The sequence below is a fragment of the Pelodiscus sinensis genome, chromosome 26 (assembly GCF_049634645.1).
Source record: "Pelodiscus sinensis isolate JC-2024 chromosome 26, ASM4963464v1, whole genome shotgun sequence".
Classification (NCBI taxonomy): Eukaryota; Metazoa; Chordata; order Testudines; family Trionychidae; genus Pelodiscus; species Pelodiscus sinensis.
Window position 1 is genome coordinate 19,713,898 of NC_134736.1, and position 115,112 is coordinate 19,829,009.

At 45.1% G+C, this 115,112-nt stretch overlaps 1 protein-coding gene and 1 long non-coding RNA gene across 6 annotated transcripts; one reads left to right on the forward strand and one right to left on the reverse strand.

The window, feature by feature from the left end:
* Window positions 1-5,779: 5,779 nt before the first annotated feature.
* Window positions 5,780-109,097, forward strand: LOC102452223 (PR domain zinc finger protein 10-like). Of its 5 annotated transcripts, none has more exons than XM_075909729.1 (23): window positions 5,780-5,901; window positions 24,633-24,822; window positions 27,274-27,438; window positions 29,652-29,711; window positions 33,295-33,414; window positions 34,401-34,620; window positions 35,343-35,584; window positions 36,547-36,750; window positions 56,355-56,427; window positions 57,378-57,495; window positions 58,564-58,693; window positions 63,861-64,076; window positions 74,251-74,598; window positions 77,377-77,532; window positions 79,083-79,262; window positions 80,071-80,181; window positions 81,894-82,094; window positions 83,479-83,622; window positions 92,400-92,570; window positions 94,529-94,669; window positions 102,151-102,319; window positions 103,241-103,353; window positions 105,055-109,097. In XM_075909729.1, the coding sequence occupies exons 2-23, from the start codon at window positions 24,730-24,732 to the stop codon at window positions 105,289-105,291; spliced, it is 3,612 nt and encodes a 1,203-aa protein (XP_075765844.1). In that variant the 5' UTR covers window positions 5,780-5,901; window positions 24,633-24,729; the 3' UTR covers window positions 105,292-109,097. The 5 variants fall into 5 exon arrangements, with proteins under 5 accessions (XP_075765844.1, XP_075765843.1, XP_075765842.1 ...); XM_075909728.1 differs by having other exon boundaries at window positions 5,816-5,947; XM_075909727.1 differs by lacking the exon at window positions 5,780-5,901 and adding an exon at window positions 5,910-6,030.
* Window positions 23,645-50,223, reverse strand: LOC142820543 (uncharacterized). Its single transcript, XR_012897764.1, has 4 exons — window positions 50,100-50,223; window positions 49,570-49,648; window positions 44,509-44,545; window positions 23,645-24,433 (listed from the first exon to the last, which is right to left on the reverse strand). It is a non-coding gene; the product is annotated as an uncharacterized LOC142820543 (long non-coding RNA).
* Window positions 109,098-115,112: the final 6,015 nt, after the last annotated feature.

The window sequence follows — 115,112 nt, forward strand, 5'->3', positions numbered from 1 at the left end:
TTGCTCTGTCTCTCTCTCCTCCTCCTACTGCCTCCCGCCCTCTCTCTCAGCTCTCCTCCACTTTCTGCCTCTCTCTGTCTCTCTCTTTCTTTTCTCCCCCTCCTGCCTCTCACTCTCTCTCTTTCTCTTCTCCCCCTTGTGCCTCTCTCTCTCTCTTTCTCTCTGCGCTCTCCTCTGTCTCCGGTGGGGATGCACGCTTGTCCAGGCCCCGCCCCCGGCCGTGCATGTCACCGCCCCGCTCCCCTTCACCTCCCGCTGTGGTGCTTGGCTGACTTCTGCGCTGCTCAGCTGGGCCACCGCGTGGGAGCAAGCAGTGCAAATGGCCTCTCTCTCTTCTCCTCCTACTGCCTTGCCCTCTCTCTCTCTTAGCTCTCCTGTGCCTCCTGCCTCTCTCTCCAACTCTCTCTCTTTCTCTTCTCCCCCTCCTGCCTCTCACTCTGTGTTTCTCTTCTCCTTCTCCTGCTGCATCTCTCTCACTCTTTCTCATTGTCCTTCGCCTCCTCCGTTCTCCTCTTTGTCTCCTCCGCATCCTCTGTGTCTGCTCCGCTTTCCTCCTTTTGAATCTGGCACCCTTTCCTGGCGTCAGAGACGCACGCTTGTCCAGGCCCCGCACCCTGGCTGTTCACTCTGGGCGGTGCTGTTGCCTCCCGCCATGGCACTTGGCTGACTTCTGCGCCGCTCAGCCAGTGCCGCCACGTGGGAGCAAGCGATGTAAGCAGCCGTTTGGGCCCTGCGCTCCCCATGCAGCTCCCGCATGGCAGTCCGGCTGAGTGGCGCAGAAGTCAGTTGAGCGTCATGGCGGGAGGCAACAGCGCCGCCCAGAGGGAACAGCCAGTGTTTCAGCGTTACAGAGTCACAGACATTGGGCTACTTTCTTCTAGACTACATGCATCTGACGAAGTGGGTCTTTGCCCACGAAAGCTTATGTTCCTACACTTCAGTTAGTTCATAAGGTGCCACAGGACTCCTCGTCGTTTCTTCTAGTATGTTAATAATTCTGACAAAAACATGGTCAAGACAGAATGAAAATTTTCCAGTCTTCCAATTATTTAGATTATAGACAGACACCGAGGAGCAGCAGGGGAGTGACAATCTAATGATGGAATGGACAATCTAATTTATGATTCAGTTTGCAACCCTTATCATGCATATGAGTAGTGCCAGTGACGTCAATGAGGCTACTAATGTAGAGACTACTTACGTAACAATTCATACGGATTTACAAGATTAGATCAATGTTCTCCATACAGATTATATAATCTGTATCGCATGATACCTTACAGAATTAAACAGTACCACAAAAAGGAATCAAATACATAATAGCAAAGAAGGGAATTCAGAGGAGGACAGAGGTAACTTTAGTTTAGATTTGAAATGAGGTGGAGAGTTGATGAGGTGAAGGCATTTTTTTAAAAGGCTGTTCCAGATGGCTGGAGTTGCAGAAGAAACTATACTGACAAGGGCTTTGTTGCTTAAGCAGTATGCCAATAAGCAAGCAGGGTTCAGCCACACAAGTTTTGTGAAGTAGGCTGATACAAATCAATAGGCTACAAAGAAGTCAATTTCTAACTGGATTTTGAAATGAATAAGAAAGGAGCAGAATTGCTGGAAAGATATGAGTGTACATCTGAGAAGGCAGATGGTGCCATGCTCCAGGCATCTGAGAGACTTGCAGAGGCCACAGCAAAGGGAATTGCAATAGGTAAGACAGGAGAAGATGAAAGAATGGATCAGAAAATCAACTGAAGTACTATTAATGCAGCAGTATATCAAGGTGATAATGCATAAGTGACTATGGAGATTTGCAGACCTAAAAGATGTGGGGAAAAATTCAAAATCAAGAACTACAGCAGTGTTCCATACAATGAAGGCAAATGGGGAATAGTTTATTCTGGGTGCCTAGAAAAATACATTGGTTTGACAATGGAAGCCTTTCTTTTAGGAATCTGTGTGGTAACAAGAGGACAATAGATAAATGAGCTTCCCATCAAAACATCAGAAACAAAAAGGATTAAAAGAAGGGAAATGTAGGCTTTACATCTGATTTCAAACACAAGAGTTGATGACTCATGATTTTCTGTATTGGCAGTCCTTTATATCATATGATGTACTGCACGCTTAGGTCCAATAATTCTCATCTGCTAAAGAGGGAAGCATATACTCATAAATAAATCTTGGATTGTGGGCAGTACAGGAGGAAGGGAAAGAATGGAGCCAATGCCACATATTCTTATGTGCCAAGTTATAACTCAAGACATGTCTACATGAAACTATAATGCAGCAGTGTATTTGTATTTAAGTAAATGTAACAGCTTTCCTATTCTCCATAAAATTAAAAAGGCACTATCAGGTACCAAAGGCCTAAAATGAAGATTTGCTTAAAATATTTGTTTTCTTTACAATCTAATATGATTTAAGTTTTCATAAAGATAAAATAAAATGGAAAATGGACCTTTTTGCAAACATTCCCTTGCTGTGTTTCCCACTCAAACATTTCAGCATGTCAATGTGAAAGTATGAAACTGACTAGAATAATAAATACTACCAGTGCCTTTTTTGTGATGGTATACTGTCACTTCTTTTGGGAGCACTCGCTGCTTTCCCCTGGCACAGCCCCCAGCCGACGCAAGGAGCACTTGCTCTGTGCTGGACGGAAGCCTGCTCGGGACATGTGGCAACTAAAGGGGCCGTGACCACATTGTGGCCCCCGAGGTTTTTTTGCTCGACAGTTTTTCCTGGTGTGTTTTTTTTTTTTGCTCAACAATTTTGCCTTAGTACCAGCATCTTTTTTTTTTTGTACAAAAAAAGCACTGACTACTACTACTACTACTACTACTACTACTAAAATAAAAAAAATTGACTGTTTTGTCTAACCAAGCATACAATTTCAGTGAAGAAAAGCAAAACAGAGTCAAATCTCATTCCCTTTACTCATGCAAGTAATAGTATTGTCTTCAATTTTAAAAACTAATTTAGCTGAAATAATCTAAGGTGAAATTAGTGGAACAGGTAAGACAATGTGTATATATGATTTTTAAACTATTTAAATAATCTAGTAAACAGTCAACAATTGAGGAGACTATTTCAGTATACACCTATTGGCCCTTCCAGTATAGAAAAACTGAGTATCATGCATCTTAAAATAGAGGTTCTGGACTAAATCTTTACCTGAAAATCAGTTCTATTGAATCAACAGTGCTACATCAATTTATGTCCGATAGGGTATGTCTACACTATCCCGTTAGTTCGAACTAGCGGGGTAATGTAGGCATACCGCACTTGCAAATGAAGCCCGGGATTTGAATTTCCCGGGCTTCATTTGCATAAGCGGGGCTCCGCCATTTTTAAATCCCCGCTCGTTCGAACCCTGTGCCGCGCGGCTACACGGGGCACGAACTAGGTAGTTCGAACTAGGCTTCCTAGTTCAAACTACCGTTACTCCTCATTCCACGAGGAGTAACGGTAGTTCGAACTAGGAAACCTAGTTCGAACTACCTTGTTCGTGCCCCGTGTAGCCGCGCGGCACAGGGTTCGAACGAGCGGGGATTTAAAAATGGCGGAGCCCCGCTTATGCAAATGAAGCCCGGGAAATTCAAATCCCGGGCTTCATTTGCAAGTGCGGTATGCCTACATTACCCTCCTAGTTTGAACTAGGAGGGTAGTGTAGACATACCCATAGTGATCTAGTCCTCTCTATGCTCTTGCATTTCTGTGCCACTTTTTGTAAATATCAGAGGGGTAGCCGTGTTAGTCTGAATCTGCAAAAGCGACGAGGAGTCCTGTGGCACCTTATAGACTAACTGAAGTGTAGGAGCATAAGCTTTCGTGGGCAAAGACCCATGCATCTGACGAAGTGGGTCTTTGCCCACGAAAGCTTATGCTCCTACACTTCAGTTAGTCTATAAGGTGCCACAGGACTCCTCGTCGTTTTTGTAAATAGTGCTTTGCCTTTGTGTCTTGGATCAAAATTTCCCCACTCTCACTGCCCTGCTACATTCCACTGGCAGACAACTGCTCACAGGAGATTAGGGATGTAATCGACTAGTTAACTATGCAATAAGCAAATGCTTATCGGCTAGTCAACTAGTGATTTGGTTAGTCGCTTCCCTTCCCCTTGCTGCCTCTATCAGGTTCTCCCCAGCACCATCTGTGTGGGGAGAAGGGGCAGGGCTCTTGCTACATTTCAAAAGCAAAGCACTGCAGGGAGTGCAAGGCCGGTGAGGGGCTCAAACAGCCCTCCTGGGGCTCTTGTACATTTCAAAAACAGGGAGTGTGGGGCCAGCGGGCGATTTCTTGAGTCCCCTGCTGGCTGTGCTCCCTGCGGTGCTTCCACCTTTGAAATGTAGCAAGAGCAGGCAGAGCTCTTGCTACATTTCAAATCTGGAGACGCCCTTATCGACTAATCGAATAGTCAATGCAAATTACATTGACTATTTGATTAGCTGATTAAATTTAACAAGATGGCCGCCTTTCAGTGGTGCGTAGGTAGGTGTGTTTTGTAAAGCAATTTTTCTGTAAAAAGAACTTGCCAAATAAAATAATTTTCTGGGTGTGTAGTAAACAAACACTAAGATAATTAGAAAAAAAGTATTTTTCTGTGCCATACCAATACAAATCCTCTTCCCTTCCTTAAAAAGAATAGCGGTAACCCCCAAAGGCCTGGGTAGATAGGTCAAGTTTCTGAACTATGTCAATTACTACCCTTGATTTATTTTACATGACATTTAAAACTTGAATTTATTATGTAACACGTGAGCTGAAAGAAACAGTACATGAGAAAATGATGCAGGAGTATCCAAAATATAACAGGCATCGTAGACTAGTCAGGTAGTAGCGCCTCAGCTGAATTTGCATTTCCTTGTGTACTGAAGTTATAGCTAATAACCAAATTCTGTTTCTTTTATAATTTGCAAATATCCTTTCCCAAAGAACCTTGGGAGACTGTAGATAGTGTTCATATTTTTAAAAACCCACCTTTTTCAGGCAGGTTAGGCAAAATTCAGAGTAAAATGTACTTCAGATTAATAATTTTGTATTTATTTACATGTTTTTAGAAACACTGTAGGTTCAGGTGTGTGCTGAAGATGCTATACAAATAGATAAAGTGTAAATGGACCAGGATCAGTTTCCTTATTATACAACAGAAACAAAGTGACTGCCACAAAAGTGACAACAAAAAGACAATCCACATTCTTATTCAAAAAGTGAGTTTAGGTTACATTTTAAATAAAAATCAGAATCCTACAGTGAAGAAGGATCAATTATGTCATATAGCTCCGCCCGCCATAAAGAATCCCCACTGTAGCATTTACAACAGTGCTTTCTTATGTCTATAATAAAATACCAGTTCTTACATGTCTAGAGCCCCCTGCCTCTCACAGAGGCCGGACACCTGTTCTATATACCTGGGGCTGGCTGAGTCCTGGAGCATAAGGTGAGCAGTTGGGTGCCAGGGCTCATCTATTTGCTTCCCCCAGCCTTGGGTCATTCCCCCTTCCAGCAGGGGGGGCTGCTGCGCTTCCCTTCTCCCCGGCCTTCCAACAGGGGGCACTGCTGGATTCCCCATACCTCCGCCCCGCTGCAGGAGGGCGGAGCCCGGTACTGAGAAATACGCTGTGATTGGCGAGCAGGCCCCAGCGGAGCTTCGCTTGAATGAGAGCGCCATTGTGATTGGTGCGTGAGGCTTGCGGGGCTGTTTGTGTGTGGAGGCCTTGGCAGGGTTTCCCCCCTTTTTGCATATGGGGGGGGCTTTGCTTTACTCCCCCCCCCCCCCGGACCCAGTCGCTTTGTCCTTTTTTTTTTCGGGGGAGGGTGCGTTTGCCCGGTCCCCACAGGCAAGTGACTCCTGGCCAATCAACGTACAGCACTGGTGGCTGTTGCCAGGTAGACTATGGTAATGAGGTAAGGGCGGCCGCCCCCCCTCCTGCTCTGCAGCTACCATTGTGAGGTGAGGACAGGTGGGGGGGTTTGGGGCGACGGCGGGCCCTGCGGCGGCGGCCGGGACGCGGCACCCGCATGAGACCCCCTCAGGTAACGCGATGGGACGGTCCGGGAGGGGAGTCTGTCCCAGGGGCGCCGCAGAAACCTGCCAAGGGTTTGGGGCTTGTTGTTTTAGTCGCACCCAAGATGGCGCCGGAGCCGGAGACTCCTTAGCGCTGGGGCCGGGACAAACCGTTCGCTCCTGCGGGTGGGGGGGGGAGTAGGGCGCTGTCATTCCCTTCCCCCTCCCCGCAGGAAAGGTACAGTCCGCTTCTTCCCCCCTCCTCGATCGGGTTCCCCCACCCGCTTCGGACAGGGGGGTAAGGGGCTGCCCCCACCCGTTTTCCCCCCTCCCGGATGGTACAGTCCGGACCCCGTCACTACATTGACGGGGGGGGGGGTGTCGGAGCCATCTTACTCCCCCCATCACGTTGGGTATTTCGCCCCCCGTGTGCCCCTTCTTCCCCTGCCCCCATGGTTGGATCGTTCTCCCTCCCCCAGCTTCAGCCTTGTTCCTCTCCGAGCCCTTACGGCGCAATCTCGCCGCCGCCTCCCTCCACGGCCCAGAATGGTTGGGGCTGAGTGACCGTTGGGTGCCAGCCGTGGCGGGGGCTGTCCCGCCTCAGGCTTTCTGGGGGGACAGTCGTTGTGCGCGCGGCGGGAGGGCTCCCTCGCTTTGATTGGCCGGCGGCGTCTCCCCCTTCTGGCCCGGGAGCAGGGGGATCGCGCCCTGCCTCTGGCCGTGGCGGAGGTGCCGCTGGTCCCCGTCTCTGCCTGCAACCTGGAGACCATGGGCTTCTATTGGCGGGGCTGGCCAGTGATTGGCTGGGGGCTAAGAGCCGAGGCCTGCCAGGGGGGTTCTCCCTGCTCCAGCTTGGGGCGGGAAGAACCTGAGGCGTGGCAGGTACCTTGGAGGTACCAGGGCACCTCAAGGTCACGGTGCTCCCCCATATCCGAATGAGCCCAATTGCAGGGCAGCAGTGTTCACTTTGGGGTTCAGGGAGGCTGCAGGATTTCTCATAGGAGCAATCGCTATCCTAACATGTCAAGTATCAGAGGGGGAGCCGTGTTAGTCTGAATCTGCAAAAGCGACCAGGAGTCCTGTGGCACTTTGTAGACTAACTGAAGTGTAGGAGCATAAGCTTTCGTGGGCAAAGACATGCATCTGACGAAGTGGGTCTTTGCCCACGAAAGCTTATGCTCCTACACTTCAGTTAGTCTATAAGGTGCCACAGGACTCCTCGTCACTTATCCTAACATGTTCACTTTGGGGTTCAGGGAGGCTGCAGGATTTCTCCATAGGAGCAATTGCTATCCTAACAGGTTAACTTTGGGGTTCAGGGAAGCTGCAGGATTTCTCCAGTCCCAGCATGTTGGGTACTGTGCTTTCTTTTTGTTGGGGATGATCCTCCCTAGCTCATGGGCCATTAATATGGCCTTTAATCACGTGTTTTTTTGTGGGGGCGAGGGGAAGGTTGTGAAATGCCAGTATGTTTAGATATGCTGACAGTTTGTCATCTTTGTTATGTATAAAGCCAGCATTTCTCTTCCAAATCTTATGAGAAATTTAAAATGGCATGATGCTTCAATCTAGAGGTTTAGAATAAAAATAGAAACACTACGGGCTCATCCCAATATTATCTCCCAGTTGCACCAATTTTTTCTTCTTTCTTCTAGTAGGCTATGTCTACATTGGCCCCTTTTCCGGAAGGGGCATGTTAATTTCACAGGTCGTAATAGGGAAATCCGCGGGGGATTTAAATATCCCCCGCAGCATTTAAATAAAAATGTCCGCCGCTTTTTTCCGGCTTTTAGAAAAGCCGGAAAAGAGCGTCTACACTGGCCCCGATCCTCCGGAAAAAAAGCCCTTTTCCGGAGGATCTTATTCCTACTTTGAATATTAAGACCTGTGAAATTAACATGCCCCTTTCGGAAAAGGGGCCAATGTAGACGTAGCCTACTAGAAGAAAGAAGAAAAAATTGGTGCAACTGGGAGATAATATTGGGATGAGTATCATGAGTAAGAGGAGGAATATAACGAAATGATAAATGTAGAGTGGGACAAAACTGAGCAGTGTTGATATTTTTCTGTCACCTCCTTTTATGGAAATTTAAGAATGCTCTATGCCTGGATACTCTATGCATGTCAACTTGTGGCACATGTAATTTTGTCAAAAGTCCTTATTTTTCTTTTTTTCTTTTTCAGTTTCTGAGGTATCTGCATTTTTTTCATTAGGTAACTTCGTTTTGCTTCTACACATTTGGGATGTAAAAGAGTAGTTGAGTTGACTACTTGGCTGCGTCTAGACAGGCAAGTTTTTCCGCAAAGGAAAAACTTGCCAGTTGTCTACACTGGCCGGTGGAATTTGCGCAAAAACACTGACGATCTAATGTAAGATTGTCAGTGTTCTTGCACAAATACTATGATGCTCCCGCTCGGGAAAAAGCCATTGTAGACAGGTAAAAACTGTTTTGCGCAAAAAAGCCCCAATGGCGAAAATGGCGATCGGGGCTTTCTTGTGGAAAACTGCGTCTAGATTGGCACGGACACTTTTCCACAAAAAGTGGTTTTGCGCAAAAACATCCGTGTCAATCTAGATGCTCTTTTCTGCAAATGCTTTTAACGCAAAAACTTTTCCGTTAAAAGCATTTGCGGAAAATCATGCCAGTCTAGACGCAGCCCTTGTGTTTTCCCCCTCGCTGCCTCTGTATCAGAGGCAGCAAGAGGGGGGGAGAGGCAGGAGCCAATGCTGGGGGAGCTGGCTCCCCCCTGCACAATCTCTGCAATGGTGGAAAGGCAGAGGTGCAGCAGAGCTGTGGCTTTCTTTTTGAATGTAGTAAGAGCCAGGTGGCTCATAATACATTTAAAAGGAGAGCCGCAGCAGGGAACCTGGCAGGAGCTTGAACTGCTTCAGTACGAGCTTGCGCTGGGTTCCGCACTGCTCCTCTGCCCTTTAAATGTAGTAAGAGCCAAGTATCTCTTACTACATTTAAAAGGCAGAGCTGCAGCAGGGTTAGCTCCCAGGGGTGGCGCAAGCTTGGACTGCTTAGTCCTGACTCATTTCCCACGGCCTGGGAGTGAACCCCACTGTGGCTCAGCACTTTAAATGTAGGTAGTGAGCACCCCTCCATCAACTAATTGAGTAGCCGATGTAAATTCCATTGACTACTTGATTAACTGATGATCTGCAGTTCAACATCCCTACTATACATATCGCTTATACAACACTGCAAAGCTACATTACTGTTTCCCAAGCAATTTTATAGACAAGAGCCCTGACTCAAATTTCTTAGTATCTAAAGGAGTGGTGGTCAATCTGTGGCCCATGCCCATTGTGATTTTATGGGTGACTTGCTAGACGTTTTGTTTACCATTGCCCATGCTCAGAGTCGCTAGTGTTTTTCCTGCTGGTATTACTAAAGTGATAAACATGTAAATCAAGGCATGTGAGGTGAGAGGCATGGGGATTGCACACATTCTTGACTGTGAGAGCCATGCACTGTATCTGCATCCAGTCAAAACACTTCCAGGGTTCAGTTGGCACATCCCACAAATTTTAGGTATGCAAACACAGTAGGTAAATCTACCATAGGAAACTGTCTTGTTATGACAATCTTACAGACCACTGAGGTGAAGGAGGGCCACTCATGCAGTTACCCGTGGGTTGCCTATCAATGTCCTAAGACTATGTCTACACTTATGTAGGTAGAATTTAAGTTGCTCAGGGGTGTGAGTAAACTAGGAATGTGAACGACTAGTTGACTGTCCGATAAGCAAATGCAATGCTGTTTAGCAGACTTCCCTGCTAACTCCAGGCTCCATGCAGCGCTGCCGCTTTGAAACATTGCGGGGAGCACGGGGCCAGTGGAGGACTGCTTGAGTCCCCCACTGGCCCTGTGTTTCCTGCAGCGCTTTTGCCTTTTGCTGGGGCTGTTGCTAAACTTCAGAGGTGGAGACGCCTTTATTGTGCCCAAATTGCATCGACTATTCGATTAGCCAATTAATCGAAATGTTACATCCCTAGAGTAAACCACTCCCGTGAGCGACATAAGTTACACCTACATAAGCGGTAGTGCGGATAGCACTATGTCAGTGGGAGAGCTTCCAGTGCCACCATAGCTTCTGCCACTTGTGGAGGTGGTGTCATTATGCTGATGGAACAGCTCTTTCCTGTGGGAATAGAGCATCTACATCAGACACTGCTGCAGCACTATACATGAAGACATGCCCTAAGTCTGAGTAGTTTGATGTGTAGGACATCAGTTTTAATACCAGAAAGCAAAATGGTATCTTAGTGAAATCAGAGCAAGAAATCTTTGTGAAAAAAAAAATTTGAAGGAAAATGTACCAAATTTAGAGGTAGCATAAAGCTTAGCAAGTCAAGAATGGTAGAAAGACTGACTAAAGGATGCAGAGGATGAAATGAGGACACAAATTTAAGTAGGAGTTTGATGAAATCCAATAAAAAAGACTAGGACTATTTCTTAGAGAGGTTTTTAAAGGCAATCACATTTCTCAACATGGAAGATTCCTGTTACAATCTGTAGCCCATGGTCAGTTGGGTATTGATCTGCTTTTTGAAAAATATGCATTATCATCAGCAAGATCTTCCACTGTTTTCGGAGTAATTCAGAGTGTATGGTTCTTTGTTATATTCAGTGAAATTAAATCGATTTTTAACAGGTAATTCTAATAAACCGTGAGAAACTATTTAGGAACATAATGATATGATTTTAGGTGATCAGATAATATAAGAACCTAGATGGGTCCATTCCATACAATTTGAGTAAAGATTTGTATCTGTTCCTACCCTACCACACCCATGGACAGGCCTCTGTATCCAAACTGTCTTGGCCCATCCTACCCGCTCAGGACCTTCAATTGCCAGCCAGTCCCTCCTCCCACATCCTTCCCATTCCTGTCTCATCTACCAATAACATAGTTTGTTCACGAGCAGAGTTCGGAACGTCTCCTGGGCAGCTTGTACGGGGAAGGGATATGCTCTGTGGGCTTGTGGGCCTGATGTGTAACTGAAAACCAAACACTATCAGTAAAACGGCCCAACTCCAGCTGGCAAGCGAGCTCTTGCCATGAGGCTGGGATATGTTCCATGCGGATGGTGTAACAAAGAGACATGGAACCATGGAACCCCAGCTTTAAGCACCTGCATCCTACTGAGAACCAGATTTGGGTCATGTGGGAAGAGAGCCCTGTGGGGTAATCTGGGCTGCTAGTCCTTAAACTGGAGCTGCATGGCCCACAGCCTACCCCCCTTCTTTCATCCCTATCCCCACCTCCATTCCTACACCCACCCACCCATCCTTCCCTAACCCACACTACCTATCCCTACCCCCCAACTGACTATCCCTCCCCACCTTCTTCCTCCGTTCCTATACCCCCGTCCTTCCCTAACCCCTCTCCTCTGCACCTCCACACTGCCCATACCCCGCCTCCATTCCTATACCCCCCTCATCTCCATCACCCCTTATCGCCCACCCCCACATACACTCTATCCACTTTCCTCCCTCCCTGCACACACCCTGCTTCCTCCCATGAATTCATCGAGCTGCGCACTTTGGCTCATCCCAGCCTTTCCTAAAGGGCCTGTTTGGGTTTGTGTGACACTGTGTGAATGGCCTTTGGGGCAGCTTTGCTCTCTGGTGAGCCCAGAGTGGCTGCCCTGGAGAGTTGGGGAAGTGGCCAGAGTGCAGCATAACTAGGCCATCCCCAAAGGGGATGTGGTGTGACCAAAACCTGCCCTGCCTGCCCAGGAGAGCCCGCTTGAGCCAAGGGCTTGGCCTTGATGCTCCAGTTGGTGTACCTCTTCCCTGCAAGGCCAGGGTGTAGCACTGTGAGCAGGCCCCGGCTGGGAGCCAGAGGGGGGAAGCGGGGAGATAGGGCCTCACAGAAGAGGACAGTGCTTTGTGGACAGGGCGAGCCCAAAGGGCCCTGAGGCTTCGTGGGGGCAAACCTTCAAAGGGCCGCGCCTCCACAGCGTTCACCCAAGCTTGGGTGTCTCAGGGAGGGGAGGGAGAGCTGTCAGTGCATGGGTATTGCTATCTGCAGACCTCCAGACCCTCACCACAGGCCCCCCAACTCCTGCAATCTGCTTATGCTTGGGAAGGCTCTCCCTCATCTTGGGTGGGAGAGAATCAGGCTGCGGCACTGCTGCAAGACATGCTGGTGATGCCGTGCTGCAGCTGCTGCTGGGAACTGGGCCCCCTCGCTCCTTATCCCCATCCTGAATGTTGCAGTACAGGGTCCTGCCGGGGCAGCCAGTAGTCACCACTAGTGCCAAGCCCAACTGCTCTGCAGTGGGCTGCCAGGAGAGATGCATGCCTTGAGCACCAGGGAGGAGGGAGGCCACACAGCTCCTGTCCCCCCGCCGGAGCACCAGCAAGGCGGGAGGCTGTGCAGCTCCTCCCCCCCCCCCCCCCTTCTGGAGCCCTGGGAGGGGGAGGCCTCATGCCCTGGAAACCATGTAGCTCTGCCCCCCCAGGGAGGGGAGAGGCCACGCAGCTGCCAGGGGTGGGGAGTGGTGGTGGGACACAGTGACACATGACATCATTCTGTGGTCCCGCAGGAAAAGTTTTTTATATATAGAGAGAGAGAAATAAATTGCAACCATTACTCTGCTCGTGAGTAATGTCTTAGCGGTGTGTGTGATTTCCATCTATCTTCTTCCAGTGAATATAAATCTTGTGGCCATACTCTACCTGATTACGAACATCCAACCAGAATGCACTGAAGCCAGAGTTCCTTGAAATAATGTGTGTGTTTGACGAAATGAGAATTCAGAAAAAAGACAATGGTCACGACTCAGTAGTCAATGAGGCTAAACAATATTGCACTTTCCAGCTTTCTTGCTGCCATGAGAACATATTCTTTCAAAGGCTCTCAGAAAAATCACTGACTTACCTCCCATGTGTGCTGGGATATTTAAGTTAAGTGTAGGATACAGCTTTTTGCAGACATGTGATGCTACTTTTAAGTATAATAAGCCATTTTGATATTAAAAGCTGAATGACAATTCACAGCATAATTTAGTATTAAACCCACTTTGCATGATGATCTTGTATTCAGCTAATAGCCATTGCGGTTTTTGCAGCAAGGAACTTCAGTCGGCATGCAGACCTCTTCTGTAACCTGAAGTTGATCAAACCAGCCCTTTTATGCACCAGTATTGTAAAGGGATTCTTATTTGAGATATTGCCATGGCTTTATGACTTTCTGAGCGGAGAGGTGGACAATTCCATTTGCATAACCCCAGTCTTCTCCCGTGTTTATCCTATGAGAGCACGGGCAACAGCGAATGTTCACAAGCCCCTGGATGTAGGTTTCTCTGTGGGATCTCCTTAGCTGGGCTCATAGCAGGTACCAACATAAGTGCAAGGGTCTTTCTGCAGAATCTGTCCTTTGCATTTCTTACATTTGAAGAAAGGTGCCCTTTCTCCAACATAAATCCACTTAATACATCCGAGGGTACTGAGGGAGTTGGCAAATGTCATTGAGGAGCTTTTGGCCATTATCTTTGAAAAGTCATGGAGATCGGGAGAGATCCCAGGTGACTGGAAAAAGGCAAATGTAGTGCCCATCTTTAAGAAAGGGAAGAAGGATGATACAGGGAACTACAGGCCGGTCAGTCTTACCTCAGTCCCTGAAAAAATCATGGAGGGGATCCCGAAGGAATCCATTTTAAAGCACTTGGAAGAGGGGCAGGTGATCAAGAATAGTCAGCATGGATTCATGAAGGGCAAGTCGTGCCTAACCAAAATGATTAGCTTTTATGATGAAGTAACTGGCTCTGTGGATATGGGGAAGTCAGTGGATGTGATATACCTTGACTTTAGCAAGGCTTTTGATACGGTCTCCCACAATATTCTTGCCAGCAAGTTAAGGGAGTGTGGATTGGATAAATGGACTGTAAGATGGATAGAAAGCTCCCTGGAAGGTCGGACCCAGTAGTGATCAACAGCTCGATGTCAGGATGGCGATCGGTTTCTAGCGGAGTGCCCCAAGGTTCGGTTCTAGGACCGGTTTTGTTCAACATCTTTATTAATGACCTGGCTGAGGGGATGGATTGCACCCTCAGCAAGTCTGCAGATGACACTAAGCTAGGGGAAGAGGTAGATACGCTGGAGGGCAGGGATAGAGTCCAGACAAATGGAGGATTGGGCCCCAAGAAATCTGATGAGGTTCAACAAGGACAAGTGTAGAGTCCTGCACTTGGGACGGAAGAATCCCAAGCATTGTTACAGGCTGGGGACAAACTGGCTAAATAGCAGTTCTGTAGAAAAGGACCTGGGATTACAGTGGATGAGAAGCTGGACATGAGTCAACACTGTGACCTTGTAGCCAAGAAGTCTAATGACATATTAGGTTGCATTAAGAGGAGCATTGCCAGTCGATCCAGAGATGTCATTATTCCTCTTTACTCGGCTCTGGTGAGGCCACATCTGGAGTATTGTGTTCAGTTCTGGGCCCCCAATTACAGGAAGGATGTGGATGCATTGGAGAGGGTCCAGCAGAGGGCAATGAAAATGATTAGGGGGCTGGAGCATATGACCTACGAGGAGAGGCTGAGGGAGTTGGGTCTATTTAGTCTGCAGAAGAGAAGAGAAGAGTGAGGGGGGATTTGATAGCAGCCTTCAACTTCCTGAGGGAAGGTTCCAAAGAGGCTGAAGAATGGCTGTTCTCAGTAGTGACGGATGGCAGAACCAGGAACAATGGTCTCAAGTTGTGGTGGGAGAGGTCCAGGTTGGATATTAGGAAAAACTATTTCACTAGGGGTGTGTCTAGACTACATGCCTCCTTCGACAGAGGCATGTAGATTAGCCAGATCGGAAGAGGGAAATGAAGCCGCGATTAAAATAATCGCGGCTTCATTTAAATTTAAATGGCTGCCCCGATCTGCCGATCAGCTGTTTGTCGGCAGATCGGGGCAGTCTGGACGCGATGCGCCGACAAAGAAGCCTTTCTTCATCGGCACAGGTAAACCTGGTTTCACGAGGCTTACCTGTGCCGATGAAGAAAGGCTTCTTTGTCAGCGCGTCGCATCCAGACTGCCCCGATCTGCCGACAAACAGCTGATCGGCAGATCGGGGCAGCCATTTAAATTTAAATGAAGCCGCGATTATTTTAATCGCGGCTTCATTTCCCTCTTCCGATCTGGCTAATCTACATGCCTCCGTCGAAGGAGGCATGTAGTCTAGACACACCCTAGGAGGGTGGTGAAGCACTGGAATGGGTTACCTAGAGAAGTAGTGGAGTCTCCATCCCTCGAGGTGTTTAAGTCTTGGCTTGACAAAGCCCTGGCTGGGTTGATTTAATTGGGATTGGTCCTGCCTTGGGCAGGGGGCTGGACTTGATGGCCTTCTAAGGTCTCTTCCAGCTCTATGATTCTATGACTAGCTAGACTATAAAGAGAAAACACTCTTGTACAGTATTTTGTGTATGCTTATCGGTTAATGGTCCCAGTTAATCTCAATATCCTCTCTCCTGCGTGCTCTGCATTTAAAGCTTGAACTGGCAGGCTGGCTTAGTCCCAGCCCGCCAGTCCAAGTTTTCAATGAAGAGATTGCAGGGGAGCTGCCTACCACCATGAGCTGCTGCCTCTGATACAGCCGCTGTCCACAGAGGGCTTGGGCTGCTGCCACCCTGCACTGTAGCCTCTGGAAACTTCTGTTAGTTGTCCAAAGAAAAGCTAGTCTACTTCATCCTCCCTACTCTCTAATTTCCCTGAGCATTTTAAAGTCACTTTTACCATCCTGGTCAGGTGGTCGGTAATATATCTCTACTGCTATATTCTTATTAGAACACAGAATCCGTAAAGATTCTATGGTACGGTTTGGTTCATTTAAGATTTTTACCTCATTTGATTCTACACTTTCTTTCACATGTAATGCCACTCACCCACAGCATGACCTGTTCTGTCCTTCTCATAGATTTTGTACGCTAGTATTTGAACCAATACTGATGAGATTTTGGAAATGTCAAACAGGAGGCAAGTGCTCGAAGAGTAGAGGGACAGGGTCTGTGAGGCAGGTAGGATCAGTCCCCAGAGGATTTTAACAAAAGTAGGGCAATTTAAACTATCCTGAAATGAATGAGAAGCCAGTAGAGGAGTTTGCTGTTGTGATTGCACTTTTTATAGATTTGAGAAGGCAGGCAGCTGCATTCTACGTGTGCTAACATCTGGACGACTGGTCCCAGGGATGCCAGAGAGGATGGAATTAAAGAGCTAGGTGTCATAATGACAGGAGTCTGAAGAATGGATGAGATAAAATGATCTAAATAGCTCTTGTTAGAGAATGCTCACAGGAATCTGGATGCACGCTCAGAAGGCAATATTGTGTTGAATTTAACTAGGAACTACAAATAAATGGAGATGTGTGCGTTTCTCCTCACATCATACGTTATTTATGTTGCATTCTATGGTATCCTGTTTCTTTCACATTCCAAGATGATATGATTTACTTATATCCATTGTCATTGCAGCTCTCATTTCTTCACCTGATTCCATGCTGAGTGAGGCACACCTATTGTTTTGAGAAGGAAAATGCTTTCTTCATGGATGCTGTAAATGGTTTAGCACACTGCACATTGCTTTCAGCACTGCTTCACATGCTGCTTATGCTGTATATATGTCTCAGGGATGCTACAGAAATCGATTTACATTGGGTTCATATTGCATCTGCATGCACCGCTTCTGACAGAAGAATCTCCCATTGGCATATTTGCACTGATATTCCTTTATTCCTAAAGCAGGAGTGGTGAACCTAAGGACTGGGAACCAGATGTGGTCCCTAGCCTGCCTGAATCAAGCCCTCGAGGCTTGGCGCTCTCCCCATCCCAGCATTGGGGAGCCTGTGTTGGTGCTCCAGACCCCTCCCCCTGCTGTCCCTCCATAGGTCTGGAACACATAAAATCTACTAGCCTGTGCCGCCCCCCTCCCCCCCCCAGGCTCTGGTGAGTGAAGGGAATGTGAAGAATGTCTTTCTCCTCAGTTGGGGGCCGCATCAGAGGATTATTTTTCTCACTTGTGTGTAGCCCCCGTCTTGATTTTTCTGTGGATCAACGGCCCCTGACCCAAAAAAGATTCTTCATCCCGTCCTAAGGTGCTCAACTTCTACACATGGAGAGGAAAAACACAATATTTGGAAGGAGAAATGTATACCTGTAGAAAATGATCCATGGATACAATGCAGAGAGTATCCCCTCATTATGCCAGATTTTGAAGTATCCCAGACAAATGGAAGGCCCTGACATCTAAAAATGTAGACGCCCAAGAAAAGATCTTTTATGTATAATGTAATGGAGGCACCAGTTTCTCTATCAAATTTCTCTATCCCTTCCACAGTTTAGGGACACACACCCTTACCCAATTCCTAGGTCTCAGGGCATAACTTCCTGCAGGTTTGCAGGATCTTTTGCCATTGAAAGAGCCTTACACAGTAATATTCTTATTCTCTATTTATTGACAATTCCCAAGCAAGCAGAATGCACATGCTACACATACGGGCTGTGTCTACACTGGGCCACTTATTCCGGAAAATCAGCCGCTTTTCCGGAATAAGCTGCGAGCTGTCTACACTGGCCCTTGAATTTCCGGAAAAGCAACAATGCTCTACTGTACAAAATCAGCCGCTATTCCGGAAAAACTATTCTGCTCCCGCTCGGGCATAAGTCCTTATTCCGGAACACTGTTTCGGAAAAGGGCCAGTGTAGACAGCCCAGTAGTCTTTTCCGGAAAAAAGCTCCGATCGCGAAAATGGCGACCGGGGCTTTTTTCCGGAAAAGCACGTCTACATTGGCCACAGACGCTTTTCCGGAAAAAGGGCTTTTCCGGAAAAGCAGCCTGCCAATGTAGACGCTCCTTTTCCGGAAAAACTGAAAACGGAATAGTATTCCGTTTTAAGCAGTTCCGGAAATTCATGCCAGTGTAGACACAGCCACAGTGTCATGCTCACCAATTCTGATAAAGGTGGGCAGACTTTCCCTGTTGGCCAGGCAAGGTCAGTCTCTTTGGATCTTAGCTGCTGCACGTCATGGTCGTGTGAAGGAGTTCTGGCAGCTTTGGTCTTAGGCTGTATCTTGGAGGTGAGTTCTTCCAGGTCTTCCCTCCTTCTTGATCTTCCTTTCCTTTCCCTTTTCCGTCTTCCTTCTTCTTGGACCCCAGTTTATATAGTGTAAGCTATACCATAACCAGTTATTTTTGTATAATTTTACTAACCAATCATACCATACTGTAACAGAATTACCTAACCAATCATACCCCACCACCTTAGTTGATTTACACCTAGCAAAATTAATTATACAGCAGACAGAAACAGTTACAAACCAGACAGAGCTCACACAGACAAACAATAGGAAAGTAAGGACATAATCATAGAATGTGGATTCCACAACCTCTTCTATTGATAAACAGTTTCTTGCCAGATGAAATGCTGTTAACTAAGTTTTCTCTACCCATGTCGATACCTATTTCTTATCTGGTGACAAAGGGTGCTATTAGGACAAGGTCTCCTTCTTACAGCATAGTGTGACACTATTTTAATGCAATTTAGATAGAATGTGAGAATGTGACTCCAGGCTTTACAGCTAATGGCTGCTGCTCTTCAGTCTGGCTGCAGAAGAAGGCTTTAGTTTAGGCCTTCCAATATGGCTACAGAAAAACCATATTGTTACAGGATTAACAAAAACTCAACAAACTTTCCACATAATTAAAATTAATTGCAATCTTATGAATAGACTATATTTGAAGAAAATAAGTTGTAATTAAGCTCAATATTAATGAGACTTGTATCTTGTTTTTATGGTTACATAGGCTACAGCCTGGATAAACGGTTCATATAATCCTTAAATTGAGCCACTGAATCACTGTCAGCTCACCCAATTACCACCCTTCCTCAACAGCTAATCTGCATGGAACATTTCTGTTGGGTGTAAAGAGTCAGAAGGAGACTGGAGTCATGTCAAGGGATTTCATTGATTCATCTGTCACTGCTCTTTAAAAGTCCCATAGAGTACGTCTACACTTGCTCCCTAGTTCGAGCTAGGGATGCAAACATAGGCAACCGAAATTGCTAATGAAGCGGGGATTTAAATATCCCGCGCTTCATTAGCATGATCTCGCCGGCGCGTTACTCCACTCAACAGCTGATTCGAACCAGGAAGTGCGTGCTGGGACGCATTAGTTCGAACTAAGGGGTCACAAAATCTGATGATTCTCAGCCCTGACCATTGTTCAATGCAGATATAGTGGTTTTTTTCCTTACTAGTTGGATCTCTTTCTAAGGCTGCATTTTTTTTCTTACCTCTTCTGCTCTTTGCCCAGTTTTTAGGATTGAGTACTACACATAGTACTCAATGTATATGTACCATCACTCATCAGTGTAACATTTCTGTTTTCTTTTCCCCAGAGTTTAATAGCATGAATGTATATGAAGTCACATCTCATACCCTACTTTCTTCCATCACTTCTTGGGTTGAGCAACACGTGTGCACTGTATTTCTTAGCATAAGGGAGCCAGTGGATGATAGCACGACATACTGTCTAGTACAGAGGTGGGCAAAATCCTCTCAGTGGGCTGAATTTGGCCCATGAGGCAGTTCTAGGCCCCGCCTCCTAGCGCAGGAGTTGGCAACCTACGGCGCACATGCCTCTTATGGCACGCAAGACAATTTTCAGCAGCATGTAGGAATGAGCTCAGCCCCGTCCTTCCTCCCACGCATAGCCGCTGGTGAGTGCTCCCTCCTCCCTTCAGTGGGTTAGGCTGCGGTGGGAGGAGGCAGAGTACTATGGCAGGCTCTTCTGTGGCACTTCAGCCAGGACTGGAGGCTCTGCTGCTGCGGCCACATAGTCTGGGGCTGGCCCCAGAGGCTGGATGTGCTGCTGCTGTTGCCATGCAGTCTGGGGCTGCGTGGCTATGGCAGTGGTATATCTGCCCTCTGGGGCCAGTCTTGGACCACGTGAATCACAGCCTTGGAGCTGGCCCCAGACCACAGCAGCAGTGGGGCCTCTGAGGCAGCCCCAGACTGTGACAACAGCATCAGTGGAGCTCCAGGGCCGAGGCCAGACCATGTGGGCTCTGGCAGCGGGGCCTTCCTCCAGGGTGGCCAGGACAGCATGGCTGCGGCCGTTGCTGCAAGGGTGCACGAAGCCAGGTAAGGTTCCGCCTCATGCTCAGCCCCCCCCCCCAGCAACGCCCTCACTTCCCTCCCTCCCCAAGACCCGGCACCCCCAACTTCCTCCAACACACTCCCTTGTTACTGCACACTCTCTCTTGGCCAGACACCCAGTCCTCCTCCTTCGTCCACATTGCTCCTGCACCCTCTCTCCTGGACACACACTTCACCCTCCCTTGCTTCTGCTCCCTCCACCTGGCCAGACACCCTATTCCCAGCCTGTTTCTGCACTCCAACTCCCTCCCAGATCCTGCACCTCATCTCTATCCTACTTGCTGGCAGCCCTGTCTTATGCACTAAATCCCTCATTTTTGTCCCTATCCCAGACCATAAGGTGGTCCATAAAATCCACTAACTCCAGAACCTGAGAAAAGTAAATTTGGCCTATGGGAAGCCTTGAACCTCAGTCCCCACCTTTCTTTTCCCTCACTCTGTCAGGCTGGGGCACCAGAGGAGTGAGAGGTCTCAGTTGGGGCCACATCAGGGTTTTTGGAGGAGTTTTTTGCTTCTCACTTGTGTGGTCCCCAACTGATTTTTCTGTGAGTCAATGACCCATGACCCAAAAAAGGTTCCCCACCCCTGCCATAAATAAAGAAAACATTGAAATCTTTTGTGTTGGACATAATATTTTACTTAGTTTATCAAACTTCTTTTTAAACACACATAAGAAAGATAAAATGCTTAATCTGTTTCATAATTTAAATTAAACCATTCTCCCTAGCTGCAGCTGGTTCAGAAAATAAGGTCACCGTACCCAGCCCCCCTTACCTCCTTTCCTCCCTCCTTCCCCCGGCACACAGATCCGTGAATAAGTTAAATATCAGAATGACACTTCTGAAAGATTGCCAACTCCTGCAAAAAGGTAAGATCTGCACCTTAATTTATTAATGAAGTGGCTATAAATAGGACTATTGTTGACTTTAAAAGGTATCCCCGGCACTCGGACCCCTACATAGAGGTGAATAAGTCAGATCTTGGCACTCCACCTATGAAAGGTTGCTGACCCCTTTGTGTTGCCTGGGAGCCAGAGATACATGAGCCCTTTCAATTGCTTTTATTTAAAGGGCTCGCGCTTGCTGGGCGGTTGCGTTGCTTGGCAGCCACCCGGCAGGCACAAGCCTTTTAAAGAAAAGCAATTGAAAGGGCTCACAGCTCTTGGTTCTACTGGCCCGTTGCCTGGGAGCTGTGTGAGGTGTGAGGCCTTTCAGCTGCTTCTATTCAAAGGGCTTGTGCCTGCCCAGCAGCTCCCAGGCAACAGGTTAGCAGTGGGGCCAGGAGCTGCCAGCTGTGTTATGTGAATTCTAAGCCTCCGCCCCAGACAACTCTGGAAGGAGACTAGCCCACAGCACCCTCCCATCTGCTCTAGGTCTCTTCCATTGGCTAGAAGTCAGGGCAGGGACTTTAGGCCAAGCAAAGCTCTGGGCAGGGTAGTTCTCAACCCTGCCCCTTCCACCCAAGGCCCTGCCCCTTCCGCCCGAGGCTCGCGGCCACTTCCGAAATTTGTGAAGTGGCCCCCCTTCAAGAATGATTGCCACCCCTGGTCTAGAATCATAGTAATACACAAAAGCCTCTTTCCTCCATTTGTTGTTTTTCAGTAAGCAATAGTATTAATTTTTCCATCACTGCCCAGGGTGATATTAGAGTAAAGCTTTCCAGAATTATTATTTAATGCATTCTAGGGATGGCCTGTGTAAGATGCATGCACTCTAGTCCTGTCAGGCTTATTCATTGTTTGTGAGATTAACAGAAGGCAGAAAGTGCCTACTTTTTTCTTCTTTGATTTTTTTACCTTGTGAGTGACAAACCAAATGCCAGTATTTGGGAATAAATTATAATTATAATAATTTGCATTTAAAATATATATACATGATAGCATCAGTGAGAGACCTTCTGCTTTCTTATTGGTGCACAAGCAAGTGCTGGCATCAGATCAGCCTCACTAGACTGCCAGCGTAAAATAAAGTTAATTGGACTTGCTGAAAAATCAATTGGGCTCAGCCTCATGTTAATTCCTGAGACTATGATTTAATATGACATTGGAGACGAAGCTGGGTAGGTGCAGAATGACTGACTAAACCAATCAACAAAGCAGTAAATTACACTTCAGAGATTCCCAATGGCAGCTTGATAGGCTCCAATAAAATCGCAAGGGGTGAATAGCATGGAAGCAATTTGTCAAGATTTCCAGGCTTCCATCGATTAGAATTTAAGCTTCAGTGTTCTTTCTCTCTCTGTTTAAAAAATGTCTAGTTTAATAGTATCTGAAATACCATCAGGGATTGCAGATCTGTGCACATGCAGAGTTGCCTCTAAACTCAGAATCACTTTAGTGTTGTACTCAAAATTAAACAAATCTATTGAGAAACCAGTTCTTGCCTCTAAACATGACAATTATTTTTGTGAAAAGACTAAGGTTCAATTCCTAGCCCTGTCTCTTGATCCCTAAGCCATTAGAAGCTGAGAAAGCTGTAGAAAAATCACCTTGTTTCCAGAAAGAAGCAAACCCCTTCTGATCAGTTCAGGAGCAGCGGTCATGAGCTTCAAAGTAAATCCAGTCGAACCCTAAATTGACAGGTGGCCACTATATTGTGATTACCTTCAGGGAGGGGAAATGAAAGGTGTGACAGGTTGGGTCCCAGAGTTCCCCTTGAGGCGGTCACCTGATAGGCTGTTCATACTCCCTGTTCTCTGAGGCACCCCATCATGCGATCTTGCTGAGCCAGTAGCTCTGGACTCCCCCAGCAAGGCACAGAGTTCAGGTTACTGCTCACAGCAGCATAACACAGACATTGAGAACAGCTCAGCTCTGTAAAGGCTCAGTCACGGAGACTTTTCACAACTCCCTGGTGTACAGCCCCAGTGGGATCAAAAGCCCAGATAAATCTCTCTTACTCTGTATAAAAGTTTTACACAGAACAAGTTCATAAAGTGAAAGAGAGATATGCAAGCTGTTGTTCCCGCCACCACCCAGGTAACATTTATTTACATTGGGATTAATAATAAAGCAGAATGATTTTATTAAGTAGAAAATAGGATTTAAGTGGTTACAAATGATAATAGATCAAAGTAAGCTACTAAGCAAAACAAAACAAAACACTCCAGCTAAGCCTAATACATAAAGAGAAATAGTTGTATATCTTAATTTTTCACCCTTTTTCTACTTATTTCAGGTAAAGACCTTCTTGGGCTTATCTTTTTCTGTTCTGGGTCCAGCAGCTTCTCTCCATCCCCTGTACTTACAATTCTTCTATTTCCGTTAAAAGCATTTTAGGAAAAGAGCATCTAGATTGGCACGGACGCTTTTCTGCAAAAGCACTTTTTGTGGAAAAGCGTCCGTGCCAATCTAGATGCGCTTTTCTGCAAAAAAGCCCCGATCGCCATTTTCGCGATCGGGGCTTTTTTTGCGGAAAACAAATCTGGGCTGCCTACACTGGCCGTTTTGCGCAAAAGTTTTGCGCAAAAGGACTTTTGCCCGAATGGGAGCAGCGTAGTATTTCTGCAAAAACACTGACAATCTTACATGAGATCGTCAGTGCTTTTGTGGAAATTCAAGCGGCCAGTGTAGACAGCTGGCAAGTTTTTCCAGAAAAGCAGCTGATTTTCTGGAAAAACTGGCCAGTCTAGACACAGCCTTAGGGTGGGGAGTAGTCTGTGAAGCCTGCTAAAGACAGTCATTGTTTGCTTCCCATTTCTTAAATAGAATTTCCCCAGGATGGGAAATCTTTGCTTAATTCCTCCTACCCCCATGGAAAAGTGCAAAATTCAAGATGGATTCCAACGTCAGGTGTCATGGTCACATGTCTTTGTAGGACCAACCATAGCCCAGGTTCACTGGAAAAACAAGACTATTCACAGGTAATAGTCTTGAGTACCAGGCCATTAGGTTTCTAAAGTACCACTAATGATTTTTACTAGCACATCTAGATTAATAAACATGTTTATACTGCGTATTTCTAACTTCAAATACAGGAATGATACGTGCACACAAATATAATATACACATTGAGGAGATTATAAGAACTCCAATGATAGATTTCATGCCTCATTTTGCATAAAGCATATTTGAATTATGAATATTCCTATTAAAATACATTTGTATAAGAATATGGGGGGTACAGTGTCACAAAATGATTTTTTAAAAACTTCTCTTTCCACTATGCAATACTTGTCACATTCAGTGCTGCAGGATGTTCCTCCCTGGGTCTCTGTTTCTGCCAGGTCTCCTCAGGAGCTCTGCCAGTTGCAGTTGTTGGCTTATTTCCTCATCTGTTGTGATAGAAAATACAGAAGGAATTGGGAAAAAGAACAGAGTACAGTTATTCATAAAATTAAGACTTCTGCCATAACAGCACATCCCTGCATGTGACAGATAGCAGCACCTTTCCGCTGGCTTTCTGTTTCAGTTGAAATTGATTGCAATGTACTCTGTTATTTAATATCTTTGGTCTCTTTTCTCTTGTTATAGTCATGTTACTGAAGATCACCTTGTTTTGTGTGAGTAGAGACGTGGTGAGCAGATGAATCTGTTCAGCCAAGCACCGTTCCAGTAATTAGCTAGCACAATGGAGCATCACAGCAGGGATGAGATGAACTCGAAAGAGGAAAGTCCACAAGTGTGGTCTGAATCTGCTGAACAGGAACAGAATACTGCTCAGGTGACTAGCTGCTCCTAGAAATTTCTTTAATTATTTTGTAGAGCCAGGGACTGGGCTGGGCTTGCTTGCCCAACACTTTTGTACTTAATTACCTGAAGCCTGCCATCTTGTGCTTCAAAAGATAAGCTTGAGAAGAAATCATATCCTAGCCACTCACTGTGTTTTCAAAGTAAAGTTTTAGCAGTTGAACTGAGTGTGAACCAATGCTGTGAAGACTGAGTTTGCAGACAGTCTGAAACAATAGCTCTGAGAGATATTAACTATTACTTTTCATTTTGAGGGGCATGATCTTTGGAACCTTCCACTGATTTTATCATCAGACCTTTGGTTAAAGTTTAAAATGCAGAAGGAGTAATGCGAAAAGGAAATATGTAATTTCCAGTGACCGCTACAGCCCATTCCTTCTTTTATGAGTAAGAATTCATTGAATTAGTTTAACTGATGTCAGTATGATTAATCACATGAAGCCCATAATACTTTGCGTAGTAAATTCCTACCACCATTTTTTTCACTGAAAGTGTAACATATTCATATCATCACACATCTTCTTTTCTTTAATTTTTTTAGCACTGATGTGGATCAGTTCAAAGCATCACTGTCAAGAGTAATACATATGCAAAAATGTTTTTAAACCGTGGTTATTACTGACTCTTAGATTTATAAAAATCTCATTTATTCAACATTGCGCATTTTTTATTCTTTGCATTCCACTCAGTTTGGACAGCAAAACTAAGATTGATCAGTTTCACATTAATTTCAAAGCAGTTTCTTCTTTAGTTCTTAAATATTAGTACGAAACTGTTGCTCAGGGTCTCAGCAGTGTAAAGAATGATTAAAATATATACTAAAAACAAATTTTGGCTGAATTTGCACAGGATTGTGAGTAAGGCCTTGGAATCCTGGTTGTCTGAATAACTTGCTCCCTAGACTTTGCAAGAAATTGCATTTCTCTGTAGCTCAACATCTCCAGCTGTAAAATGGGAATAACAATACTTTCTCTGGCTTTTGCAAAGGAGGGTAGTGCAGATTCATTACTATTTTCACAGCGTCCTGGAAATGAAAGGCACTGAATGAGTGCTAAATATTATTCTCATAATTATTTATTTTTGTTTGTTTGTTTATTGTTTGTAAAATTAGTGCCTAAATTAAGATGGACAGGTATTTTCTTGGAAAAAATTCTGAAAAGGGCAAACAAAATACATTAATTTATAACAAGCTTTAATAAAATTATGTGAATTTTATTTCAGACTCTGAAAGTTTAGTACCTACAGTCTAGCTAAGATACTTTGGAAATGGATACCTAAAATAAGATTCCTAATTCCATATTTAGGTACTTAAATAAGTGGCCCAGTTTTCAAAAATGCTGAGAACTCAGCTCAAAGTTGCAAAGAAGAGACCAGTTGCCTGCTGGCAACAAGATGGAGTACACCGATGGAGTACACCAACTCATTTCAGAAAGGCGACCAAACAATTGGACAAGTGTGGATAACAATTTCAGTCACAATCTGCGATATATGAACTGCTGGCCTGAAGGTGGAATCTCTGTATCCCATTAGCAGTGTTAGGAGCTATCAAATAATTTTTGCAATTATATTTTTTTCCAATCAAATAACTTTCTGCATGTACATCTTACAGGGAAATAGTTCCACATATCACATTCCAACTTTATAGTATATAGTAGTATCATTTGCAGAAGCATCATAGAACATGAGAACTGAAAGGGACCTCGAGAAGTCATCGAGTCAAGTCTGCTACCCAAATGGCAGGACCAAGCACTGAGAGGTGTCTATCTATCCTGCTCTTAAATATCTCCAGTGATTGAGATTCTACAACCTCCCTAGGCAATTTAGATATTTGAAAACCGCTATCATGTCCCCTCTCAGTCTTCTCTTTTCTAATCTAAAGAAGCTCAGTTCTTTCAGTCTTCCCTCATGTCATGTTTTCTACACCTTTAATCGTTTTTGTTGCTTTATGCCATCAGTACATTAATGAATTATTTTAGTTATTCAAATAAGAACTCAGTATTTACTATCCAAATACAGAACTGAATGAATGAAATAATATAAATCCACAAACCATATTAAAATGAATTGAAAAAGTATATATAAATGAACAAGCCTTGTTCTGTGTCACATCAACTTCTTTTTGCTAAAAGCAGAAGGGTGAAGAATGTTAGGAAGGACTGTGTATGAACATTTATGTCTCTAATTAAAATGCAGAGGAAAAAAGAAAGCGTATGGTGCTTTTTATGTCCAGGTTTTGGCCTGGCTGGCATTAGATTAGACTGCTTCATCTAAATTATACAATGTTTTTTGTGTTACGTCCATAAATAATTAGCTATGTAGATTGGACTTAGGAGATCTTTACATGTTGAAGATGGCTATTATGAGTGTGTTTGTGGATACTTTCACATAGGATATTTATTGTATATCATCTTCATTTCTCCTCTAGGTGCACTTTGTCCCTGAAGGTGGAGCAGTGGCACAAATTGTGTACAGTGATGATCAGGACCGGCCCCCTCAGCAAGTCGTCTACACAGCAGATGGAACCTCTTACACTTCAGTGGACACCTCAGAGCACACATTGGTTTACATCCATCCTGTGGAGGCTACGCAGGCATGTGTCATTCCACATCCATCCCCTTTTTGCCCCCTAAGGGCTATACAGAATAATAATTTAATTCAGGGTTAAAACCAGCTACCTACAAAGTTATGTGGTTTGTATAATGGCCATCAGCTATGCACAACTACCTCTCTTGAACCACTGGTGAAGAGGGAATATGTACTGTTCATTCCAATCAACTACATATGTTGTAATCACGCCAAAGCTATTAATCACAAAGTACTGGCTATTTCTCTTCAGTAAGATTGGATTGTAATTAAAACAGAGGTATTTTTTAAAACACATGTAATCCCTGCAGAAATTGTGCCCACACAATATTCCATAAAATGCTAAAAGCTGTAGAAGGACGTGAATACACAGAAGAGGAAGAAGTGCTGCTTAATCCATGTTTTTCTTGGATACAGTCTCCTTATTTTACACAGTGCTGTTCTGGTAATTAATAATAACAAGAGAGTCTGTACTTGTATAGCACTTTTTGTCTGAGGATCTAACCCAGTAGTCCTTATTTTGGCAAAACTATTGATTTCAGAGACCTGATATCTGTCCTGCATTTTTATTAGATTAAATAAGTATCTAATAACTGCTGCTTCTGATATCACATAAAATATATGCTATATATGTATGTATATTTTCTTTTGTATATATATTTAAAGGGAAAGAGATCTTGTTAAGAACAATTAATCCCTTTCGGTATGTCTACACTACCACCCTAGTTCAAACTAGCGTGGTAATGTAGGCAACCGGAGTTGCAAATGAAGCCCGGGATTTGAATTTCCCGGGCTTCATTTGCATAAAGCCGGGCACCGCCATTTTTAAATGTCCGCTAGTGCGGACTCTGTGCCGCGCGGCTACACGCGGCATGGAGTCCGCACTAGCGGACATTTAAAAATGGCGGTGCCCGACTTTATGCAAATGAAGCCCGGGAAATTCAAATCCCGGGCTTCATTTGCAACTCCGGTTGCCTACATTACCCCCCTAGTTCGAATTAGGGTGGTAGTGTAGACATACCTTTTGTTGATATGGCAGCATTAATATTAACATTGTAAAAGAACTGTGTTTGGCATATGGGAGTTGCCTTTTGCCTAAATTTCTACCTACATAATACAACTCTGAGCTAGTATATGCAGACTTTCTCATACTATCATGCATGGACTGCCAGCAGTCTGCAGATCCCATGCAATTTGAGAACAAAGTGGTGAGAGACTGAGGTATTGTGAAAGGAGATGGCTCATGAGTGGTAATTGCCTAGAAAGTTACTAATCAAATATTTAAAAAACTAAATATGCTGTAGAGTGTATAACTAGAACATTAACTTACATTTGAGCACAGTGCATTGTAAAGTACTGATTGCATTTTACAGTATCATGTTTATTCAGCATGCATCTAGAACCCTTCAGACTGTAATATTCTCAAATCTCAGAAGCCAAGCAGAGTTGACCTTTGTCATCACTTTGTTTTCCTGAGGTTTTCTCTTCCCAGAGAAGTGGTGTGAGAAGTGATCATGCTGGTTTACTAGGTGGCACTCCTTAGTCCTGAAACAATACTGGAGGTGTCATGTCTACAAGAATTTAAAAACTAACTTCCTGACCACTTGTACCCATTAAAGATTCCATGCCAAGTTCAAATATAAGAGTTGTTGGCTACATTTTCTTTTAAGGGGAGTTCCCTCACACTTACAGAAGGATGGAATTAGTAGTTTGTCTTCCATCTCCAGCTTCTTTGCTCCTCACTCAATTCCATTTTGGGTAAACGTTTTCCCTATCTAACGCGTCCTGTAATTTCAATAGAATCCATTATGTCTAAATTTTTGCTGTAAATTGTATTGTAGTGTTGCTATCAACTGTTAAACAGCTGCTGTATTTCATCCTAGAGGTTGTTACCCTTTAGCAATGGGGAAAATGATTATTTCATATATTCCGTCAGTAAGGTCTGTAAAGACCTTTTTGGGTATCTGAATGAAAGGTGATATATAAATGTAAAATTATTATCCTTTTATGGAACTGCTGCTAATTTAAGTTTACTTCCTACATATATACCGTTACTTGGGATAAGTTGAATACAGGTGCTACCCACAGTAATATGCACTTCTGAACTTCAATAAAATAAATAATTCTACATAGATTGCTTTTTAGCAAGAGGGTAACTCTTCTTCTGTGATTTGGCAGTATATGGAGACCAGCTTGATAAGCCTTTTTTGCTTTGTTTAGACTTTGTTTACAGATCCGTCCCAAGTGGCTTATGTCCAGCAGGATGCCACAACGCAGCAGGTGAGAAGCATTTTTTTTCCTGAAGGATCCTGTATAACGCAGTGAAACAGCTGTCGGAGCGTAAAGGGGCTCTGTTGTGGATTGCATATGCTATTGTGGATCTTGGAGTTATGTCCAGAACAAATCATGTTCTCTTTTAATAATTCAATACAAGCCTTTTGGTGATCATGAGAAGGAAGCCTTACAATAACAAGCCAGGGCTGTCTTGACCAATGTATGTATAAATGAGTAGAAAGATTATTAGAGAATTCAGCTTTAAACTTTAAAGGGGTGGTTTTGCTACTACACTGGCTTTTTCCTCCTTAATATTATGAAAATTGTTTGACAGCGTCCTTTCAAATGGGAGAATAGAGCTGTGATGATTTTTGTTTTGGCTAATGGCTGCGTCTAGACTGGCAAGTTTTTCCGCAAAAGCAGCTGCTTTTGCGGAAAAACTTGCCAGCTGTCTACACTGGCCGTTTGAATTTCCGCAAGAACATTGACTTCCTACTGTCTGAAAATGCTTTTGCGCAAGAGGGCCAGTGTAGGCAATGCGGTATTGTTTTGCGCAAAAAAGCCCCAGATCGCGAAAATGGCGATAGGGGCTTTCTTGCACAAAACCACGTCTAGATTGGCACAGACGCTTTTCCGCAAAAAATGCTTTTGTGGAAAAGCGTCCGTGCCAATCTAGATGCTCTTTTCCGCAAAAGCAAAACTTTTCCATTAAAAGCATTTGCGGAAAATCATGCCAGTCTAGACATAGCCTTGGTTTTTAGGTAGCTAAGACATCTAGGTTTCCTCCTTCAGGGTTTGAGCCAAGGACCATTGAAGTCAATGGAGTTTTTCTGCTGATCTCAGTGGACTATGGATCAAATTCTTAATTTGCCAAACATTTCTCAGGTATTTCCTAGGAAAGTGATTGTAAAGGCTAAATACTCAAATTGTTTGGTCCATGTCTATTCCAGGCTTTCTGCTTGGTGTGCTCACCAGTTTGAAATTGACTAGAAGTAGCATGAAATTTAGTGCTGTGGTTGTAAAAGCTGGATGATGTAAGGTATTTTTTCTGAGACAGTGAGGAAGAATTATTTTTCATTTTATCTAATATGTACCTAGCAATTGGAAAGTTCAAGGAAATGATAATAAGATAAAGTAATTTCACTTCTAGTTTATTGGTTCAAAGTAATTTCTGATTTAAAAATCATTTGATAGATATTTAGTGGCCTATATGAAGTAAGATGATGGGTTTTAATCAGTTCCACATTACAAAAGCTACCATTACAATTTATTCGAGCCTGCAATCTTATGGGTAGTTGGGGAACAGATTTGAAGGAATGAACAGACATGGAGAGCAAGCTCCTTTCTCACTGCTATGAAGTGACCCTCCAAATCTGGATTGAGGCACATTGGTAGACAACAGTGTGAAGGAAGCTTACTGCACTGTTGTCTGTGCTCTGTCTGTTCTGTGGATAGAGGCATAGTTGCCATTCTGGCATTTTTTACCAGTCTGGATTCACATTGAAAAATAACAAACAAACCCCACCATATTATTGTCCGTATAATCTGTTTTTTCAGCAGGCTTTTAGCTGTAAATATATGATCAAACTTAAATCCAGAAACCTTATATACACAAAGCAAGTTATGTACTTAAAACACAGCAAATATACTGGCTCACATCCCAACTCGTGATAATGATAGGATATACTACATGGGACCTAAGCATTTTATTTTTATATCCCCTAACCTCCCACCAAGGTCCCACCCATACACCAACATCTTTTATGTCATAACTTTCCCAGGCTAGGACTTCCATTTGTTTGTGAACTGTTATCATATCATTAGGGCGGCTGCTGCTTCAGTGAGTATTCTACATACACATTTCCTGTGTGAAATCTGAACTAATCATCACAGTTAAAATAATAATGAAGGCTCCTTTGTCTTTCAAAGGAACTTGATTTGAAAGAGCCATTCCAAGACTTTTGTTAAAAGTAATGTTGGTCCCTTGCAGTGCATTTCATGGAGATGAATGTAACAATGTGTTTGAAGTGTGATATATATGGAGGCTCTAATATGATATCTGCACAGACACAAGCTTTGTTTAAATCCTCATTGCCGGCAGGTCTGGAGTCATGCCACTGAATAATGCTGCCTATCGCATTGCCATTTGGCACCAGGAAATGTCAATGCCAGACAGTTAATTTCAGCTGTCTTCTTGGCAGCAGCCTGATAATTTTCACACTGTTCTTTGCAGCCATAATTTTGAAGCCGTTTTATAAATTAGACCAGTTAAAACAACAACAAACTCCAAGGAACTAGGAACTTGAGTATCCATGTATATTTTGAGGGGGTATTATCTGTTCCCTGAGGGTTCGTCTACACAGCAGTGTTATAATCTACGTCAACGCTACAAGCCATTATTTCAACATAATATTGAAATCATGTTGAGCTGGAGTACTTCTTACTCCACCTCCTGTAACCCCTATTTTATGAGGCGTAAGGGAAGTTGGAGGAAGAGTGCTCTTTTGTCAGACTTCCTGCTGTGTAGACAGCGCCAAAAGCCGAAATAAGCTATTTCGACTTAAGCTACGCAATTGACATAACTCAAGTTGCGTAGCTTATTTCAGCTTTAGCCCTGCTGTGTAGAAGTGCCTTGAGAGAATAATTTGCAGGCTTTTAGGGAATTGCACTAATTTACAGCTCTCTGTTATACTGGCCAATAAATCCATTCTGTTGTGCCCATTCTAGCTCACAGTAAAGTCTAGGTTCTAATATTATTTCTTTTAGAGCAGAATTAGAATTAGAAAATGTATACTACCTTTCTATATGTATATATCTATAAGAGGGACTTTCTCCCTTTCTATTCTTGACTGCATATCTTTTGTTCTGGTTTTAGTTCTCTCAAGGTCTCTCTATAGATGGGTGAAGGTTTGTGTCTCAATTGAAAGACTGCTTATAAAATTATAGGCAATTCTAGCACTAGTGCAGTGTGAATGGTTAGGAAAAGTGAAAGTTCAGACAGCACTGTGATGAGCATTATGTAAAATAACTGCATAGATAAGTGGAAAGCAGAAAACAATGCTAACATTTGGAATCTTCTAAGTTTTGAGTGCTCCAACTCTCAGTTTAATCTCATTATTATTAGTTTCTTTAATGCCCGTTGGTTTGTTTAAGGAAAAGAAACAGAGAAGAAATTAAGGAGCTATTTCCTTTGTCACAAGGGAATAGAAAAGGGTGAGAAATATGTGTATATGGGGAGAACCAAAGGAAAAACAAGGTCCCCAGTACACTACTTTTAACAGAACCCAGCTAGCTAAAGGGCATTTGAACACACTTGCAGCTAGCATGGTTTTAATCTAAGACTGGAAAGGACCTTAAATTAAAGTTGAAAGCTGGAGATAGAATATTCCAAAGCTGCAAAATTCAGAACCCGTTTTCCTCAAATTCAGGAATATATAAGTCCAGGTGCTTGGTTCAGGCCCATCACCAAAAACACCTTTCAAAGTCTGCATTTTTTCATGTTGCAAAGAAGCTGTGCATGCAGGGCACTGCCCATATTTAAATGACTGATGAAATGATGCAGTGCTAAAATGAGTGCCTATGATTTTAGGTAACTGTGCTCTTGCCTGCTGCTGCTCAGAGCATGAACCCTACAAACCTCTCCGTGCTCGGCAACGTTGCTGAATCCCCTCGGCAAATGGCTCTGGAGCAGGGGCCACAAACAGACAGAGTAAGTTGCCAGGACCCTGTTTCTTTTAAATGTAAAGGTACTCTGATTTTACTGCCCCATGGAAAGTGATGATTAAATACGTCTGAGTGACGTGGAAAGTGATGCAAAAAACTTTTTTTTTTGGTGAAGGCTTCTAGAGCACTCCACAGTCTCATCATGCAATGTGGAGGGTTTTTTGAGGGAGCGGGGGTATTTGTTCAATGTATCATTGAAACATGGCCTATGGACTGTTCTCTCTGAAGCAATCACTTTAAAATATTTTCCCAAGGCTTTGAATATCAAATTTAGTAATCTCTATTATTCTGTTTGACCAGTGTCTGCTGATTTCTTTTTAGTAGTCTATTAAGACACTTTATATAATCTTTTTGTTATGAGATGCCTATTTTGAAGTTGGGATATTTTGTACAGTGTGTAGAATTTACCTTTGCTTTCTGTGTGAGAGAAGAGAAAGAAAATCTTCATTAAAATCAGAACTAAAACCAAATACCATTTAGCTATAAAGAATCAGCCTCCTTGTCTTATGTTGTTAGGCATTTAGTTCTTAATTATCTGCTGCCTCATTGAACTCTGCCTGTGTGTATGTGCGCGTGTGTATGTGTGAGAGAGTGAGACTGTGAATTCTGCCTCTGTGTAGGGGTTGTTTTCATTTGCTTTTGTGGTAGGAGGGCGATTGTTAGAGACCCAAGGTACTTTCTTCAAGCATGGATGGGGAATGGGTTTTGTTCAGTTGCTAAGATCCAAAATTCTCCTCTCATTTGGTGCATCCTCCTGCTTGTCACTATTTAATGGAGGCGGGTAGATATTTTCACAAAGCTCCTACCCAGCAAGGGTCTCAATATAGTGAAGAATTACAGGACACAGCTTCAGCAGTCATATACACATGATTTCACGATCCCTCATTCTCTAGTTACCAAAGGAAACAAAGAGCTTTGATCCCTTCTGGATAGAAGAGCCATCTAACTCAGTGCTGTGAATTCCTTCCTCAGGCATCATTACCAGTGCATAACCAGGTATTACCTCCTATGGATGCAGTGGATGGTTCTGATCCATTAGCATCTCTGCAGAACCCAATGGGTACAATGGAAACAAAAGAGGAAGATGATGATGATGACGATGAAGATGAAGATGAAGATGAAGACGCGGAAGATACTGATTTGGATGAATGGGACCCAGATCCACCTCGACCTTTTGACCCCCATGATTTATGTAAGTATAAGAGGAAGTATTTAATTTATTGCCCCTTTATGCTTCCCTGGTTGGTAGGTTTTTTTCTCTGCCATTTGGTAAGCGAAGTCAAAGACCATGCAGTGATTTAGAAATTGTAACCATGTTTGGATTGCACCTGCAGTAAATATTCTCACACCAGCCTATCTGACTTTCGCCTGGGGAGGGCAGGGTGGTGGGTTCAAGTCCTGCCCCTTCCTTCCCCTCCCCCCCCCGGAGGGATGGGACAGGACAGCCAACACCCAGGCTGGCCCCGGTGGAAGGCAGAATAAGGGACACCCTGAAGCTAAGGAGGTGGGGTGGCCTGGGGATAGGGCACTTGCCTGGAGAGGGCAGGGGGATGAGGTCAAGTCCCACTCCACTCTCCTCCTCTCCCTGGACAGCCACACTCTCCTCCAGCTGGAGTCCATGGACAGCTGCATTCTCCTCTAGCTGGAGCCTATGAGAAGCTCTCAAGGAGTGAGGGCACTGTTTGCTATAAGTAAATCTGGAGACTTCTCTTCTGTTTCATTTTAAGATGACACCCTACTTAAAGCATAAACAGACCACTGGCCTGACTGGTGTTGCACCTAAAGAAGTTTCTGACAAATAGTCAAGTCAGAGGTGCTTAAAGGAAGATTATATCTTGTGTGTAAGGGCCTTTCTTTATGCCCGTGCATGGGAACTCATGTCCATTATTTATGTCCTCTCTGTGTGTTTTGTAGGGTGTGAAGAGTGTAACAACGCACATCCCTCGGTGTGTCCGAAACATGGACCTTTGCATCCAATCCCAAACCGGCCAGTGCTGACCAGAGCAAGAGCCAGCCTCCCCTTAGTACTTTATATAGACAGATTTTTAGGGGGAGTGTTCTCCAAAAGACGCATTCCCAAGCGCACACAGTTTGGCCCCGTGGAGGGACCGTTGGTCAGACAAACTGAACTGAAAGACTGCTACATCCATTTAAAGGTAACACTGTGCGTGCGTGTGCATGCGTGTGTGTGTGTGTGTGACAGACAAAGAAAGAATGAGAGAGAAAGAGAACGAGAGAGAGACCTTACACTCCTTGTTTTTCATGCCCTAGAGTCTGTTGTTCTGACTTTATCACAGATATTCTCCTGACACCTTCATATCAGTGCAGTGCAACTCTTCCCAACCTCATACAGCAGAGAGCTACTTGTCATCCAGTTAGACTATTGTGCTCTGACATACGTGTCTCATGACCGTGGGTATGATGTTTCACTTTTAGTACAGGCTAATTTCAAGTACCAGCACAAACTTTGCAAATCCATCTCAGGACATTTTGCAGGCATTGCTTTGTGGCATGCTGTGACTTTAGTTGGCTACATTTCTTCTTTCCGCCCCCTCCTCCCCTGACTTCTAGAGGGAAGGGGGATCGTCTTCCTTTTTTAAGTCTGTTTGGATGGAAGAGGAATGGTTGAATGTCTCTGATCTTTTTGCTTACTGATTTGCGAGTAAGGAGTACTCCTTTATTCAGTGGAGGAGAGGCCACAAAGAGCCTTGAGACTCTGTAGAGGCACAGCCTGAAGATTACTGGTCCATCTAAACTAATACATTAGGTCTTCCCCATCTCTGGCTTCGGTGGCCTATTTACAGTGGTACGCCAGGTATAGAAATATGGTCAGTGCAATGAACATAATGCTTCCACTCACCATCTGTGAGTGGCTTCATTGGCTTTGCATGTCCCTGATGATCCTAGATTCCACCGGTGTCTACTTTTAGGCACCTTTTTAAGTTACATCTATTGCCAGAGTCCTGTGGGCAAAGTGAAAATCTCAGCTCTGACTGCATTACCTTCCTCACGGAGAAGCTGTGATTGCCAGAACAGATTTTAAAGGGCTCCAATTCCTTTGTATTATGTGACCACTGTGGAACATTGACCACTCTGTGTATTTTGATTTTTGACTCAGGTGTCTCTTGAGAAGGGCGACAGAAAAGACAGGGATCTACAAGAGGACCTGTGGTTTGAGCTGTCTAGTGAGGCACTTTGTAATTGGATGATGTTTGTACGTCCAGCCCAGAACCACCTGGAGCAGAACCTGGTGGCATACCAATATGGCCACCATATTTATTATACAACAATTAAGAATGTGGAGCCCAAACAGGAACTGAAGGTATGAGACGTTCACCCTTCATAACTCTCCTTTATATTGGGAAAGAAAGTGAATCGAATTGTATAAAAATATCCCAAATACTCAACTCATTTATGTTCCACCTAAGCTACAAATTGAAATCCTGTTATTGCCAGGTCCCTGGACCTGGTTAACTCAAGTGTATACAAGGCCTTAAACATTAGGGCTTATTGCTCTAAAATAGTCTGAGCAATTTCTTAACTTACTTAGCTAGCCAAAACATATGGGGACCTGATCCACAGCCCACTGCAGTCAGGAGAAAAACTGTCATTGATTTCAATAGGCTTTGGATCAGATCCTGAATGAGGAAACTTAAAATAAATGTGTACAAATGAACTTTCTCCCTCTCTCTCGCTCTCCCTCTTTAATAGTGTACTCCTAGCTAGGAATGTAAGCGACTAGTTAACTAGGCCCTTGACTAGTCACTTCTTCCCGCTCTTGCTGCCTCTGTCAGCAAGTGGGGGGAGGCAGCAAGTGGGGGGAGCAGGAACCAGTGTTGGGGGGGAGCTTCTTATCGCTCTCTTTCTCTTCCTCTTTGTCCCATCTGCCACATGTATGTCACTGGTTGTTGGTGTTCTAGTATTCTTTAAAGTAATGAGGTCTCTTGCTTCACCCAACTTTCCTGTGACTTTTGCAGCTTATACTCCACACATGCAATTTAATTTTTATATTTCTACTTGAAAACAATATGAAGTTACATTTTTCCTAGATTGAAAACATTTTATTTTCATGTAAGTTAGGGATGTTAAATATCGGTTAATTGAATAGTTGATTAACCTCATTAATTCTTATAGAATAGTTGAGTAACCTATAGGCTATATCAGAGGCAGTGGCACGGGATGCCAGGCAGGAGCTGGTCCGCAAGGGGAGTCAGTTTAAAAACCAGCTCTCCTTGCAGACCTGCTGTCTGTCGCCCTGTGCGGGGTGACGGCAGCCCCTGTCCAGTGCGGGGTCTGAGCTCCTGGACCCGGCACGAGCCAGAAACGAGCCAGCCTGCCAGCCTGCCTGGCTCCAAATACACTTTAAATGCAGAGTCACTGCTGACCAGCCTGCTAAAAAATTTATTGGGGGGGGGGGGGGGCAAAGGCATGTACTATATAGCAGTAACTGATAAGCTTTTGCTTATTAGTTAATTGGTTAATTAACTACACTATTACATCCCTAATGTAGATTAGCATGGGATGATTGGGAGAAGCTGCTTTAATTTCAAATATCCATCTTGAGAACTAGGGGGCAGGTAGAAAGCTGATTGCTGTTGTCAGGAATTTTCTTGCTGTTCTGTTTCTTCTCTCTCTCTCTCTCTCTCTCTCTCTCTCTCTCTCTCAGGCCTTCTCTACACACTTGTTTCAAGAGTTTAACAAAAATTTCTTTTAAACCCATGTAGTTAAACTAGAGCAAAATCTGGTATATACACTTTTATTTTGATGAAGGAGTGACACTTTTTCTGTTCCAAAAATGCTGAATTAATATAAGCCTGGTTTGAAGCAGTTTAAGAGTGTCCATATGGCCTTTTGTTCCTGTTTCACTAAACCAATGTGAAATCACACTTTGGGTATAATCAGCATATATTTGCATGTAGATAAGCCTTTAATCTTGTTTTGTGCTTTAGAAGTGTCATTTGGGAGTAAAAAACAGGCTGATAAATAAGAGTTAAAACAGCTTCATTGTATATTTTCTTTTCTCTAATTAGATATTCATGAAACAGTAAGTTGTGTGTGGGAATGGAGCCAGGAGGGTCATTAAAGCAGAAGCTCACATTGCTTGTCAGACTCATAGACCTTTGTTATTAATGAGCTGTTAGTTTCCGTTTTCCAGAAATGTTTGTCCTCTCAGTGCGGTGCCTGGGAAAGAACAAATACCTGCTAATGACTCCAGCATGAATATCATTTTAGGCTTCTGCATAGAAATAAGATTCGGCCCTCCCAAAAGTGAAACACACAAATGTATCATAAACAAAATACAGGACTATGTAGCACTTTAAAGACTAACAAGATGGTTTATTAGATGATGAGCTTTCATGGGCCAGACCCACTTCCTCAGATCAGATAGTGGAAGAAAATAGTCACAACCATATATACCAAAGGATACAACTAAAAAAAATGAACACATATGAAAAGGACAAATCACATTTCAGAACAGAAGGGGGATGCGGGGGGTGCGGGGGGGGAGGGAAGGAAGGTGAATGCCTGTGAGTTAATGATATTAGAGGTGGGGAAGGGTAGATGTCTGTGAGTTAATAGTATTAGAGGTGATAATTGGGGAAGCTATCTTTGTAATGGGTAAGGTAGTTGGGGTCTTCGTTCAGCCCCCTGCGGAGAGTGTCGAATTTTAGCATGAATGCCAGTTCAGAGGATTCCCTTTCAAGTGCAGATTTGAAAGTCTTCTGAAGTAGGATGCAGGTGAGTAGGTCATTAAGACAGTGTCCTTTCTGGTTGAAATGGCAAGAAACTGTTTTTTCTTTGTGATCCTGTCTAATGTCTGTTTTGTGGGCATTGATTCTTTGGCGAAGTGTCTGAGACGTTTGTCCAATGTACATAGCAGACGGACACTTTCGGCACATGATAGCATAGATTATATTTCTGGATGCGCAGGAATATGTATTCTTGATCTTATAACTCACTTGGTTAGGCCCAATAATGGTGTCAGCAGAGTGAATATGTGGACAAAGCTGGCAACGGGGTTTGTTGCAAGGGAAAGTACCAGGGTTGGTATTAGTGTGGTATGTCCTGTGGTTGTTGGTAAGAATCATCTTGAGGTTAGGTGGTTATGTATAGGAGAATATGGGTCTGTCTCCCAGAGCTTCTTGGAGTTTAGTATCCTGTTCCAGTATAGGCTGTTGGTAAGAATCATCTTGAGGTTAGGTGGTTGTCTATAGGAGAATATGGGTCTGTCTCCCAGAGCTTCTTGGAGTTTAGTATCCTGTTCCAGTATAGGCTGTTGGTAAGAATCATCTTGAGGTTAGGTGGTTGTCTATAGGAGAATATGGGTCTGTCTCCCAGAGCTTCTTGGAGTTTAGTATCCTGTTCCAGTATAGGCTGTAATTTATTGATAATGTGTTGGACAGGTTTAAGTTGGGAGCTGTAGGTGATGACAAGTGGTGTTCTATTGTTGGTTTTCTTGGGTCTGTCAGCTAATATCTTTATGGCTGACCTAGAACAACGTTTCCTCAATTTCCATCCCCTTTTACCCCTTCTCTACTTACGCTACATCGATGACATCTTTATGATCTGGACGCATGGCTAAGAAACACTGGAGACATTCCACAGAGATTTCAACAACCTACACCCCACCATTAACCTCAGTCTGGACCATTCCACACGAGAGATCCATTTCCTGGACACCACAGTACAAATCAACAATGGAAAATTGGACACCACCCTCTACAGAAAACCCACTGACTCGTACAGTTAGCTACATGCTTCCAGCTCCCATCCAGCACAAAGAATCAATGCCCAACACAAATGAATCAAATCTGCACTTGAAAAGGAATCCTCTGAACTGGCATTCATGCTAAAATTCGACACTCTCCGCAGGGGGCTGAACAGAGACCCCAACTACCTTTCCCATTACAAAGATAGCTTCCCCAATTATCTCCTCTAATACTATTAACTCACAGACATCTACCCTTCCCCACCTCTAATATCATTAACTCACAGGCATTCACCTTCCTTCCCCCCTCCCCCCACATCCCCCTTCTGTTCTGAAATGTGATTTGTCCTTTTCATATGTGTTCATTTTTTTTAATTGTATCCTTTGGTATATATGGTTGTGACTATTTTCTTCCACTATCTGATCTGAGGAAGTGGGTCTGGCCCACGAAAGCTCATCATCTAATAAACCATCTTGTTAGTCTTTAAAGTGCTACATAGTCCTGTATTTTGTTTCAGCTACACCAGACTAACACGGCTACATTTCTATCATTATTCTAAATGTATCATAAGTCTGTCACTGGAAAGTCTTTGTCTACACCAGTGTTTCTCAACCAGTGGTACAAGTACCCCAGAGGTACTCGACAGAAGTCTGGGGGGGGGGAGGGTACGTCAACACAATCGAAATTTGGAGAAAACTGAATTTTTGTTTTGAGTTTTTTATAGCATTTTATTATTTTTGTACTTTTTACACCCAAAAATTTAATCACCCGCCCGGCTATGATTAAGTTGTTTAAACAAATGTGTTGCAACAGTAGAAAAAAATTGTGCATGTCTGAAAACTATAGGTACTGGGGGTACTTACAATTTTTTTTAAAGGTGTACTTTATAAAAACATGTTGAGAAACACTGGTCTACACTACAGCTTATGTTGCAAGAACTTATGTCGCTAAGAGTTGTGAATAACTGCCTCCTACCCCAGAGAGACATAAGCACCAGTGTGAACAGCTCTCTAGCTGCCCTCCCCAACATTGGGGGTGGATTAATTAAGTCAACTCTTTCCATTGCCATAGTGGAGCTACACAAAAGATCTTACAGAGTCACAGCATCTGTGCAGCTATGTCGCTATAAGCTGTCTAGTGTAGTCATAGCCTAAAATCCCGTTTAAGGCTCATCTTAAAAAAACATTTGTAAGGTCAGTCTTTTTAATGAGATGGGTTGGTAACCTCTGAAACATCACTAGAACCCTGACTGTGATTGTCTTTGCTGAAATCCTTCTCCAAGATTTAGTTTCTGTTTTTTGCTTTCTTCTCTTCTCTCTTGATTAGGTTTCCTAAATCCCTATTCTCTAAATTACAGGGAGTCCAGGTTTTTCTTTACGAAACAGGGGCATGATGTTCTAATCTACTATTATCTCAGATGCATTTTAAAATTAATCTCAGCATGCCCTGCTGCGTATTGTCTGTAAAGAGAAGAACAACCATTTTGTCTTCTTCGAGTGATTGCTCATGTGCATTCCAGTTATGTGTGTGCATGCAGCGTGCACGTGTCGTCGGAAGTTTTTCCCTCAGCAGTATCCTTAGGGCCAGCGGGGAGCCCCCTGGAGTGGCGCTGGTATAGTGGCCCATATATACCCCTACTGGCCCCCTCACCCACTCAGTTCCGTCTTACTGCCGTGACGGTCGTTGGAACAACCCTCAGCTCATCTAACAATAGTTGTCTTCAGTATTGTTTGTTTCTTCACTTAGCTTAAGTACCTGCAATTAAGTTAAAGACTCTTTTGTTGTTTGTTGTTTTCATTGCTGCTCCCCGCCGCGGCGCGCCGTGTGCCTGTGGCAAGGCATACCCGGCCCGCAAGGCTTTAAGTCCTGCAAAAAGTGCCACAAGCCTATGCCCCGTGATGACCCTCATTCCTCATGCTTAAAGTGCATGGGGCTCCTCACAGAAGCCTGCAAAATCTGCAAGGCGTTTAAGCCGTGCACGAAACGCGAGAGAGTCGCGTCTTAAGATCATCCTTATGAAGGCGGCTGTCCAGCTGGTACTGACATTGGAGTCGGCACCGGGTCCTCACAGCGCACCGGTGTCAGTGCAGCCCTCCCCCCCGCACCGTGCCTACAGAGACCTCGATACCAGTCTCAGTCTCCAGCATCGCAGAAGAAGAGGAGGCCTAACAGGGGATGGTCCCCTGCTAGACACACGCCACCCATGACCCTCCTGCTGCTCCTGGACCTGATTACTCAGGACTCGGGCAGGCTCCACTACCCAGACCTGCACTCGCTGCATTTGACAGCATGTAAGCTCCATGGCTAACGGCTGAGGAACTTCAGTGCTCAGAATGGGTCCAGGAAGTATTACTGGGTAGCAGAAAGCCCTCCACTAGGACCACATACCTGGCTAAGTGGAAACGGTTCTGTATCTGGGTTGCCCAAGAGAGGGTACACCCACAGCGAGCTGTGATCCCCTTGATCCTGGATTACCTGTTAGACCTCAGGCTCCAGGACCTTTCTTCCTCCTCTATCAAGGTTCACTTGGCAGCCATTTCGGCCTTCCACCCAGGGGAAGAGGGGAAAACTCTGTTTGCTAACCCAGTGGTCAACAGGTTTCTGAAAGGGTTGGACAGGCCTGTCCCCCAGTGGGACCTAAATCGGGGTCCTTTCCAAACTTATGGGATCCCCGTTCGAACCTTTAGCGACATGTTCCCTTCTATACCTGTCCTATAAGGTGTCTCTCCTGGTGGCACTCACATCTGCCAGGTATCCGAACTCAGGGCGCTCACCTCGGATCGCCTGTACACAGTGTTTTTCAAAGACAAGGTTAGGCTCTGCCTCCACCCAGCTTTTCTGTCCAAGGTAGTGTCTTCTTTCCACACCTTTCAGGTTATTTTCCTGCCAGTCTTTTACCCCAAGCCGCATGCATCTGGGAAAGAACAGGCTTTACACACTTTAGATGTGCGCATGGTGTTAGCTTTTTACTTAGACAGGACAAAACCATTCAGGAAGTCACCTCATCTCTTTGTGGCCATTGCTGAATAGGTGAGGGGTCAACCTGTGTCCTCCCAGCGGATCTCCTCTTGGATAACCGCTTGTATCAAGAAGTGCTATGCCCTAGTGGTTTCAAAGGTTTGTCATAGTCGGGGGTGATAGTGGGGTAAGCTCCCACTATCTATAAAATGCTCCCATGGCATGCGTCTCCAATACCCTCTGACAACCAAAGTCCAGCTCCTGGCCTTCACGTATGGCTTAGTTTTTTAAGTCCGGCAAAACTGTTTGTACTGACAGGAGAAGGGGCGAAGGCGGGTGACTGGCGCCTTAAAACCAGTTGCTTCGGGCAGGTGGGGCTCATGAGTCTGGGAAGGCCACCCACCTAGGAGAAGGGAAACCCTGATTTAAAACCTCCGCTGCCTTGCGATACCTAGTTATGGGAAAGGCTTTGGGAGTAAACCCTGAGGAAAAATCCGGAGATGGAGCCCCTAAGGCAGTTTGAGGTTGTACTCAACCTCACTCTGGCAGCTCCTGCGACGACATTGGTGCCAAGCTGTACTGGCTTTCGCCTTTCCCTTGGGTTAAATCAGTGGCGTGGAGAGGGGGATCCTGCTGCTGGGCATCAGCCGGTTCTCAACTTACTTGCCCAGGCCTACGCCCTGGAGAGGACACTCCGGCATCGCTTTCTGAGCGGTGACACAACACGGGAAGCAGCAGTTACTGGTATTAAGCCACTGCACTTGATTGTCGTAGAGTGAGGCACCAGAGGTGGCTTCCGACGGTGGAAGAGGTCTTCGGATCTCATTGGGCAGCTACTGCCTGCCTCAAGCTGGGCAGCCCCCAGCCAAATAGGTGCTGCCTCGCCATGGTCCACTTGCTCCACTGGATGTGTGGGGCTTAGGGAATCACCAACAGGTGGATCGTTAACCTTACACCAGGCAAAACAAACAAGCGACAAAGTAATCCAGCCTTCAGGCTGGGCACATGGAAAGTAAGGACCATGTTCTTCTTCAAGTAGTGTCCCCGTGGGTGCTCCACTGTAGGTGAAGGGTTGCCCTGAGCCGCAGATCGGAGCTTTGTATAGCAGTTTCCCCTGTTGAGTCACGCATGCCCAGGAGGCGTCTCGAGCCCTTCCCGCCTCCTGAGGAGCGTGACTCATCCCCCTCCCTTTCAGTTCCTCTTTAACCGCCCTCGTCAGCGGACGGAGCACTTAGGAGCTCCCTGTCAGATTATCTGACTGCTTTCCTCTTACTAATTTAGGCATAGTTTAGCTTCCCCTGTTATCCTAGTTACTCTTTCCCTGTTTCTTTATTAAAAAAAAAAAAAAAAAACCTAGAAATAGGAAAAATAGATTAGTTAAATCCCCCCCCTCAGGGGGGACTTGAACTTACCTCAGACCGAGACTCTGGTGAACCGGCTTTCTCCCGCCTGTCAAACAGGAAACACATAAAGACTTAAAAAAAAAAAAAAAAAAAAAAAAAAAAGAAGAAGAAGAAGAAGCAAACCACATAAACTATAACAATATAGTAATTTCAAGAGCGAGAGAGCCTGCAATGTCCGGCTCCTCAGGGTTTAAAAAGTGCGCTCAATGCCGGGACCCAATGCCGGCTTCAGACGGCCACTCTGACTGCATACGGTGTTTGGGGGAGACTCACTCTCCACACAACTGTACCCACTGCAATTCCCTGACGGCAAGAGCCAGAAAAGACCGTGAGCTCTGCCTCAGGATGATTTTATTTGAAAAAGCTCTACAGCCTGCGGGAGAACAATCTGCACCGCAGCAAGAGCCTCTGCCACCTTCCAAAAATACCCCGAGACCCAGGGCATCCCGCTCTCTTCCAGCCTCTTCCTCTCGCAAACATAGAGGAGAGGCACACCAGCATGGGAAGTCCCCTGCCACTAAGGCTTCGGGGCGATCCTCCCACTCCGCGCCGGTATCGGGGCGCTCAACAGCTGAGCGGCCCCGGGAGCGCTCTAAGCAGCCGGCACGGCATGAAAAGCCGCTGCCGCTTCAAACTGCGGTGTCGCTTGCAAGCATGGGAAGCGACAGTCCCGGCTTTCAGTCGTGGACTCAGTACAACAACGAGCGAAGTTTCCACAGTATAGGACGGGCAATGCAGGACACCGCTTTCAGTCCCGGCACTGCTTCAAGCCTCTGCGGCACCCCGGGACCATTCTCAGCAGCCGGCACGGCATGAAAAGCCGGCGCCGCTTCAAACCGCGGTGCCGCTTCACAGCCCGGCACCGCTTCCAGCCCCGGCGCTGCTCCAAGTCTCCGCAGCGCCGAAACCTACATCGCGGCTTAAAGCTGCAGTGCCTCTTAAAGCCACGGCACCGCAGCAAAACAATGGGCAGTCTACGAAGCCTCTGGCAACAGCAGATGCTCCACTGGTCCTCCCACAGCCAGACAAGCAGCCAGATAAGACTCCTAGGGATCAGCCCCAACAAGAGACTGATCCATACAGTGGACATCATGATCTGTGCCTGCCCTCTACTTCTTACTCTCCTGAGGGGTCTCCGTCAAGGCGATCCCCTCCCAGATCGATGTCACCGTCGTCTCTCCACAACGCTCCCCTTCCTGATGATGACCACCACACGGTCTATTCCTCACGACATCCATCACCTGAGAAGGCTCGCTCTCACCATTATAGGGCTCCGCCACAACATGGCCCATGGCACCCATACTGGCCTTACCCACCTCCACCTTATCCACCGCAATGGGGACCGTGGGAACACTGGGAGCCATATGGACACCGCTCCCCACCTTGTTCCATTGCATCCTGGAGAAGTTTGCCTCGGCCACAACCCCTAACTCCAGCAAGTTTTTCGGAGGATGAGGTGGAACGAATCTCAAACAACGACTCAGATACTCAGTCAGTAAACATCACACACTCTGATGCCCTGGATGCACAACCAGAGGACGCCGTAGTACCACCAGACACTGGAACGATTGACGATCTGAAACAGTTCCAAGAACTATTCAAGAGAGTAGCGACAAGCCAGAATGTCTCCCTGCAAGAGGTGCAGAAGAAACAATATCAATTGTTAAAGAATCTACATCCGACACTACAGGGCAAGATTGCCCTACCGATAGACGAGGCAATCATGGAAACTTCAGAAGATCTCTGGAAGACGCCTGCATCTATCCAACCAACTAACAGGAAAATTGACAGAAAGTACTTTGTCCCCTCAAAAGACAATGACTTTCTCTTCACTCACCCACAACCTAATTCACTAGTCGTGGACTCAGTACAACAACGAGCGAAGTTTCCACAGTATAGGACGGGCAATGCAGACAAGGACCACAAAAAGTTGGACTCCTTTGGCAAGAAAGTATACTCCTCTTCAACCCTACAACTCAGAATATCAAATTACTCTGCTCTTTTAGCAAATCACAACTTTGACAACTACTCAAAACTGGGAGAACTAATGGCACATCTCCCCGACTCCAAAAGACCCATCTTAAAATCAATAGTTCATGAGGGCCATATGATCGCCCACGCCGCTCTCCAAATGGCAATGGATGTAGCTGACACTGCAGACCGAGTTACAGCTACAGCGGTGGTGATGCGTAGAGCCTCTTGGCTCCAGTCATCTGGAGTTCCACGCGAACTCCAGCCCAAAGTGGAGGACTTGCCATTTGACAAACAAAAGCTATTTGCAGCTACTACGGACGAAATGCTCCATAACAGCAAAAATTCTAAGTCCACACTTCGCACGCTAGGCATGGGCACGCCACCATATAAACGCAGACGATACACTCCATATAATTCATATAATCGATACCGATATGGACAATACAATCGACCACAGAGGCCTTATGAGGACAACAGACCAAGGCAGAGAGGTCCCAGAAGGCGACCCAACCAAGCCCGCCCACCAGCCAACCAACCATCTAAGCAGCAAATTTGAACATTTGGTCGAGGGTCTGCAAGACCTCCCACTCGATCTCGCACCTCAACATGGCCATCTATTCAACCACCGTTTGCTTGCCTTCCTCCCACAGTGGGAATCCATAACATCGGACTGCTAGGTCCTAGAGATAATTCGAGTGGGCTATACCATCCCTTTTATTTCTATCCCCCCTACCCTTCCCCCTACCCCGTCCCTTTTCAGGGACCACTCTCACGAGGACCTTCTAAAACAAGAAGTCAATTGGCTCCTTGCCATTGGGGCTATAGAAAGGGTACCTCGAGAGTTCCACGGGAGGGGGTTTTACTCAAATTATTTCCTGACCGAAAAAAGAACGGGGGGCTGGAGACCTATATTGGATCTCTGCAAATTGAACAAATTTCTCAAGAGACAGCGTTTCAAGATGGTCACTCTTTCCACAATCATTCCTGCGCTAGATCGAGGGGACTGGTTCGCAGCCCTCGACCTCCAAGATGCCTATTTCCATGTAACCATCCACCCCGCCCACAGACGCTACCTATGCTTCACGTTGGGACTGGACCATTTCCAGTACAAGGTTCTTCCCTTCGGCCTCTCATCAGCCCCGAGGGTATTTTCCAAGGTACTGGCGGTTGTAACCGTGTATCTCAGAGGGCAGAACGTCATCATATTTCCCTACCTAGATGATTGCCTCCTAAAAGGATCCTCATACGCCGAAACCGCCGCTATGATACATACGACCACAGCCCTCCTCAGTCGTGTAGGCCTTCTAATCAACCAAGACAAATCAATTCTGTACCCGGTTCAAGATATAGAGTTCATTGGCGCACGCCTGGACTCACTTACAGCCCGGGCATACCTACCTCAACAATGGTTTGCAACCATGCAAAAAATTATAAACGGGATGCTCGCAGTTCCTACCACCAGAATACTTACATGCCTCCAACTAATGGGACACATGGCTTCCACCACCTACGTAGTCCACCATGCTCGTCTGCACTTCCGATGTTTCCAGCTCTGGATTGCAGCCGTTTATATCCCATCACGACACCCTCGAAACAAAACGGTTACTATCCCACCAGACGTGCTCGCATCCTTACAATGGTGGACAGTGTCAAACAATCTTCTGGCGGGGGTTCCGTTCCAACAAATCGAACCCACTATTCAAATCACCACAGACGCTTCCCTGCTCGGCTGGGGTGCACATATGGATGGCCACGAAGTTCAAGGCAGGTGGTCCCCAAACGAGACACTCTTACATATCAATCTCCTCGAATTGAGAGCAGTAAGAAATGCCTGTGCACACTTTGCCTCCGACATCGCCAATCACACAGTCCGCATCCTAACAGACAATATCTGTACGATGTTCTACATAGACAGGGTGGAGCCCGCTCCCGCTCGCTATGCACGGAGGCTATTTGCCTGTGGAATGCGTGTATCCGCAACCAAGTAACCCTCATAGCATCATACCTGCCCGGAGTGAACAATACCAAAGCGGACTCCCTCAGCCGAAACTTCACCACGGACCACGAATGGGAGTTACATACGGAGGTGGCGAACCCAATTTTCCATCAATGGGGATGGCCATTGATAGACCTCTTCGCTTCTACCCAGAACACCAAATGTCCCCAATTCTGCTCGCGTGTGGGACTTGGCAAACACTCTCTGGGGGATGCCTTCCTAATCAAATGGACAGCCCCCCTACACTACGCCTTTCCTCCCATACCGCTCATCCCAAGAGTTCTGTGCAAGATCCTGAGAGACAAAGCCCTAGTCATCCTGATTGCACCATCATGGTCTCGCCAAACCTGGTACCCATACCTTCACAGGCTAGCGGTCCAGCCACCCCACCCACTACCATACCGGATGGACCTACTGTCTCAGGACAACGGCAAGATACTGCATCCACAACTCAATACCCTGCACCTTCACGCATGGCTTCTCTCTGGTTCTCGGAGGTAGAAGAGCGCTGCTCCCAGCGAGTAAAAGACATCCTCCTCCATAGCAGGAGGCAGTCTACTCGGAAAACTTATCAACAGAAATGGACACGTTTCTGTCATTGGTGACAGCGAGCCAAGGTGGAACCCCGTGCCTCACCACTAAATACCATCCTGGACTACACTCTGAAGCTTAAGGCATCAGGACTGTCAATCTCCTCTCTAAGAGTACACCTCGCTGCAATAGCAGCATTTCATACCTCAGTAGACGGCTTCTCCATTTTTAACCATCCTATTACGAAGAGATTCCTCAAGGGGCTCCAGAATGTGTACTCACCACATAAGGCCCCACCCCCTTTATGGGACCTAAATCTTGTTTTGAATTGCCTCACCAGACCTCCCTTTGAGCCACTGGCAACAGTACCACTTCCCTTCCTTTTTATGAAAGTCTGCTTCCTATTAGCCATTACCTCCGTCAGGAGGGTGAGCGAACTCGGAGCACTAATGTCAGAACCTCCTTACACAGTTTTCACTAAGGATAGGGTAATACTGAGACCCCACCCCAACTTTTTTGCCAAAGATATGTACAGAATTCCACCTCAACGAACCGATCGTATTACCTACCTTTTTCCCAAAACCGCATTCTTCGCAGACAGACGCCAGCCTGCACACTCTGGACATCCGGAGGGCTCTGGCCTTCTTCCTAGAAAGAACAAAACCATTTTGTAAATCCGAAAGACTTTTTATTTCCATTGCTGAACGATCCAAGGGGACACCAATATCATCGCAACGAATCTCAAAGTGGATATCGACATGTATAATCAAATGTCACTCTCTGGGCAATAGACCGTTACAATGCCCACCACGAGCACATTCTACTCGAGCCACGGCCGCTTCTACAGCCTTTCTGGGCAATGTCCCCTTAAGAGACATTTACCGAGCAGCAACATGGTCTTCAGACCATACTTTTGCTAAACACTACGCTATCCTTCCACAACTCAAGAGCGATTCAGCAGTTGCCACAGCAGTACTCTCTACCACTGCTAAACAATGACTCCGGCTCCCTCCAGCCTTACATTGAATACTGCTTTGTTGTCACCTACAGTGGAGCACCCACGGGGACACTACTCGAAGAAGAAAAGGGAGTTACTCACCTCGTGCAGTAACGAGTGTTCTTCGAGATGTGTGTCCCCGTGGGTGCTCCACGACCCTCCCTACTTCCCCTCTGCTCGGAGTCAAAATTCTCGGGCGGAGACGAGGAACTGAAAGGGAGGGGGTTGAGTCACGCTCCTCAGGAGGCGGGAAGGGCTCGAGACGCCTCCTGGGCATGCGTGACTCAACAGGGGAAACTGCTATACAAAGCTCTGATCTGCGGCTCAGGGCAACCCTTCACCTACAGTGGAGCACCCACGGGGACACACATCTCGAAGAACACTCGTTACTGCACGAGGTGAGTAACTCCCTTATTCCGGGCCTTACTGAAGACCTACAGATCATTAGTAATCCCTGGAAGACAGCCGTCATTAATAATGAGCTGAGAAGACTGCGGATGGACATTGTAGCCCTCCAGGAAACAAGGCTATCGTCCTCTGGATGTCTCTGGGAGAAGGATTTTTCCTTTTTCTGGCACGGGAAGCCTCCAGAAGAGACCAGGGAACACGGTGTTGGCTTTGCAATTAGAAACAACCTAGTTGGCTCAGTCATACCACCAAATGTGGGAACTGAGAGAATGCTGAAAATCCAGCTTCAAATAATCAGTGGGCATGGCCAACATCTTCAGCATTTATGTGCCTACTTTAACTTCTGCCCAGGAAGATAAGGACAAGTTCTATGATGAACTTAGTATTGCCATCAGTGAAGTATCTTCCCATGAGCCGCTATTCATCCTTGGCGACTTCAACGCCAGAGTTGGCAGAGACCATCACAGTTGGCCATCCTGTCTAGGACAGTTTGGTACAGGGAAGATGAATGAAAACGGACAGCGCCTCCTTGAACTCTGCTCCCAACATGATCTCTGCGTAACCAATACCTTTTTCAACGTCAAACCCCAGCACAAAGTTTCGTGGCGACACCCAAGGTCGAAACATTGGCACCAGCTTGACCTTGTCCTCACCAAACGCAGCCGTTTAGGTAGTGTCAGGGTGACACGCAGCTACCGCAGCGCAGACTGTGATACTGACCACTTGCTCGTGTATAGTAAGGTGTACATCCAGCCGCGAAGATTTTTTCGCTCCAGAAAGGAAGGGAGGCCACGCATTGACACTGGTAAGACTCGTGACCGTTCAAAAGTATGCGAGTTTGTCCAAGCACTTGAAGAGGCCTTGCCCCGTCAGCAAGAGATGGGAACAACTATGGGACGCTATTTATGATACTGCGATATCTATCTTTGGGAAGAAGACAGTCAAGTCTGCTGATTGGTTTGAAGCCCACACTGAAGGGCTGACGCCCCTGATTGAGAAGAGGAGACAGGCACTGGCTGCATACAGGTCCTCTCCCAGTGAGGAGAACGTGCAGGCGCTCCGGTTTGCTCGCAGTCAAGTGCAGCGGGTTGCTCGGCGGTGTGCCAACGATTACTGGCTCCAGCTCTGCTCCAAGATTTAGCAGGCCATGGACACTGGTAACATGCGAGGAATGTACGATGGGATCAAGCAGGTCATTGGTCCATCACAAAGGAAGACTGCCCCACTTAAGTCGGCCACAGGCGAGATTTTGAAGGACAGAACCAAGCAGATGGAACATTGGGTGGAATACTATTCGCAGCTGTACACGAGAGAGACCGTAGTTACAGAGAGAGCCCTGAATGCCATCTAACCTCTGCCCACCACGACTGAACTTGATGCTGAACCCACCATGGAAGAACTTAGCGACGCGCTAAAAGCACTTTCTTCTGGAAAAGCCCCAGGGAAAGATGGGTATGTCTACACTTATTAACTAAGCTAATTCAAACTAACGCGTCTAGAACTAAAAACTAGTTCGAATTAGCGTTTTGCTAATTCGAACTAGCATGTCCACATTAAGTGGACCCTGAACAGGGCTTAAGGATGGCCGGAAGCAGTGCCGGCAGGGCATCAAAGGAGGACTTAGAGCGTGGAGATGCTGTCTCAGGCTAGCAGAGGGCTGCGCTTAAAGGGACCCGACCCCCACCTCGGACAGACAGTTCTCAGGGGTGCCCTGCTTGAAAACCAGTCCTGGCTTGGAGTGCCCGGAGTGCCCACACTGGGCACATCACACCACTCGGCCATCAGCCCGGCTGCACTTGCCGCAGGCTGCCATCTGGGGAGAGGGGGCAATTGGGGGGCTGCAGGAGAGCTTCCACCCCCAGAAGCCCGCAGAGCCAGCCCAGTCCTCCCCATCAGGGGCTCGTACCCCATTCCTCCCTCACCTCCTTCCACTTACCCCTCCCTAGCCCCCCTTCCTGATGTACAAAATAAAGATAAAGTTTCTTCCAACATTGACTCTGTCTTTATTGAACAAAACTGGGGGAGACTGGGAAAAGGAGGTGGGAGAGGGGAAGAGAAAGGCTGGGAGAGGGGAGGGCAACTAACATGATCAGGGGTTGGGAACAGGTCCCAGATGAAGAGAGGCTACAGAGACTGGGACTGTTCAGCTTAGAAAAGAGGAGATGGAGCGGGGACAGGATAGAGGTCTCTAAAAGCAGGGGTTGGGTAGAGAGGGTGCATTCATAAAAGTTCTTCATGAGTTCCCATAAAGAAGGACTAGAGGACACCAAAGGAAAGGAATGGGTAGCAGGCTTGAAACTAGTAAGAGAAAGTTGTTATTCTTGACAAAGCAAATAGTTAACCTGTGGAACTCCTTGCTGCAGGAGGCTGTGAAGGCTACAACTAGAACAGAGTTGAAAGGGAAGTGAGATCAAGTCATGGAGGTTGGGTCCATGGAGTAGTCTTAGCCAGGGGGTAGGAGTGGTGTCCCTGCCCAAAGTTTGTGGAAGACTGGAGAGGGATGGCACGAGACAAATGGCTTGGTCACTGTCTTCGGTCCATCCCCTCCAGGGTCCCTAGGGTTGGCCGCTGTGGGCAGACAGGCTACTGGGCTAGATGGACCTTTGGTCTGACCCAGTACGGCCATTGTAAGCTCAGGGCTCAGGGTCGGGGGTCTCAGTGGACCCCCTTGATTTTCATGCACACCTGCTCCTGGGTGTCCAGGCTGGCAGCTCTCCTGCCCTAGCCAGCCACTTTCCTGTGCCTAGTGCGGAGATCATGGACGAGGTCCACGATGTCCGCACTAGCCCAGGAAGGTGCCCGCCTCTTGCGGTCCCGGGCAAGCTCCCGGGAGCCGCCAGCCTGGTCCCGGGAAGAGGGGGTGGGCTGGGGGACATCGGGTGGGTGGCTCTGTGCCGTGCCAGGTGCAGGGTCTGCTGGCTGGGTGCTGGCAGGCTTGCACCTGGCACGGGCACCGTAGCCAGCCCGTGCCCCTTTAAGGCTAGTGTAGCGCCTATGAGTGTTAGTTTGAACTAACGTCCGTTAGTTCGAACTAACATTGTAGTGTAGACATACCCGATGGTATTCCCTCGGAAATCCTTAAATGCGCTAACGGTACCCTAGTCTTAGAGCTGTATGGAATACTCTGCCAGTGTTGGAGAGAAGGCAGCGTACCGCAAGATATGAGGGATGCTAACATCATTACTGTCTACAAGAACAAGGGTGACAAAAGCGATTGCAACAACTATCGCGGCATCTCCCTTCTCAGCACCGTGGGGAAGCTATTTGCACGTGTTGTCCTGAAGAGGCTCCATGTTCTTGCAGAGAGAGTCTACCCTGAGTCTCAGTGTGGGTTCAGAGCTGAACGGTCCACCATAGACATGGTTTTCTCTGTTAGGCAACTACAAGAAAAGTGCAGGGAACAGAACAAACCTTTGTATGTTGCTTTCATCGATCTGACCAAGGCATTCGACCTTGTCAGTAGAAAAGGTCAGTTTGCGATTCTGGCTAAGATCGGCTGTCCTCCAACTCTGCTCAGCATTGTTAGGGCCTTCCATGATGGCATGAGGGGGACCATCATATACGATGGATCCACATCCGAACCCTTCGAGATTCTCAGCGGAGTGAAGCAGGGGTGCGTGCTGGCTCCAACACTGTTTGGCATCTTCTTTGCAGTTTTGCTCAAATATGCCTTTAGAACTGCTACAGAGGGCATCTTTCTCCGCACGAGAACAGAAGGCAACCTCTTCAAACTGTTGAAGACCAGGGTGCTTACGAAGCGTCTAAGGGAGTTCCTTTTTGCTGTTGATGCAGCTATTGCTGCTCACACTCAGCAGGAACTGCAGTCACTCATAACTCGCTTTGCAGACGCATGTATGGAATTCGGCCTCACAATCAGCTTAAAGAAGACCCAGGTGATGGGCCAAAGCATGAGTAACGAGCCATTGATCAGTGTGTTAGATTATGAACTGGAAGTCGTCCATGAGTTCGTGTACCTAGGCTCTACGATCTCGGACAACTTGTCATTTGATAGCGAGATTAACAAGCGCACTGGAAAAGCCGCCACAACGTTCTCCAGGCTGACGACGAGAGTATGGGCCAATAATAAGCTCACTGTACACACCAAGGTGCAGGCCTACACAGCCTGTGTTTTGAGCACACTGTTGTACGCCAGTGAAACATGGATTTTGTGCTCAAAACAAGAGCAGCGGCTCAACACACTCCACATGCGCTGCCTTAGGTGTATACTCGGTATCTCATGGCAGGACAAGATCCCCAATAGCGCAGTGCTTGAGAGGGCGGGCACTGTCTCCATGTTCACCCTTCTCAAACAGAGGCGTATGTGCTGGCTTGGCCATGTCTCACGCATGTTGGATGGCCGAATACCAAAGGACCTTTTCTTTGGCGAACTGGCGTCTGGAAAGAGGCCGAAAGGGTGACCTAAATTGCGCTATAAGGACACGTGCAAGCGTGACCTCAATGCTCTATCAGTGCAAACACCTGGCATTTGCTCGCCTTAGACAAATATGCCTGGAAACAGGGAGTGAAGGAAGCTCTTGCTATGTATGAAACTACCTTGGTGAAGGAAGCGGAAGACAAGAGAGCCCTCAGGAAGATCTGTGCCCGTGATACCAGAGCGACATCTGCCTACTGCTGCTCACTGTGCGGAAAGGACTGCCAGATTGCACAGACACAGACACAGAAGATGCTGCTCGAATCAGTCCAACAGGGGCGCAAACCCATGATCCTTCGGGATCGAAAGATGCCTACAATTACGATTATGCCCTAGCAGGGGTACCGGCGCCACCCCTTAGAGCGCACGCCACGAGAGCTGTGGCAGCCTCCACCGCTTTCATGGTGCAGGTTCCCAACCTGGACATCTGAAGAGCCGTGACATGGTCCTCTCTCCATACCTTCGCCAATCACTATGCGGGAACACATCAAGCGAGGGAAGGCACTGCCCTGGGCAGGGCGGTCCTCCACTCCTATGTAGCTTCAACATCTGGCACTCCTCCATAGGTTCTGCTTTGGAGTCACCTAATTGGAATGCACATGAGCAATCACTCAAAGAAGAAAGAATGGTTACTTACCTCGTAACTGTGATTCTTCGAGATGTGTTGCTCATGTCCATTCCAAATCCCTGCCTGCCACCCTTTCTCCGGAGTATATAAGAGTATGTAAGAAGGAACTGAGTTGGTGAGGGGGCCAGCAGGGGTATATATGGGCTGATGTTGGGGGCTCCCCACTGGCCCTAAAGGTACTGCTAAGGGAAAAACTTCCAATGACACACCTAGTTGGAATGGATATGAGCAATACATCTTGAAGAATCCCAGTTACGAGGTAAAACAAAAAAACAGGACTGTGTAGCAATTTAAAGACTAACAAGATGGTTTATTAGGTGATGAGCTTTCGTGGACCAGACCCACTTCCTCAGATCAAATAGTGGAAGAAAATTGTCACAACCATATATACCAAAGGATACAATTAAAAAAAAAAGTGAACACATATGAAAAGGACAAATTAAATTTCAGAACAGAAGGGGGATGGGAGGGGGAAGGTAAATGTCTGTGAGCTAATGATATTAGAGGTGATAATTGAGGAAGCTATCTTTGTAATGGGTAAGTAACTGTTCTTTCTGGAAGAATCCCCCCTAAACACGTATTCCATCTTTTAGGAACATATAGTCATGTCTGTGAACCTCATTTCCTTTCCAAGTTGTAGTTACAATGGGTGAGATGAAAATTCAGATTAGAAAACAGTACTTGAAAACTAAATGGATACAGTTTGTGAACAATGCTGTTTTATTCCTTAATGGGGGGCACATTCTTCAATAGGCTTTATTGAGGGCTTGAGGAGCAATATGAGTTATTGGATCAGAGGAGAGGACTAAACATGATGCTTTAGAAAACCTTCTCCCCTCAATTTGGGGTTAATCTAAGAAGATGTCTTTTTGCCTGTTTTCTTCTCCAGGTATGGTATGCTGCCTCCTATGCAGAGTTCGTGAACCAGAAGATCCATGACATATCTGAGGAGGAAAGGAAGGGTAATTTGTTTTTATCTCTTTCCTTCTTCTCTGTGGCTGCTGTATTAAAAAGAGGTGTCTGACTTTATAATAGTGGTCCTGATCCTTCAGGCAAAAATTCAAATAGGAATTTTACCTATGTAAGAGCAACAGTTTCGGACCCTCCATTTGCTGTTATAGATGCTAAAATCATGGTAATTTAGCCTCATGTTTAAGGGCTTCAGATAATTACCAGAAGGGTGGGCAAGAGATTTCTCCCACATATTGAACTATATTACTAGGGGCTGCAGAAGTGGGGGTTGCTTTTCTCTGAAGCATCAGGTGACTGATGATGGTAGAGTTCTGTACTTGGAGTACAGTGGAAGAATCCAATATGATCTATCTGTGTTCCAGTTGTTTTTCTGGGAAGTTTTGTTGGACAATGTAAAATACAACAAAACATAACCTATGGTAAGGAAAACATCCCCAGTAGGCAACCTCCTGTCTCAAATAATTTCTTCAAAGTCTCAAAGAGGTTTAACCACTTATATAAACAAAATGATTTTTGCTGTCTTTTAAGCCAAGCTTAAATTTCTAGGTATTTTTGGACTGTATTTTAGTAATTATGTATTTGAAAGTCTTATGTGTTGTTTAGAAATGCAACTTCATATAGGCAATTTGTTAGGAGATGGAATTGGGGGCAATGTAAATATTTAATTTCTCCGGATCTTCAACATAAATATTCCTCAATCCTATTCACTACCTTCCTCATTTTTCTGCTATCGGCTGATGTCAGCTTGTAGACCAGGGGTGCTAAGAGTGAAGCCTGCAAGCCACGTAGAGCAATAGAGTAGATTGATGGCAAGACACAATCTTCAGTATGTAAGTGTGGCCTACAGAGACGACTGGGGACAAAAGGGCTTGGAGAAAACTTGAGATGTTTAATTGTTGCTGACTGACATGCTGTCATTGATACTTCCAACTTGATATAGTTCTCCGAGACCAAGAGAAGAACTGGCCATGTTATGAATGCAATCGTCGCTTCATGAGCTCAGAGCAGCTCCAACAACACCTCAACACCCATGATGAGAAGCTGGATTTCTTTAGCAGGTATTTATCATTACACAGAAACTGGGTATCCCAACTCTCAGCAGTGAAAGGTGAATCTGAAAAAGTCTAGCGTTACTATTATTATTTATATAGCACTGTAGATATGCGTGGTGTTTTACAGAATTAGAAAAAGAAAGGGGCGCTGCCCTGAGGAGTTGACAGACCTACTCAGACAAACCTGGGACAGGAATGTAGGGAAATATCAGTGGGGACGTGATTGACATAGGTGACTTTGTATAAGAAATGGTTTAAAGGAGGAACAGAAGGGCACTTATATGGGAAGAAGGGGTACAATCCTGTCTCATTGAAGTCAGTTAATGTTTTGCCATTAACCTCAACAAAGTCAGGATTTTAGCCATTTGGATACTTATAAAAATTACCCTGGCCTCTTGAGTCTACAGAATTCGGCTTGAAATCTCAAGAGAATCAACTTTCTAATGATATTTTTGATGCATCAGTTTCCAGTTGGGTCAGAAATAGAAAGTACACAAACATCCAAAGATTACAAGTGAGAAAAGTAGCCACAAACATTTTAAAGCACAAAAGGTTTGAATCTATAAATGGGTAGCAGTTCAGCAGGGGCAAGGGAAAATATCCCTTATTTTTTCCAAACCTGATAGCCAGTTGCTTATTAGCATTTAAATGGCTGCTAAAACATCCACATAAGAAATTGAACCCCTCAGCTTGCTGTCTGACATCAGTAGAGAAACATCTTTCTTGGGACAGATGTTATGCTTTCAGGTTTTAATGTTTTCTAGGATGCCTGAAGGGCAGCTACTGGCTGTCACTGTAGAAGATTTGATAGGAACCAGTAGCTTCACTGCTTAACCTCACATATATTTGTTTGGCATGGCATTTTATTCCCATTGGGGTGGGATAGAAGTATGCAGCAACCAGAGACCCAGTTTTTGCTCCCAAGATTTCTTCACATTTTCTCATTTACTTGAGGCCATTATTACTCAACTGACTGGTTAGTTTAGTGGGGATTGCTTAGAAAAGGTTCAGGAAAAGAGTAGATTCCAAATCCATGTCCTCTTTCTCTAACTCGGAGCACTGTCTGTTCTGCAGAGCAAGAGGCAGAGGTCGCGGGAGAGGAAAGAGGAGGTTTGGGCCAGGCAGACGGCCAGGGCGTCCCCCAAAATTCATGCGCTTGGAAGTAACCAATGAAAACGGGGAAAAATGTGAAGAAGGAACACAGGTATACTTGGGGGAGTGGTGGGAAAAAAGCTCATCTATGATGTAATCTCGTGATTTAAACCTGTGTTATTTGAGGACAGAATGAGGCTGCTAGTTTTTATTTTCTGGCAGTCGCACCTGAGCCTGGGGAAAGCACAGTAATTTATTGCTAACTTGCACTGCTACAGTACTTGTTATCTCAAAGCAATTCACTGCTTATTGAGCAACAGTTATGGGATAGGACCCATTTAACAGTTCCATGGCAGCATAAACAGCTGTTTGGGGGGGGGGGGGGGGGACAGTGGAAAAGTCCATTCCAGTTGAAACTGCAGTGGAATTTGGCTGGGATACTAGAGTCAGGTCTACACTAGAAACTTGCTATATAATAATGTTGGTTATGGGCATGATTCTTTACAGTATTTTTATACAGCAAAATGCCTTGGATGTATTTATACCAGTATAGAAGTCCTTTTTCTGATACCGTTTATTCATTTGGGGAACTTATATAAGCTATCCCTGCAAAAAACCCTCTTTTTTGCCAGAATGAGGTGCACCTCGTTTTGGAGGTGGGGGAGTGTTACTAGTATATCTGTGCCAATAAAATCTTTCTAGTGCAAACCAGAACTAGAGTTAATGCCCTTACTTTTATGAAAGGTGTCAGAAGTGATTAGTGATTCAGTTTTATGTCTCAGTTGAAAAGCGACATCTGGAGCCCTTTGGTGTCATGCCAAAGCATTGGTTCAGTACTGACTCAGAGGGAAGATTGCATATGCTGCATACAAATTTTAATGCAATGCTTTGGAAGAGCCAAGTCTACATAATTGGGGACTCCCTGACTCAGAAGAACAGAGGCATATCATCAGAACTAATCCAAAGAACAGAAGGGAGTTGCAGTATGGGATGCGGACCTGAAGGTTCTAATGAACGGAGGAGCTTGGTTCTCACTGGAATGTATTAAGGAAGACTGTGCTAGGCTGGGAAAGATGCATAAAGAAATGGAGGCTCAGGTGATCTTTAGTGGGATTCTGCCCATCCTTAGAAAAGGAGAGCAGAAGTGAGACAAGATTAAGATGACTAACATATGGTTCAGGCAATGGTGCTACAAGGAGGGTTTGTCCATGGGAAAACCATTCTCATGGGAAGAATTTCACCTGCTCACGGATAATAACAGACTTCAAGGGTGGATACTTCAACTGATCAAAAGAGCTTTAAAAAAGGAATTCAAGGGAGACAGCTCCATGCCAGATTGTAATATTGTGTGGGAAGAAAATCAAGCAAAGGAGGATACGGCAGTGGAGAAAAGAACAAGAGAGGGTTTGAGAATGGACAACATTCCCACTGACAGTAACAGTCAGGTGATTCTGGCAGAAAAATGAGTATACCTAATTTGGCAAGAAATCTGTGCGAGGTCAAGCAGAAAAAATAAGGGTGTCTGTACAGCAGTGCAAGAAGCCTAGGTAACAAAGTGGAGGAAGTAGAGTGACTGAGTGTGATAAATGTGTGGAGGGAATGGTACAGCAAGGTTGCCTATAAAGGCATATGGCCTATCCACAATCACTATTAGCACATACCATAGAACTCTAACCTTTATTATCCAGCTTTCCCTATGAACCGAACAAGCAGTGGACACGGGTCCAAAAGTGAGCTCTTTCCTGTGGCCACTAGATGGCACTGCAGCTTCACACTTTCCCCTTATCCCCTTATCTGAATTTTTGATTATGCAATCTGGCCCTGATCCCAGTTAGATCAGATCAACAGGGTTCTGCTGTATCTCCAACAGCTGGACATGGGACACTAGATAAGGAGGGCTCTGAGTCACTACAGAGAATTCTTTCCCAGGTGTCTGGCTGGTGAGTCTTGCCCATATGCACAGGGTCTAACTCAGTGGTCACCAACCAGTAGATCAGGAGCCTCTGACAACTGGTAGATCTTGGAGCCTCTGACAGGTAATCTTGACTGATTTGGCCAAGAGGCTGTCAAGTGCAGCATGGCAGCTGCCCCTATCCCCACTGCTGCGCATCTCCCGCCCTTTGCCTTGGAGCTGCCTCTCCCCCCAGAGCCTCCTGCTTTCTGTGCAAAGCAGAGAAGGGAGAGGAGGGGGCACTGATGTCAGGTGCCCCCCTCCCACTCTATATTGTGTCTCCACAGAATGGATGGGGGGACAACAGGGCTTGGGATAGAGGGAGTTTGCTGGCTGCTTTGGAGAGTGGGGCAGGGCCAGAGTATGGGCGAGCCTACTTTAGCCCCACTGCACCACCACCCAGGAGCCACCTGAGGTAAGCAATGCCCACCTGGAGCCTGCTCCGAATCCCTGCCCCAGTCAGGTACCCCCCCAGGCCCCTGGACCCAAACTCCTGCCCAGAGCCTGCATTTTGAACCCCCTCCTGCACTCCAATTCCCTGCCCCAGGCTTAGCTCAGAGCCCCGCTATCACTCCAAATCCTTTGGCCCAAGGCCAGATCCTGTACCCCAACCCTCTGCCCCTACCTGGTGAAAAAGACAGAGGATGAGGGAGGATGGAGTGAACAGAGGCAGGTGGCCTCAGAAAAGAGACATGAAAGAAGTGGGGCAAGGGTGTTTGGGTCTGAGGTAGATCCTGGATCGCATTTAAATTCAAAAAGTGAGCTTGTGCTTAAAAAGGAGACCCCTGGTCTAACTGATCATAGGATTTGCAGTCAGGAAGGAATTTCCACCTACGTCAGACTGGAGGGTTTTTTCTTTCCTCTGCAGCACGGGGCATGGGACACTTTCTGCTTTGCACTAGAGCAGGGGTGGGCAAAAGGGCCTCTGTGGGCTGGATCTAGCCCACCAAGCGGGTTGATCCAGCCTGCAGAGGCCCTAATGCCAGGCCAATTAGGGCCTGGGGGCAGGGGAAGCACACCAAGTTTCCTCTTCCCTGCCAGGAGCACATAGCACTTGGAAGTACATGCTCCTGGCACGGCGGGAGGAGACTTCATGCTGTCCCCTGCCCTCAAGCCCTGATTGGCCTGGGGGCGAGAGGAGCACATGAAGTTTAGTCTGCCCTGCCCCCGCCCTGTGAGGAGCACATGGCACTTTGAAGGAAACTTTGCGTGCTGCTCCCACCCCCAGGCCAGTCAGAGCTTGGGGGTGGGGAAGCGTGTGAAGTCTCCTCCTGCCCTGCCAGAAGTATGTGGCACTTCAAAGTACTATGTGCTCCTGGCAGGGCGGAGGAAACTTAGTGCACTTTCCCCGCCCCCAAGCCCTAATTGGTCCTAATTGGCCTGGGGGTGGGGGAGTGTGTGAAACCTCTTCCTGCCATGCCAGGGACATGGGTGCTTAGTGGGAAGGAGGGGGCAAAGGGGCGCCCCCACTCCCAGACTAATCATGGTTTGTGGGTGGGGAAGCCTGGAAGCATCCTGGTTCCGCCCCCTCCATTTTAGGCCCCGCCCTGGCCAAAAATTATTGCTCACTCCTGCACTAGAGTAAATGGTGGATGCTGTGTAACTTGAAGTCTTTAAATCAAGGTTTGAGGACTTCAGTAGTTCTATCACCTGCGATTTCAGGATGGCAGCTTTAGATAATCATAATGGTCCCTTTTCGACTAAAAGTCTGTGAGTCTAAGGGTACCATGTAGATTAGTGTACTCGAAAAAGGGAAATGAAGCGGCAATTTAAATAATCGCCGCTTCATTTACATCAAAATGGCTGCCGCGCTGTGCCGATCAGCTGTTTGGCTGCACAGCGCGGTAGTCTGGATGCTCCGCGGTCGACAAGGGAAGCTCTTGTCGACTGCCCCAATAAACCTCATTCCACGAGGTTAAATCGCCGCTTCATTTCCCTATGTTTAGAAATCTCATCTACATGGCTCCGTTGTTGGAGCCATGGAGCCTAGACATACCCTAAGTACTGATTAGGAATAGTGCTAGTTATCCTAGCTGCTCCATGTCAACTCTGAGGACACCATTGCTAGGGAGAAGGGTATAGCAGAGCATCTCATTTAGGAGGCTTTCAAACTCTGCAGCCACTATCTCTGTGGTAGAGTTGGAGAGTTCCCATTACACTGTGGAGCACAGGAAGAGAGACCTGATGCTCTCCTGTCTCACATGACTTCTGCTCAGTGCTGTGAGTTATCCATTGCTTAAACAAATTATCTTGCCCAGCTTTTCATAGATTTTAAAGTCAGAAGGGGCTATCATCCTCATCTAATCTGACCTTCTGCACAGAACTTCAATCAGGAATTCCTCATCAAGTTCAGCAATTTGTGGGAATTTACCAACCAAACCAGGATTTGAATCCTGGATCCTCAGATTAACAGTGTGTACTCAACTGAGCATTCGGGGCTCATAACTGGATGCATCGTTCCTCCTTGCAGCTTTCTTTTTCTCCTCCTCCTCCTCCAGCTGTGATTTGCCAGGACACTGCTTGAGTTTAGATGCCCTTGGCTCTCCACTTCATGTCTTTCATCTTATCGTATTTATTTTGTAAGCAGTTAATGTAACAATCAATTATTTTTCTATAGTTTATTGGAATCGTCTATCCTAGAATATTTATTGGAATCTGTCGGAGGAGAGTGTGCAGTTTGGAGAATTCTGCTTCTGACTCCCTAGGAGGCCCCCTCTTCTGCACTAATTCAGATAAACAGAAAAGCAGCTCTGCTGTGAAACACATGTAAACTACACACACTGGTTGTTTCTACTGCTGCCTGGAGAGGTGGAAAGTGGGAGTCAGATAGGAAAATAAACAGGGCATAATTGTATGTCCCAGTGTCTTACTCGCAGCTTCACCACTCCCATTAGTGTGCTGGTTAGGGCAAACTTTGAATGTGAAAACAGAATATTCCAATTAACTTGACAGTTAATTTGCACGAAGGAGGGAGAGACCCTCTGTGTTCCCCTGTGGCTTCAACTACACTAGGGATTTGTTCTTAAAATTTTTCTTCCCACCATCGCTAACAGGTTCACCTCCCTTGGTGACAGCAGTGGTAGGACATTAATGTACATGGTGGTTAGAACATGGGCTTCCACTTGCAGCACCCCCAGCCCTTCTGCTCCCAATGATGCTACCAGTGGTGGAGGTGAACTGCTGTCAGTAATGGGAAGTTTTAGAGGAAAAAGGCTGGTGTGGCCCAGTGTCATGAGTTCAATCATTTTAAAACATGAACAAATCCAGTCACCTGCCAATTGAGTATTATTAGAGCCTTTCTCACTGCCTGTGTGATTTGCCATTTCAGGACTTGCTGCATTTTTCCAGCAAGGGGCAGTTTGATGAGGCTGGACAAGCCACACTGAATGGGTTGGAACAGCAGGAGCAGACGTCAGTGCCACCAGAGACCCAGTCAGCACTGGATCAACAGCCACTGCAACTTCAGCAGCATCATGATGAGAGCCCGATGCCTACGCAGAGTACCATGACCGCAGACGACATGAGGCGAGCAAAGCGCATCCGAGTAAGTGAAGATGATAGTGGATCATGCCCTCTTTCATCCTCTCACTTTGCTTTAGCCAACGGAAGGCTTGGTTGGCTAGTCAGGTATGGCTGGTCTTTTGCTCCAGTATGATGTCTGTCTTCAAACCCCAAACACAGCATCTCTAGCTCAGAGAATTCCCTCGCTCAGAAAGTAAGACAAACCTAATGCACGAGTCAGTGTCACGTGAAATACTACTGAGATTTGGTCACTAATTGGACCTGATTCAATTCCAACACAGTAATTCTTTCATAGAAACATAATCCATCCAAGTTGGCAGGCAGCAGTGCTCTGAACAGCCATCCAAATCATGGTGCTGGGGCATGAACTAATGGCCTGTTCAGAACACCATCTGTCTGTCTTGCAGATCGGTTGGCTTTAGAAGTTATTGCCAAAGAGGCATTATGTCCATTCATCCCGATTATGATGATAAAGATTTTTTAATGATAAAATTCTTTCTTGGAGAAGGAAGCCTTCCTTCAGGAGGCCTGTGCTGAGAACTTTGCATGCCAACAGCAAACACTTTGAACCTGTGCTCTGTGGCAGCTGAGAAAACAGTTTTTTTCCACCATGTGTGGGAGGAAAATGATTTAGGCAAATAATCCTCGAAGCCATGTAATTGTATGATTGGTTTATTCAGCCTAAAATCTTTTTTCCCCTCCTCTATGTGTAAAATTGTGATTATAACAGGAAACAGCTGCAAACAAGTTGAGACTTCATTTTTAGGGGACGAGAGAAAGAAAGAGAGGATTAAAGGAAGAGACAATGAATGATTATTATAGGACAATCCTGAACCACATATGTGCCAGCATTGATGGTGTAATTTAACAGATACGGTGACTTAACTAAGTGTAGAATTTGGCCCAGTCACATTAAAAATGAATGAGTGTGAAGCTTATAAAATGGTTGGCATCTGGGGGTCAGTATTTTGTGAAGTGGTCTTTTTTTTGATCTTTCTCTCTGTTGAAAACACTAGACATGTAAGTAAGGGTTTATGTAAGGCCATCAGACAGCTGTAACCAAAGAACACTGGGAACATTGCTGGTAGGAGCAGACAGTGGTGGTCAAATTCAGATGCTGAAGCTCTTCCAGTAAATAGCATTGCACCTGTTCTCAAGTGTGTATTGATTCATTTGCATATGATGGTATAACTTCTGTCCTACAAGTTGCAGCCTTGGATGTATGGGGAGAGGTAGTTTCATTATAATTACTGGATTTTAAAAGGTCTGAAGATCTCAGGCTTGGTTTGGAGGTAGCAGGGAGGAGATTGAATTGGTTGTTTCCTGGAAACTTGAGTTTGGGTCACAAGTGAGATGAGTGTGGTGGTTATTTATTCCTCAGCCACATGTTTGTATCACATATCTCCTCCATCAGCTCACTTGCAGATTGGCACATTTGGCAACCCTTGATTAGCAGAGCCCTTGAAAACATAGGTTCCTCAACTTAAGGGGCTTTGGAAGAATTGCATGAGGGATGGTTGCATAAAACATGCCTAGGCAGTTAGACTGTGACCAATGCTATCAGTCAACACTAGATTTTAACCATGAAAATGTAACCATGACAATTTGTCTGTAGTCTTCCAATGGGTATGTGCAATTCACTACACTTTTTTTCATCACAGCACACAATAGGAAACGTCATAAGCCAGCAAGGGGAAGCTAAAGTTATGGTTTCAGATGTGTAAACTGTCATTTACTTTTAAATAACAGGTACAAAATTTGTAGCTACCAATTGGAACCTTGGACCTAGGGCGCTCTAAGTCACCACCATTTCTTAGTTAGGATTTCTTATTCAAACTTAGCACATACCCTGACCTGACTATTGAGAAGCTATGTAAGAAACATGAAAGTAAATTTATAGAACCTCTTCTGCCTTTCTAAGAAAGGAATAAAGCATGAGGTTATGGTAGAACTGCTCATCTTCAAGCAAACAATTGCAGTCAAAGATGTAAAATAAATAATTGTCATGAAGAGGCTTTACATGATTATTACAAACCTTTATTAGGCACAAACCTCAGTTTTACTATGTCTCCTTCTGTTAGACTCTGAAATTAAACATATAATCAGGTACCATGGGTGTATGAGCAATATTAAAAAATAAAACGTCTACAATAATCAGTCATTTGCATCCTCAGTGTATTAACTTTAATTGAGGGCACCTTTTTCAGTGAATAGACATTCTTTTGAAATGATAGGCAGGTCTTTTATAACTACAATCAAGGGGACCAATGGTCTTTGCATTTTAAATTTAGCTAACAGAATATGACTTATGCATTACAATACCCAGCAAATGATAAACTAGCTTATAATGGATACTTGCACCATTGCATTAGGGTGTATATCATCCCGTAGGATGCAGACTCTTGAAAAGAATATAGTAATAAACCCATAGATGTGCACGGCTGTGTCCAGGACAAGGCAATGCACATGTAGGGCTTGATTCAGCCCCTGTTATAATCACAGAACACTAGAACTGGAAGGAGACCTCAAAGGGTCATCAGGTCCAATCCCCTGCCCTCATAGCAGGACCCAGTACTGACTAGATCACCCCTGATAGATATCTATCTAACCTGCTCTTAAATCTCTCCAGAGATGGAGATTCCACAACCTCCCTAGGCAACTTATTCCAGTGTTTCACCACCCTGACAGTTAGGACATTTTTCCTAATGTCCAACCTAAACCTCCCTTGCTGCAGTTTAAGCCCATTGCTTCTTGAGCTATCCTCAGAGGCCAAGGAGAACAATTTATCTTTCTCATCCTTGTGACAGTCTTCTAGATACCTGAAAACCCCTCTCAATCTTTCCCTTTCCAAACTAAACAAGCCCAATTCTTTCAGTCTTCCTTCACAGGTCATGTTCTCTAGACCAGTGGTGCGCAACCTTTTTCCCGGTGCAACCCCTGGGAAAATTTTGATTGAACAAAAAACGTGTGGACCCTTTAAATGCCACTCTGCTCACCTGCTACTCCCCCTGCCTTCGCTGTGTATATGCCGAGCTGGGAAAAAAATTGTGATATTCCCCACCCCCCGGGCGCGCACCACTTCTTTAGAATTTTAATCATTTTTGTTGCTTTTCTCTGGACCTTCTTCAATTTCTCTATGTCTTTCTTGAAATGTGGTGCCCAGAACTGGACACAATACTCCAACTGAAGCCTAATCAGTGCACTGTAAAGCAGAAGAATGACTTCTTGTGTCTTGCTCACAACACACCTGTTAATGCATCCCAGAATCATGTTTAGGTTTTTTTGAACAGCGTCAGACTGTTGACTCATATTTAGCTTGGGGTCCACTATGACCCCCATATCCGTTTCAGCAGTACTCCTCCCTAGACAGTCGTTTCCCATTCTGTACGTGTGAGACTGATTGTTCCTTCCTAAGTGGAGCACTTTGCATTTGTCCTTATTAAAATTAATCCTATTTACCTCAGACCATTTCTCTAGTTTGTCCAGATCATTTTGAATTATGACCCTGTCCTCCAAAGCAGTTGCAACTCCTCCCAGCTTCGTTCATCTGCAAATTTAATAAGCGTGCTCTCTATGCCAATATCTAAATCATTGATGAAGATATTGAACAGAACCAGTACCCTGCGGAACCCCACTTGTTATGCCTTTCCAGCAGGATTGTGAACCGTTAACCACTCTCAGAGATTAGTTATTATCCAGCCAGTTATGCACCCACCTTATAGGAGCCCCATCTAAGTTGTGTTTGCCTAGTTTATTGATAAGAATATCATGAGAGACCATATCAAATGCCTTACTAAAGTCTAGGTATACCATGTCCACCGCTTCTCCCTTATCCACAAGACTCGTTAGCCTATCAAAGAAAGCTATCCAATTGGTTATGACTGGAAAGATTTACATTGGCTTCAATGAGTGCTGGATCAGGTCCACACTGAAGGAAGTACTTAGATATATCTGTCACTCTTCTGTTGGGTTTCTTGTTTACAGCTTTTGGCATTGGTTTGCCTTTGTAGTTCTAGAACCTGTTGCCAGAAGTATACATGTGGAGAGACATCTCCTTTTTGAACGTGTTTCATGAAGTAAATAATTTTCTTGAGACATTTGTTATTGTTTTAACTTATGCAGTATCACATGCTGAAGATTGAAAACTGTCAGAACAGTGTTATAACAGCCAGTATAAATGTAGGGCTTCCATCTGGAAAGCACTTGTCAAAATCAGGACCATCCTGCATATTTTCAGAAGGTACAAATCTGCTTACCAAGAAGGCTACAATGCTTTGACTACAAGTTATAGGGAATGGCTTAATAGTTTAAATTTCTAGTTGGAAACACTCAGACTCACTGGGTCCGATCCTGATAAGGTCAACACATCCCTTCAGTCGTCTTCTATAGAGTTCATGGAGTTTTTACTCTATGAAAGACTTGTCACCAAAACTTAAAACACTGAGATCCTGCATGTTTTGTGTGGACATAAGAGTCCATGGGACCCTTTTTGTAAGAGTAGGGTTTGACAGACTGACAGTATCCTGGATAAACCTTATGGAATTAAGATAAACATTTGTGAGTGAATTTAAACCTTGTTATATAATATCTTTGGGGTCCATTGTATGAAAAATGCATTTGTTTATGGGTTATTATGGAGTTATATAACTGCTGGAGGAGAAGGTGGATGCAAACATAATTCCTCCAGTTATCAGCCCTTTGAAGCCACCCCGTGGAAAGGTTTGGATATACTAGTTCAAACTAGGGATATTAAGTAGCGGTTAATTAACTAATTGAGTAGTTGATGTAATTTTCCATTGACTACTCGACTAGTCAATGGTGGGGGGCACTCGCTACCCCAGTTCCGGCTTTGCAGTTTAAATGTAGTAGGAGCCGGACACTCAGGCAGCCTGGCTCCTACTATATTTAGGACTCATCTAGACTGCATTCCTCTCTCGAAAGAGGAATATAAATGAAGCAGATCGAAAATTCAAATGAAGGGCAGATTTACAAATCTCATGCTTCATTTGCATAATTGCTTCCAAGCGCTTTTTCGAAAAAGGGTTTTTGGGGAAAAAAAAAACCTCGCAGTGTAGACAGGGTTCTTTCGGGGGGAAAAAACCCCTTTTTTGACAGAACCCATACTCCTGAAAAAATGAGGTGTACAGATTCTTTTGAAAAAGGGGATTTTTTTCGAAAGAACCCCATCTAGACTGCAGCTTTTTGGTTTTTTTGTTTTTTTTTTTAAACCCCTTTTTGAAAAAAATGTTCATTTTGATTATGCAAATGAAGCGCGAGATTTGTAAATCTGCCCTTCATTTGAATTTTCAATCTGCTTCATTTGCATTCACTCAACTGTGACATAGGGGATTACAAAAATCATCACGCTTGGCCAAAATAAATGCTTTCTACCCTGTGTTGCAAAGCATTGTGTTTGTCAGTTTCCACTGTCTGGCCGCATTTGAAAAATGCTGTATTTAGATAGGCCTGATCCTGAAAGTTGCTTCATGTGGAGCCATGCACTCAATGCAGAGCAGCATGTAGGACAGAGGTGCAGTTTGTAAAGTGTGGTAGAATCCTGCAGGCTGAAAGGCACAACAGAAATGTAAGAGATTATTAAATTCTCAGGTGTACCGACCAGTAGGACAGCACTTAAATAAATCACTGTCCCTTACTTCCCAGCAATCTGACCCTTGCATCCATAACTTCTTTATTTTCCCATAGCTGCCATCTCTTGCTATGCATATTTCATTCTCACTGAGACTCTACGGGATTCGTTATATAATTTTTAATAAACACACCTTCTGAGGAAAGATGAATGGCAATACATCTCAAAGATTATCTGTGATTTCCATCTTTGCCTTTTAACTCCCTGCCTAACTTATTAGCTGAAGGACAAATCCTGAAATCCCTGCTTGGTCCTTACTGAGGCAAAGCTGTCATTTGGGGGAGTTTTGCTTGAGTACAGACTGAGCTAGGACTTCCAGATCTGGCCCTGACTGACAGTGACCCACAGAAGACTGATTACTGCCAAAGTCAAGTCTTCTGTTTTACGGTCCATTTCATAACATAAATATTTTTCTCTCCCCCAATGCTGCCTGCTCAGTTGGAGCTGCAGGTAGGTTTTTTTTTTTTTCCCTGTGTCTAACAGAACAAAATGAAATTGCCTGCCATGCCATTTTGTGCAACTTTTGCTTACTATCACTAGATGGAATCTGCCTTGTTGATGGTCTTGTGCTTGTTCTTTTGTATACAGAATGTGTACAAACCTGAGTGTCACCCAATAACTATGTGTTGGCATAGTTTCTCTTCGTCCCCTTCAGAGGGACTGATCCAGTGCAAGAACTATTAACAATTAACTCTTTAAAAGATATTTAAGTGAATCATCCCAAACTTTAAGCTGGGCAGATCAATGGGCAGATCTTGTGGATAAAGTACTATCCCTCGGCTGCCTGATTCAAGTCTGTCTGGTGCGCTTCTAGTGGTATATGTTAGGGTATGTCTAGACTACATGCCTCTGTCGCCAGAGGCATGTAGATTAGGCTACCCGACACAGTAAAATGAAGCGGCGATTTAAATAATCGCTGCTTCATTTAAATTTACATGGCTGCCGCACTGAGCCGACAAACAGCTAATCAGCTGTTTGTCGGCTCAGGGTGATAGTCTGGACGCGCGGGTGTCGACATCAAAGATATTTGTCGACCACCCAGGTATGCCTCCTGGGATCAGGTTTACCTGGGTGGTCGACAAATACCTTTGATGTCGACACCCGCACGTCCAGACTATCGCGCTGAGCCGACAAACAGCTGATCAGCTGTTTGTCGGCTCAGCACGGCAGCCATGTAAATTTAAATGAAGCGGTGATTATTTAAATCGCCGCTTCATTTTCCTATGTCTGGTAGCCTAATCTCCATGCCTCTGGCGACAGAGGCATGTAGTCTAGGCATACCCTTAGTCTTCAGTGACATTAGTAGTTTGGTAGTGCAGGCACCACAACAATTTATTTTAAAGCTGCCTGTCTAGTTCTTTTAATTCCAGTTCTTCAGTCTCTCTCTGTAATTGGGGGGGGGGGGGGAATTCCTTTGTAGAAGAATGGCTATTTTTAAATCCATGAGTGAATGACTGGGTAGATTAAAATGTTCACCTACATCGTATGTGTGTTACCATTTCTGTTGTCTGACAGTCTCTGCAACAAAAGATTAATGGACACAAATCAGATATCAGCACTGTGAGTCAGCAATTCTGGGTTCTGTTTCTGCCCCTGACTCACTTTGTGGCTTTGGGCACATCACTTCACCTTCCTCTGTCTGCAAAGTAGAGATAATAGCACCTCCTGGCAACACCAGGAGCTGAAATTTCTCAGTGCAAAGTGCCTGGAGATCCTTGTCTGAAAAGAGGGCTAGGGGATTACAGACCAGACAGTATAACTTTGATACCTGGAAAGAGACTGGAACAAATTAGTAAATATTCAGTTTCTAAGCATCTGAAGATTAAGAAGGTTATATGCATGGAGTTGTCAAGAACAAATTCCAAACTAACCTCATTTTCTTCTTTGAGAGGGCTATAGTCCTACTGGGTAGGGAGAAACTGTAGAGGTGATATATCTTGATTTTATTGTGGCTTTTGACACAGACCCACGTTACCTGCTCATAAGCAAACTAGGGAAATGTGATCTAGATGAAATTACTAAAAGGTGGGTGCACAACTTATTGAAAGACTGTAGTTATCAATCATTCGCTATCAGACTGAGAGGGTGTATCCAATGGGGTTCCTCAGGGGTCAGTTGTGGGTCTAGTACTGTTCAGTATTTTCATTTAATGATGTGGATAATGGAGTGGAGAGGATTTTATAAAATTTTCAGATGATATCAAGCTTGGAGTTGTTGCAAGCACTTTGGAGGACAGGGTTAGAATTAAAAATGACTTTGATAAATTGGAGAATTGATCTGAAATCAACAAGATGATGAAATTCAGTAAAAACAAGTGCAAAGTAGTTCACTTAGAAAAGAAAAGCAAAATGTATAATGATGAAAGGGGGAATGACTGGCTAGGTGGTACCATTGCTGAATCTATAGCGCATCACAAATTGCATATGAATCAACAATGTGATTCAGTTGCGAAAAAGACTAATATCACTTTGGGGTGCGATATATGTAAGACATGGGAGGTAATTGTCCTGCTGTATTTGACGTTGGTGAGATCAACCCTGGAGTATGTGTCTAGCTCTGCATGCCATATTAGGAAAGAGAAGGAAAAAATTCTAGAGAATACAGAGAAGAGCAACAAAAATTATGAGGTTTAGAAAACCTGACCTATGGGGAAGGTTAAAAGAATTGGACATGCTCAGTCTTGAGAAAAGAAAACTGAGGGGAGGATCTGATTAACAAACTTCAAATATGTTAAGAGTTGTTAGAAAGAAGACTGTGATTAGTTCTTTATGTCCACTGAAGGTAGAACAAGAAGTAATGGGCTTAAATTGCAGCAAGGGTGATTAAGGTTAAACCTTGGGGGAAATCTTTCTAATCACAAGAGGATAGAATCATACAATCAAAGAAAATTGGGATTGGAAGAGATCTCAGGAGGACATCGAGTCCAACCCCCTGCTCGAAGCAGGACCAAACCCAACTAAATCATCCCAGCCAGGGCTTTGTCAGGCTAGGCCTTAAAACCTTCTAACGATTCCACTGTCTCCCTAGGTAATGCATTCCAGTGCTTTACCATCCTCCTTGTGAAATAGTTTTCCCTAATATCCAACCTCTAATCCTCTCCACCAGCACACACACACTGCAAGTATTTAAGCTCTGAAATAGGCTTCCAAGGGAGGTTGCAGAATCCCCATCTCTAGAGGTTTTAAAGAACATGTTGAACAAACACCTATCAGGGATGGTCTAGGTGTACTTTGTCCTGACCCAGTGCCAGCCTTCAAGCCCTACATTTCTATTAACCTATTAAAAGTGCTGTAGAATTTTGAGATATTATTGTGTCTTAAAATAGAGACCAAACACCTCAAAATTTGATTCTATAACAGAACAACATGCCCCTATTATAAGCATAACTCCCAATTCCAGTGGCACTCTGGACTTCAGCTAAATTAATGACTGGTGTGTCTAAACATTACAAGTCCTCTGACTGAGACTAGAAATCTTCCATATACCATGGGATGGTGTCTGAAATTACATGGGAAAAGGGAAATGTGTATGTGTGTTTGCGCACAGATAGATTCGTAGAGGTTAGGTCCATCAATGGCTATTAGTCAGGATGGGTAGGAATGGTGTCCCTTTTCTGTCTGGAAATGGATGACAGGGGAGGGATCATGTGAGGATTACCTGTTGTGTTCCCTCCCAGTGGCATCTGGTATTGGCCGCTGTTGGCAGACAAGATACTGGGCTAGGTGGACCGTTGGTCTGACCCAGTATGGCCGTTCTTATGTTCACATATCTGTATATATAATATATATATTAGCATTTTGTGGTTTTCTATATACAATTGCTGTTATGTTTCTCTTTTACTGGAAAGAATGGATGGGTTTCCTCTTTACTGATTAGACAGTAGAGAGAATCATTCAGATTCTCTTCATGTGTTTGTAGCCCAGTACTCCAGAATAACTTCTGAGGTGCTTTGAATTCTGACAGAGCAGCTTTGAAACTTGCTTCATCAGTATCTGCTGTTTGACACTTACTCAAGAGTAGAAGCACTTGCCAGCCAAGACACCTCGTTAAGAAGAGTGGAGATGGTTTTAACCAGGAAATTGTGTTCTCTAAGGGTATGTCTACACTACCCCCCTAGTTTGAACTTAGGGAGGTAATGTATGCATACCGAACTTGCTAATGAAGCCCGGGATTTGAATTTCCCAGGCTTCATTAGCATAAAGCCGGCGCCGCCATTTTTAAAAGCCGGCTAGTGCGAACCCCGTGCCGCGCGGCTACACGCGGCACGGACTAGATCGTTCGGATTAGAAGCCTAATCCGAACTATCTGTACGCCTATCACGTTATGTCGACAGAACTCAGTGATTGTGTGGACGCAGGTATAGTTTTGTCGACAAAAGTGGACCCTGTAGTCTAGACACACCCTAATGGAGATAATATATTTCCACCCCAAAGGGGTCTTTTGAGATCTAACTACTCAATATCCTGGCTCACTGGCCTTTGACATTACTTGTATGTAAAATCTGCGTGTGATGATAAACACTGATGTTTTCCTTGGGTATGTCTTTCAGAATGCAGCTCTTCAGCATCTGTTTATCCGAAAATCCTTCCGTCCCTTCAAATGCCTGCAGTGTGGGAAGGCGTTCCGGGAGAAGGACAAGCTAGATCAACACTTGCGGTTCCATGGGCGGGAAGGGAACTGCCCTCTGACCTGTGACATCTGCAATAAGGGCTTTATCAACAGTGGTGCTCTTGAAAGTCATATGAAGTTCCACTTGGACCAGAAAACATATTCCTGCATTTTCTGTCCTGAATCTTTTGACCGGTTGGACCTGCTCAAAGATCACGTGGCAATCCACGTCAGTGATGGTTATTTCACCTGCCCTACCTGTAAAAAGCGCTTTCCCGATTTTATCCAGGTGAGTGCCATGGTGATCACAAGCAGTGGCTTCCAGGCCTCTGGCACATGTAATGCTTCTCAGTACTGTTTCCATTCAGGGTAATGCATGCCAGATTACAAGATGAGTGGGATCAGTTCTTGGAGGGGAAAACTGACAGCATGGCAGGAAGTGGTAACATTCTTTTGTAGATGGCACTTGTCCCTCAGAGTCAGTAGTGAGCCAATACCCCAGCATGGCACAGTGTTGTTGGTACAGTCTTTTGGACAACATGAAACAGAATTCTTGATTGCATATGATTGTTCAAGATGCATGGCACAACAGGTTTTTCCCTCTTGCTGGATGCAGTACACATCAGAATGTATACCTACTTGTCTCTAACTGCTAAACTTACCTATTCAACTGTTTTATGTATTTAAATCCCATAGTCTTTTTTTCAGGAGTAATGCTGTTGACTCCAGGATGGTAATTCCAAAGCATTTCACTATGTTCCACTTCCCTAAATTCCTCTTGTAGATTCAGTCAAGTACAATATTCCTCTTTATTCCCACATTCCAAACAAGAAGCAGCTGCATTTGAGTGGTGGGTGATGTAACCTCTTTGTGCAATTTGTGGGGCCCTTCTAGATCAGTGCTGGGCAAAAGGCTGTCAGTGGGCTGGATCTGGCCTGCCAAGCACTTCCATCTGGCCCATGGCAGCTCCCCGCTCCGCCGCTCTGCATTGCCTGAGAACCACAAGGGAGGCGCAAGCCCTTTCAATTTCTGCTATTTAAAGGACTGACAGGGTATGTCTACACTACCCCGCTAGTTTGAACTAGCGGGGTAATGTAGGCATACCGCACTTGCAAATGAAACCCGGGATTTGAATTTCCCGGGCTTCATTTGCATAAGCGGGGAGCCGCCATTTTTAAAACCCCGCTGGTTCGAACCCCGTGCAGCGCGGCTACACGGGGCACGAACTAGGTAGTTCGAACTAGGAAGCCTAGTTCGTGCCCTGTGTAGCCGCGCTGCACGGGGTTCGAACCAGCGGGGTTTTAAAAATGGCGGCTCCCCGCTTATGCAAATGAAGCCCGGGAAATTAAAATCCCGGGCTTCATTTGCAAGGGCGGTATGCCTACATTACCCTCCTAGTTCGAACTAGCGGGGTAGTGTAGACATACCCAAAGTTCCTGGAGCTGGAGCCCTTTAAACAGCAGAAATTGAAAGGGCTCCTGGCCCACAGCTGCCCTGCCGCTCCCCTGCTCCCTGGCCAATTAAGACCTGGGGACGGGGAAGCACGCAAAGTCTCCTGCCCCTGCCAGGGGCATAAGGCACCAATAGGAAACACCAAGTGTTCAAAACAGCTAGCAGTTCCCTCTAAGACTTCATGTGCTCCCCCATCCCTAGGGGGGGTGGGGGGGGTCTCCTGGCCCTGCCCCTTCCAGGGTAGCCTGCAACCACTGCAGAAGTTCCCAAAGTGGCCCCCCTTCAGAAATTATTGCCCGCCTCTGTTCTAGTTGAAAGTCATTATAGAAATTTGTTTGGTGAGAAGAATGTAAACTTGCTTTATATATATTCATTACACTTCACACAAATAAAGAAGATGCCATATATCTCAATAAGCTATTCTGACCCAGAGTATACACATGGAAATACAGTTTCCAGTCAAGTGCTAAATCCAGAAACTGATAGGCATTATCTAAAAGTCCAAAGAAGAAAAGATGGAGATGATTATTAATGCAGCCCCCTCCACTGAAAATAATTCAGCCTCCCTTAACATGGAGCAGAAAGAAAACAACAAGCTAGTTAACAAACTACAAGCTAGCACCTCCCTCATCCATTTTCCAGCAAAGCTGATCTAGAAAGGGAAAGATTCCCAGATTTTCCCCACTTTGTTTCATATGCTGCTATATGAACAATTAAGTCCAGGCACTCTGGGAATTAAGCATCAGAAATCATGGTCTACTTCCTGGAGTAATTATTGTGGAGCAAATATAGATACCAAGTAGCTCCAGTGGTGCAGGAGGTAAACAAGGATTGCATCAGAGGTCCTGATCTCTTCAGTGCTGGGATGTGGAATTTCAAGCCTTAGCTGTTTTATTAAACAACTTGCTGTGCACCTGATGAGGCAAAGGACATTCCTAAAACATGCAAAGGAAGCCACACAGGAAGATGTTCAAAATGAATTGCTCCCTACGTCCCATCCATACTGCAGCTGCCACCCAATTCTTTCTGGTCAAAACAATGTGTTCTCAGCTTTCCTTCAAAGAAACAGAGGGAATGAGTATCAGCTATGTAACTTGAAGATGCTGGTTTAATAAAACCATTGCCACTACATCAGCCATCCTTTTTAATTGTCTTTAAAATACCCCATCATGCAATTGCAGGTGATGTCAAGAACAATTCCTAGGGAGATCAAAATGTCCACACAGATGTGTAACAAAGATATGAAGATTCATTCATTACACTGTTGTCATCTGTTAAGCTATTATCAGCACCCCGAGTATTCTGGTTAACTGCTTTCATGCAAGAATTGAGGTTTCTCTAGAACAGACTAGAGAACTCTAAAAAACTCTTTTGGCTTATCGCCCAGATGTGCAAGAGAATAGGATTCCAAATCACCACAAGGGAACTGCTTTGCTAATGTTCTCTTGGAAACTGTTATTCAAGGTTGTTCAGTTTCTTGTGCTGATGGATTCTCTCCAAAGAAAAGAGCTTCAGTAGTAACCAAGTCTCCCCCTAGAGTTGCCTAGAGCAGCTGTGATGGTTCTGTGATCATATCTTGAGTGCTCTGAGTTTTCTCTGTGGTCTTCACTGCCAGGTGAAGAAGCATGTGCGTAGCTTCCATTCTGAAAAGATTTACCAGTGTACGGAATGTGACAAGGCTTTCTGCCGTCCTGATAAGCTGCGGCTCCACATGCTGAGACACTCAGACCGCAAGGACTTCCTGTGCTCCACCTGTGGCAAGCAGTTCAAGGTAACGTATCTAATGAGCTGTGGTGTTCCGAGAGCAATACCAGATCAGCGTTTTCTCCCTTCTTTGTCAGCAAGATTGTCCTCCCAGAAACAGAAGTAGCCAGCACCTGTAGACTTAGTAGGCTTGCATGCTAATTGCATGCACTGATCCATGCAAAGTGCCCCCAATGACTTGGTTTAGGAAATCTTTTTTACTGATAGCAATGAACAAATATCTCCAGCAAACCAGGAGAAATAAGTGAGAGGCTATGGATATCTCATCCTAAAATTACAACTCTAAGTACAGAATAGATGTAATTAAACTGCTGTAAAGCTTTTTAAAGGGACAGTTTGAAAGTGAGAGCAAAAGTCTAATAAACACTTGTCAGATTTCAGGTAATATCCAAACTACAATAATGTTGTGAGTTTGGTTCCCACTGCATGAAAATATTAAGATGACTCAGCTTCTGAAAAGATAAGAAGAGTAGCAAAACGTGTTCATAGCATCAAATTAGAAGGACAAATAAAACAATGGCATTCGTGCTGCCTAGGAAAAAGGTTATTTTAGAGGAAAAATGACAGAAACACTCTGTTTATGGGTGGCTGTATTGTATAATGGGCTGTGCCCAGGAATTGGGAGGGACTCCAGGTTTCCATTGCAAGCTGTAATCTTGGCTTACTGTGTGGCTTTTGGCAGGTTATTTTAATATTTTGGGGCCTCAATTTCCCCATCTGTAAAATAGGTGTAATAATATAGAATCTATGATACTTCAAGATAACTTAATGTGTGTGAAGCATTTTTAGATGACAGGGGGTGTAAACATGCAATGTATTAGTACATTGCTATTATTATAAAGATTTTTACAGTATGGATAACATCAGCCCTAGTAGCTATTGTTACCATAATGCAAAGTGCAGGTCAAAGGTACTTAAATGGAAAGTGTTGGGTGGAACAAACGTACAGCAACACTGAAGTCAGGGAGATAACTAAAAATGGATATATGTGCATCTTTGCATTGCACAAAGCTGCCATCTGTTTTTTCCCCTTATTTTGCATGTGTTTATAAGAAGCACCCTGAGATCTCTACCCACATAAAGCCAGTGGAGATGCAAAGTCTCTGCCTTAGAGGGACTATTACTAGAGTGGGGAAGGCTGGGTCTTTACAGCTGAGTCAGCAATTGGGCTCTGCCATCAAGGGTTACATTTTGAGCCAACTTGTAGTCATGGGAACCCAATGCCACTGGAGTTAGACTGAGACCCACCAGCTCATCTCACAAAGACCACTGAATTAACCAGTAACAGCTTTCAGTGCCTGCCAGTCATAATCCTAGAAATGAAAGATTCTGTAGCTTCTTACTGATCCAGTTCTCCAGTCAGCTTCTGTAATAATGAAGTGCAGCCTGCAGAAGCAGAAGAACATGCCGTGCTCCATCCAGTCTTGGCAGTCTGCTCCACACTAGAGATTACAGGTCTAAGACAGACCTCTCTCAGGTGTGCGTTTTGGCCATTCTTTTAACAAACAAATGCTGTAATGTTTATTTTTCTTCCTCTCTGACTCTTGCCTTAAACAGAGGAAAGACAAGCTCCGGGAGCACATGCAAAGGATGCATAATCCAGAAAGAGAGGCTAAGAAAGCTGATCGAATCAGCCGCTCCAAAACCTTCAAGCCTCGGATAGCTTCCACTGACTACGAGAGTTTCATGTTCAAGTGCCGACTGTGCATGATGGGCTTCCGGAGGAGAGGCATGCTGGTTAGTGTCCTGATGCCCTAGATTTTCTTGAGATTTCTGCTGATGAACTTTTGTTGATTGTTATGACTTAATATAATTCTTGTATTGAGCTTTAGTGAATATAAAGAAATGCCTGCGTATTTCAGGTAATTAGACCAGAGATATTCTGAGAAGGAACTGCAATTCTTACAATAGGTCCTCTTTTTTGCCTGTGCCCATGGAATATAAGCATTGTGATTTACAATACACAGTGCTGTCTGGGCACCAAGTCTGAGATGAGTAACACAATTGCATAGTCTAGACGGGACAGGAAGGATCCACCACTCAGTTTCCAGATGTTCCTTAATTATTTACCAGAAACTTGGTTTTGTTCTTCTGTCCGTGCTCTTATTTCTCTCTCTTTTCTCCTTTTTTTCCTTTCTATGAGAGACCTCACCAGCCTTTGCCACGGAGGGAAAGCTTGTGCAAACACATCTGTATTGCACACCACAGGGGCTCAAGTTGGTTGTGAAGTCTATTCATAAAGAGTTACATAGCTGGGGGCAGGAGGCAGGATTTCTGGTGATAACACCTTGCTCCCAGCAGGTCTTTCAGCCAAGGAAATTGGAAATGGGATGCAGAGTGACCAAGTTAACCTTCAGCAACTGACCACAAATGTACGTTAACCTCCAGTGCCATCAGATGGACCTGGTGTTGCGAGGTAGCAACATTGCATTTTTGCTCAGGGGCACTGTACTGGGGAATCCATACCCTCATAATCAAGAGAAGGTTCCATCATTTAGCTTCAAGCTGTAACAGTCTCTTATTCTGATTTGCTTCTTTCTCTTAGGTGAATCATTTATCAAAGAGACATCCGGACATGAAAATCGAGGAAGTGCCAGAACTAACACTGCCCATCATCAAACCCAACAGAGATTACTTCTGTCAGTACTGTGATAAGGTATGTAAGAAAGTCATCAATCAAAGCACAGCCCTGTACCTTCCTGTAACCAATTTCTGTTTATAAACATGTGGCAGGATTTGTAATTTTCTTGAGACAATACCTATCTGAGATGGCTAACTGCATTCGTACTAGCTCTGTCCATGCAGAAATTAAGAAGCTAAGGCAACTAGATGCAAACTGAACATTTTAATTCTGCTTTTCTCCTCTTTGGTTTGGATCCTGTTCTGAGGACTCAGTGTCTTATCTCTGCATCGAAGATTGCCAGTCTAATTAGAGGATTGCACATTTTGTAGCTTCCCTAGGCTCACCTTGTTTCACACATCACAAGCTCTTGCACTGTTGGAGCCCACGTGACTAAAGGTCTGGTTTTCAGATGTACTGAGCATCCACTCCTCCTTTTGACTTCTGCTGGAGATGTGGGTGCTCAGCACTTGTAAAAGGCAGGCTCTGAGGCCTAGATCCTCAAAGGGAATTATGCACCCATTCGCCTTGAAGGATCTGGACCGAAGCCATTTTATTGGGCTTGTTTTCGTGTGCAGTGGATCGATGCAGCAGCAGTTTGCTCCACTGGAAGTTGATTTATCATGTCTACTTAGACGCAATAAATCCATCTCTGAGTGCTCTTCCATCGACTGCAGTACTCCACCAAGATGAGAAGAGTAGTCAGTCAATAGGTAAGTATGTCAGCTTCAGCTACTCTAGTTGCATAGCTGAAGTTGTGTAGGTTAGATGGTTGGGGAGAGCGGGGGAAGGAGGTTAGTGCAGACAAGACCATAATGACCTGTCCATTTCTTAGCCACATCCCAGTGATTTCCATTGTTCTGTATAGCCTACAACCTCTTTTCCTTTGCCTTTGGTAGATGCTGCTTTTTCTGAGAATCATATACTGATTGACCTCTGTTTCTGATATGCAGGGGCAGATGACCGTTTTGCGGGGCCCCGGGCAGCATAATTCCGCGGGGCCCCCCCTTTGCTACGGCGCATGTGCGGGGCTTTCGGAAGCGCGGGGCCCGGGGCGGCCGCCCCGTTCGCCCTGCCCTATATCCGCCCCTGCTGATATGGACATTTATTTACTTTGGAAAGGCTGCACCACCTTTTCATGCCTGCATGATGTGTTTCACTGATGCCTCCTACCTGTGGTTTAGCAGAACATCCCACTCCTTGCTGAATGCTTCTTGAATTTTGCTTAGCTTGCTTCCTTTTTGTTTTATTATACAAGATTACTTTGTTTTATTTCTCTAAGTGTAGCTCCTATGATGTGTCTAAAGAAAGTAGACTTAAAACAGACGTGTTGATCCCTCGTAGTTATCCAGTGATGCTTGAGCAGTAGGGATGTTAATGCTTCTAGCCTAGGCAAATTCCAGCTTGGGAGATTACATTCTGTCTCTGATGGCATTTCCCCTCAGAGTGTCAATTTAATAAGGCTTTCCTCCTCAATTCCTGACCTAAGTAGCTGGGTTTCTGTGCAGTGTCAAAAAATTAGTACATTCCTGGAAATAGTTAACTCACTGGCTGGTAAAGTGATACGCATGGGGCAGGGAGAGAGAGAGAGCAAGCGAGAGAGCGAAACAAATATCCTATAAAACTGTTGTCCAAATACCTGTTAAAAGAGGCTCATGAACTTTGTGGATGGAGACACGCAAATACTGTCTGTTTTGGGCACTGCCATTGGTGTTACTCTGCTGTCATTCACATTTTTTACCTCACAGGTATACAAGAGTGCCAGCAAGCGCAAAGCCCATATCCTGAAGAACCATCCCGGTGCAGAGCTACCTCCGAGTATCCGGAAGCTGCGCCCAGCAGGACCTGGAGAGCCAGACCCCATGCTGAGTACTCACACCCAGCTCACAGGCACAATAGCTACTCCACCAGTCTGTTGTCCTCACTGCTCCAAGCAGTATAGTAGCAAGGTACTGTGCATGCCTCCTTGCCTAAGAGCAGAGTCCCTCCCCAGTGGTGGTGTTCCATGACAGAACTTGCAGTCTATCCATAGGGGGTCAGCCTTGTCATCATGAATCAGACTCCTGATTTGAAGCTAACTGAGCATTAACAATGTGATTAATCAGTTATTCGATGGAATTTCCGTTGACTACTCGATTAGTTGATAAGCCGGGGAGGTGCAGCGGGGAACCTGGCGTGAACAGGGACTGCTTCTGTCCCCATTTGTGCTGGGTCCCGACTGCTGCACCTCTGCCTTTTAAATGTAGTAAGTGGCTCTCCCCCACACTGTGGAGACAATGCTGGGGGACCCAGCTTTTAATCCAGCTCCCCCCAGCACCGGCTCCTGCTCCACTCCCTTACTGCCTCTGATATAAAGGCAGCAGTGTGGAGGGGAATGCAAGTAGTTGACTTGACTACCCGATAAGCCTAGGCTGTTCAACTATTCTTCTATATTGACTACTCTTTTCCATCCCTAATACAAAAGAAAAGTATTGACATGGGGTGTTATTCCAGAATAGCTTAGCACATTACATTCATACCATACCATATTCCAGAAAACATCCCCATCTGGACAAGCCCTTAGCCAAAGGAAATCATACTTGCGCTCCTCCTGGGTGCCTGAGTGGAAACAAATGGATTTTTTCCTTTTCCACGGTTGAGTCCTTATGAATTCCTGGTTTTCTGAGAGCAGGCCTCACATGGTACAAGCTCTCACAGTATTTCTTGCTTTTGAAACACTGGCAGCCAGATTATCCAGAGTAGCCTCTCATTTTGCATGATGCAGATTTCAGATGCTCACGTGGGACATGTTGGGTGTGACTTTCAGAGGTCACACTTCCATTCACAGCATTCACAGCTCCACTGGAAGACAGTGGTTGTTGCAGGTGCTCAGCATCTGTTAAAATCAGAGACAGGGGGTCCCAAGTTGGACAACCAGACTCTGAGGCATCCAAAATCAGGACTACTACTGAGAATTTTGCCCATAGGTTTTTCAAACCTGTGCCCTGAAGTTCATTTTGCTGGGTGTTTTTATGACCTGGGTTACTACCAGAGAGGAGGGAAGAAGTCAGACATAGTAGAGACTTTCTGCTTTCTTCTGAATGGGTACTCACAACATTTGACAGTGACAGGAAGGTTCGTCTATGGGGCCATGAAGTTTAAAAGGCAAAAGCTCAGCATGAGGCAGGTCTAATTAATATGAACACCCTGGTCTTTGTGTTATCTCACTGGTGACCTGAGTGTCGCATGGTCTGAGGCTTGTTGCTTATCATTCAGGCTGAGCAAAGAGCTGAAAGGAACTGATCTTTTCATGATGGTCATATCTGTAACCCTATTCTCTGCACCCCTCCACAGACCAAGATGGTACAACACATTCGCAAGAAGCACCCTGAGTTTGCTCAGCTGCCCAACACGATACACACACCCTTGGCAGCAACCGTCATCAGTTCCACCCCTGCAGTTTTAACCACGGACAGTGCTACTGGAGAGACTGTTGTGGTAAGAATGCAAAGAATGGTAATCAGTCCGCCTAAGTGAAATAGTCAGGTATCCTGTATTATAATGATTATTAGCATTTGCTTGGCTCCCATCACTTTGGTATTACAAGGCTTATGTCGAGACATTCTCATAGGTCACTTCTATAGATGAATCTGTGCACTTTACTTTCATTCCCCTAGAGGTTCTGTTTTTCTCTGTTTTGAAGATCTGAAGATATGCCAACTAGCCTTATACCACCCTCTCCTGTCTCTGTCCAGCTGGTATTTTCTAAAGCACCTAAGTGGCTTAGGAACATAAGTTCCAATGAAAAGTGAATGGGCCTTGGGCTCCTAAATCATTTTAGCACTTTGGGAAAAAAATCTCATCGTCCATCTTGTTTGAGCTAGTCAGTGTCATGCCTTAATCATTTGGCTAGGCTGTTTTTGAGAGAGATAAGCTCCCCTTCACCACAACACTTCCAGCTGTCAAAGGTGCAAATGGCAGAGACCAGAAAATTGTTCTTATGTTTCCTTTTTGGTGCTGACTGGAAAAGGACCACTCTCCTGCAACATTTAAAAAAATGGGCATCCACACTTCACATTTTTTTTAAGACTGTTCAGGGAAACAATAAGTAACAATGACTATAATGTGCTTGAGAGAGAGAGCAAACTCATCCATTATTACTGTTATTATTTATATTATCATAGAGTTAGAGGCCATAGTCAGAGCCCAAGACTGTATTGTATTAGGCACTGTACAAACACAGTCCATGACTCTGATGCATCTGGCTTGATTCATCGGATTATCCAAGTGTTAATTGTTTCTTCATGTTTAGTAAATTAGTGGCAGAGAGCAGCACTGCTTTTGTCAGGTAGATAGGGTAACTGGAACATGTTTGGAGAAATGATTATTCAACCTGGAAACACAGATCAGAAGCCCTGGAATCCCAGTTCATCCACAAATTCAATTCACATGCCAATGGACTCAATCGTGATATGGGCTGGTGGGGACTCTACCTACTTAATAACCATTGAAGGTGCTAACAGCTCCCTCAGTGGTATCCTTCCTGTTTTAGGAATCTATCTATTGATTTCGATTTTTATCTGCTTAGATTTAAGTACCCATTCTCCAGATACTTACTGATGCTCTGTCTCTCACCCTCCTCTTTTTTTCTCCCCCTTTCCCTTCCCCTCTCCTATTTATTTCGAGTTTTCATATCCCCAACTCATAACTCTGGTCATCTGAAGAAGTGGGCTGTGCCCACTAAAGCTCATGATCCCATCTACATGTTTTGTTAGTCTGTAAAGTGCTATCAGACCATTTGTTGTTTTTTTCTGTAACTCGGTTACCCCCTGAAGCTCCAAAAAATGCTTCGCTAATTCTAACACTAAATCCTCAGCACAAACTTACTATAAACTCACCCTAAAAAAACTGATTCTGTTCCATCTGCCTTCCAAACCAGAGTCATCTCCCTTTCCCGTGGGGTCTCTGGTTCACCCTCCTCGGGTGTGTCCAGCCAGCCAAAGACAAAAGACTCCTACCTTCCTATTCTTTTTAAAGAATTCCCTTATTGTATAGGGAAGGGCTACTCAACTTTGGAAGCCCCAGGGGCCACAATGCCAAGGGCCGCACAGCACATGGCAAGGGCCACAACTTAAGTGTGGTTGCATAGACATGCAAATATATATATGCAAATAGCTTCTTTCACACAGTGCTCCTGGTACCTCCTCTCTGGGGGCTAGAAATGCTGACACCTTGTACCCAGTCGTTCCAGCCAGCTCATCTGCTTGCGTCTTTCAGTGCTCACCCCACCTGGGAGATGCCTCACCATAGTGGAGTGAGTTCCAATGGAGGCCATGTTCAAAGGATCCCACCCGTGGGCCACATGTTGAGCCCTGCATAAACCCAAACAACACTTGAGCCACAAACAAACAGGACACGGGCCACATGTGGCCTATGGCCAGTGTTGAGTAGCCATGGTAGAGGGAGTCCCCTAGCCTCTCCCTGTTAACTACTGCTAAGACTTAAGGACAAAAGGCCATTTGCATATGATTGCCCAGACATTGAGGTGAGAACAGGTGAGTGCTAACAGGGAGTTTAGAGAGGGAGTTCTCCAGGTAAAGGAGAAGCAGATACAGGACTCTTGAGGGAAATGTGTGTTGTGTTTGGGGCTTTCTTGCTGTGTGCTGAGCTTGTGTTTGTTGGTGTGTAGTGGTGTGTGTTCTTTCTTTCTTTCTTTCTTTCTTTCTTTCTTTCTTTCTTTCTTTCTTTCTTTCTTTCTTTCTTTCTTTCTTTCTTTCTTTCTTTGTTTGTTTTTCCCGTGTTTGAGAGTGAGGCTTTTTTTTTAACCACTTCCCCATTGCCCTCCCCCTCCCCTTGATGGAGTTTGTGCTATGATTGGCAGGTGGAAACTGTTGGCTTCTAATTAAAGTTTGAATTCTAGAAGCCTCTGCTGATTGGCTGACCCTTGGTAGGGGGAGGGGCTTTCAGGCACTCCAGAGCTTTATAAGGCAGTGGGCAAGCGACCAAGGAGCTTGCAAACAGGTGAGTGCTAACAGGGAGTTTAGAGAGGGAGTTGGGAAGGGCGGGAGGTTCTCTTGCCTTTCTTTTTAAATCCCTTCTCCAGGACAGCAGCGATGGATGGTGATGGGTCTGCTGCTGTTACCTGCACAGCGTGTGCCATGTTTGTCTTCCTCCCCGAAGAAAGAACGGATTTCATCTGCACCAAGAGCAAGCTGCTCGACATTTTAGAAGAAAAAATTAGAGGACTGGAGGCCCAAGTGTCGACCCTACACTCGATCAGAGAGGATAAAGACTTCCTCGATAGAAGGCAGCATTTAATCCTTCAAGCACGGCAGGCCGAGGAGCCAGAGAGGGCAGTACGTGACCAGGAAGAGAACTGGCAGCATGTAACTTCTCGAAGGGGAAAAAGGCGAGCACGGGAATCCCCCGATGCTATAGAGGTAAGCAATCGCTTTCAAGCTCTCTCCACAGGCTCTGCAGTGCTGAAAGCTCTGGAAGGGACCTCACAAGGAAGAAACCAGAAGGGAACACCATCTACTGGAAGGCATGGGATGCGTAGTCCTAGGGATGGGGGTTCCACGGCCACTACCCCCAAAAGAAATGACGGGTGGTGGTGGTCGGAGACTCCCTCCTAAGAGGGACTGAGCCATCCCTCTGCCGTCCGGACTTGGAATCTTGAGAGGTGTGCTGCTTACCAGGAGCTCGCATTCAGGATGTGACTGAGAGGCTTATCAAGCTGATCAAACCTTCGGATCGCTACCCCTTCCTGCTTCTCCACGTGGGAACTAATGATACGGCCAAGAATGACCTTGAGCATGTTACTGCGGATTATGTAGCGCTGAGAAGAAGGATCCAAGAATTTGGAGCGCAAGTGGTGATCTCGTCCATCCTCCCTGTTGAAGGGAAAGGACTAGGCAGGGATCGTCGAATTGAGGATGTAAATGCGTGGTTGCGTAGGTGGTGTCGCAGAGAGGGCTTTGGTTTCTTCGACCATGGGACTCTGTTTCAGGGACAAGTATTGTTAGGAAGAGATGGGATCCACCTAACGATGAGAGGAAGGAGCATCTTCGCGGGCAGGCTTGCAAACCTAGTGAGGAGGGCTTTAAACTAGGTTTGTCGGGTGACGGTGACCAAAACTCTGAGGGGAGTGGGAAAGTCGGATACCGGGAAGAAATGCAGAGAGGAAGGGGCAAGAAAGGAGGACCCATGTTTCGAATGGAGAAGATAGGACAATCAACTGGTTGTCTGAAGTGTACACTAATGCGAGAAGCCTGGGCAACAACCAGGAAGAACTGGAGGCCCTGGCCCAGACCAAGAAATATGATTTAATTGGGATAACAGAGACTTGGTGGGATGACTCGCATGACTGGAGCGCTGTCATAGAAGGGTATAGATTGTTCAGGAACAACAGGCAGGGGGAAAAGGAGGAGGAGTTGCACTATATGTAAGGGTGTGTCTAGACTACAGGGTTTTGTCGACAAAAGTGGACTTTTGTCGACAAAACTATACCTGCATCCACACTACCGCTGAGTTCTGTCGACATAACATCGACAGAACTCAGCAGTTTTGTCGACGCTGGTAAACCTCATTTTACGAGGCATAACGCCTTCTGTCGGCAGAGTTTCTGTCGACAGAAGGTGTTATTGCATGTAAACTGTCCTTTGCGTCCACACTACCATGTCGACAAAGCAGCTTGCTTTGTCAACAGAACTCAATGTAGTCTAGACGCTCTTTGTCGACAGAAGTTTTGTCGACAGTATCTGTCGACAAAACTTCTGTCGACAGAAGCCTGTAGTCTAGACGTACCCTAAGAGAGCACTATGATTGCTCAGAACTCCAGTATAAAGAGGGAGAAAAACCTGTTGAAAGTCTATGGGTTCAGTTTAAAGGGGCAAACAACAGCAGTGATGTTGTGGTTGGTGTCTGCTACAGGCCACCGAATCAGGTGGATGAGGTAGATGAGGCTTTCTTCAGACAACTGAGCGAAGCTTCCAGATCGCAAGCCCTGGTTCTCGTGGGGGACTTTAATCACCCTGACATCTGTTGGGAAACCAATACGGCAGTACACAGGCAATCCAGGAAGTTTTTGGAGAATGTTGGGGATAACTTCTTTCCACAAGTGCTGAAGGATCCGACCAGGGGCCGTTCGCAGCTTGACCTTCTGCTCACAAACAGGGAGGAACTAATAGGGGAAGTGGCGGTGGGTGACAACCTGGGAAGCAGTGATCATGAGATGGTAGATTTCAGGATCCTGACCAAAGGAAGAAAGGAGAGTAGTAAAATACACACCTTGGACTTCACAAAAGCAGATTTTGACTCCCTCGGAGATCTGATGGGCAGAATCCCCTGGGATGTTAACATGAAGGGGAAAGGCGTCCAGGACAGCTGGCAGTATTTTAAAGAAGCCTTATTGAAGGCACAGAAAGAAACCATCCCGACGTATAGCAAGAGAGGCAAACATGGTAGGAGACCAGATTGGCTTACAGGGGAAACCCTTGATGAACTTAAGCACAAAAAGGAAGCTTACAAAAAGTGGAAACTTGGACAAATGACCAGGGAGGAGTTTAAATGTACAGCTCGAGAATGCCGGGGGTTATCAGGAAGGCGAAAGCGCAAATGGAATTACGACTGGCTAAGGATGTGAAGGATAACAAGAAAGGTTTCTACAGGCATGTTAACAAGAAAAAGGTGATCAGAGAGGGTGTACAGCCACTAATGTATGAAGGAGGTAACCTAGTGACAGATGATGTGGGGAAAGCTGAAGTACTCAATGCTTTCTTTGCCTCTGTATTCACGGACAAGGTGGGCTCCCAGACTAATGCACTAAGTGACGCAAGATGGGATGAAGATGGACAGCCCATGGTGGGTAAAGAACAGGTTAGGAACTATTTAGAAAAGCTAAACGTACATAAATCCATGGGTCCGGACTTAGTGCATCCGAGGGTACTGAGAGAGTTGGCAACTGTCATTGAGGAGCCTTTGGCTATTATCTTTGAAAAGTCGTGGAGATCGGGAGAAATCCCGGATGATTGGAAAAAGGCAAATGTAGTGCCCATCTTCAAAAAAGGGAAGAAGGACGATCCAGGGAACTATAGGCCGGTCAGTCTTACCTCGGTTCCTGGAAAAATCATGGAAGGGATCCTTAAGGAATCCATTTTGAGGCACTTGGATGAGAGGAAAGTGATTAGGAATAGTCAGCATGGATTCACAAAGGGCAAGTCGTGCCAGACCAATCTGATTAACTTCTATTATGAGGTAACTGGCTCGGTGGACAGGGGTAAGTCAGTGGATGTTATATAGCTTGAGTTTAGCAAGACTTTTGATACGGTCTCCCACGATATTCTTGCCAGCAAGTTAAGGGAATGTGGATTGGATAAATGGACGGTAAGATGGATAGAAAGATGGCTAGAAGGCTGGGCCCAGCGGGTAGTGATCAATGGCTCGATGTCAGGATGGCAGTCGGTTTCTAGTGGAGTGCCCCAAGGTTCGGTTCTAGGACCGGTTTTGTTCAATATCTTTATTAATGATCTGGATGAGGGGATGGATTGCACCCTCAGCAAGTTTGCGGATGACACTAACCTAGGGGGAGAGGTAGATACGCTTGAGGGCAGAGATAGGGTCCAGAATGACTTAGACAAATTGGAGGATTGGGCCACAAGAAATCTGATGAGGTTCAACAAGGACAAGTGTAGAGTCCTGCACTTGGGACGGAAGAATCCCAAGCATAGTTACAAGCTGGGGACCAACCGGTTAAGTAGTAGTTCTGCAGAAAAGGACCTGGGGGTTACAGTGGATGAGAAGCTGGATATAAGTCAACAGTGTGCCCTTGTAGCCAAGAAGGTTAATGGCATATTAGGTTGCATTAAGAGGAGCATTGCCAGCAGATCCAGAGATGTCATTATTCCCCTTTATTCGGCTTTGGTGAGGCCACATCTGGAGTCTTGTGTCCAGTTCTGGGCCCCCCACTACAACAAGGATGTGCACGCATTGGAGAGGGTCCAGCGGAGGGCAACCAAAATGATTAGGGGGCTGGAGCATATGAGTTATGAGGAGAGTCTGAGGGACTTGGGTCTGTTTAGTCTGCAGGAGCGAAGAGTGAGGGGGGATTTGATAGCAGCCTTCAACTTCCTGAAGGGAGGTTCCAAAGAGGATGGAGAGAGGCTGTTCTCTGTAGTGACAGATGGTAGAACAAGGAGCAATGGTCTCAAGTTGTGGTGGGAGAGGTCCAGGTTGGATATCAGGAAAACTATTTCACTAGGAGGGTGGAGAAGCACTGGAATGGGTTACTTAGGGAAGTAGTGGAGTCTCCATCCCTAGAGGTGTTTAAGTCTCAGCTTGACAAAGCCCTGGCCGGGTTGATTTAGTTGGAATTGGTGCTGCCTAGAGCAGGGGGCTGGACTTGATGACCTTTTGAGGTCTCTTCCAGTTCTACGATTCTGTGATTCTATGAGGTCTCCCAGTAGTAGAATTACCCTTGATGGCTTTCCATTTACACATTCAAAAATCATAAAGTATTCCCTACTCCACATGTCTAATTTAATACACAAGATTGATACATAACCAAAATAAGATAAACAGACCCAGTGGATTATGAAATGAAGGTTGATAGGTTACATGAAATAATTTGCTCAAAGCAAATTGAGTTATGAATATTTATGTCCATGTGTCCATTTTTCATAAAGCATGGCGGGTTTCCATCACACATACTTCATCGGACACACTAAAATTGAGTCAGTGGTCGATAATGAAGAGAATAGGTCAATGCTTGGTAAACTGGGTGCAAACAAAGAATGCGTGCATGCATGTGCCGAGTGCACTCCATTTCCCCACAGCTGTCAGCACCGTGGGGAGGACTTAGGGGTCCCACTGTTGCTGCTGCCCTGCACCAGTTCCCTCCCCAAGTACTTCTTGAGGCCATATCCCATGGAGGGTGGTGACAGGAACGGGCAGGGTTGCGGGAAGACTCCCAGGCTTTATTGTAAATAGATGTTTTGCACAGGCTGGGCGTTTGAGATCCCTGAGTTAGCTGAATAAAGAGAAGGTTTAGGTGACTTGATCACAGTCTGTAAGTAGCTGTGTGGGGAACAAAATTTTAATAACAGGCTGTTCAGTCTAACAGGGAACGGAATAATACAGTCCAATGGCTAGAGGCTGAAGTTAGACAAATCCAGACATGAAATAAAGAATACATTTTTAACAGTGAGAATAATTAACCATTTGAGCAACTTACCAAGGGTCATGGTGGAGTCTTTATCATGGGGAATTTTTAGATCAACTCCGGACGTTTTTCTATGAGAACTGCTCTAAGAATAATTCTGGCAGGTTTCTGGCCTGTATTAGATAGGATTTCAGACTGGATGATGATAATTGTCCCTTCTGGCCTTAGACTCTATGGCTACATCTAGACTGGCCCCTTCTTCGGAAGAGGCATGCTAATTTCTAACTTTGGAATAGGGAAATCCGCGGGGGATTTAAATTTCCCCCGCGGGATTTAAATAAACATGGCCGCCGCTTTTTTCCCGGCTTGGGGAAAAGCCGGAAAAGAGCGTCCAGACTGGCACGATCCTCCGGAATAAAGCCCTTTTCCGGAGGATCTCTTATTCCTACCTGAAGTAGGAGTATATCTGAAGTAGGAATAAGAGATCCTCCGGAAAGGGGCCTTATTCCGGAGGATCGCGCCAGTCTGGACGCTCTTTTCCGGCTTTTCCCCAAGCCGGAAAAAAAGCGGCGGCCATGTTTATTTAAATCCCGCGGGGGATATTTAAATCCCCCGCGGATTTCCCTATTCCAAAGTTAGAAATTTAGCATGCCTCTTCCGAAGAAGGGGCCAGTGTAGACACAGCCCAGGTATCTATGAACTGTTCTCGCACATTTACTCACCATCACAAGATGTGATTATTTTGTGGTTGTCTGAAACATCATTCTTTGGTAAGCTGGTCCATCAGCAGTTAAAAGCTGAGCACCACTGCACGAAATAATAATAATTCAACCTGGGAGACAGTACAGTTCCTTCCCATATCAATACCTTGTCCCTCCTGCCAATGGTAAGGGAAGAGAGTGTGTGTGAAAATATGGGTCCCCCACGATTCAGGACAGAGTACTCCCACTGGTCCTGATAGCTGACAGAATCTTATGAAGCGGAGCTCTACACTCAGTAAGCTCTTGTAAATTATTAACTAGGCTTCAGTGGTTTAGAACAGGTTAAGTACAAACATGCAAAGTGTTCAGCACAAGAGATAACGCTGCATGATGCTTGATCTGCCTTTCTCCATCAGACAACAGATCTGTTGACACAAGCAATGACAGAACTGTCCCAGACCCTGACGACAGACTATCGAACCCCACAGGGAGATTATCAACGAATCCAGTACATCCCTGTGTCACAACCCACAGCTGGCCTGCAGCAACCCCAGCACATACAGCTGCAGGTTGTGCAAGTGGCCCAGGTAGGTGATCTAGTGAGGATGTATCTTATATCTCTCCCCAAGCTTAAGAGACACCACAGTTTTGAATACTTGAAAAAAAATGTTGCAGTCTGCTGCTTGTGAGGCTCCCCCTCAGGAGTTTACAAAATGGGCCAATAGCTGACCCACTTCTGCGGTAGGAAGGAGCAATTCAAACTTCTTTTTGCACAGAGAATTGGAGCCCAAATCTGAACATTTGGAAAGTGTTTGCTTTCCTTTTGTATGAACTCTTGCAGTATTCGTCCTCTGTGACATTCGGTAACCCCCTTAAATATAAATAAAGAGCATAACTGGATTAATGGAGCTATGGAAATGGATTTCAAATAGCTTCCGTAGTCATCAGAACAGCTCCTTTAAACCCTTTAGCCTCTGATTGCTTGGGTGCACACAGCTTATATTTAAGCCTGAAATGGGGAGCTACAGGCAGTCCCCGGGTTACGTACAAGTTAGGGACTGTAGGTTTGTTCTTAAGTTGAATTTGTATGTAAGTCAGAACTGGTACATACTGTAGGGGAAACTCTAGCCAAACATTTTTCCAGAGCTCAGTTTTATTCTCCCACACCTCACTTCCCTCAGTCCTTTATTCTCAAGCTGAGGTGTCTGCTGAGAAAAGCCGCTCCGCGTCTCCCTGGTCTGCTGGGGGGAAGCAGCTAGTGCGGGGTTGCCTCACCCCGTTTGTAAGTAGATCCGATGTAAGTCGGATCCACGTAACCCGGGGACTGCCTGTATTTGGTGTCCATTTGTTGTTCATTTTGAGCTACACCTCTTGATAACAATGGTTTAAATAATAGCACTATTTGACATGAACTGATGAAGTCTTAATGATTCAGCTACTGAGAGTCTGATGCCTGCAGCTTTGCATAGGTTTTAACAAGATGTGATGTCTCTAATTAAATTAATATAATTAAGTAGAAGGTAGGGACCTTATGAGTCTTTAATAAGTGAGGCACTGGAAATTTCACTTTTCTTTCCCCCATTATAGATCTATATCCAGTCAGATCATGTATATGCAGTTCTGGAATATATGAACACATACTTTTACAGAGAGGAAGGATGGTCCAGTGGTTAGGGCACTAGTCTAGGACTTGAAACTTTCAGTCTCTGGTTTGTAATTTTGGGAAGATCACATAGCCCAAGTCGACACTTCAGGGTGGGTCAATGTAAAGTAGCTAGTGTCAACCTACCTCTGTAAGCGTCTGCAATTATGTCACTCTCACAAACGTAACTTGCCCAGTGCACCGACTTAACAACCTCACTTCCGCGAGAGACACAGCATGTAAGTTGATATAGTTAGATTGATGCAGTGTCATTGTAGACAATGCATTGCTTACATTGACCAGTGCCGCCTTTCAGAAGCCATCCCATGAAAACCTGCTGTGACAGTTAAATTGGTGTGGGTGCTGCTAGTGATGACGTGCACCGCAGACATAAGGAGTGTAGTGTAGGCATGCAGAAGCAATTTAATTACTGTGGTGGCTATACATCAACCTAATGTAGGTCGATTTAATTTCGTAGTATAGGGTTCTCTTCGTCTCTCTGTGCCAGGGATCCCCATCTGTAAAATGTACTTCCCTGCCTCACCTGAGCATTGTGTGAATAGATTGTGAGGCATTCAGATGCTGTGATAATTGGCACCTTTAAATCAGTTAATTTAATAATTGGAGAATTGTCTTTTCACACCACTACATTTCTCATTTACCTTCCATTACAAAGTAATTTTTTAGCCCTGTTTACCAGCTAGTAATATTCCCTGTTGTAATGCAGGCAAATTATAATTTTTCAATTGATGTTTATTATTTAATATGTGTGCTGTGATAATGCGCAGAGGTCCCCATCAGGATCATGGCCCCATTGCTCTAAGCACTATGGCAAACTCGAAGGTGGACACAGTGCCTGCCCCAGAGAGTACACAATTTACAGCTCTGGTCTGATTTTCCCAGGCTACCTCACCTCACCAGTCCCAGCATTCCACGGTGGATGTCGGACAGCTTCATGATCCCCAGACGTACACCCAGCATGCCATCCAGGTGCAGCATATCCAGGTCACAGAGCCAGTTCCAACAACTCAATCATCATCACAGGTATCTCCCACTTTCTGTGCAAAAATCATTCTCTGTGCCAGGATACTCAAGCTGAAGTCTAACATGGCTGGATGCATCCGATGCTCTGTTTGTAGGACTCTCATTGAAATCCTTAAGTGTATGCACATGGAACAGTGCCAGCATTGGAACACTGAAATTATTTAATAGTTCCATGGCATTCCCATTTATCACAGATGATTCAAGGAAGGGATGTAAAGGCAAGGGTGAACATATGGTTAAAGGGATAAAACACATTAATAGATCTGTGAATACTAGCCATCGTCAAAGGGAGCTCATGGGAAGATGAGCATCATAGAGAGGTATTGTGGCTTCATCATGGAATTAGGAAGTCCTGAGTTCTAATCCTGGTATGCCAGTAACCAGCAATCTGTGCCTCAGTTTTCCCATCTGTATAATAGGGCTAATGATAATTAGAGGATCTATTGTACTAATTAGAGGATCTATGTCTATACAATGCATACTTGAAAATATAAAGTGCTTATGTACAATGGTGGTAGGTGTTTTAGAAGTGCAAAGACAACTGTATGAGAGTTATGGATACATAAGAATGGCCGTACTGGGTCAGACCAAAGGTCCATCTAGTCCAGTAGCCTGTCTGCCCACAGAGGCCAGCACCAGGTGCCCCAGAGGACACAAGATGGCTTAATCACAAGATTAACAAGAAGACTTTTTGTAAATACATTAGAATCATAGAATAATAGGACTGGAAGGGACCTCGAGAGGTCATCGAGTCCAGCCCCCCACCCTCAAGGCAGGATCAAGCTCCGTCTACACCATCCGTGACAGATGTCTATTTAACCTGTTCTTAAATATCTCCAGAGAGGGAGATTTCACCACCTCCCTTGGCAATTTATTCCAATATTTGACCACCCTGACAGTTAGGAATTTTTTCCTAATGTCCAATCTAAACCTCCCCTGCTGCACTTTAAGCCCATTACTCCTTGTCCTGTCCTCAGAAACCAAGAGGAACAAATTTTCGCCTTCCTCCTTGTGACACCCTTTTAGATATTTGAAAACCGCTATCATGTCCCCCCTTAATCTTCTTTTTTCCAAACTAAACAAGCCCAGTTCATGAAGCCTGGCTTCATAGGTCATGTTCTCTAAACCTTTAATCATTCTTGTCGCTCTTCTCTGTACCCTTTCCAATTTCTCCACATCTTTCTTGAAATGTGGTGCCCAGAACTGGACACAGTACTCCAGCTGAGGCCTAACTAGTGCAGAGTAGAGCGGCAGAATGACTTCACGAGTTTTGCTTACAACACACCTGTTGATACAACCTAGAATCATATTTGCTTTTTTTGCAACAGCATCACACTGTTGACTCATATTCAACTTGTGGTCCACTATGACCCCTAGATCCCTTTCCGCCATGCTCCTTCCTAGACAGTCGCTTCCCATCTTGTATGTATGGAACTGATTGTTCCTTCCTAAGTGGAGCACTTTGCATTTCTCTTTATTAAACCTCATCCTGTTTACCTCTGACCATTTCTCTAACTTGCTAAGGTCATTTTGAATTATGTCCCTATCCTCCAAAGAAGTTGCAACCCCACCCAGTTTGGTATCATCTGCAAACTTAATAAGCGTACTCTCTATCCCAATATCTACATCATTGATGAAGATATTGAACAGTACGTGTCCCAAAACAGACCCTTGAGGAACTCCACTTGTTATCCCTTTCCAGCAGGATTTAGAACCGTTAACAACAACTCTCTGACTACGGTTATCCAGCCAATTATGCACCCACCTTATCGTGGCCCTATCTAAGTTATATTTGCCTAGTTTATCAATAAGAATATCATGCGAGACCATATCAAATGCCTTACTAAAGTCTAGGTATATGACATCCACCGCTTCTCCCTTATCCACAAGGCTAGTTATCTTATCAAAGAAAGCTATCAGATTAGTTTGGCATGACTTGTGCTTCACAAACCCATGCTGGCTATTCCCTATCACTTTATTACCTTCCAAGTGTTTGCATATGATTTCCTTAATTACCTGCTCCATTATCTTCCCTGGGACAGACGTTAAACTGACCGGTCTGTAGTTTCCTGGGTTGTTCTTATTCCCCTTTTTATAGATGGGCACAATATTTGCCCTTTTCCAGTCTTCTGGAATCTCCCCTGTCTGCCATGATTTTTCAAAGATCATAGCTAAAGGCTCAGATACCTCCTCTATCAGCTCCTTGAGTATCCTGGGATGCATTTCATCAGGACCTGGTGACTTGCTGACATCTAACTTTCCTAAGTGATTTTTAACTTGTTCTTTGTGTATCCTATCTTCTAAACTTACCCTCTCTCTGCTTGTATTCACTACGTTAGGCACACCTCCAGACTTCTCGGTGAAGACTGAAACAAAGAAGTCATTGAGCATCTCCGCCATTTCCAAGTTCCCTGTTACTGCTTCTCCCTCCTCACTAAGCAGTGGGCCTACCCTGTCCTTGGTCTTCCTCTTGCTTTTAATGTATTTATAAAAGGTCTTGTTTCCCTTTATGCCTGTAGCTAGTTTGATCTCATTTTGTGCCATTGCCTTTCTAATCTTGCCCCTGCATTCCCGTGTTGCTTGCCTATATACATCCTTTGTTATTTGTCCTAGTTTCCATTTTTATATGACTCCTTTTTTTATTTTGAGATCATGCAAGATCTCCTTGTTAAGCCAAGCTGGTCTTTTGCCATATTTTCTATCTTTCCTACACAGCGGAATTGTTTGCTTTTGGGTCCTTAACAACGTCCCTTTGAAATACTTCCAACTCTCCTCAGTTGTTTTTCCCTTCAGTCTTGCTTCCCATGGGACCTTACCTACAAGTTCTCTGAGCTTATCAAAATCTGCCTTCCTGAAATCCATTACCTCAATTGTGCTGGTCTCCCTTCTACCTTTCCTTAAGATCATGAACTCTATTATTTCGTGGTCACTGTCCCCTATACTGTCTTCCACTTTCAAGTTCTCAACTAGTTCCTCCCTATTTGTTAAAACCAAATCCAGAACAGCTTCTCCTCTGGTAGCTTTTTCAACCTTCTGAAACAGAAAGTTGTCTCCAATGCAGTCCAGAAACTTATTGGATAGCCTGTGCCTCGCTGTGTTAGTTTCCCAATATATGTCTGGATAGTTGAAGTCCCCCATCACCACCAAATCTTGGGCTTTGGATAGTTTTGTTAATTGTTTAAAAAAGGCCTCATCCACCTCTTCCACCTGGCTAGGTGGCCTGTAGTAGACTCCTAGCATGATATCACCCTCGTTTTTTACCCCTTTTAGCTTAACCGAGAGACTCTCTACACAGCTATCTCCTACGTTCATCTCCACTTCAGTCCAAGTGTGTACATTTTTAATATACAAGGCAACCCCTCCTCCCTTTTTTCCCTGTCCTTCCTGAGCAAGCCGTACCCTTCCGTACCAACATTCCAATCATGCGTCCCATCCCACCAGGTTTCTGTAATACCAATGATAGTTGTATTTATTGGTTAGCAATTCCAGTTCTTCCTGCTTATTACCCATACTTCTCGCATTTGTATATAGGCATCTAAGATACTGATTTGATCTTGCCTCCCTGTTGTGCCCTGACCCTCCTTTCTCCTTGCCATTATAGGCTGTAGTCCCCCCCATTTCCAACCCATCTCCCAGTCCCGCACATTCAGCACTTACCTGTGGGCTTTGCTCACCTGCCCCCGACAAACCTAGTTTAAAGCCCTCCTCACAAGGTTAGCCAGTCTGTGTCCAAACAAGGCCTTCCCGTTCCTGGAAAGGTGAACTCCATCTCCGCCAAGCAGTCCTTCCTGGAAGAGCACCCCGTGATCAAGGAAGCCGAATCCCTCCTGGTGACACCATCGTCGCAGCCAGGCATTCACCTCCAGGATGCACCTCTCTCTGCCCGGGCCCCTACCTTTGACAGGAAGGATAGAAGAGAATACCACCTGCGCTCCAAACTCCTTCACCCGTACTCCCAAAGCCCTGTAGTCACACTTGATCCGCTTAGTGTCACACCTGGCAGTATCATTTGTGCCCACGTGGATGAGTAGCATGGGGTAGTAGTCAGAGGGCCAGATAATCCTCGACAATGCCTCCGTAACATCTCGGATACGGGCCCCTGGCAGACAGCATACCTCTCGAGATGAACTGTCAGGGCGACAGATGGGTGCCTCCGTTCCCCTCAGAAGAGAGTCTCCAACCACCACTACCCTACGTTTCCTCCTCGCAGTGGTGGCAGGAGACTGCTCAACCTTGGTGGTGCAAGGCCTGGTCTCCTCCACTGTGGGAGGTGACTCCTTGTTTCCTGCTGAAAGTAAAGTGTAACGGTTATGTAACAACACAGTGGGAGGGTTAGGAGCAGGGGTGGAACACTGCCTGCTGCCGGAAGTAACCAGCTGCCAGTGCTCACCCTGCACCACTGTCTCCTCCATAAGTGGCTGGTCAACAGTCCCACATCCTAGGACAGTGACCTCAGTGGACTCCACAGGAATACTGTCCAGGAATTCCTCATGGCCTCGAATGCACCTCAGCCTGGCCACCTCCTCCTGTAGCTCTCCCACCTGCTGCCTGAGAGATTCCACCAGCAGGCACCTTTCACAATGGTTGTCTCCCCCAGCCTGGAGATCACTCAGTGGGAATTGCAAGCCACAAATACAGCAAGACCACACCAGGACCTGGGTAGAGGCATCCATGCTCAGGTTCTCTGTCTGGATACAGGTACAGGTGGAGGAGACAGGAGAAGTACTGGCACAAGCGCTTCGGGTCTTCATCACCATCAGTCATTCCCTCTGCTCAACTCCCTCTTCAACTCCCCTGTCTGCAGTCCCCTGTCCGCTTCGCTCCCCTGGTCGCACTGCTCTGGCTTTTTAAAGCCTGCTTGCCTAGGTCAGGCCTGCCCCCTTCTGAGTCACACAGGGGAAGGCTGAGCCTGAGAAGCAAGAAGAAGACCAAGGACAGGGTAGGCCCACTGGTCAGTGAGGAGGGAGAAACAGTAACAGGAAACTTGGAAATGGCAGAGATGCTTAATGACTTCTTTGTTTTGGTCTTCACCGAGAAGTCTGAAGGAATGTCTAACACAGTGAATGCTAGTAGGAAGGGGTAGGTTTAGAAGATAAAATAAAAAAAGAACAAGTTAAAAATCACCTAGAAAAGTTAGATGTCTGCAAGTCACCAGGGCCTGATGAAATGCATCCTAGAATACTCAAGGAGCTGATAGAGGAGGTATCTGAGCCTCTAGCTATCATGTTTGGAAAATCATGGGAGACAGGAGAGATTCCAGAAGTTGGAAAAGGGCAAATATAGTGCCCATTTATAAAAAGGGAAATAAGAACGACCCAGGAAATTACAGACCAGTTAGTTTAACTTCTGTGCCAGGAAAGATAATGGAGCAAGTAATTAAGGAAATCATCGGTAAACACTTCGAAGGTGGCAAGGTGATAGGGAACAGCCAGCATGGATTTGTAAAGAACAAATCGTGTCAAACCAATCTGACAGCTTTCTTTGATAGGATAACGAGTCTTGTGGATAAGGGAGAAGCGGCGGACATGGTATACCTAGACTTTAGTAAGGTGTTTGATATAGTCTCGCATGATATTCTTATAAATAAACTAGGCAAATACAACTTAGATGGGGCTACTATAAGGTGGATGCATAACTGGCTGGATAACCGTACTCAGAGAGTATTTATTAATGGTTCACAATCCTGCTGGGAAGGTATAACAAGTGGGGTTCCACAGGGGTCTATTTTAGGACCGGCTCTGTTCAATACCTTCATCAACGATTTAGATATTGGCATAGAAAGTACGCTTATTAAGTTTGCAGATGATATGAAGCTGGGAGGGGTTGCGACTGCTCTGGAGGATAGGGTCATAATTCAAAATGATCTGGACAAATTGGAGAAATGGTCTGAGGTAAACAGGATGAAGTTGAATAAAGGCAAATGCAAAGTGCTCCATTTAGGAAGGAACAATCAGTTTCACACATACAGAATGGGAAGCGACTGTCTAGGAAGGAGTATGGCAGAAAGGGATCTAGGGGTTATAGTGGACCACAAGTTGAATATGAGTCAGCAGTGTGATGCTGTTGCAGAAAAAGCAAACGTGATTCTGGGCTGCTTTAACAGGATTAACAGGTGTGTTGTGAGCAAGACACGAGAAGTCATTCTTCCGCTCTGGACACAGTTGGAGTATTGTGTCCAATTCTGGACGCCACATTTCAAGAAAGATGTGGAGAAATTGGAGAGGGTCCAGAGAAGAGCAACAAGAATGATTAAAGGTCTAGAGAACATGACCTGTGAGGGAAGGCTGAAGGAATTGGGTTTGTTTAGTTTAAAAAAGAGAAGATTGAGGGGGGACATGAGAGCCGTTTTCAGGTATCTAAAAGGGTGTCATAAGGAGGAGGGAGAAAACTTGTTCATCTTGGCCTCTGAGGATAGAACAAGAAGCAATGGGCTTAAACTGCAGCAAGGGAGTTTTAGGTTGGACATTAGGAAAAAGTTCTTCACTGTCAGGGTAGGCGAACACTGGAATAAATTGCCCAGGGAAGTTGTGGATCTCTATCTCTGGAGATATTTAAGAGTAGGTTCGATAAATGTCTATCAGGGATGGTCTAGGCAGTATTTGGTCCTGCCATGAAGGCAGGGGACTGGACTCGATGACCTCTCGAGGTCCCTTCCAGTCCTCGTATTCTATGATTCTTTGATTCTGTTACACACTGAAATGATCTAAAGAAGAATTAAAGACCTTTTCTTAAGCATCAGAAAGTTCAAAATTCAACTCTTCTTGTCCAAGAGCATGTTAAGTTTGCATTAACAGTCTTTTCTAATTGGTTAAGAACTTGTACTGTTTCTGGTTTTGATCCCTGCTTCCTGCCTCAAACCTGCTATGTGACTCTGGGCAAATCACATCTCTGTACCTCCATTCACCTGTCTCTGAACTAGGTCTAATAATACTGACTGGCCACACAGAGAGGTGGTAAAGCTTCATCTGGTAAAGAGTCTTGAGTGCCTCGATTGGAAGGTGCTATAGAAGGTCAGTGCACTGGAGCAGTGATCCAGTAGGACTTCATTATTAACATGCCAATTAGAGTTACCCATAGAACAGGCGCAACAAGGGCGGCGGCAGCTCCAGTTCTCTTACACTGTCCTGCCACTCTGGATCTGGTATGAGACAGACCTAGAGAAGAGAAAGGAATTCAGGCTCCACAGTCATTCATTCAGAGCTTGGCTTCTTCTGAGACTGCTGGTTGTGGGAGTGGTTGTGATACAGACATGTTTTCAACTAGGAATGGCTCTGGGAATTCAGATTCTATACCACAAGCTACCAGACAGCTGCGTGTGTACAATAACTATTGACCACCTGGACTGAGGTTTGCACTACTGGCTAGAAAATAGTGTGTTGTTATCCTAGTACTAAGAGGAATGTGCCTCCAGCAGTACAAATGCTCTTACTTACCATGCTGGCAGATAAATAATTGTGTCCGTTTTCATCCTGGTGTTCTAGGTGAGCACCCAGCCGTTGAGTCCCTCATCACAGCAGTCTCAACAAGAACTCAGCCCTTCCCAAATGCAAACAACCACACCAGCACCCAGCCAAACCCTCCAGCAACAGCAAGGGTCCTCAGTCCAACACACATATCTGCCCAGCACATGGAATTCATTTCGTAGTTACCGTAAGTATCAGAAATGTGAGATGGTCAGAAAGCCAATTAACCGTTCTTGGGAGCGGATTCAAATCATTTAGCCCCTTTTCCTCCATTTCCCCAGCTGTACAATGCAAACAGTATTGCCTCCCTACTTCACAGAGAGTGGTGAAGATTCATTTGAAGAGGAACTGGGCCATATAAAGGCAAACTATTATTATTGAGCTTTTCCCTTTCCAGATTGGAATCACACCCTTGTGTTTTAAGAGGTCTGTTCTAGCAAGCTAGCTTCTTTTTCCCAGGGAGAGTGCATTTGGCAAGAAGAATTCTGTCTTTAAGAATGGATTATTTACATTCAGAGGAAAGCCCTAATACACATTCTGAAAAAGTTCATTCCGCGGAATTTGCATATCTTCTTTCGACCGTTCCCTGTAGTCTAGATGAGCCCCAAGAATCCTGGAGCAACAATACTTTAGTAATACTTTCATATATGGCAACAACCGGATACGATGACTACACACTAATGGCCAGATCCTGAGAAGATATCAGTTGGTATCGCTCCATTGAAGTCAGTAGGGCTATGCTGATTTTCACCACCTGAGGATCTGGCCCTAAGTGTCTGATTCTTCTTTCCAAGGGACATCAAACTTTGCCCAGATGTAGGCTGTAATTCACCAGAAGCCCAGCACTTAAATTGTATGAACTGGTGTCAGTTGAGTCCACCCTAATCATACATTCAATAAAAACTGTGTGCCTGCATGTAACTTCCATCTTGATTTAAGCAGCCACACAGCATTGCATGCTGGAACTTCTATTCTTTGTCAGTCATCCTTCCCTCCGCTTTAGAACAAGAACAGTCACCAGTTTCTTTTGACCCTAAGGCCACCCTTATGATAGTCTTCTATACTAACCTCAGAATGTAGTTAACTATTTCTCGGTCCTCTCTTCTAGCGTCTGAAATTCAGATGATGGCCATCCCACAGGGTCAGTATGTGATTGCAGAGACCGCTGTAGGTACCCCTGTCACAACCGTGAACACGGGGCAAGTGAAAGCAGTCACCCAGGTAAGCGGAAGGATAGCAGTCTTTGTACTGGGAGGATGAATTAGACATAAACTTTCAACTTAAACACATTAAAGGAACACCAAAAGAAATGTAAGGGGTACACAAATTAGGAAGTATGGGGGTGTCATACTGGGGTACTTGTAAAGGTGTTTTCCGAAATTAGGCACTAACAGGCCTCAAAACTGGTAAAAACTGAGAGCGAGCGAGCGAGCGAGAGAATTCTGTGATCTAAAAGATAACAAACCTTCTGCAACACTCATATCCAGTACTATATGGGGCAATATCCATAGGTAGGCTGGCAACCCAGAATTTGTTACATAACATGCTGGGGGGGCTCAAGAGGTCCAACGCTGAGGAGCAATGTGACATGATCTATTTGATCGTGGAGACAAGAAATGATCTGTTTGTTGGGATGGAGTCAGTAATCTACTTCAAGGGAAAACGTAGTTAATTGTTTATATAGTTTCACAATCCCTGAGGTGGGCTACAAACCCAGAGAGAGGCAAACCCTGGCCTAAGGAGAAAGGGGCAGCTCACCCCTCACACATGGGTAAAAACAAAGCCATGTACCAAAGCATTTACAGTCTGATGCCACCATGTGGTAGATGTTTACTCTTACGCATGGTTTTATGAAATGGGTTTTACCCATGAAAGCTCATGACTTGTTAGTCTCTAAGGGCATGTCTACACTTTCACCCTAGTTCGAACTAGGGTGGCTAATGTAGGCATTCGAAGTTGCAAATGAAGCCTGCGGCTACACGCGGCACGGAGTAGGTAGTTCGAATTAGGCTCTCTAATTCGAACTACCAGTACACCTCGTCCCACGAGGAGAGCCTAATTTGAACTACCTACTCCGTGCCGCGTGTAGCTGCGGGCACAGAGTCGGCACTAACATGGATTTTAAAATGGCGGCGCCTGGCAAGATGCAAATGAAGCCCGGGATATTTAAATCCCGGGCTTCATTTGCAGCTTCGAATGCCTACATTAGCCATCCTAGTTCAAAGTAGGGTGGCAGTGTAGACATACCCTAAGGTGCTTCCAACCTGCTCATTGTTTTTACAGTTACAATCTAATATGGCTGCCGCTCTGAGATTTTTTTTATCTGAGCAAGTAGCTCCATTTAGTTTGTCAAAATGAGTCCAATAAAACTATTCTCTTGCATAAATTACTGCAAGAGCAGGACCCAGATTCGTAGTATTTATTAATTATAATATTTCAGACATAGGAAGTATTTAGACAGCGGAATGAATTTTCAAAACAGTTTTAGAAACTTCTATCATCGTTAAACTCTTTGTGTAACATAATGGTGTGAATGGTCTCAGTGGAAGCTGCCGTGATTCTCATACTCCCTCGCAGGAGATCCAACATACTGATATACAATACAGAAAATGAAGCTTCTGTTTGGAATGCATGGCAAAATAGGAGCGTTTCAGACTGATGGAAGAATAAATTAGTTATTTTAATTTTTTGCATCAGTGATTAATTATATGGTTGGGTTTAGCCTATGTTAAATTAGTCGTTTTTAGTGTAGTCAAACGTGCCTTACAATTTTGAATGTTAATGTTCTTGCTGTAAACGTTTAATTCATATAGAAAATATTTCCTAGTGCTAAAACAGAAAAATTATAGTAAAGTAAGTGAAAGACGACTATTCAGCTGCTCTGAAACATCAGTGTAACCAGTGCTTTTATTATCTATGCAGACTCATTATGTGATATCTGAAGGTCAACCTGATCTGGATGTAAAACAGAACTCTTCACTCTCCAGTGGAGTCCAGGTGGGTGTGTCTCAGCCATCAGCACACTCTGAACCCTTGGAATCACAAACAACCAATCAACAGCAAACCACACAGTATATCATCACTACAACCACCAATGGGAATGGGGGCAGTGAAGTGCACATCACTAAACCGAGAACTTTCTCTGATGAGCATGAATGAAGAAATCCCGTTGTGTCGTCTGACTTCAATGACAACCTCTCTCCCAAAACATCTGGGTCTCCTGGAGCTCGTTATGCTTTAAAGTGTTCAATTCACTTAACTTCAGCTAAAATCTTGGAGCTCTTGCTGATGCATTATAAGGGTGTTTAGATCACAGCAGAGCCTAAAAACACCCTCAAAATCCTTTGGGGATGCTGCCATCTTAAGCAAATCTTTAAGGAAAAGGAAAAAATAAGTGGAAACTGTGCTTGCCAGAACTTTACTTTTCAGCATATCTGATGACTTTATATTTCCTTTGTGGAAGTTTAACGGTATGCAACATTTATTGTAAAGGTGGGGGAAATACTTGCCAAATAGCTAAGGGGAGATTATGCCCCAGGTACATTTCTACCCTCTACAGTTAAACAAAAAGACATTATATAAACTGTCTGTGGTATTCGCTGTATGTCAGCACTGCCCCGTGTGTCTTTATTTTTAAATGGCCTCAAAGAAAAGGAATACATTGGCTAGGTAAAGAGCAGATCGCCTGGAAAGAAGGAGCAGCAGTAAACTGGTGACTCGGGGAAGGGGGAAGGCGTGTGTGTGTGTGTGTGTGTGTGTGTGTGTGTGTGTGTGTGTGTGAGAGAGAGAGAGAGAGAGAGAGAGAGATTTAACAATGAAGCTGTGAAGCTGTGCAGAAGCAGTCAATTAAATTATTATTTTAGCAACCTTTCAGAACTGTTTACATGCTGTCTGTGGTGCCCTCCCAAGAAGTTCTGGGGAGAAAGAAAGGTGTAGTATTGAAACCTCAGTGTTTGGAATTGAAATAATAATAGCCCATGATGGTAACATTGAGCCTATACTGAATTTGTTTCCCCAGCACTCACGGGGAACTCTTCCTTTGTAAACCAATAAAAGACTCAGTAATATTTAAACCTGCCTACCAGCTTTGTGCTGTGACCTCCCCACCCCCCATGATGGTTATAAGAAGAGAACAGAGGATAGGATAAACAAACTGAATTTTTAAACGTTTCTTTGGTAGTTTTTTTAAGCAAGAAGGCACTCAGAACTCTGTGCCTTACAATTGCTATTTGAGACTCACTTTAACCTACAGTGTCAGAAGAGAACCTTTCTAACCTGCTCCTCATGTACATTCTTTTTACAGATGTGCTATTCTTACCTCTAGGGCTGCCTCAAAATTTCTTTAATTTCTTTTCCCCATGAAGGTTGAATGGAAAATTGGTTGCTCTGATTTTTCCATTTACCTTGTTAATAACATGCTGTAACTCCTGTGGACTGTTTCATAAAATGACCAGTCTTGGACTCAGGAAACATAAAAAAGAACACTAGTGGATCGCTCTTCTAGGACAATGAAAGCCATCTCAAAGGATCTCCTGATCTGACAGACTTGGTCTTTTATAGAGCTTGTGTTATGGTTTGGGACCAGGAGAAAGGGAAGTTGTGTCTTCAAAGCAGTTTATTTTTCTTACATGGCTCCCTGGTAAGGGATCTGTTTGTTTGTATGTTTATTTTAAAGCAAGGTGAAGGGCATCAATTTTAATCTGGTATTTAGGAGAATATGACTACCATTCCACTGACTGTTAATGGGAGATACTGTACTAAATATGCCTACATTTCTACTGACTACTTGAAAAGCTACCCCAGAGTGTCAGAGTCTAATAGGATCAGTTGTTAAATTTGGGGCTTAATGGCCTTTTCTGACACAATAATTAACAGATGAAATCTATATTTGAACCACTTTTAGAGTACTACTGCACTGAAGAGCCCTTGCTTACACAAGAGTCCTCACTGATCACTGCTTATGAGTGAGAACTACAGGTGTGTGATTATGTCTAGACCGCAGAGCTTTCTGGGATATCAGAGGTAACCCGGAAAAGCTCTGCTGCATCCAAGGAACACATCCACTTTTTTGGAATAGTTTCTGAAAAAGCAGGTATGTTCTTTTGGCATCCCTGTATTCCTCTCGGTGAGAGAAAGAAGGGATGTTCCAAAAGAGGAGGGCTTTTTCGAAATTTGGCCCCATGTGGACAAGCCAAATTTTGGAAAAGCCTCTTTCGGAAAAAGATACGCAAATTGTGGTTTGCAATTTGTGTACCGTTTTCTGACTTTTCTCTGCAGTCTAGACATAGCCTGTGTAGGAGTTGCAGTGCCAAGTACGATGATGCCAAGCCTTAAACTGAAGTTACAGTTTAAAACCATAATTGGAAAACTCTTTGCTGACCAAGTCTCATGACATATGTTACTATGGTAAATAATGTATCTGTTCTTATGGAGTAGAAACAATGACTGTGCATGATGAGATAAACCCTTTCAAAATACTAGCCTTCTCAGCACTGCTTTAGGGTAGTCTTGAAATGATTGGCCAAAATATAGACTGCATTTGTACCTAGAACCTTGCTTTGACTGTTCCAAAATGCTTTGGGCATTAACTTGTTTAAAGGCTTGGATCCTACTCCAAAGCCCATTAACGTGAATGAGCATCTTTCAGTTGATTTCATTGATCAGACTCTTTGCAGAGGTGCTGAGCAATGGTCATTCCTATTGATTTCTACTGGAGTTGTGAATGCTAAACACTTTTGAAAATCAGGCCCTTGGTGTGTTGTTTGAGTAGGAGAAAAGAAGAAAGCTCTCTGTCCTGACTTTGCCTCTTTGCTTCTTGTTCAACAAAAGGGGCTTTTCTCAGATTGCCAGATGATCTGCTAACTAAAAATGAAGATATATATTTTCCTATACACTGTCTTACACATTTAAAGTCAGATATGTGGTTTTACAGATAATGAGAAGTAGGGGGAGATTGAAAATGTCACATGGTAAATAGTTATTGTTTACAGGCATTTTTTCAAGTCTTTTAAGGTCCACTTTTCTGATCTGAAGAATAAGCCTTTAAAGCACTGCAAATGTAGACTTTAAAAAGTAATGTTTTCTTGAGCTCTGTTTAGAAAACATCATTAAATGGGGCATTTGTTCTGGTACCTGCTATTTCAAGTTGAAAATTAGCCAGTAGTTATGGAATGCCTTGAAAATGGCCTTTTTGAATTTGTATCCAGTTTATCAAGGATTTTGTCCTGTGTCTGACAGAGGCACCATGTACAAAACAACAGCCAGAAACTGAAGTGGTGGTTCACTTTTGTGTCCCAAATGAATGGATGGATAAGAATACAATATTTACAAAGAGAACATAATCTTCTCTGGGAATTAAGCATCATGCATATTCATTCCAAGGTAATGAATTGAATTATAATGATTAAATAGATTTGGGGAAAGAGCAAAAATTTGGTAGCCAAAAATAGTCCTACAGTGCAGGGCCCCTTTTAAAAATGAAAATCCATTTCCATGGCTGTGTGCAGATCTGCAGTGCAGAACACATGAATTTCTTTTCTTTTGCTGGATCCAGCCCAAACCTCTGTCTCCTAAATAATGTCCCATTAGAGCTTAATTCTGGAGTACCCTTGATTGGTTACTGAAAACTAAAGTCTGCCGTAAGAAGTGCATGCTGGGTGCTCCCTTAGGCTTCCATTGGGGCCCCCAGCTCATGCATCTGAGCATAGAAGTTGACCCTGATTCCATATGCTCCAAAATAATCTTACTTGCTTCTTTCCAAGAACTATTAAGACACCTGGGACTAAATCTGGATGTTTTGTGAGACACTGAAGCTGACACACTAGTTGCATCATTCTGACCCTGTTCTGTTATTTAAATGTGTATGTTTATTGTACATTCAGTGACTGTTATAGTGTTAATAGTCTTGTGCTACCTAGCAGATGTAAAAAAAGGTAATAAATTTTTCTTCTTTTTTAAATACTGAATATGATTTGTGCATTCACAATCATTGCAGCTGCTGTTGTCAAATATTATTCCGCTAATACCTATAAGTTACTTGTCTGATGTTTTCAAGACCTAACTTCTACTTTTTGCATTCAAGACGCTGCGTGATCCTGCCCCTCCATACTTCTGCCCTTGCAGCTTTTTGTATCACTCTCCACTTGTTGTATACGGATGGCTCGTAATTCTGCAATAAACACCTCCTCATCTCCCATGCACTTCCCCTGGATGGAATGTCCATTCTAAACTCAAATCCACAAGACCCAACTTGATGGTAGCAGGCAGAGCCGGCCTTTGGGCTGGGTGATCTGGGCCCAGGGAGCTCTGCAAAGAGCTCGGACCCCACCTCTCCCCTTTGGTTCCCTTTTTTGACGGCAGGCTGGCTTTTCTCTTTCCCCTCCCCTCTGGCCAGCAGAGGGCTCAGTTCTACCCAGTACCTCCCTCTGGGGGAGCCTAGACCTGTGACCACTTCCTTCTCTGCCAGAAACAAAAGTTTGCAGCATGAGAGTGAACAGGTGGGGGCTGGGCAAGGCTGGAGAGAGGGGGAGCCGAGCTTAGGGAGTAGAGCCAGGCACCCGGACTTCAGGGAACAGTGTATGCGTGGCGGGTAGGGGAACCAGGCTGGGGATGGCTGCCACAGAAGTAAGGCTGGGAAGGGAAAGGAGGAGGGGCATTGTGTGGCTCAGTGAGCTAGAAGTGAATGGGTCAGGAGCAGTCTGATACCTCTAGGGATAGCAGCTGTTCCAACCTGCTCTTCGCACTACACCTGTCCCTCTCCCCTCTTCTGTCCACATGCCTTGCCCCTCCTGCGCCCTGCCCACAACTTCTTGCAGTCGCTCTAATCTCCTTTTCACTCTGTCTCCCTCTGCTCTGAAATTTAAGCCCAGACACAAAGGATCCCCTTTTCAACCTTTCCCCAGCAGGAATTTTTTTCCTCGGTGGGTTTTTTTTGGGGGGGGGAGGGGAGGTATTTGGTATTTTTGGTTAAACCATCTGGCAACAGGAATCACCAGCATATGTGGGCTAGGGGGAGGGAGACACACACACAGCCTGGCTTCAGAGGAGGGGAAGTTAAAAGAAAATAAAAGGTGACTGCTCCTGCCCATGATTAACAATATGCCTGTGTCGACAAGAAATTGACACTAAGGCTACGTCTACACTATGAATTTTCTCAGCAAAAAATATGCTAATGAGGGAATCATTTGCATGAGTCATGATCTCATTTGCATATTTTCTGCCGATCCATTTTTGTGCTAGTGTTTTTGCATAAAAACAAGCAGTGTGGACGTTTTCTTTTTGCGCAAAAAACTCTTTTTTCCCAAGACTGGCATACCTCCTTTTTGGGGGTTTTGAGCAAAAAGAAAATGTCCACACTGCTTGTTTTTGCACAAAAACCCCGGCACAAAAAGAAACAAATTAGCATAAATATGCTAATGAGAGTTGTGACTTATGCTAATGAGTCCCTCATTAGCATATTTCCTGAAAAAAACTGGCAGTGAAGATGAAGCATAAAACAATGGGGGGAGGCACAATACTGGGAGCAGTAATTGAGATTTACAAATGCTTGGTAGAGATCTTGAAGTTTCTGGTCTCTGTCAGTGGGATTAGAGCAGATGCGGTTGTACCCAAGGGCTTGACTATAGACGATGGATCGTATGGTGTCCTGGAAAAGCTGGAGGCATGTAAGTACCAAAGCACTTGGCAGCAGACACTATAAGTAAGGCTACAAATCTGTCATAGATTCTGTGATTTGGAGACATCTGTGATTTCTTCAAAATTCCAAGAATTCAGTGCTGGTTGATAGGGCTTAGGTGTCAATAAATCCATGATTTATTGCTTATTATCTAAGTCTTGTCTGCAAGTTTTAGGACAGGGACTATCTGGATTTTTAAAATTTTAAAACTCCTCAAAATTAAAAACCTCCTACAACTCCATCCTATACACATGATTAGCCTGTGCTTCACTTGTGTATGTACGGGTGGTTGCCTAGCTGACCTAACCACTTTATGCCATCCACTCCGCTAAGGGACGGTATTGTTACCAGATTTGCCCAATACTCTGGGGTATGCTCATTTATCAGGGTTACCCTTATGGGACTGAGGGAAGGTTAACAATTCTATCCATGTGCTGTTGGTGCTTACTTGGGCTCTCATATGGAGCTGAATTCTCCCTGCTGACAATTCCCCCTCCCACTGGAGCTCTCCTGCAGGAACTAGGTTCCTCAGGATGGGGTTCTTACCACCTTGGCAACACACACACACACTCACACACACTAATCAGAGCACGTCTGAGAGGACTGGGTACTCAGCACTCACAAGCTGACCCCCTCATATGTCCCTGGACTCAGCTGGCTGGGTTTCACAGCAATGCCACACTGCACCCTCATGTGCCTTTGGACTCCGTGGGCTGGATTAAACAGCACTTTAAGCTGCCATCCTCATAAGCCCCCAGGTTCAGCACCGCCTATCCCCACTTTCACACCACAGTCATTCACTGGTAAACCACACGATGAGCAAACCCCACAGGATTTTGGGCACTACAGGGATCTTTTGCTTGGGTACAAGAAGCGTTGTTACAGAGCGAATAGGGAAGCCAAAACAACACCCCTTAAGGAAGAGTGAGCAAAAGAGAAAGAAAGAGAGAGAAGCAACCAGCTTAACAATGAAAGTGATTTATTTCTGAGTAGTGAATAGATATAAAAAAGTTACAATATTAAATTTAACAATTACAATATTAAATCTAAATTGAAACTGATTACAAATGTTAGGTAACCATATAACAGTTTACATAGGGCAGGGTCAGGAAGTTATGCTTAGAGAGAGAGTTGATGGGAGGGAGAGAGAGAGAGAGAGAGACCTCACCACTCCATGGAACTTGCACTGATCGGGGTTCCCAGGTGATGATGGTAACCAGGGGTCCAGAGGGCAGGAGACAAGCAGAACAGAGCCCCCAGCACGATCAGACAGGAGATGAAGAAGTCTCAATGGAACTGATGTAGTTTAAGTCCAGGTATCAGAACAGATTTTCTTGGGGCAAGGACAGGAGTTTTTATAGGGATAGTTCAAAGAGAAAGAGGAGAGACAATAGAGACTGATCACCCCTGGTTATGGGTGATGTTCCTTGAAGGAGCTCACAATGCAACTAGGCAGTTTCAGTATTTTAGGTGTCAATAGGATCGTTACTAGAATTGTTCTGATAATGACTAATCTGGGTGTGAGCAGGCCTAGGTTCATTAGCATCTGGAGCAGGGATTTCCCATCAGGCAGTGCTTCTCTGCTTTCGGTGTCCCATAGTTCACTGCGGTTCCTGCCTTGGAAGAGCTGCTCTCCATTCTGTATGCTAATGAGATGTCCCTCTGTTCCATCTTTAATGCAAATGAGGCTGGGGTGTTTCCTTAATTGTATCACCCTTGTCTGAAGCAGTTTAGGTGGGTCTCCCCCGGCCTTTTCATTGCTTTGTCTGATTCCAGCAAAGGCTTGGGGGGGGGGGGGGGATGGTTTTCCATGAATGTCACTCCCTGGCTCCCAAAAGCACAGGGCTGGTAGGTAACAGTGCCTTTTTTGTTACCGATCATGGTTTCAGTCCTAGCCTGCTGGTTCTATGAAAGACTTGCAACGCTGGAGGGTTTCTTCATTGCAACCAGACAGACGGAAGTGAAGGGAGCGCTGGCACGAAATCACTGCAGGCAGCGAGAGGAGACGGTGTGCACTGCCGTGAACGTCTGTCCTACATGGCAGGTGCTCGTAGGAGAAGCCAGCATTTTGGAAACTCCGCATGTGGGAAGCAGCAGGAATGGCTTGCAAATGCACCTCTCTCTTCCGCCATGTAACACCCCTCCCCCTGCCTTTGAGCCTGTGCACAGCCCCTGAGGCATCCTGCTCTCCCTGTCATGTCTACCACAGGGATGCCAGGGAGATGCAGCAAGATCACCTACCTTTTTCACTCTGTGGGCCCTGAAGAGCCCCATCCCATCTGAACTTGGGATGACTTCAGGGCAAACCTGTCGGGCACGTAATGCCCAGCATTTTGCACTGATGCGGGCTGCTGCCTACTCCAGAGGAGAAGAATTCATGGGGGCTTTCATTGCAAAGGGCAGGAAATGGGAGAGGAGACTGCGAGGGGCCAGTTTCAGGAGTCCCCCCAAGGATAGGGTTGCCAGCTGGTTTCAACAAAAATACCGGACACACTTGACATTCCATCACAATCTACATTACATCTTATTTAGAAAATACCAGACATTTATATTTTCTCATTTATATTTTCTCAATTTGTTTCCCCAACAGAAAGCTCAAATACTGGACTGTCCAGTTCAAAACCAGATAGGTGGCAACCCTATCCAAGGTGAGGGGAGGAGTCAGGCAGCTGCAGTCTTCCAGCAGCCACTGGGCAGAGCATGCAGAAGCTGGATGGAAAAGGCTGGGCTCCCATTGGCTGAAAGTTTGGCTGCAGAGAGATAGGCGGGTCTTTAGGGAAGTGGCATGGCGGGTGGGGGGAGTGGCAGCTGGCATAGGGAACTTTTTTTTTCAGCTACTGCAAATTAAACATATCTAAATTTGTTTGAAAAAGAAAGAGCAAGGAAACCCCAGACATTATTAAATATTTAAAAAATCTGGCTGGCCAGAGATTTAAGGACTGAAAAGGAGGACATGTCTGTGAAAAACTGGATGTATGGTAACCCTAGAGCCTCCCCACATCTATATGCCCCCACTTATTTCAACTAGGGGGAGTGAGGCTTTTTTTTCCCCTGCCTCCCCTCTGCCCTCCCCCTCCCCTTGATGGAGTTTGTGCTGTGATTGGCAGGTGGAAACTGTTGGCTTCTAATTAAAGTTTGAATTCTAGAAGCCTCTGCTGATTGGCTGAGCCTTGGTAAGGGGAGGGGCTTTATAAGGCAGTGGACAAGCGACCAAGGAGCTTGCGAACAGGTGAGTGCTAACAGGGAGTTATGAGAGGGAGTTGGGAAGGGCGGGAGGTTCTCTTGCCTTTCTTTTTAAATCCCTTTTCCAGGACAGCAGCGATGGTTGGTGATGGGTCTGCTGTTGTTACCTGCACAGCGTGTGCCATGTTTGTCTTCCTCCCGGAAGAAAGAACAGATTTCATCTGCACAAAGTGCAAGATGGTCGACATTTTGGAAGAAAAAATTAGAGGACTGGAGGCCCAAGTGTCGACCCTACACTCGATCAGAGAGGATGAAGACTTCCTCGATAGAAGGCAGCGTTTAATCCTTCAAGCATGGCAGGCAGAAGAGCCAGAGAGGGCAGTACGTGACCAGGAAGAGAACTGGCAGCATGTAACTTCTAGAAGGGGAAAAACGCCAGCACAGGAATCCCCCAGTACTATAGAGGTAAGCAATTGCTTTCAAGCTCTCTCCACAGGCTCTGCAGTGCTGAAAGCTCTGGAAGGGACCTCACAAGGAAGAAACCGGAAGGGAACACCATCTACTGGAAGGCATGGGATGCGTAGTCCTGCGGATGGGGGTTCCACGGCCACCACCCCCAAAAGGAAATGACCGGTGGTGGTGGTTGGGGACTCCCTCCTAAGAGGGACTGAGCCATCCCTCTGCCGTCCGGACCTGGAATCTTGAGAGGTGTGCTGCTTACCGGGAGCTCACATTCAGGATGTCACTGAGAGGCTTACTAAGCTGATCAAACCTTCGGATCGCTACCCCTTCCTGCTTCTCCACGTGGGAACTAATGATACGGCGAAGAATGACCTTGAGCGGGTTACTGCGGATTATGTAGCGCTAGGAAGAAGGATCCAAGAATTTGGAGCGCAAGTGGTATTCTCCTCCATCCTCCCTGTTGAAGGGAAAGGACTGGGCAGGGATCGTCGAATTGAGGACGTAAATGCGTGGTTGCACAGATGATGTCGCAAAGAGGGCTTTGGTTTCTTCGACCATGGAACTCTGTTCCAGGCACAAGTATTGTTAGGAAGAGATGGGATCCACCTAACGAAGAGAGGAAGGAGCATCTTCGCGGGCAGGCTTGCAAACCTAGTGAGGA

Excerpts from the sequence above, each read along its gene's own strand:
- LOC102452223 (XM_075909729.1), top strand. The coding sequence starts at position 24,730 with ATGGAGCATCACAGCAGGGATGAGATGAACTCGAAAGAGGAAAGTCCA. Across the intron at positions 79,263-80,070 it reads TCCGGAGGAGAGGCATGCTG|GTGAATCATTTATCAAAGAG; the intron begins GTTAGTGTCCTG and ends TCTTTCTCTTAG. Across the intron at positions 102,320-103,240 it reads GAATTCATTTCGTAGTTACC|CGTCTGAAATTCAGATGATG; the intron begins GTAAGTATCAGA and ends CCTCTCTTCTAG.